Source organism: Simochromis diagramma, unplaced genomic scaffold, assembly GCF_900408965.1.
Source record: "Simochromis diagramma unplaced genomic scaffold, fSimDia1.1 OVJJ01000079.1, whole genome shotgun sequence".
In the NCBI taxonomy this organism is placed as follows: domain Eukaryota; kingdom Metazoa; phylum Chordata; class Actinopteri; order Cichliformes; family Cichlidae; genus Simochromis; species Simochromis diagramma.
Genome location: NW_024387075.1, coordinates 2,380,887 through 2,518,282, shown reverse-complemented (window position 1 = coordinate 2,518,282; position 137,396 = coordinate 2,380,887). Strand labels below are relative to the sequence as shown.

At 39.8% G+C, this 137,396-nt stretch overlaps 5 protein-coding genes across 6 annotated transcripts; 3 read left to right on the top strand and 2 right to left on the bottom strand.

The window, feature by feature from the left end:
* Positions 1–21,862: 21,862 nt before the first annotated feature.
* kcnq1.1 (potassium voltage-gated channel, KQT-like subfamily, member 1.1) lies at positions 21,863–73,212 on the top strand. Its single transcript, XM_040045558.1, has 17 exons — positions 21,863–22,484; positions 33,076–33,166; positions 44,409–44,535; positions 45,125–45,203; positions 45,667–45,763; positions 50,987–51,127; positions 55,936–56,046; positions 56,506–56,601; positions 56,792–56,908; positions 58,015–58,153; positions 60,644–60,700; positions 62,954–63,083; positions 67,238–67,313; positions 69,206–69,300; positions 69,499–69,545; positions 69,658–69,719; positions 70,525–73,212. The coding sequence occupies exons 1-17, from the start codon at positions 22,123–22,125 to the stop codon at positions 70,765–70,767; spliced, it is 2,070 nt and encodes a 689-aa protein (XP_039901492.1). The 5' UTR covers positions 21,863–22,122; the 3' UTR covers positions 70,768–73,212.
* A 1,129-nt stretch (positions 73,213–74,341) lies between these two features.
* On the bottom strand, positions 74,342–75,855 carry cdkn1ca (cyclin-dependent kinase inhibitor 1Ca). The gene is made up of 2 exons (XM_040045597.1): positions 75,226–75,855; positions 74,342–75,132 (listed from the first exon to the last, which is right to left on the bottom strand). Exons 1-2 carry the CDS (start codon positions 75,602–75,604, stop codon positions 75,032–75,034), a joined length of 480 nt encoding a protein of 159 aa, XP_039901531.1. The 5' UTR covers positions 75,605–75,855; the 3' UTR covers positions 74,342–75,031.
* Positions 75,856–78,750: 2,895 nt separating this feature from the next.
* trpm5 (transient receptor potential cation channel, subfamily M, member 5) lies at positions 78,751–97,774 on the top strand. Its single transcript, XM_040045429.1, has 26 exons — positions 78,751–78,872; positions 80,562–80,629; positions 82,225–82,381; positions 82,482–82,662; positions 83,005–83,171; positions 83,302–83,479; positions 84,334–84,398; positions 84,831–85,016; positions 85,344–85,443; positions 85,667–85,785; positions 87,281–87,628; positions 88,429–88,572; positions 90,294–90,417; positions 90,635–90,780; positions 91,428–91,540; positions 91,645–91,749; positions 92,483–92,741; positions 94,187–94,305; positions 94,469–94,601; positions 94,709–94,883; positions 95,065–95,233; positions 95,385–95,563; positions 95,777–95,909; positions 96,048–96,120; positions 96,252–96,342; positions 96,451–97,774. The coding sequence occupies exons 1-26, from the start codon at positions 78,846–78,848 to the stop codon at positions 96,594–96,596; spliced, it is 3,705 nt and encodes a 1,234-aa protein (XP_039901363.1). The 5' UTR covers positions 78,751–78,845; the 3' UTR covers positions 96,597–97,774.
* traf6 (TNF receptor-associated factor 6) lies at positions 96,688–104,048 on the bottom strand. Of its 2 annotated transcripts, none has more exons than XM_040045432.1 (8): positions 103,953–104,048; positions 102,404–102,739; positions 102,001–102,151; positions 101,037–101,195; positions 100,856–100,927; positions 100,450–100,527; positions 98,858–99,190; positions 96,688–98,733 (listed from the first exon to the last, which is right to left on the bottom strand). In XM_040045432.1, exons 2-8 carry the CDS (start codon positions 102,718–102,720, stop codon positions 98,128–98,130), a joined length of 1,716 nt encoding a protein of 571 aa, XP_039901366.1. In that variant the 5' UTR covers positions 102,721–102,739; positions 103,953–104,048; the 3' UTR covers positions 96,688–98,127. The 2 variants fall into 2 exon arrangements, with proteins under 2 accessions (XP_039901366.1, XP_039901365.1); XM_040045431.1 differs by having other exon boundaries at positions 103,848–103,980.
* A 39-nt stretch (positions 104,049–104,087) lies between these two features.
* On the top strand, positions 104,088–131,211 carry ttc17 (tetratricopeptide repeat domain 17). The gene is made up of 25 exons (XM_040045430.1): positions 104,088–104,304; positions 104,855–104,944; positions 105,095–105,264; positions 105,384–105,495; positions 116,390–116,521; positions 116,919–117,028; positions 117,124–117,271; positions 117,687–117,826; positions 118,120–118,280; positions 120,680–120,792; positions 121,712–121,864; positions 122,224–122,339; positions 122,505–122,661; positions 122,856–122,927; positions 123,221–123,445; positions 124,834–125,050; positions 126,979–127,107; positions 127,456–127,751; positions 127,864–128,017; positions 128,120–128,240; positions 128,440–128,599; positions 129,003–129,086; positions 129,568–129,687; positions 129,802–129,945; positions 130,062–131,211. Exons 1-25 carry the CDS (start codon positions 104,134–104,136, stop codon positions 130,191–130,193), a joined length of 3,627 nt encoding a protein of 1,208 aa, XP_039901364.1. The 5' UTR covers positions 104,088–104,133; the 3' UTR covers positions 130,194–131,211.
* The last annotated feature ends 6,185 nt before the right edge of the window (positions 131,212–137,396 follow it).

Sequence of the window (137,396 nt, the reverse complement as noted above, 5' to 3'; positions counted from 1 at the left end):
ATACTTCATACCGTGTACATTATAACATACCATAATAGACCCATTTCTGTAATATACTCACATATCTATATTATTGCTAATATATATTGTAATATATCTATATCACTAAAGCACTTCTGGATGGATGCAAACTGCATTTCGTTGCCCTGTACCTGTGCATGTGCAATGACAATAAAGTTGAATTCTATTCTAATTCTACTTGTGGAGACTGAGGCAAGTCCTGAGGAATCAGCTAAATGGGAAGAACAAGATCTGGACAATCAACACCTACGCCCTACTAGTCGTCAGATACCCTGCTGGTCAAGAAAGGAGATAGAAATCAAGACAAAGGTTTTACACCAAGCCCAGCACCCTGGGACTATATGCTAAGCGGGAGGAAGGAGGCCAAGAAGTAGTGGGTGTCAGAACCATTATCCAGGACGAAACAACAAAGATCCATGAGTTAATCAGGAAGATGGCCCCAACAGATCATGTGCTTAATGAATACCTCAGAAACCAGAGAAAAAAGAAGAGCAACAATAGAAACAAACATGGACGGACAGACCCCTGTATGGTGAGAACCACTGGAAGATCCACAGAGGCTGAGGTCTGCAGACAAGACCCCGTGTATAGGCTGTGCAAAGAAGCTCTGACACAAAATGGGATACACCCCCTGGGGTTGTTGAGAATGACCAAGCTAAAATTCTGTTGGACCTCCAGAGCCAGACAGACAAACTGGCGGTGGCCAACCAACCACACATAGTTGTGGAGAACAAGCACAGGCAGTGTGTAGTGATAAATGTAGTTATACTAAGTGAAAGGAACATCAAGAACATGGGAAGCTCGAGAAATACCAAGGGCTAAGAGAGAAGCTAGAGTAGATGTGGAAGATCAAGGCACACCATTAGTGGGTTAAATAATATATTGATGAAATCTTGGAGTGTTCCACACAAAAGAGGAAATAATGTGTTTACACCCCCAAAGTACTTGCAATTAATCAATAGAACATGCTGCACTGACAATGGGAAACTTAATGCACCCATTTGCATTTTGTTTAGCGGTTGTTTAAATGTAGTTTGATTACTCTATTTTGATTAATTGCCAATCAGCTCTTTTGTTTCCAGGAAATATCTTAGACACATAAAAAAGACATCAAAAATTCATGCTATACACTTAAATAAATGATTGCCAGACACTGAAGTCAGACATTAACCCCAACCCCTTCCTACCTGCCCTCAAGTCAGCTAAAAAAGTACTTATAATAATTAATTTTCCTTAACATGACATGATATAAAATACCTAATTCCAAATAAAGTGCCCATGTCACAATTATTTAATTCCAGATTTAAAGGAAACAACCACTGCAGTCTGCAATAAATTCTCTTAATGGTACCATCTGTGAAGCCTTCAGTTTGAATCAGTCTTACTAATTAATAACTTTCTCTTTCCAAATATTATGGACATGGTGTGCTTACAAACTCTGTATAATCCATCTAAACACCACAATTTTGAATATTGATTACAGTGATTAAAAGCCCAAGTAAAAATTCTTCGAAATGTTATTCAACATTTACAAACTTCACTAAGTTTTTTCTAAAATCTCTGCATAGCCATAGCTCAGCATTCGTTCAGTCAGCCAACTCAGTTTGCTTTGAGAAAGAAAAAAAAAGTGGAGACAATATTTGGCATCTAGCCTGACGTTTCTACCTACTCAGCACAGTGCCGTGATAATAGACAACTCATGGCCAACTATTACTGGGAAGGCACAATCTCATGAAGTTGGATGAATAAATCTTGGGCCTGAAATTCAAATTCACCTGATATGTAGCAGCAGAGAAAAGAAGAATAGATAATTATTCACTTAAGCATATAAAAATCTCAACAATTAGAGGCCTAGAAGAGATACCACTTCACATGACAGGTTATAGAGCATTGATAAGCAGTAGATGACCATCAGCACATGGATTTAAGCGTCAGGTTGACAAAGACTGTAGCTGAGCGAAGCAGCAACTCAAGAAGAGGGGCTCAGCGGTGCAGATGCAATTATGATATGAAGATTGGTAAAGGAAGCTGTCACAGAAACACATTCCTTTGAGCTGACACATTTTTCCACTGTAGCTGAATCTCGAAAATGTCCTCTGGGCTCTGTGCAGGACACGGTCGTGTTCATAAGATTCTGGCCAGTCTGAAATATAATTTTAACTCTTAAAATTTCTCAGCAACAATGGTCATCTTAAGGCACATTGTATAGTAAGGTAAAGACCCTAGAACATTATAAAGATACACAGAAAACCAATGATCCAAAAATGGCCAATCACTTTTAGGCAGAAAAAAATAAAGAGATCTCAATAATGAATCATTTTGTTTCATGTATTCTACATTGGAAACTTTTAGCTTTGTTAGAATCTGGAAGGAAGTCTGCTCATAGCAGACCTCGTTGTTTGTATCTATTTTTCTTGGTTTAAGAAAATGAATAATAGAAGGAGTTCAACTTCACAAAGTTGATCAAAACTATAAATGTCTTCTAACATGCACACATCTGGGTTTTCCATTTAAGTGGAAGTATGCACAAAGTAATCAAATCCTCAGAGGCCTGTTTAGGAACAGAGCTATAGGGGTCTAACACGATAGTTTCAACATGAAGGGATGCATCGTGTGACAAAAATACCTATTGTGAAAAGGACTCTTGTTTTATAACTTCAAAGTTCAATTAATTCCATAATTACTAATACTATAGCAAGTGCTAAGCAGATGTCTCTTCAAAGTTTTGTTTGTTTGTTTATTTATTTCTCTCTGCAGCCGACATCACCCCCTTTATTCTGCCTTGCTCTGTTTCCCCTGCTCTCGGCCCTTTTCTCTCCTTCCTCCCTGGATTTTCTTCCTCTTTCTATCTCAATCATTCAACCATCCATGGATGGAAATGAACAGGGCCAGTGAAGTGCTAACATGTGCTAACATGCGGCCCACTATTTTTCTGAAACATCATATGATATAGAGTACATGTGATTAAACTAAATCAAATAAGGAACCAAGTAATATTTCTGCATGATTAAAAATAATTTACTTCAGATGCAAAGAAGAGTCTTTTAGGATTCTCACACTACCTCCACATCTCCAGTAAATGCTGTTCAATTACATAATAATGTTAATGTTTTCAAGAGAAGCTGAACTTTATTTTACTTCGAGGACAATTAAGACACCTTTAGCACAACCAGACTTAAGGAAGATGGCCTTCATTGTTGAGGTGAAGGGAAAAGAAAAGTAAATTATTGCATGCCACTATTGCATGCCATTGTACATGCAAGGAGAACAAAAGATGGGAAATATGTGATGCATCAAGTATCCACAGCAGCTAGGGCCTATAGCAGCATAAGCGGAGTGACCTTAGTTACCCTTGTTACGCTTTACTGTTCTTTAGTTATGCTGCTTGATCAAAAAGAAAGGTTTTAAGCCCCTCTTAAAAGTCTTGAGACACACGGTGTGTCTCAAGCCCATGCTCGGAGCTGGTTTCACAGGCGAAGAGGCCGACAGCTGAAGGCTCTGCCTCCCATTGTACTTTAAGAATTTTAGGAACCACAGGTCAGCCTGCATTCTGAGAGCATTGGGATAGTATAGTATGGAGTGTGATCATTCAGGCTTTTGTGTCTGAGCAAAAGAATCCCAAATGTTGTTCTTGTTTTTACAGGGAGCCACGGAGAAGAAAATATGGAAGAAATAAATCTGATGCTGCTCTTTTGTAGTTTTCTAAAAAGGACCTAGACCATTGGCAAGTCTAGTTTTTGAACAAAAAAGTTGCTGATAATACAAATATTCCTCAAACCACAGCAAACAAACATCGAAAGCTTCAAAACATGCATATCAAAACTTATTCTTAAAAAATTTAGGACTGCACATAGATAACAGGCACAAAGACTGTTATTAGCAGTCTACACTGTCAGTCGTGAGACAGCAACAATGCATAAAATTGCTTCAAGACATTTCTGAAAACCAAAAACCAAATAACAAAACGAGTGAGCACACAGACACACTAACTACTCATAATATACAGTAAAACGACAGCTGCCTGTGGTGTAACTCAAAGCTCATTCCAGTGAGCTGCAAAGGAAAGTCTCTGGGAAAAGCAAGCATCCTTCAAAACAATCAGTGTCAATTAAAAAAAAAAAAATGTTGGCCGACTGGCTGCCTTTAAACAAGCTGACAACAGCCTGGAACAAAGCCTAGAACAGAGGTGTGATAAATACACATCACCTGGATACGATACATTTCTTGTCACACATTTTGGAAAAGAAATGACTGTCCCACTCCTTCTTATAGTAAATGTTTTATATATAATACTCATGAGACATATGTCTCATGCTATGATGTAATGATAAAAGAGACCCCTTTTCCATTTTCTAATTGCAAAATAGTATTTTTGTGATTAAAATGTATTTCTTTTAAGTATCTTAGATGAGAAAAAATAAGACTTTCAGAAGTAAATCAGAGTATGGGACCTGTAAGTCTTATGAGTCTCACATGTCCCATAACCCTCACTCTATAAATAGAATTTAACTGAATAAATCATAAATATACTCTCCTGATAATATAAATCAAAAGTAAGTAATGATTCAGCTCTATTGTTCATAATGTATGATAGTCATACTGACAAAATACTTCTGTGTCAGTGGAATTTCCTAATAGCTTCTAAGAAACAGCCAACCGACAAAGTAATGTGAACACATTTTTTAAAGAGCAGGGACGTGACTTTAATGACAAAAGACATAAGCTAACCACTCTGGTGATTACATCACTTTTTGTTGCGATACATTTGATTATTTACTGTGCTAACTCAAGGACAAAAGGAGTACACATTAAAGAAAAACGACTTCACATCAATCCCACATGAAGTTTGTTTCATCGAGTCATTTTGTCACAGAGATGACGTAACCAATGCCTTTACCCACGCAATGTGAAGCACAAATCTTAATTTTCATTGAATGACCTTTTCAACTATGAAGCAAGCCATTTCCAAAAAGGAGCAGTGAATAGTTTCTTAAACAGGCTGTGACAGCTGACAAAAGAACACGACTGCATTTAATCCTCGCAAAATCCTGCATAGTGGGTGATGTAAATGTTAACTCGTGACCCCTAATTATGTTGACATAATGGCATATTTTTAAGGGCACTGCGAGTCTGAGGAAAAATGAGAACATCATATGTAGTCAGCAGTGTGGAATTTTTAATACAAATTCATCAGTGAGGATTTGAGGCCATGTAAAAAGCAGCTATTCATGTATAACTTGTAGGTGCTTTATGCCATCCATTAGAGGCAAACTGTATAAGATGATTGTTTGTAGACCACACTTGACAAATGGTGGCTTGTTTCAGACAGCTGGAAATAAAATGTGGACATAAAATGTAAATGAATGTAAAAAAAAAAAAGTTACAAAATTAATTTAAAAATGTGTAATTATACATTTATACATCTTCTCAGGCCAGTGTTTAAAAATGGCATAATAGCGTGTAGGACCACATTTCAAAAACAAAAACTTGAAGTAGTCATTTTCTGTAAGCCTTTATCAGTCTCTTACGTCGCTGTGGATGTATTTTTGCCCACTCAGCTTTAGAACATTTCATCAATTCAGTGATGTTTGCAAGCATTACATTTTGCAAAGTTTTCCTACAGTTATGCATTTCAGTAAAGCAGATATCTAGATTTTGGCCTGCACATTGCATCACCTTTATTTTTTTCTTTTTCAGTCATTTTGTTGTAGATTTGTTGCTGTGCTTGTCCTGTTGCATGATTCGGTTTCAGGAAAGTTTTAACTGTGGCCAACATGGTCTATCTGCAAGGTGTCTGTAAAAAAAAAAGCCCAAATCATCACTCCACCACCGCCATGCTTGACAGTAGGTATAAGGCGTTTGTATCAAATGTGGAGCAGTGCATTATGGTCAAAAATCTCAACTTTTGTCTCATCTCTTCAAAGGGCATTGTTCAGAAGTCAACTTTGTAAACCTAAGCTGTACTGCCACGTTCTTTTTAGAGACAAGAGATGTTCACCTGGCAGACTTCTGAACAAGTCATACTTGTTTCATGTTTTTTTAATTTATTCTCTAATTATAATGACATAAACATGGAGCATACTAAATGAGGCCTATAAGGTCTGAGATATAGCATAGTCTGGTGTAGGGATGGATTTTCTGGGACATCACTTTTACTCACACTTGCTGAATATAACGCCATAGAATTTCCTCTTAATTCTATGGAAGCAGCAGGGGTACACTTAGTTTTTCACAGGAATGCAAAGAGTCCTGTGAAAAACTTTCTTCTACACATGACTGTGTCTTATTACTAAAAAATATGGTTAATGGACCTAAAAACGGACCTTTTCTGGCTGTTGGTAGTATTTTCTGATTTATGGAGGGGTGACAAAATAGTGCTGTGACTCCAACATGTCAACAAAAGAAACAAAACAACAGAAAAACCCCAGCATTCACATTTCTTGTCTTGGGTGTGAGTCAGACTATTGTATATTAGACAAATAATACCTCCTTATCTACACATATTCAAACATTTCTGGGGATTTGTAATCCAAAGAAATACGTTGTTAACATAAATAATCAACTTGGGAAATTTCACAGTAATATGAGTTGTTAGAACAATGACCTTATTCTTGTGTGTGCTCTCTACGTGAGAGCACACATTCCTAAATTGTGTATAGAAATTATTAATTCAAAAGCCAAAATTATCAGCCCATGCGCACACATGATTTTTTTTGTTCCAACCAGTCAGCTTGGGCTCCTCAGTGATTTGAAATCACTAAAGTTCATGTGATGTGCTGCATTTGGAAATAATTGCTTGTAGTTAGGTTGTTTTTTGTTGTTGTTGTTGACTGTTTTGAGGATGTTCAGTTATTTTTGCTGACTCCTATGCAACATCTGTAATTCTCAGATAAAAGCTGACTCTAAGCCTCACTGGAACCTTCTCAGCCATCTTGCTTTGCTTATCCCCACATGCCATTCGCTTGGTTACAATAAGGAAGCGATACACAAACCTTCTCTTAAAATATAAATTTGGAGCTCTAACTTTCCAACATCCATTAAAACCAAAGCAAATGCCTCAGCAACATTCCATCCCTTCTCCATGGCTGCGTTTTATCTAATTGGATCACGTCATCAAACATTTTTAGAATTCTCTTGGGGAATTAGTGCCTAGGCCTTTCAAGTTATACTGATTTATTTTTTAGTTGGTTGGTTACATTTATTGCCAGCATCGAAAACAAATACTGAATTGTATAAGCACTGAACAGTTAGATTCCCAGGGGCTTGAGAATATTCAAAACGGTTTCAGCAGTACCTCGTATTAACAGAGATTTCGTCAAGGTTTGGCCTGTGATCCACTTATAGACTTGATCCAATTAGTTTAACAGTTTGGAATAAAAGGATCTCAGTGAAAACACAGTGAGTCACAGTCACTTCAGTCACTCCCTTGTTCTGTTCCTGCAGTTCCTCCCTGTAGCTATCTCACACAAACAATTGCTGCTCCTGCCTTCCCCTTGTCTTCTCGCTTTAAAAAATTCTCGGTTCACTTTTTTTGTTCTATTTTACACAATTCACTATGCATCATTCTCCCATTTCTCTGTTGTCATCCTGTTCTTCCTCTCTCCGGCTCTCACTTTCCATTCTTCCTTTGCTCGTCTTCCGTCCCAGACAGGACAGTGCTGTATGATGTCAGGGTAGGAGTGGAGTACTTCTGCTCCATAGCACAAGACAAGACCAAAACCCACACAATGCACATTTCAGAGTGCTGAGCATGTTGACTAGGCTAGCACTGGGCTGAGGCCCAGAGTCTTACAAATTGATCTGCCAAGCAGTTGAGGCATTGTTTCCCTCGTTTCAGTCTTCCAAACAGCACAGTGAAATGAAATCTCTATCAGACTGAGAACGGACACAATGCATGTAAACAGTTAGAAAAGAAACATCTCAAATGTTATGGCATAACTTGCACACCTTGCATCTAGAGAATATTGATTTGAAATCCTTGTTTACATCAGTCATCTGGAAATAAAAAGTCAGTGTCAAATAAATAGAGATGCGGTACGTCGTTGCCAGGAAGTGACACAAGAGTGCAAGCAAAATCATGTTATTGAAATGCCAGTCACAACTGCTGCACAGGCAATAACGTCTTCAGAATCAACCTCATCACTGGATTGCACCTCAAAAAACCCAGCAGACCAATGCTCCATTAGAGAGAAGGCAGTTTGTTGCGTGTTTGGGTCAGCCTCGAACAACAACTTTTAGTCTTAGCTGGTTTAAGTTCTGCTCATCTGACCACACAGAGACACCGACCTCAGGTCACATAAAACAGGAGGACATTTTCCAATCCTCTGATGTTTCAGTTAATTAACTCAGGACAGAAACCTGTTAACCACAGTCTCCACATAAAAGGTAGCCATAGCAACCAGTTTAAAGCCCTAACTTCGGGATTCTTTCATCACCTTTTTTGGTTTTTCAGAACCAGATCTAAAATATCAAAATATTTAAAGACACAGTAAGTAAATACTGACTACATTTTCGGCTTATCTACTTCTTTCTATTACAGCCCAATGCACAACATATACTCAATGAAACTGCTTTGATTTGCATGTACGTGGGACTTGAAATGCATTTTGTTAACACTGGATATGACATTCAAGCCGGTAATCAGAGTCTAACAAGCTGAAAATGCTTGTAACTCTATTAGATCATCTAAAAATGCCCAAGTGAACCACTGCAAACATTCTATTATTTGTGCACAGATTCACAGACAGGCAATTCTCCTGTTCCAAGCCAGAATCATGCTGGAGACCTGGTGGAAATTAGATTTGTTGTGTCTTTTAAAGACAGAGTATAAAGGTTTTATGTCGTTTTGATTGGATTATTCTTGACTGCTCTGAATGCTTTAGAGTAATATAAGACTTATAACATTACTGTTAATAACTGCTTGTTAGGCTTAGATTTCATTTTAATATTTGACTGATTACTTTCAGTGACTGAACCAATGTGGCTCCCATGTCTTTCATACAGCACTTTATTTTTTTGTGCTCTTTTGAACATGATCATGTGCATCGTCCAACCATAATCTGTAACTGGCAATACAGTTAGGTCCAAAGGCTTTTTTGACATTTCTCCTCTCTGTACATAATTATGCCAAATCAAATAATCAGGATGATTGAAGTGCAGCCTTTCAGCTTTGATTCAAGGCATTTAACACAAATGTTGCATTAACTGTTTTTGAATTACAGCCATTTTTATACAAAGTCCTCCTTTTTCAGAGGCTCAAAAGTAACTGGACAAAGGTTTACTGTTTACTGATGTGGCTGTACATCTTTTTCTTTTTCTCTTGGAAATCACTAAATTCTACGTTTCTTCCTTTGAGATGCTCTTCAAGGCTTTTACTGCGGCTTCTTTGTGGATCTCGCTGCTTTTTTGCCTTGAGTAACTGAAAAGCATGATTGACATCAGGTGACTGACTTGGCCATTGAAGAGTATTGCATTTCTGTCTTGCAAAACTCCTGGGTTGTTTTTGCAGTATGCATTGGACCAATATCCATTTGCACTGTAAAGCACCATCCAATCAATTGTGCAGCATCTGGCTGAATCTGAGCAGAGAGTATAGCCCTGTACCCTCCAGAATTCATCTTTCTACATCTATAAGCAGTACCATCATCAATAAATACAAGTGACCTGGTTTCATTGGCTGTCACTGCCTGCACCATGTTGAGAAATAATGAGAGATGTTTCAGATAATAAGCTGTTTCTTTCTGACTTCATACTTTTTGCTTCTTTTTTAGATGTCTTCTGATTATCTAATCTGACCGTATTGTTCTTCAGTCTCAGCGTTTTGCACCTGTGCATTTACAGTTATTTTTTGAGTGTAGAATCTAAACTATTAATGCAATAATTTTTAGTAAAATACCTTGAATTAAATATCTTCTGCAGTCACATGACTGCTTTATTAAAGATCCACCCTGGTGGTGTACAGAGGCAAAACACAAAACAAAGTGTCATTGTCCAAACCCTTGTAGACCTAATGTAAAGCATCAGAATAGTGCTGATCGGATAATTATGCAGTGTAATTATTGTACAAATGTTTAAATTCATGTCTTAATGAATACATTAGATAAATTACATTTAAACAAAGGCAGGGGCTAGATTGTAGACGGACAGCTTGATAGTCAGACAGACCTGATCTACAAAAACATGACATGAACAAGTAACACTCATTCCTGAGATCAGTTGTTATATTATTGGGCACACATTGTTTAAATAATATTTGCTCCCATACATTTCTTCATCTCCTGACTTTTTTTCCCCCTCTTTTATAGAACATTTTTGGAAAATGTCATATTGCATAATACTGAATTTCAGAACACAATGGCCAAGCTAAAAATAGGCGGGGAGACAATAACAGTATTCTCCAGTGCTGCTCTATGCAAAGATCACTACTGCAGGGTGGCAATTTTACAATAAATCAATCACGATAGTGGACAATTGTTAAAGCTTTGCATCCAGTTGGCTTTATCTGAACCAAAAATCTCCAATACTCCCCAACACTGATTACATAGTGATTTTGCACACATTTGTGCTCATTGTCACAGAGTATAAATGTTTGTTTGAGAAACATTTAGAAAAACAAACTTGAAATCTTCATGTGATCGTATTTATTAGCTAATTGTGGCCAATTTATCTGTGGTGGTTATTTATCTTTACAAATCCCATGAAATGAGAAAAAACAAGAACTGTGGAAGTAAGTCTGGAAGTAAGTTCAGAAGTTTCCAACTTCTTGAAGTCTGTCTCAGGCCCTTTTGTTTCAACTGTAACTAAGCATCTATAGTTGTATATTTTTTAAAGCCCAGATCATTTCCTGCTGTGCACTGCAGTTCTGTTCAAATATTAGTCACACCAAAGTAAATAATGCATATAATATGGTGCATTTTCAGCCATGGATTACAAAAGTGCTTGGTCTATTTACAGCAGCAGGCTGTACTGACTAAGTGAAAATAAATTTCAAGGAGACTGCTTATGACGTGTGTTGACACTAAGGAAAATACATTGTGGAATATATCTGGTTTTGTCCTTTAATCTGACCAAAATTATCCCTGCATGTGTGTTGTATATACTGTTAACATGTCAATGTTTAATCATTTTCCAGCAGTTGAAGCCATTTCTGATGCTCTAACTACACACAGTCATACACAAGATCAAATCATTTTCTTTCAATATGTCACTACAGCTGCCGTCTATCTTGAAAGCATCTTAAATGGAAGTTGCTTTTGCTACCTCTCTGTAGGCGACACAGCACATGTGTCATGGAGAGCACCAGCACCCGGAGGACACAACAGGAGCAATTACACTTAACTCTTGGCATTTGAGTGACAAGGAAACTGATTCAGAAATAACTCGTAGCGCAGAGTGCTGTGAAGTACAAATATCTTTGCTTAAAGGCAGTTTTAAGGTAGCTGAGCCAAAACAACAAGCATGTTGAGTTACTATTTTACACAGAAACTCTTCTTGTTAAAGAATTTCAGTGGGCCTCAATACAACAGTCTGCTTTCTAAGACCACACAGCATGCTAACTGGATAAGATCAGACAGTTCTGCTTTAATATTGTACCAAATTTTCATTGCATGCTCTGCTGATGAGACCGTATTGTAAACAATGGATTTGAAAAATGGATTATATATAATCTCGCTCTCACCCCTGCTGCAGAGGCTGGTATGCGCATGTTCCTCAAGCTCTGGTTCTTTACCAGAGGCCTGGGAGTTTGAGTGTTCTGTACAGTATCTTAGCTGAAGCCACTCTTCAGGTTTCTGGATTTCACCTGCTAATACTCCTATTACCACTGGGATCACTTTGGACTTTACCTTCTACATGTGCTCCAGTTGTTCCTTCAGCCCCTGTTATTTCTCTTTTTTCTTGTGCTCCTTCTTCCACATCTATCAAAACTGTGTCAGTGGTCATCTTCTCCTTGCCAACCAGCGCTATGTCTGGTTGGATCAGCTACTTGTCTATCTAGAACTTGAAGTCCCACAGGATCTTATTGCTGTTGTTCTCAACCACCTTTGGTCTCGTCTCCCATTGGGACTTGGGGACTTCTGGTCCATATGCAGCACAGATATTTCTGTACATTACCCCTACAACTATGTTGTGTGTCTCAGTGTATGCAGTCCCTGCTTGCATTTTACATCCTGCTACTATGTGCTGGATAATCTCCAGGGAACCTCTGCACAGTCTGAAACTTGGGTCCTGTCAGCTGTGGTGATCTGGTACTTAGGGGCTGTTCTTGTGCTGCCCCAGAGTCTCTGTGCTGTCCTTTAAGCTTGCCTTTTCTAGCCACTGATAGGATTTCTTGATATTAGCTACTTCCTCTATCTGTTGATGGGGCCCCATGTAAGGGTTGGTTGTCCATGATTAGTCTCTCATCTTCCTGTTCAAAATCACCATCTGTCTTCAGCTGCCTGAGGCATTTTTGAGGCAGCTTATCCCAGGAGGATATATTTTTATCATAATGTATTTACAGAAGCTCATTACAGAAGCTAATTTTCATTCCCTCTCTTTCTGCTGATCATAGAACCTCAGGGTGTTGCACTCTGGGTGAAGGTCTCTGTACACCATGAGGAGTTTTTGTGTCATAACATCAGTGGCATCTATCTCCTCCTGCGGCCAGCTTCTTATTCCAGCTGGGTATCTGGTGACGGCTAGGGCATACGTATTGATACCTTGGATCTTCCTACTGTTCAGCCAGCTTCTCAGCACCTGCTTTAATTTCTGGGGGTATTTGACTGTGGCAGACCTTCACAAATTTTTGTGTTCCTGTTGATTTGCAGGATACCCAGGCAGTACTAGTTGTTCCTTATATCTGCCATTCTGCCTTCTGGTAGCACCACCCATTCATTCCGGACCACTTTACAATCGTTCAGCTACACTTATCCAGTTGAAATGACATCCCAATTTTCTGATCCTGGTGAGGTGGAGCTGTGAGTCAATGTTTTGCTCAATCCAGAAATACAGGTTGATGGCATCCATGTACCAGAGGTGGCTGATGGTCACTCCTGTATCGGTATCGTTATCCACTATTAGTGTTGGACTGGCTTAGAAGGGTTGTTTATTTGTGTTTAAGGGTTATTTGTGCTACCATGGATCATGGAGCGCTGTCAGCTTCTTCACCCAGTAATAATGGATTATTTCTGCCATATGTTCTTTCAGTATTGCTTAGTTTCAGTTCTTGGTGTGTCTGTCCTTTTGCTGTGCATCCCTTGTAGCTGAGAGTATACGCTGGATGGATTTGAAAGTACCGGGACATTTATCCTCTTGGCCTCTGCTTCTCTTGTACATCTAGTCTAGTGACCAGACGTATGAGTCTTTGTTTGGCAGTTTCTAAAGCCTCAGTAGTAGACATCTGAGTGTATTTGTTTTTCATCCAGGATCTCTATCTCTCATGCTACTCTTCTGCATCTCACTTAACTGACTAACGTCCTTCCGGGTTTTACTGATTTTGGCTTCAGGCCTTCTTCTTCACAGGGGGCTTCCTCTGCCGGAATCCTTAATCTTATACTCAAGGGCTTCTGGGATTACTGTTAGAGTGGTATTTATGAGCTCACTGGTTTCAGTGATACTGGTATTGGGGATTGTGCATCGCTTCTGAAGGGACTGTCAGTGAGTGCAGAGTCCTGCACTTGTTTGGGTGGCTACCTTGAGTCTAACCACAATCTGCATTTGTCATTGCAGGTAGTTGGGCATTGTGTAGTTCAGTTCCACTGCGCTCTTCTTCCAGGGTTGGCTCATTATTTCAGAACTTCTCGCTGTTGTTGCCACTGTACTGTATCACAGTTTTATCTTGACATTACTGCACTGAGCTATCCGATGTCGAACAAAATTAGAAGCAGCTCCCTTCTCTGGTGGCAGCACACAGAAACAAATACAGTAAAAACTTTAAATTATGAATAATAATAAAAAAAACTCTAAAAATACCAAAGTATACAAATATACAAAGTTTGCTTTGTACTATTGCAGTCAGTACTTGAAGGTAAAGACTTGTTAACATACTGGACAGGCAACAATCACAATCAACACGCAAAATTATAATTTCCTTGTCTTTTGAAAGTTTTTAAAACATGTTTAATATCATAATTATGTGAACTGGTACTCTAAGCACTACAGTATTTACACAAAAGTCAACGTACATACACGCAGACATGCTAGTATACATAATTTGGCCTGAAGTCACAATAAGCCATTGTGTTTCCACAACACAGTTACACATTTTTTGTTTGTCCCAGCTGTTCTGGTGTCAGTTTTATTCCCTGCTTCCCTTTGTGTGTGTATGTCTCTTTTTCAGATGCTGACATTTCCCACCTGTCCACCAGCCACCCCCATTGTGTTTTCTCTTGTGCCTGACTTCCCGCACAGCTGGTACCCCTCTCCTCTGCTGTGTCTCAATCACTTATTATATGCTAATCCTAAATGTGTTTAGATTAGGTAGTGGTTAGCATGGGATAAAATGGTGGAAAAACAGAAGGATGTTAAGCTCTCTGCCAAAGAGTAACGAGTGTGTATTTGTGACCATGTTGCGTTTAGTAGTACAATTGAGAAATGGAGTAAGAGTTCTTATCTTTTTTTTTTTTTATTGCATAAAAATCTGTCATTTGTTTATATTCCTGAATTTGATTTTTTATTCAGAGGAGGCTCAGGTGTATGGTGTTTCATAAATAAAAGCGAGCAACAGAGCAAGGCTACAATATCAAAGTGCTCAAAACAATAATCATCAAAGGAATCTTGACTCATGATAGTAAAAATCAGTGTTGCATATACTGAATACCACAGCATCGCTCAGCATTGTTGCAATACAGAAGCATCCGCTCATGGTCACATTTTTTGCCCTTTTCCAAATGAATGCTTCCTTGAAGAAAATATAACATGACATTGACTTACATTTACTCCAATAGCCACCACAGTGACTGCATTCAAAGCCAGCAGAGAACCTGAGTTACAATAGGTTAAAACATTTGCAGGAAATATGTGATAGCATCATCAAGAAGAATGTTTCATGTTTACATAGTGGGTGATTGTTCAGTTATGGCAAAATGCAAATATCCAATATTTGTTTTCACTCTTTCATTTACTGTTAGAAGATAATGTTTGGTGGGTAATGTAGCCGGTCTGCCATTAAGTTGTAATGTTATCAAGCTGCTCGAAGTAGTTAATGTTTTGTTTGTTTTTTTTAAACAATTTAGGCTGTCAGTTTAATAGAATCGTTCATATGAATTTTCTTGTAACAACCTCTTGCATCAGAGTCATATACAGCAAATATGTTGCTACTTTCTGGTTTCCTGTACCTCTGTCCAGAAGGTGATATTTTAGGTAATGCTTGCACGCGTATCTGTCATTCTGGGGGGTCATGTTAACAATCCATAATCTGGGTTACGTCCGCCACGGTCTTCAAGGTGACCTTAACATGATTACTTGGTTGACAAGTAACAAAAAAACTTTTAAACTATGATTCTTACAATTATAAATATTACCAATATATAGAAATTCCCTTCTAAAAATTTGAAATAGCATGTCACATTTGATCTTTGACCTCTCCTTCAAGGTCATTAGGTTGATATGAAGGTCAAAGTGATTATAGTGCAATATAGAACTATTTCAATCTATGTTTCTATTGACATTTATGTTTGTAATGACAACATTTAGGGCATCTAGGGAATGTTATATGGGGATTCTAAGGTTCACGTTACTTTGGACCCCTGACCTCTTCAAAGTCAAATAACCTTTCATTGAGTCATTTCATTTGCATCCAATGTTTCACATCTGCCTTTCTTTCAAGTTAACCTCAAAATGCATTCTATCTTCAAAGAAAGTATTCCCAAGAGAAATTCAACGAGCTGCTAAGTTTATTCTAAATATACTGTAGTGTTGTTTAATGAGCTCAAATTGTTCATGTTCAGGTACTTATAGTAAATACTTATTATTCATAAACTTCCTGTCATGCTACTGGATTTTTACTGTAAACTATTTAAAGTATGTACAAAAAAAACAAAGAAAATAATACTATTAAAAGTGAATATTGGTGGAAGAGTGAGCTGCCTTGGCAGAGGTTTGCACTCTCAAAGTGGTTCTTGTTTGGTATGAAATAAGGAGGGACAAGCCTCATCTGGACATAAAACTGCCTGCCAGTCAACTGTCCAATTTTGTCTGAGCCTCTGAAAATGGGGTATTAAGTATTGAATTTCTGTAATTCCTAATCACCTTATGCAATGCTCTTGCCAAAACCCTTAAATAAAGCTAAAATTCTGCACTTCAGTCACATGTTGAGTGTTTTCTTTAATAACCACTGTGGTGGTGTACAGAGGCAAAATCACTAAAAATGTGTAAATATTCAGAAACTTATGGACGAGACTGTAGCTACTTACCATCAAGCTAGCTATGAAGATGATAAAGCCACCTCATACAAGTATTCAAATGCCTCCCTGGGCAATGGCAAATGGCACAGAATGGCACAACACCAACGTTTGCTATCAACATTTTGGTAAAGGTGTTTACAGTACATCCTTTTACTGTCACATTTGCAATACTGTATTGCATTCTATCTGTAAAAGCTGCATTTCTCTATGTTGTTATGAGTGGATGGGGTTGAAAATAGGATCCAAAATAAAGAACAGCAGGCAGACAGCCAGAATGAATAAACAAAAGTAAACTTTAATAAAAACTTACTTGGGAAGTTATAAAAGGAGATGGCAGGAAAAACAACTATAACTTAAATGTAACTCGAGAATTCAGGTAATAACAGACCAAAAGAAAGAAAGAAGTAGTAATCTGATGAACAAAGAGCATAAGTCCGAAAGGTTAACCAAACACTCCAGCAGAGAGTAAAGAGACTATGAGACGCAATAGCACGTCGAGATGAGCTGACAAATGAAAAAGGATAAAGTTTAGAGTATATACACAGATAAAAAGGTTAACGACGGATAAAAAGGTTAACCACAGATAAAAAGGTTAACGACAGAACAAAATTTGAGCAAAAAGAAGCAAAAATAATAAACCAAAGTAAAACAAAGAAAAACTCACACACAGAAAAACAGGGTTTTCTGTTTTGAATTTATAGGTGCCAACATCCCCTGAATTGGATAAGTGGTTAAGAAAATGAATGGATGGATGTATTTCAAAATTCTTGGACATGGTAATAAATCTACAATGAATGAAAACTGAATAATTTATAATAAACTACATGTCTAAATTATCTCGGATAAAGATCATTTACACCCATGTTGAAAGTAATCTGTACTGAGATGTTTTGTAGGCTGCACAGCAGAATTTTGTTCACTTCCTGGTATGCACACAGATTTATGACAGAGACATGGGGAACATGGGGAGATACAGTATCTCCAGAGCTGGGATGCAGTTCATCACGTCGCAGAGAGCCTAGAGAGCCTGATAATGGGGAGATGTATGGGTCTGTATATGTGGGAAGTTTTGTGTCTGTGTGTAAGAATGAGAGAAGATGAGGCAGAACTAAAACGTCGCACATGGTGTTCTGATGAACTGTGGGAATAACAATGGAAGAATTATATTTGTGACCGTGATGCCGTGTCTGGCTCTGCTCACAGTTAAGTCTGATTAACCCCTGTTACTTTCTTTTCTCTCTCTTTCTTTGTCTTTTTTTGATCTTGAGATCGAAGCGCAGACCCTTCATAATCTGCGGGTCCTCTGCAATCTTAAATAATAACAGCCCTCTGAAACGATGGCAGATCGGTTACAATCAGTTTGTCACTTTTATTGTTAAAGATTGAACATCAAATTTAGACCATTCTTGCAGAAAGTTGGCTTCTTAAATGGAGCTGTTTTTACTTTTGTTGTTGTTGCTTGGTATGGTACTTCACTAAATGTAGAATGTCTGCAACTAAGAAAATTATAACATTGATTTGTTTTTTCTTTTCTCTTTTTTTTTTGCCAGGCTGCCTCTTTGGCCACTTGGACACCTCAGTGCTCTTTGGCATTGGTCCTGCTTTGCCTGTGTCACAGCAATAGTGAGATTAAACCTATCCAAACAGTGACTAAACACAAAACTAAACTAGGAACAACAAACGCAAACAGTGCGAGGAAAAAACAACAGAAAAGATCACAGCCATGCAAATTACCCCGCAGTCGCTCCATCTGCCTTCATATGTGTGCTTAAATCAAGTATTTTAAACATGAGTTCTAATTATACAGCAAACACCGGAATAATGTTCATAGATGCACTCGAGGAAGAGCAATGTAGCTTCTCTTGTTATAATTTTACCGCATGTGACGACAGTAACAAAAGCTAATCAGGTAATGTTTCGAGTCATTCCCGTACCCTTTAGTGCTTTGACTGTTTGATCTTGTCACCCCATTGTTGTTTGCCAGAGTCCTTGATCTCATCATTATTAGTGCCTGCATGCAAATCACACGCAACCCACTTCCTCTTGTGTGGTGGAGGCGGCAGTCTGTACAAATGTGATAACTTCCGGTTGGTGGGTCTTACATACATAATACTTTAATATTTTTTATGTGTTCCAGTGCTGTTCCCTCACTGGCGTATGCACACTGAGAGGGATACACCAACTTTTGTTCTTCAATTGCAGGCAAAAGCGACAAGCATTTCTCAGGCTGCATTCAGGAGAGCCTTTGGAAGGGGACAGCCTTGTCATATCTGGTAAAGAAACACAGACTTCAAAGGATGCAGCCCTGAATGGGGCCACAGACAGCATGTGTACGAGAGCATCAGTGCACAGTGACGCACGCGGTGTAGACATTATTAATTGGGTTACATCATAAAACGTACAACACGAACACGTCTTCACGCATTATATGTTGTGGCTTCATTACTAAGGTCTTTACATGAATGGGCTTTGTCACTGATCATTTGTTTATAAAGCCATCGAGGGATGGAGCCCATTTTCTTTATGTGTTTATATTACTCATAAATATGGAGGACAATAAAGTCTGAGATCCCATGACTAATTTCAACTGACTGGGCTGAACGCTTGGACAGACTGTTAGGAAAGACTATCTGTGGAGTACCCTGCGGAGACATTTCAACCTTATGTAACTGCTTCTAAGTTCAACATATTTATGACCAGGAAGATGAGTCTACTGGAAACTGTTTGTATTCCACTGGTAATCTTTTTAAATGTTCTCTCTGTTCTCGCTCCCCCCCCACACACACACACTTTTTTGTGTGTGTGTATTTGTGATCATTAGTTGGTTACAGTGCAATATTATTTCTTGTCTTCTCACTGCAAACTAAATTACGAGTTGCTGTTTTCTCAGCTGGGTGCCTGGGACAACAACAAAAAAAGAATCCCCTTTTCTAATCTGGATATGCCTGAGTGAATAACAATAGCTTACTGACTGCCCTCTGGTGTCAACTTCAGTAGGAGGGTGTCTTTTCTTTGAGGGGATTCAGTCTTCCAAATTGGTTGTTGAACATGAGTAACAATAACCAAAATTTTAATATTATTTGCTCACAAGAGTACAAAAAAGAAATAAAAATTAAAAGAAATTATGCAACATGACTGCATTAGGTGATGTGGAGTTGGAGTGTCCTCTGTTGATCATGTTGAATTCAGGTTGTTATTTACATTCAAAAATGCAAGTAGATGTTATATTTTTTTAATGCAGCAAAATCTTTTTCTTTTTTTTTTGCTTAAAAAATGACTTTGCTGATTAATTGATAATCCAGATCTCATTACTTTTGCAATGACTAAGCATCTCTAAGTGTTGCCATTTTTGCTTTTAAATAGAAATTCAATATTTTATTTCCTCCGCACAATAAAATGCACATTGGAATGATGACATTTAGAATAATTGCCCTTTTTTATTATGAACAAAATCTCAAATGTAGCAGTGGCATCTAACAGCAAGACCCAGTTAGAATTGTTTTAATATCTACCTGTCAACAGATCCTGTCATCACGTGGATGCCACTGGACTCCTATTAAAATCTACAGTGGGGGACTTGTTTCTTCCTCCTTGCACTTTCTTAGTCAAGGTCACAGCTAAAAATCAATGAGTAACAGGCTAACTTTGTCAAACTAAGCTCCATGTATAAGAGTTTTCAGTTAGCCTAACACCAGTGTTATTTTAGCTCATGTAAAGCAAGTAACATCCACATGTTCATAGAAATTTTAAGCTGCAGTAGATCGTAATATTCCAATTTAAGAAGGTGATAATAGTAATACGGTCTCTCTTGTCAGTTGTTAAAAGCTATTTCATATTTTGTGCACTCTGGTTTGAGTGGATGAAAGAAAGAGATAAGAAGAGGATATCAAAAGGTGAAAAACCTAATAAAAACACACACTGGTGCACACAGTGCAGCGATGTTTAGTAGTTTCAATGGTGGTGTGGGGAACAGGTGTGCAGAGGAGAGCTCTGTATAGCTCCCAAACACCAATGACTTTCACACAATGACTGCTAACGTTAAACTTCAAACTGGCAGTTTAATGATGGAAAATGACTGAGGCTGAATGCCTCTTCAAACAATGGAAGGAAATTCTACGCACTTCTTAACACATTAATTCAGCCAATCAAGTGGTTTCTTTGCAGAAAAGGGGTTGGAGACACGTTTCGCACACACTGCTCATTACACATTTGTTCCAGTAGGCGTCTGTGTGTATGTGTAATAAAACAGGTTACTGAGGTCACATCCTAACCTGCCAATATAGCAGTCGCATCATATACTGACAATATGAGATGATTAGCACTGAATGAGACCTCTGGCCTTTGTATGATACTGAATGCTCACCCGCTGTCGATAGAGACATTTAGGGAGTCTGCAAAAAAGAAGAAGCCATCACATACCCATCCATCTATTCTGCGGCTTATCCAATTCAAGGTCGTTGGGCGGCTGGAAGCTATCCCAGGCAAAAAACAAGGTACACCCTGGACAGGTCACAGAGCTAACTCAGAGAGACAGACAACCATTTGCATTCACACTAACACCTATGGCCAGTTTAGAGTTTAAGATCACCAACCTAACCCCACTCAGTGCATGTCTTTGGACTATGGAAAGAAGGCAGAGAGAACCCACGTAAATATGGCGGAGAACATGCGAACTCCGGCCAGATGGTGGATTCAAACCCAGAAACTTCTCGCTGTGAGGCAACAGTGCTAACCTGCCCTAGCTTCCTACCCTCAACCCCAACTGGTCACAAATCACTGCCCCTCCCCTCCCCTGGTTCTGCTGGAAGTTCTCTTATGTCAAAAGGGAATTTTTCCTTCCAGTGTCACCAAGTGCATGCTCACAGATGATTCTATGATTGCTGGGGTTTTCTTAGTATTATTGTAGGGTATTTACCTTACAATATAAAGTGCCTTGAAGCGACTGTTGAATTGAACGAAATATAAACAACAACTTTAGTTGCTGTCTAATAATTTAATATCGATATGAAAAGACCTTTGAATGAAACGGGTTCCTTTTAATTTATATCGTGTGGTCACCCTTTTGTTCACACATTTGTTCAGTCTCTGCTACTTAAAGTGATTTATTATGCAGAAGTGAAACTCCATTAACATGTAAACTTAAGGTGCGAGGTGTCCTGACGTGCTTTGTTAAGAAGTTCTGGCCCAGCTGGACACGCGCGCATAAATGAACAGTGGCAGTTTCATTAACGTCGTTATAAAGCCAACTCTACTTTTAATAGAAATGCGTGTCACTGTTTTGCAGAGATGGTTTAATCCAAAGCTCGTCGCGCGACTGTGATGGAGTTCGCCAGGTTCAGATTGTTTTAAGCAGTTCTGCATTACAGTAAATAGTCTGAACAGCTGGCGGCTCGCAGCGCACCGCCTGGCGACAGCTCTCCAAGCTGATAAGTGCCCTGAAAGTAGCAAGGGAGGGGGGGGGGGGTTCCATTGAAGGCTGGGACTCGCCATATCCTCGACAACCCGGAGAGCTGTAAAGTTAAATTAAGGAAACCCCGCTGGTGATCTGGAGCATTAATAACTTAGTTTATGTTACAGTTTTATGTGCCTTGGTGCGATCGGGCGCGCAACAGAAGGTGAGCTCACATGGGCGAACATTTGTCCGTTTGAGTCAGTGACCGAAAAAAATCACTGTGAAAAAAAAGTTAAGCCGGCGACAGAAGACTAACGGGAGGCTATAATGTCTAATTCTTCCGACCCTCGTCAGGAGAACACACGGAGGGGCTCTGGTTTGGCACGTGGAAAAAGACCACCGGATCTGGAGCTGTCAGAAATTACTTTTAGTGAGCCCGAAACAGGGACACCTGTGGGCAACAACACGTTTTGTGAAAGGGACAAAATGCCAGAGGACGGGTGTACCCCCAACGATATACCTCCCGTTCACCTCCACCCTTATTTTTCTCATCCCCGGATGTCTGTGCGGATGTCGGTGTACAGCACCGGGGTTCGTCCAGTCCTCACCCGAACCTACATCCAAGGGCGCGTGTATAATTTTCTGGAAAGGCCGTCTGGCTGGAAATGCTTCGTGTATCACTTCACAGTGTGAGTGTTTTTATTTTCCTAATCACCCAGATCCACTGGGTATTCAAGGGCATTATTGCAACTCTAAGATCCTAATTAAACAGGGAGTTAATTGCTCATGTAGAGCCTTGGAAGTCCTCACTACAAAGAACTGTTAATCCTATGAATTTTATAAAGATGCTACACAGATATCGCAGCACAACCGGAGGTCCCTTTAGGAACATTATATGGATATTTTAGTCTTACCATGGCAGATTAAAAAAAAAAATAGCATGTAATTCATCACAGACAAGAGAGTCTTGGACAAAACAAGCCTTCACAGGAGGAGTATAGGAATATTATACAGATCTTTCATTTGGGAGACTATTTTCCTCAGCACCAGTGGGCATTTAATTTTGCAGAACAGTTTGTGTGCAGCAAAGAGGTGTTTTGTATTCAGCAAGCCTCTGACAAGAGAACTTTAAAAACCAATTCAGCCCAGCAGGAAATGTTTCAGTGTTTTCCCTTCCTGACAGCATGATCGGTATGAAGGACTACCTTTTATAAAAACACAAAAGTGGGGTTTATCAAGTGTGGCTCAGGTTATATGGGATAAAGTACCACTGTCATGAAAATTAGAAAACTGATACTTTGTCTTTCTTGGCAAATGAAATGTTGTTACTGAGGATAAATACTGTACACCACTGATATCATGCTATCTTTGTGTTTCTTTCTTTATTTTTCTAAGTGTAACCCATGTCCAGTAAACTCACAGTCTGATATATCCAAGATGGAGAGTTCAGGCCCAGGTTTAGGAATGTGGGATATGATCTCCGAGCACAACCCCACCGTGTGCTGTCTGTCCCCACTTGCTGGCACTGATAGCAGGCAGCTAAACTTGGCAGCATGTGTGCTTTAGAGGAGGTAGTGGCCCTGTCTGGCAGTGCCACCCGGTGACCCTGTGGTGTCGGAGGTGATGCAGGGGAACTCGGCCTGTCAGAGCGGCTTAGTCTCAGTGGCTCAAAGGGAGCAAAGGCAAACACAGTGCAACTCAAACATGTTAAAACATTACTGAGAATGAGTTGACACTGTAAAGTTAGTACTGTACAATTACAGGAAAATCTTGCAATGGTGTCTCAAGAAGGCAAAATCACAGGGGTTTGATGAGATTAGGTTACATGTGCAGGTGATCATTTTGGAAAACTGGGTTACGAGGTTTCCTCTCTCCTGACATTTTTTTTCAAATTGAGAAATTCTTATTTGTTGGGTTTTTTTGTTGTTGTTGTCTGGGTTTTCTTTTTGCATGTAAAAGAAAAGATGTAAAAGTAAATGCAGGGCATCATAATACTCTGGGGATCACTGCGAGAGTCACACTGTACTTTGTATTCTGAAATTTGTACTAAATATAGTGATGTGCAAGCAGAATAAGCACTTTCACCTTTCTAACTGTGTCCCTGTTAGCAGTGTACATGGTCAAAGGTAAACAAAGAAGAAACTGCCACGATTGGGAGATGGAGGGAGTCTTTTTTTCAGGACATAAAGGCAATTCGATGGCACCCTTTAATGGCAAAAATATTCTCAGTGCCGCACATACAGATTCAGCTTTTTGAAAAATGGAGTACATTTGAAGATATTCAAAACGATTAGATTAGATTAGATCATTAGGTTTAATTTGGTGGCGTATTGTTGTGCATTTAAGACAGAGCTTTATTGCTACTATGAGAGCAGCAGGTGCTTGCTGTAAGTATAGTGTGTAACCATGCAGCAGGTTTTTAGTGTCAGCTTAGTACCTTGTTTTGCAAATGTTTGAGTGGGAGAAAGGCAGTTAGGAACAAGTACCGCCTTATCACTGACCCAGAACTCAAACACCAGAGTGACCCAAAGCCTTATCAGAAGCGCGTGTGTGTGTGCGCGTGTGCGCAGGTGAATGCATATGTAAGTCAGTTTAGTGATATAGCATGCTTTAAGGGTCTGAGGAATGTTTCATTATGTTTAAAAAGAAAGGGCCCATGCATTTCCTTTGAAATGATCATAAAATATAGCTATTGGAAAGAAAGCCTCGCTCCACATATTGCTTTTCTTGTAGCACCACGTTTAAAACGAGTCTTGAGTGCCACAGTAAACTCAGCATTGTGTTATGAAGCCATTCCACATGCTGGTGATGGATCAATCAACTGGGAAATGAAGAGAAAAATCAAATGAAAAGTGTTTGTTTTTTCAGACTAACTATCAGAGGATGTTCAGTCAAAGACAACTTTAATAAGAAGATTTAATAAGAAGAGACATCAAGTTATTCTTTTCAATTAAGCAACTTTTTTTCCCTCCATTTTAGATGGAGCTAAGATCTAAGTTACCCAGTGAAGCACATACACAAGACTACCCATCATCTAGGAGCTGGTATCTCTGAACTATTAACCCTAACCCGATATCGGCCAAAGTTTTGGCTGAGTTTTCTTTATAGTTTTTCTTTTTCTTTTGATTGATTTATCTCTGTTTTATTGCGGGGGGTTTCATGGTACGTGACAGCTGAATGAAAGAGCTAGTTATATGGTCAGCAGCATTGCTACTCTTATCCTTTCCCCCACTTTGTCTCTACACTTGCTGCACAACAGACTGCAAGTGAATCTGTCCATCAATAATAGATAGGAGCAAAGCTTTGAGCTTTTGTTTAGAGTTCAGTGGTGCCTATGTAGCTTAGCCGATGTATTATTTTGTCCGTTGCTACACCAAGCCCACGGGTGCCAGACAGCAACACAGAGCCTGTATTATCTATAGGCCTGGAGGTCAAGGAAGTGAAATATGATGGTGCAGTTATAGTGGAGAGGGACTGACAAGTTAGATAGTCTCCGATGAATATAAAGTAAAGCAGAAGTGTATGCTCAGCATACCGAGTGTGTATGTTTACAGGGATTTCAAACGCTCTGAAATAATTTAAGCGGCGCTTCACTGACAAATTACAACCATTAGCATAACAGAGTGTATGGTTTGGAAAGTTTGATGTTCAGCTGTGTTTCTTTTGATCTTCTCTTTAACTGCCTCTGTCACATATTAGCATAAAGTTTGACAAATTACACTATGTTCTTACAGGTGAACATTTTGACCTTTTTTGTGTAATGTGGCTCGCTCTTCCTCGATGTATTTACTTCCATTTTTACAGGCAGCAGTCTGAAGATGTCATTTTGAAGAGTCAGCTTACTGTGCTGCATTATCTACTTGTTCGGTCCTTTCAGACAAGACAAGCTGCTTTAGCTGTGTTATGCACCAGCCCTGAGCAGGTTTCTCCTCAGTCTTTTATCTGTGTTGATGTGTGGCGTGCACATTCATGCCTGTGTGTGCGTGTGTGTCTGTGTCTGTGTTTAAGCTAAACACAGACACACACAGAGGGGGTTATTTCGATTCCTGGCCAGTCTTCAATGAACTGAAGCTGTAGCGTGTGGCGATAACACTGACTGGAAACTGTAACTCTCCATATGTAAAGTTTCCATACAGGAGTGTCTGTGAAGGTTCTCAGTCATCCAGGTCATCGTAGTCAAAGGAGCTTGCAAAGAAAAGCGTCTGGACTTCTTTAAGTTACTTGAAGACGTTTCACCTCTCATCCGAGAAGCTTCTTCAGTTCTAAGGTCAAATGGTGGAGAGTCCCAGATATAAACCTAGTGGGAGTATCTCCCCACAGAGGGACAAAAGGACCCCCTGATGATCCTCTAATCGCCTGAGCCAAGGTGTGAAACTGGGTGTGGGTCCCAATCAGCCAGAGTTTCGGGTGAGTTCATTGTGAAACCTGGCCCCACCTTGTGCGAATTCCTGAGATCAGATGGCCCAGGATGTGAGTGGGCATTAAGGCGTCTGGGAAGGGATCTCAAAACTGGATTATAGATGGCAGAGAGTTGGTGTCGTAAACCCCCGCCTCTGTTCAAAGATGGTCGCTCACAGTGGACATAGATGGCTTCTTTCACTCCTCTTTCAAACCATCTGTCCTCTCTGTCCAAAATGTGAACATTGGCATCCTCAAAAGAGTGTCCTTTATCCTTAAGATGCAGATGGACTGCTGAGTCTTGTCCTGTGGAGGTGGCTCTTCTGTGTTGTGCCATGCGCTTGTGAAGTGGCTGTTTGGTCTCTCTAATGTAGAGGTCTGGGCATTCCTCGCTGCACTGTACAGCATACACCACATTGTTAAGTCTGTGTTTTGGCGTTTTGTCTTTCGGGTGAACCAGTTTTTGTCTGAGCGTGTTGCTGGGTCTGAAATGCACCGGGATGTCATGCTTGGAGAAAACTCTCCTGAGTTTTTCTGATACACCAGCTACATAGGGGATGACAATGTTGTTGCGTCTGTCCTTCTTATCCTCCCTCGCTGGTGTCTGGTCTTCTTTTCTGTGCCTCTTTGGTGACTTTAAGAACGCCCATTTAGGATAGCTGCACGTTTTGAGTGCTTCCTTTACATGTGTGTGTTCCTTCTTTTTTCCTTCAGGCTTAGAGGGAACATGTTCTGCCCGGTGGTGTAGGGTCCTAATTACTCCAAGTTTGTGTTCCAGAGGGTGATGGGAGTCAAAGAGGAGGTACTGGTCCTTGTGTGTGGGCTTCAGGTAAACTTCGATGTTGAGGTTGCCATTCTCTTCAATGTGCACAGCGCAGTCCAGGAAAGGCAAACAGTTGTCCTTTGTGTCTTCCCTGGTGAACTTGATTTTTTTATCCACAGCGTTAATGTGCGCAAATGAAGAATTCCACTTCTGTGGTCTTGATTTTGACCCAGGTGTCGTTCCACATATCTGTACCAGTGGGCTGGGTACTCTTCCTTTGAAAGAGCCAAGAGCCTTCCTTTCCACTTCCTCCATGTAAAGGTTGGGCTACAATAGGTGACACGGGGGAGCCCATGGCACAGCCATGTTTTTGTCTGTAAAAGCCTTCGTGTATTTGAAATATGTAGTGGTGAGGCAAGAAGGGTCTAACAGTGTGCAAATCTGATCGGGTGTGAAGTTGGTCCTGTCCTCCAAGGAGCTGTCTCTTGTAGTCGTTTTTCTGACAGTCTCCACGGCCTCCGTGGTGGGTATGCAAGTGAAGGGAGAGAGACTACATCAAAGGACACCATGGTTTCATCTGGATCCAGGGTAAGTTCTGGACTGCTTGTCGGTGAAGTCGGTGGAGTTCTTGATGTGGTGTGGGGTGTTCCCCACGAGAGGAGCAAGGATGGTAGCAAGGTGTTTAGCAATGTTATAAGTGGCTGAGTTTATGCTACTGACTATGGGTCTGAGTGGGACAGCTTCCTTGTGGATTTTAGGAAGTCCGTAGATGCAGGGTATGGCATCCCCTGGGTAAAGGCGGTGATGTAAGGCGGTCAATGATTTTGTCCTTTTCAAAGTCTTGAAGGCAAGCTATAACTTTTTTTGTAGCTGCTTGGGGGTCTCGCTTTAAGGCTTCGTAGGTATTGTTGTCACTGAGGAGAGTAGTGATCTTTGTATGGTAATCTGTAGTGTTTAGGACCACGGTGCATCTTCCCTTATCAGCTGGTAAAACAGTGATGTTGTGGTCTTTGCTCAGGGAAGCGACGGCCTTCTTTTCCTGTATTGTGAGGTTGGATGGAGGGACTTTGGCACTGGAGAGCGTGGCTGAGACTTTCATCCTGATTTGCTCTGCTTCTGTCTGTGATAATTTATTAATCCGTATGGCAGATTCTGTGGCTGTGATGAGGTCCACTATGGGCAACTGTTGTGGAGAAATGGCAAAATTGAGTCCTTTGGCTAATACTCGGGGGCGACCGTGGCTCAGGGGGTTGGAAATCGCATCTGTAACCGGAAGGTCGCCGGTTCGATCCCTGGGCTCTCTGTCCTGGTCGTTGTGTCCTTGGGCAAGACACTTTACCCTACTTGCCTACTGGTGTTGGCCAGAGGGGCCGATGGCGCGATATGGCAGCCTCGCTTCTGTCAGTCTACCCCAGGGCAGCTGTGGCTACAACTGTAGCTTGCCTCCACCAGTGTATGAATGTGAGAGTGAATGAATAGTGGTATTGTAAAGCGCTTTGGGTGCCTTGAAAAGCGCTATATAAATCCAATCCATTATCATTATTATTATTATTATTACTCTCTTTTCAGGTTCAGTGAGAATCCTGTCTGAAAAGTTCTTAACCCATTTCTCCTGACTGACTTCAGGTGTGTTTTCTTCTCTGGGTTGTGTAGGTTCAGGATGAGGAGTGTGTGTTTTTGGAAGCAAGGTGTGAAAGTTCCTGCGTTGTCTTTCTTTTCCTTTAGAGTGTTGGGCCCGCTGAGCCTTGTCCACAAATTTGTAAACCTCTTCTAAGATTGGAGAGGGTAGAAGGATTTCCAGTTCCTGCAGGGTCTGGCTGATCTTGATCTGGAGGGCATCTATGGTGAAATGGACCTGTCTTATCCTTTCACTTAAAAGGTGATTTTGTGCTCTCTGTAGAATCAAGTCTGCTCTGTATCCCCTGACAGTGGATCCAAGGTGCAGGCTTTTAGGAACAACTCTGCTTTGTCTACATCTTAGGTTGAAACGGAGATGGTTCCTATAATCCGCTAGTTTCCTTGATTCCCTTTCATACTCCCGCACCAGTTGAAGGGTGTTCCTCCCAAAATGTACGGCAATATGTCTGTGAAGGTTCTCAGTCATCCAGGTCATCGTAGTCAAAGGAGCTTGCAAAGAAAAGCGTCTGGACTTCTTTAAGTTACTTGAAGACGTTTCACCTCTCATCCGAGAAGCTTCTTCAGTTCTAAGGTCAAATGGTGGCCCACTCACATCCTGGGCCATCTGATCTCAGGAATTCGCATAAGGTGGGGCCAGGTTTCACAATGAACTCACCCGAAACTCTGGCTGATTGGGACCCACACCCAGTTTCACACCTTGGCTCAGGCGATTAGAGGATCATCAGGGGGTCCTTTTGTCCCTCTGTGGGGAGATACTCCCACTAGGTTTATATCTGGGACTCTCCACCATTTGACCTTAGAACTGAAGAAGCTTCTCGGATGAGAGGTGAAACGTCTTCAAGTAACTTAAAGAAGTCCAGACGCTTTTCTTTGCAAGCTCCTTTGACTCCATACAGGAGTGTTTTCACGTTGGAACAAGACAATGAATATTTAGGGCTGTGGTGGCTTTGGAGGTGATGGGGTGAGTTCATGTAGCTTCAGGTTTCACTCGCCACTAAAGCTGCAGTGTCCCTGATATGAGTCTGGATTGTACTTAGTGCCAATTTTGGCACCTAAAGTAGATTAGACTAATAAAATTGGGGTTTTTTTTCTTTTCCTTTTCTTTCTTTTTTTGTTGGTAGTTTTATTTTACATTTTTCAGTCATCTAAGCATTTTACAGCTCCAGCTGTCACCATATTTGTGTACAGTTAAATTAGTTACAGCTGTCATTCTTATATAGCCGGGAGTATAGAAACAACTGAGGTGTTGTTTTTCTCACACATACGTACACACACATTCACAGTGTCTATGTGTGCACTGCAGTGATACAACAGATGGACTCTCTGCAGTAAATGTAGTTAGCATTGTAATTTCCAAACTCTACAGCATTATAGCTGCTAAAGGTTCTCTCTGCCGAAGAGCAGCAACTCATTTAGAAGAAGACTCACTTATTCACAGATGTTGTCACCCAGGTCAGCGTTGGTAACATTATACAGTGATATTTCCTTAGTAAACAAGAGAAATTTCAGTGGGGTCCTGCAATTAATCCTGGAACTTGGAGCTACGTGAAGGTTAATCAGCTGAAAGTAACGTCATCCAAATAACCTGATAATGTTATCTCTCTAAATGTCACAGGACTAGCTGCATGTTTGCAGGTTGTCTCGGTTTTGGTTTAATTTGTAGATTAGGTAGCTCATATGTCACTTTCATCCAAGTGGTAACTTCAAACAGCATTACTCTTAGGCCTCCTCCGAAAGAAAGAAACACTTGCTACATTTGCAGTTTGCCTTAAATAAATAATTTAATTAAACTTTTTCTTTTTATCTTTGACAGATTTTTATTTTACCTGTTTAGTTATATAAAAAGTACATTTTTTAAGTGATTATTCATGTTGTTTTCCGTGTGAAAAACAGGTAATTATTCACTATAATTCTGTTGCTTTTTGGTTAAGTAACATACACATATCCACTTGTAAATCTGCTTTTCCCAAAAGAAACAAAAATCACACATAATCTAGTGTTCTTTAACATGTGTACAATGTAGATATGTGCAAAGCTTTTTTGTTGTATTGGGGTTTTTTGATCAGTGAGCCACTTAACACTGACCTATGATTCATTCAGGTATAACCTAACTCACTGGATCAAGCAGTTTTGAGTTTACACACACGTTAGCAGAAAGCCCATTTTAAAATGTATCTTTAGGCACTCTCGTACTTGCAGCCTGTCACAAAAGCACATATAATTCTTTCCTTGAATCTAAAATAAATAAATGAATAAAATGCCAAGAACAGCAGGCATAAAATAGCATTTTTGTACCAACAGGGTGATTCCCAAAGAGCTATTGGCCAAAATCTTGGCACATCTCAGCATTGTGTACAGAGTGTCCTTCAAAAAATCAAAGGAAACTGGACAAGTGGAGGACAAAAGAAGAGGCAGCCCTCAAAGAAACCATCTGCAACAGATGAACATTATAAGAAAGTCGTGTACTTGGAAAAATTGAGGAAAAAAAATCTAGCAATGACCTGACACAGGACCTGAGAGATGTATCTGGCCCTTCATTTGATCCAGCTACTGTTCACTGAAGCCTCATCAGAAATAGTCTCATTGGAAAAGCAGCTGTCAAGAAGCTATTCTTAAAGAAAGAAAACAGGGAGAAAAGGCTGAGGTACACGAAAACTGGACTGAAAATCAGTGGCAATAGGGCTTAAGGAGGGATGAACACTATCAGTCATGGATAGGCTTCCTCAGAGCCCAGAGCTAAACAATACTTGAAGCAGTGTTGGGTTGTCTTGAGAGAGAATGGAACAAAAGGCACCCAACGTCCAAAGAATAGCTTTGAATGTCCTTCAAGAAGCCTGGAGAGGTATTCCTGAACACTAAGAAATTGCAAGAAAACTTGCTTGAGAGAGTTCAGGCTGTGTTTAAGATTAAAGGTAATCATAACTCTATTGACTTCCAGGCTTGTTAGAATTGTACAAACTCTGTTTTTCCCATGTATGTTTGCAGAGACACAGCAATACATTTGTGTCTGAGTTAGTCGTCAAAGTTTTCTTCTGTCTGACGGCAGGCAAAAACACTGACATTGAAACAAGAATCCATTCAGAAGTTTTGCCCTTTATCAGCAACATTCCATTCCCAAGGTAACGGAAATGAAAAGCCAATCATTTTAACCTTGGCCCTCCTGGCAACTTTTCGGCGAAGTATCGCATGACAGTTCTGTTAAGCTGCCAAAGTGCGAGTACACTGCTCGGTAACACGGCCGTGGCATCACTGGTGACATCATAATGAAGTGAAAGAGTACAGTAAAATACTATCTTAAATGTGGTGTCATATGGGATCAGAGATATGACTAGAAACTGTGTTTAACTCTGGTTCTCAGCAATGCACCCTGTGATTTAAAAGTAGATCATATGTGATGAGCAGCTGTTGAATTATTGGCTAAAGAATTGCAATGCTTAACACTAGCATTACTTGAGCTCTGTAAGCTGAGGTTACTGCAGTACTACAATGATAAAAATTTAAAACACGAACGTCTGTCTTGTTGGACTGAAGCACATGTGAGAAGGTTATGGGTTTGAAAATGGTTTATCACTTATATTACAGTTAGTCCTGCTTTTCCACCTTCCTTTAATGTCGTCAAATTAAACAAAACCTTTCCCTTTGACTTTTATGAACAGCAGAGGGAAAAAATCAATAAAATTGATGTTATGTTACAAGGTACTGTGTAGACTTTTTAAATAAAGTCTGCTCTTTTCTTTCAAATAACAAAAACATTGTTAGAATTTAATCTCAAGGTCACATGGGTAGTAGGTTTTTGGTGCAGTGTCACAGCAGTTTAAAGCTTTATATCAACAATATATATTACTCAAGTAGTATGAGGAGTTTCAGACATCTCATTGTTTCTGCATTTGAAATGCTTGTGACCTTGAGAGGGATAAGGAGAATGTTAAAGAGCAATTTCATGTTTGTTGATACTGCTTGTGGGTTGTGTGCAAACCAGTGTTCTTATTATTTGACAAGTTTATCATGTGCTTTGCATTCATATGGTTGAGTTCAAAAGGTTCCTACTATTTCCTCCAGAGGGCTGTCCTTGAATGTTTTCTCAGATTCAATCAAATACTTTTCATGGTAAAAATACAACATAATGCCATGCTGCCTGGAACCTTCTTTTTTTGTAAGGTTGTTCAGAAGCTTAAACCCAAAGCAGACACCAAAGCTGACTGAATTTTTGCAGCTTAAATCAAAGTGTGAACTGCTGACATAAATATGAGGTGAGGTATTGAAAAATGGAGTGAGGATTTTGCAGTTACATGTCTTGACTGACAATTTATGCAAACTTTTGACTTAGGGAAAATAAAACTGATTGATAGTGAATATCCATTTGGCTAGTAGTATGCAATTGGATGTTATAAAAAATTATGGTGCTATGTATGAACTGTATTGTAAAACTTCATAAAACCTTTTAATCAAGATTAATGTATGTTCTCTTTCATTCTCTGCAGATTTCTGATAGTTTTGGCCTGTTTGATCCTCAGTGTTCTCTCTACCATTCAGCAGTACCAGGCCCTGGCACATACAACACTCTTCTGGGTGGTGAGTGTTCAATTTTAAAATTAAGAAAAGGAACAACTGAGATTTTCTTAAAGAACATTGGTTTGTGCCTGGTTTGTTGTTATTTGGGTTTTTTCTTGTGTATAGAGCTTTACATAGCGTATCTCCTATCTCCAAGCAATAGTCAAGACATCCGATTCTTGTATCTCAGATATTATTTTTTTGGTCATAGCTCACAGCTTATGCCCATAGGCAAGGATAGGAATGTTACCAAGTAGATGAGTTAAAGTATCTCTGTGTAGACTGTGTAGACATTAACATCTTTAAATATACCTTGTCATTATATAAAATTTTAGTGATACTGACAAGAAATTTTCATAATTACGTGACATTTTTTTATATTGTGTCTGTTTATGTAAAAGCAAAAAAGGTCCTTTAGTAGCCATTGTGATTATGACAATAGAGACAGACTGAGTCAGATACTGTATTCTGCAGGTGATTAGTTGTTTGCTGTTCTTTTCCCTTTTATCAGTTAATGTTTATTTCATCTAACCATGGCCATTCCATGACCTTAGCTTAGAGTGAGGCCTATAAATAATGCAGCATTCTCATGCTGTAATCTCCTCTGAAGTGCTGAAGGCTCAGTTACCACCTTTTAATACATAATCAAACCAACCAGGACACAGTGACAGAAGATACCACGGGGGAAGAAAGAATTAATACTATGGATTCCAAAAAAAGATCTGTTTGCACATAATCATAAAGAAGATGTTTGCTAGATGCTCAGTGACCCAGCGAGTACTAGAGGGATTACTCTCTCTAGAGGTACCAAAGTATATGACATAAAAACAATCTGATTTTGTTCTTGATGGTCTGCTGTAAGCTTCAAGTAGGTATACAAGGAATAAAAAAGGAGTCACTGTGGAACAGGAGGTCCTGCTACCGTACCTCATGTTGTGCTATAATAACCACACACATCCACAGGTACAGTCACGGCCACAATTCACATTTCATTTGACAACAGAAATGAGTCATGGGGATCATAAGCAGGGGGCTACGAAACAGGTTTGCAATTATTTTCTGAATATATTGTTTGCTGTATTGAATTCACTGACAGTTTCCAAGGTCCTCATGTCAAATCTGTTGTGCCGTATGACCAGACAAACTACCAAATACAAGTCACAACAACACTTTCAAGCAATTACTGACAGTATCGGGATCTTCATGCTTGATGGTTGCAGTGATCCACGAAAGGTAGCAATGTGCGAGTACAAGATAAGGAAAAGAAGACAGTTCTAAAAAAATGTATGGATATTTTTTTTAAGGTTGTAGACTTACTTGTTAGGCTGTAAAGATATGCAGGGTGCGTTTGCCAAGAAATGCTGAATCTAAACTGGTTTTGTGTATTTTTAATTATCCTGATCAGCAGTCTGTGACCCACTTGTTTCTGAAAGAAGTGTGACCGAGGTTTAAAAGAATCCAAATCAAAAGCAAGATTCACCTCTTTTTCTCACAGCCTGTCCTCCCTTTTGACTTCTATCATCTGCTCGGCACCTTTGTTTTGTCTCTTTGTGTTGGCCTACGTGACACAAACAAGCCCAATTGGGATACAGAAGGCTTCTGTTCTTTGCTAAACAGCTATCTTTAAATCAGTTTTTAAAAATGATGATGGTGCAATTAACAGTGACCGAGTTACGATGTATATTTTGATTTTGCCTGTGCGATGTGATACGTGGATAAAGCACTGTCTAAATGTCAGTGTCATGGTTCAGCTGGTCGCTGATCAGCTGTTTCGCTCTCTCTCTCTAGTTCTCTCTCTCTCTCTCTCGCCAGGGCGGAACTCATTATGGGTTCACGCCCTTGGCCTCCGGCGGAGGTATGGCAAGTGGAATGGGAAAATGGGACAGGAATTATGAAGACGAGGGTGAGCAACCCATGCAAATACAGGGAGTGCAGAATTATTAGGCAAATGAGTATTTTGTCCACATCATCCTCTTCATGCATGTTGTCCTACTTCAAGCTGTATAGGCTCGAAAGCCTACTACCAATTAAGCATATTAGGTGATGTGCATCTCTGTAATGACAAGGGGTGTGGTCTAATGACATCAACACCCTATATCAGGTGTGCATAATTATTAGGCAACATCCTTTCCTTTGGCAAAATGGGTCAAAAGAAGGACTTGACAGGCTCAGAAAAGTCAAAAATAGTGAGATATCTTGCAGAGGGATGCAGCAGTCTCAAAATTGCAAAGCTTCTGAAGCGTGATCATTGAACAATCAAGTGTTTCATTCAAAATAGTCAACAGGGTCGCAAGAAGCGTGTGGAAAAACCAAGGTGCAAAATAACTGCCCATGAACTGAGAAAAGTCAAGCGTGCAGCTGCCAAGATGCCACTTGCCACCAGTTTGGCCATATTTCAGAGCTGCAACATCACTGGAGTGCCCAAAAGCACAAGGTGTGCAATACTCAGAGACATGGCCAAGGTAAGAAAGGCTGAAAGACGACCACCACTGAACAAGACACACAAGCTGAAACGTCAAGACTGGGCCAAGAAATATCTCAAGACTGGTTTTTCTAAGGTTTTATGGACTGATGAAATGAGAGTGAGTCTTGATGGGCCAGATGGATGGGCCCGTGGCTGGATTGGTAAAGGGCAGAGAGCTCCAGTTCGACTCAGACGCCAGCAAGGTGGAGGTGGAGTACTGGTTTGGGCTGGTATCATCAAAGATGAGCTTGTGGGGCCTTTTCGGGTTGAGGATGGAGTCAAGCTCAACTCCCAGTCCTACTGCCAGTTTCTGGAAGACACCTTCTTCAAGCAGTGGTACAGGAAGAAGTCTGCATCCTTCAAGAAAAACATGATTTTCATGCAGGACAATGCTCCATCACACGCGTCCAAGTACTCCACAGCGTGGCTGGCAAGAAAGGGTATAAAAGAAGAAAAACTAATGACATGGCCACCTTGTTCACCTGATCTGAACCCCATTGAGAACCTGTGGTCCATCATCAAATGTGAGATTTACAAGGAGGGAAAACAGTACACCTCTCTGAACAGTGTCTGGGAGGCTGTGGTTGCTGCTGCACGCAATGTTGATGGTGAACCGATCAAAACACTGACAGAATCCATGGATGGCAGGCTTTTGAGTGTCCTTGCAAAGAAAGGTGGCTATATTGGTCGCTGATTTGTTTTTGTTTTGTTTTTGAATGTCAGAAATGTATATTTGTGAATGTGGAGATGTTATATTGGTTTCACTGGTAAAAATAAATAATTGAAATGGGTATATATTTGTTTTTTGTTAAGTTGCCTAATAATTATGCACAGTAATAGTCACCTGCACACACAGATATCCCCCTTAAATAGCTAAAACTAAAAACAAACTAAAAACTACTTCCAAAAACATTCAGCTTTGATATTAATGAGTTTTTTGGGTTCATTGAGAACATGTTTGTTGTTCAATAATACAATTATTCCTCAAAAATACAACTTGCCTAATAATTCTGCACTCCCTGTAGGACGCTCCAGATTAACGCCGGAAGAGCGACAACGGCGTTGGAGAGCTGGTGAATGCTTCTACTGCGGCCGTAAGGGCCATATGGCCGTTTACTGTCCTGACCAGCCAAAAGACCGCGCCCGCCAGTAGAGGGGAGAGTACGGGTGGGCGAGGTTTCCTGTTCACAATCTCCTCCTCGCTTGATGCTTGCGGCTAAACTAACGGTTCGTTCTGTTTCTCACCCACTCCACGCACTAATTAATTCAGGTGCAGAGCAGAATTTCATTGATGAGCCCCTCGCTCAAGAATTAAAACTAAACACTAAACCACTGCCACACTCACTCCAAGTTACCGCCCTCAGTGGGCAGCATCTCCCGGATATCACCCACATTACTGAGCCAATATCATTAACCCTCTCTGGTAATCATTCTGAGATGTTGCAGTTATTTGTGTTTAAGGCTAGTCACCACTAGTCTTAGGGTTCTCCTGGTTACGTCAACACAACCCAGTCCTGGATTGGAGGAAGTAAAGCATTCTAGGGTGGGGAGAGGAATGTCATATGTCTTGTCTAAAAGTCGCAACTCCATCCGCAAACCCTCAGAGTAACCCCCCACCATTAGAGTCACCCGATCTCTCGTCTGTGCCCTCAGTCTATCACGATCTTAAGCAGGTTTTTTGTAAAGATAGAGCACGTTCTCTTTCCCCTCACTGGCCGTACGACTGCGGAATTGATCTTCTCCCAGGCACCCCATTTCCTACCAGCCGATTATACAGTCTTTCACAGCCTGTACGGGACAGCATGGAAAAGTACATTAACGAGTCACTCGCCGCAGGTCTGATTCGCCCGTCATCATCCCCTGTTGCGGCGGGGTTCTTTTTTGTTGGTAAGAAGGACAAGAGCTTACAGCCGTGCATAGATTATCGAGGCCTCAACAATATCACCACCAAAAACAAATACCAACTACCACTAATGATATCACCCTATGAACTGCTCCAAGGGGTCACAGTTTTTACAAAGCTGGATCTGCGTAATGCGTATCTGGTTAGGATACGAGAGGGGGATGAATGGAAGATGGCTTTTAACACACACTTAGGCCATTTTGAGTACCTCGTTATGCCGTTTGGTCTAACCAATGCCCCAGCTGTGTTCCAGGCCTTTGTCAACGACGTGCTCCGAGACGTCCTTAACCACTTTGTGTTCATCTAACTTGACGACATTCTCATCTTTTCATGCTCCGTCTCTGAACATGAACGTCCGGCTGGTTTTGCAACGTCTTCTCGAGAACTGTCTCTTCATGAAAGGTGAGAAGTGTGAATTTCATGTGACCACTGTTTCATTCCTGGGCTACATCATTGAACAGGGTAATCTCAGGCCCGACCCAGCTAAGGTCCAAGCTGTCAATAATTGGCCCGTCCCGACAAACCGCAAGCAACTCCAAAGTTTCCTGGGTTTTGCTCATTTCTACAGACGATTCATCCGTGACTACAGTAAGCTTGCTCTCCCACTAGCTCGTCTCACATCTCCCAAGGTTCCCTTCTGCTGGGAGGAGTCAGCACAAAGGGATTTCAGCCTCCTGAAGCCTCGTTTCTCCTCCACACCCATCCTGGTTCAACCTGACCTCGGCCTGCAGTTTGTCGTGGAGGTGGATGCCTCGGATCAGGGGTGGGGGCCATTCTATCCCAGCAACAGAAGGGTAAGCTCCATCCCTGTGCCTTCTACTCTCGCCGTCTCTCATCTGCTGAACAAAATTATGACGTTGGGGACAGGGAACTGTTAGCCATTAAGCTCGCTCTAGAGGAATGGCGTCCCTGGCTGGAGGGCACTGCCCAGCCGTTTGTAGTTTGGACAGACCATAAAAATTTGGAATATATCCGTTCAGCGAAGCGGCTTAATGCCCACCAGGCTAGGTGGGCCCTGTTTTTCACAAGATTTCAGTTTACTATAACCTACAGGCCAGGTTCCCGCAACACCAAACCCGACGCTCTCTCTCGTCAATTCACTACCTCTGAGGAGACTGCTCGAGACTCTCCCATCATTCCCTCCTCGTGTGTCATTGGGGCCCTGACGTAGGAGGTTGAACCAGCCATTAGGGGGGCCCAACGAACAGAACCAGACCCAGGAACTGGTCCTCCTGGACTACTCTTTGTGCCCTTCAAGAAGCCTGGAGAGGTGTTAATCAGCCATCCTCTGGTCTCCTTCAGCCCCTGCCTACGCCAAGCCGCCCCTGGTCCCACATCGCTGTCAATTTCGTCACGGGCTTGCCACCTTCGTCAGGTAACTCTGTCATTCTATCATTGATCGTTTTTCTAAAGCAGCTCACTTTGTTGCCCTTCCCAAGCTTCCCACGGCCCTGGAAACTGCCCAGCTCCTGATGAACCACGTCTTCCGTCTCCATGGAATTCCGGTGGATATAGTCTCGGACAGGGGTCCGCAATTCATGTCTCGTGTGTGGAAGGAGTTCTGTTCCTCCCTGGGAGCTCAGGTCAGTCTTTCCTCTGGCTTTCACCCGCAGACTAAGGGTCAAACAGAGCGAGCCAATCAGGAGCTTGAGGCGGCCCTCCGATGCGTGGCCTCCACCCATCAGACCACCTGGAGCAAGCAGCTCCCTTGGATTGAGTACGCCCACAATAGCCTCACCTCCTCGGCCACCAGAGTGTCCCCTTTTGAGGCGTCTCTGGGTTTCCACCACCTCTGTTTGCCGCTGTAGAGGGTGAGCATTTTGTACCTTCTGTCCAGCAGCACATCCAGAGGTGTCGGCGCGCTTGGAGGACCACACGGGCTGCCCTTCTCCGCACGGCTGAGCAGAACAAGTGCCTGGCGGACCGCCATGGGACCCCGGCACCAGTTTATGCACCCAGACAAAAGGTTTGGCTGTCGACCAGATTCATTCCGCTTAGAGCTGAGTCTAAGAAACTGTCTCCTATCTTTATTGGTCCCTTTGTGATTGACTCTCTGGTGAACCCGGTGTCGGTCCATCTTAAGCTGCCCGGAACATGCGGATCCACAATGTTTTTCACGTCTCTCAAGTGAAGCCCTGTCTTTCCAGCCCCCTGTGCCCTCCTTCCAGGCCCGCCCGGGTCATCGATGGCCATCTGGCCTTCACCATCTCGCGCATCATAGATGTCAAGCGCAGGGGGCATGGTTTGCAGTACCTTGTGGATTGGGAGGGCTACGGAATGGAGGCCCTTCTGGACAGGAACATGGTGCGGGCGTTCCATGACGCTCATCCTGAGAAGCCTGGGGGTCGCGGGGAGGCTCCCGTTGGGGGGGGGGGGGGGGTACTGTCACGGCCTAGAGGTTCAGCTGGTCGCTGATTCTCTCCCCCCCAGGGCGGAACTCGTTATGGGTTCATGCCCTCAGAGGAGGAAACACCTGTGCCTCATCAGTGTGGATGGCATTTAAGCCAGGAAGCAACGGCTGTTCTTCGCTGGATCGTTGTGAGAATCGCGTCAGTGAAAGTCAAGCGTCTAGCAAGTGTTTTTCCATGTAGTTGTGTGTTTGGGATCTAACGAGCATTTCTTTGTGTGCAGACCCTCTGGACTGTTTTCCCTGGTGTTCCCTGAGTGACGAGTGTCCGAGTGGATTCATGTTTGGAGAGAGACAAGAGTATTCACCTGGATTTCCCCCGGAGCCCTGCCCCTCTCACCTTTTGTAGATAGCACTGCCTCACACCTTTTGTATATACACTCATTGGACATTGCTCATTAATAAATTCTCTTGTGTGCATCAATCCCTGGAGTCCAGTGCGTGAGTCCACCTTGTACACCGTGACAGTCAGAGTAAACAGATGTTTCATTTTGACCATTTTTTTGTTTTGAAACCCCAAATGTCAGTGTGTGCTGTTTAAAAAAAAAAAAAAAATCTATTTCATTTATTGATGGCCCTGACCGCTGCATTACAAAAAAAACAACAACAAAAAACATTTTAGGGACAGTTTTGCTCATACTATATAAGTGACTTTTCGACAAACAATTTCAGTGTGTCCCGCTGGCCTAAGAGGGCAAAAGCGCCTCCTCTAAAATCAATAGTAAATGAGATAAACTTAACCCCGAGACACCAGCAGCTGAGCACAGAGGAGCTGTCTGGGTGATGAGTGAGTCACTCAAGCTTGGATAAAAGAAAACCTAAAGAAAGGATAAAAAGGATTTTGAGGAGGACTGGAGCGTGCCACATGTGACAAGTTCACCTTGGCCTGAGGATAATGGGATAAAATAGTCATGGTGGGTCATGAGCCGGCACATCTCAAATCCTACAGGTTTATTTTCTGCTTCATATACAGGGCTGCTGTGCGTTCTTCTGTTTAAAAGTCAGACTTGTAATTTAAAAAAGAAACCAAAAAAGTCTGAAAGTCTTTTATTAATAAATACTATGGTATCATCAAATATACATGCATTTTATTGCAACCTGTTTTTCTGCCTTAGGTTCACCCTCTGGAGATATTTAATCTTCTTATTCTTCTCTTCTACACAGATAATGAATAATTAATATTTGCTGCTAAAATCTCAAACATTCATCTCTTCCATCCTGCATCCCTGAGGGACTGTTTTGTACTTTGTGCTTTCTAGTTTAGAGATTTGCTCTGACCCTGCTACTCTTTCATTCTTTCCTCCCCCACCACTGAAGCCTCTCCTTTGTCTTGTTTCTTTCTTCCTGTATGCTCAAGGTTAACAGAAACCTCTCTGTTCTTTAGTTGGAGATGGAGCTTTGGCTGGCACTGTGTAGTAGTGTTTTTGGCCAGATGCTTGGCGGTTTGCCCAAAGGATTCACATTCTCAAAAGAATTTGTTTATTTCTTTTTGGATCCAGAGCACCGTGACCTATTTAAAGTATAGCTGCATTGTTTTTGAGTGTGTTAAAGTGCAAAGGAATTCAGGCAATCTAAGCTGGCTGACCTGGAATTTCACTAATGGAGACCAGTAACTCATCCTTCAGTGTAGATTACTATTAAATAGATTATTTTTTTTTTTTGTGGGGGGGGGGGGGTGGACACCAAAGGGTGGGATATAGTGAGAGTCTAACATAAGGGAACGATGCAGGAATGAGAATCAGTGATTTGTCTCGGTCAAAAGAAATCTTGCATTGAGGACTTCAGGGAAGGACCCTCAGCGTGGAGACAATGATTTCAGGAGGTGTTTTCGATTTGTTGTCACCCCCCCTTGTGGTTCTCATAATAAGAGAAAAAGGATGGAAGAAGCAGAGTTGGGTGGGTTTGTAGGGGTGAGGGATTTGAGAGGAGTGAGATCTAGCGTAGCAGCGGGGTTAGGCACGAGAAGCTGGATGAGAATGAGGATTGATCTTTGCCACCTTTTTTTCGCTTGTTCACCCCCCCCCCATTTCCCCATTTTCACTTCTGTAAATAACTTCCTTGTCAAAATGTGCTGCATTGTTTTCTTCTAAATAAAAAACAGACAGCTGTGTTTAGGTTCGATTTCTGACCAAAGGACGCATCCTTAAGGTCTTGTAAACAAAAAACGATAAATTCCTAATCTTAACTAATAATTGTTTGCAAAATCATTTTTCTCTCTAAATTCCAAAAACCACATCGTCTTAGCTCACGTCTTATCTTCTCTGTGACTGATGGCATGTTGTCACCTGTCAGTGAAATAGAGTAAAACCACTGTCAGCATTCTGTGCATCTATCAGCTGTCTATAACACTGTCGTCATGTGCAGACACAAGACACATAAACACTAAAAAAAATTGCTCTACAGTACCCGAGGTAAAGAAAACTTTTAACTCAAGCTCCACGATTTACACCAGAGCTTTTGATGTAGAAATCCTTGCTGCAAAATTAAATACTTTAACATTTTACATATTAGCTTCCAGGAACACACTTTAGCATATTAATAATCCAATTTTCATTTTACAAGGTTTACATTTTTAGCTCAAATAATGAAAACAGCTCCAAAAGCTCTGAGATTTCGCCCTTAAAACACAATTTGCACATCCAAAAAAAAAAGAAAAGGAAAAAAAACCTAAGGTTAGTGATTTACTGTCAGACAGCTGCTATCCTGAGACGTGGAGTTTATTGTTGCCCCATCAGTGCCGTCCACATAGTCCGAGAACCGCTGGGTTACACAAGCAATGTAGCTTTTAATGATAAGCATATCTTAAATATGTTGATAGGCTGCTTTTAGGCTTTGCTAGCTTTAGACCAGATTAGTTTCTACAATAGATGGTAAAAAGTTACCATTGTTATATGCCCCACTGCTTTTTGCGCCACCATTTTGAAGCCTTTAAGTTTGCAACTTCCGTTTTAGCATCTTGATTTTTTTAAACTGGGTGGAACCACATTTGACAAGGAAATGTGGCTAAGAGTAGCACTGGCTGCTAATTTGGTTAGGAAGGTGCATTGACAGGCTAATACTCAAAGATCTTAAAGAAATTTGGACTTACCTATCACATAAAGGTACTAGGACACTAAACAAGCATAACTTTAAGCCATAATACGTTTTAAATGGGTTATTAAACTATAACTGCTTTGCTATTATCACAAAGAGGGAACTTAGCTTAAGAGAACGCAATAGTAAACATTTTTCTGACACAATGTGACAAGAGGCGCAGGTCTGACTGTGGGATAGGACTTCTAACTGACAATTCCTTAGCCAGTGAGCCAGTGTCATACTATAGCTAATCACCATTTTAAAACATAGTATGACTGAGAGTTACAAAACAGACTGAACCTGTTATTCTGTAACACCCATAATCACTGACTGAGAACATCAGCTCAACAGGAAAGTGTATACAGTAGTGCGGTCAGAAAGCTGTTTTCAGTTAGTGTTCAGATACAGTATGACTTTAAGGCATTTTCACATTGGCTATTTTTCTGGCTCTGAAACTGTGTCAATGCTTGGATTTAATTATTTGGGGCAAGCTGCAAATTATATTCACGAAACTTTCACATTGGCTAATTAGTCAGTATAACCTAAGAAACTGTCACTGGGCTACCAGCTGCTATGAGTTTTCTCTCCTCTACACTGTCATTGTAGACAACTAAGCTAGGCTAACAAGCTGCTGGCTGTAGCTTCACTGTACAGAAAAATGAGTGGAACTTCAGATAAAATCAAGTATCTTTTCTAGAATGTTTAAGTTTTTGTTCTATTAAAAGAAAAATATAAAAATGGATAGTTTGCCTTCCTCTTTAAAACCACCTTAATCCTTGGGTAACATTTGCGTGTGAGCAGCTAATGTAGCTTCAAGCTGCCACAATCAGCAGTAATAGGTGGGCTACAGAGGTCTTATAACCTACTTTTTTTCTCACTGTACACCTCCAGATTTTCATCAAATCCCAGCTGATGCTGACTCAAGTACTCAAGTCACTCTGAAATATATCAGATCTTATACGACTCTCTCCGGAGATAGAAAGACTTTATGTAACATTGCTCACATATATATTCTTCAAGATTTAATAACTTGGATGCGTAAAATAATCAAAATCCAGTTTCAAAATCAACTAAATAGAGATAAAGATTATTGAACCACCTGTCAGAAAGCACACGTACCTTGTTTTATCAGGTACATTAAATTATTTTAACAGCTGACTCAAATCAATGGTGTGATACAAATAGGAAGTAGCAAATGGAGTATGCACAGAATGAAAATGAATATTTGACAAATTGGAAGTGTTATCAGGTTTATCTTGGTAATTAATAATATTTTATCCATATTATTTGTAACACAAACATTGTTTTAGTCAAAGCAGCTGTTCAGCCGTTTTTGGACCGAACATCCTGCAGCAGCATCTGATGTTTGTTTGTTTTTTTCTGCCTCCCTCCCTCTCCCTCATTTGTCTGACAGGAGATTGTCCTTGTGGTGTTCTTCGGTGTGGAATATTTTGTCCGCCTTTGGTCAGCAGGCTGCCGCAGTAAATATGTTGGCATCTGGGGCCGACTACGCTTTGCCAGGAAGCCAATATCTGTTATAGGTAGCAACACAACCCCCGTGCACACACACACACACACACACACACACACACACACACACACACACACACACACACACACACACACACACACACACATATCTTTACACATGCATGCTGACAGACGTATCACTCCCCACCCACGCACAAAATTTAAACAATATCTGTAATATACCCTGAGCTTTATCCCAAAATGAGATATTTAAGACAAATTCAGCATGAAATTAAAACTGTCACTGCAATATTTCTTCCACCTTCAGCTTGTTATTCTTAAATTTGATGCCTCCAGGTGTTTTTTTTTTTTAATATGTTGCAATGAAAATTAGTATTAATAATGTGTGTAACCCTTCTAAGCTAAATTGATTAATAGAATCATTCTGAAATGAAAACTGATGATAATTTCCTAAAATAACACTTTCTGTACTTTCTTCTTTGACCCCCACCGTCCCACCCCACCCCCATATGGAGAACAACACTTCTTAATTTCTTGTTGTATTAACATCATAATCATGAGTGTAAAATTATTCATATTATATACGTTATTGGTTATGGCATATGTAGGCTTAAGACCCCTCATTCTCTATTAATGCAGATCTGATTGTAGTTGTTGCTTCGATAATTGTGCTGTCAGTGGGCTCCAAAGGCCAGGTCTTTGCAACCTCTGCTGTAAGGTAAGAGACTGTGTCTAGTATGTACAAGCAGAAACTTTGTGGCCATAAGTATGAAGATGCTTTCTGTACCTCTGGCCTCGATAACATAACTATGTGCCCCTGCACAAAGCCAGATCCATAATGAATGATTTCATCAGTTTGGGGTGAAAGTTTGTAGCCATGACTGTAAGAACGTACTACACCTCTGGGATTAATCGCTGAACTGCAAGCCAGGCCTATTGCTCACTGCTCTGCAAGGGAGAAAATTATACGAGTTTGCTCTAACATTTGTAAACGTCGAAAGTCTTTACATAGGAATGGAGGCCATTTATGATATATGTGATAAAGATGCACACATGCTTTAGGTATTCAAATATTTCTAGCCTTATTGTGTGTACATGAATATTAGCATTCAATTGCTGTGCAGAATAATATCTGCATATAAACACTTTCTCTTTTCCTTTTCCTTTTTTTAATTGACCAGAGGGATTCGCTTTCTGCAAATCCTGCGTATGCTCCACGTTGACCGACAGGGAGGAACGTGGCGTCTCCTGGGCTCAGTTGTCTTCATCCATCGGCAGGTACACAATCACTCCTTTAAAGGCTTCAAATTAGATTTTACATCCAGAACTATTACCACCACCAGAGCTTCGGAGCATTATTAGTTATCTGCCAGCTTTCTGTCAGGGGATTATGCCAAGGATAGTCTGTCCTCTTCATGTTTTATTTTTCCTTTCTATGCGGTATAAAGAGAAGGTCCTCACATGGGAATACCTCATACAGTTAAACGAGTATTCAGCCGAGAACCACAACAAAAGCGCCACTGCGTAATAGCTTGGGTTTTTGGGATATAGGCTCATCTGCTGGAGAGGGCCATGTCTTTCTCTAGGGTATCATTCAGCTGAGACACAGAGGTGGACATGATTAGCCCCAGTGGTCACAGTAGTTGTCCTTAATGTCAGTATAAAAAGAGAGAGTGATGAGCAGGGGATCAAGGATGTTACTCATCCAGTACCACCTACCATGCTTTCTTGTATTGGCCGTGGCTGATTTTGCTTGCAGCTGAAGCTGGTTATCATCAGCCACTGACCTCTGCTATGAATGTCAGCACAGGGACATATTTGGGCATTTTCAAATCTGATTTCTGACTGGCTGTAGAAAGCACTTTAGCTTGAAGGTAAAAAAAAAAAAATGGTGAAGTTTGGAATGTACTTGTTATTGAAGGAGAGTGCAGTATCTATCACAGCTGATATGCCTAGGGGATGAGTTCTTGTTAATCTGCTAAGTTCTGTTTCCTTAGAAACCTCCTTTGTGTTGCATGCTGTGCTCCTAATTAACCGATTGTTTTAAAAGGTCATATTCACCTTCTCATGGTTAGCTCAGCTAAATTACTATTGAATAAAAACAAATATACACACAAATATACAATCTGCAGTGAAAACTTCAACCCAAGAGTGTTGTGCTGCATCTGACTAATTTTGAGGAAGTAACATTTCTTACAAAGCAAGAAAAGGTTGACAGAGATAATGAACATAGTTTATGCAGTCCATCTACAGTTACTTAGGGGGACTGAGACAATGGGATAGTTTGTTTGTTTGTTTTCAAATGTATGCAATCAAGATGTTATTGTTTTTGGTTTATTTCAAGGGTTTAACAAAAGTGTTGCATTAACCTTCTAGCAATTAAAGTCAAGTATACAGAATTATATATATTTCTAAACAGTTCCTAACAGACAAGCAGTTTCATGGTCAAGTCAGGATATTTTCCTGATTATGCTATGGCAAATTATGCAGATGAAAGATCTGGACTTGATTTCAAGTGATGAAATCAGCTGTCCACTGGAACATTCAGAGATCCTATTTTTTTTTTTTTTTGGAGGTCTTTGCTATTTTATTTTTTAATAAACAACCTATATGAACACAAATAAACCAAAATAAACAAATAATCAAAAATAAACAAACGGGTGTACCATCTAGTATATTATATTATATATATATATATATATATATATATATATATATATATACATATATATATAACCACACACACACATACATACACATACCTACATACATATGTATTTGCCTATACACATACATACTGACATATACATATATACACATAACAGTTCAAAAATATGGCATACATAATTACAGAGATTCAAACAAAATCGGGTCTCCTTGACAAAATGTAATGTTTCCATTTATCCCAAATATCACTAAATATGTCATATTGGAGTCTATTAATGAAGGTAATTCTTTCCATTTTAAACATCCCATAAACAATCTCATACCAGTCATTTAGTGATGGAATTTTCACACTAAGCCATTTCTTGGTAATAGTCTTACGGGCAGCCAGACTCAGAATACCATACAACAGCTTGGACATTTTATCTACATTCACTGAGTATAAATATCCAAACAAAAGTTCATCCCAATTAAAAGGAAGTTGCATACTAAAAATAATCTGTAACTCAGAATGAATCGATACCCAAAAAGTGTTGATCAATGGGCAAGACCAAAACAAGTGGAAGTGTTTTATTTCTTGGGCCCCACAGTTTCTCCAGCAGCTAGAGTGATTAGAATAATGTTTACTTTGTGCAGGAGTAATAAAAAAGGAACATTCAGAGATCCAAGGATCCAAAGTGGTGCATTCTTTAAAAGAATGAATGCATCGGCCAGCTCAGCAATAACAAAGTGCCAGGACGACAACGGAAGACGACTAAAGTAGACGATCACAGAATTCTTTCCACCTTCACAACATCTGGCCAAAATGCTTTCATGACTGCACATTTTTATATCAAAAGTTTCTAACAAAGTGCAAACCACTGGTTGCAATCCAAAAAAGGAAAGTCAGATTAGACTTTGTCATAAAACATCTAAAGGAAATTGACAAGATCTGGGGAAAAATAAATCCTTGGACAGATGAAACTAAGATTAACTGGTATCAGAATGATGGCAAGAGAAACAAATTGAGAAATAAGTGAACAGCTCAGAAGCTTATTACAAATCTGAAAGATATCACATCATCTGTCAAACATGGGTGAAGGTAATATTGCACAGGCATGTGTGGCTGTCAGTGGAACCAAGTCACTAGTGTTTATCAATGATGTGACTGGTGAAAGAAGCGCTTGCAAATGTTCTCTACTCAGCTAAATCCTGCAAATTGATTGTATGGCACGTGAGACTACAAATAGACAACAACCCAAAGAAAGCTGCAAAACTTTCTCAAGACAAAGAAATTCAACTGACAGGTCAGTCACCTGATCTCGACCGAACACAGCATGCTTTTCACTTACTGAAGGCAAAACTGAAAGCAGAGAGATCCACAAACAAATAGGAACTGAAGACTGCTGCAGTAAAGGCCCGACAGGGCATCTCAAGGGAGGAAACAGCATTTAGTGATGTTCATGGGTTTTAGACTTCAAGCCGTCATTCAAAGGATTTTCATCCGTGTACTGAAAACAATCACGAGATTTAAAATTACCCATGTTCATTTGACCAATTAGTTTTGAGCCCTGAAAATAGAAAACTGTGTATAAAAATGACAGTAATTTCTAAACAGTTAATGCAAATGTTTTGTTATGCCCCTTGAACTAAAGCTGAAAGACTGCACTTGAATCCCATCTTGATTGTTTGATTTAAAGTCCAGTGTGATGGTGTTCAGAGGGAAAACTACAAAAAATTGTGTCACTGTGGACCTAACTATAAATCGTGCCTTTCTTTGTCTTTCTTAATCCTTTTAATCATCTTGTAACTCCCCCACCCCCCAAATTTGCATAGAATACACCTATAGCACGCAAAACCATGTGGGACTTATTTCAGGTTTTCTCAATTTTCCAAACCCTGCTAGCTGAGAGTGACAAGCCTTCACTGATGTAGACCATTTAAGGGTTTCACTGCCCAATTCCACTCACACACTGGCTGGGCTGTTCCTAAATAGACTCTGAAAGGAGAGGATGAGTGTGAGACTGACTCTAGGAGAGGCCTGGCTAAATTCAGTCCTGATTGCAGGCATCAGAAGTCATCATGTGTAACATAGAGGGAGCTGTTCCATGAGAACCACACTCATCACATCCATGCTTTATTTTTGTTTCACCTCGCACTGCAGCCACTGTGGGTATAGTTCTCATGTCTTCTGCTAAGGCTCTACACAACTCCAACAGCCGTAAGGGAAATACATTGTGTACTCTCACAACAGCCAGTGCAGTAGGGGTCAAGTTGCCATCAACCAGCTGGTCTCTGGTGTATTGTATATAATATATGTTCCTTTGTGAGTTTCTTGGTGTTATACAGAGCAGGAATATTTTGCTCCGCTAGACTCTCGCATAAACGCATGAAAGTGCAGCCCCCTCTGTGTTAACAGCTGGAGTTTTTAAAGTCAATGGAGTTTCATTCACTCCAATCAGTATCCAATCCTTGTGTTATAACGGCATTTACATACACACACAGTGGCATTCTAGTGCCTGTGGCTCTAAACACAATTTGCACAGTTGCTCCTGGCTGATACTGGCAGATGGGAGGCACACATCTCGTGAATGTGTTTGCCAGGTCACAGCGACAGCAACACATCTACTAAACCTCAGGTAGCAGCTCAAGGAAAATGTACCTGAATGCGTTAAAAGCTGTTATTTCCAAGAATCAAGTTGCTAGCAGTACGGATGACTTGAAGGTGTTATAGAGGCTCTGTCAGGTGTTTACTAGCAAAGGTCTGATGCCCAGAAACATTCCCAAAAACAATGTGTAATGAAATGAGGAAATGCAGGTGCAAATGTGGACTACTGGGAGATCGTAAGCACCGTTTGTTTAGAGCAATGTAAGGCTAGGATGCTTACATCTGCTGCTGCTTCTCTGTGTCGCAATCTCAGAGTGACAGTTTTGGGCCGAGACACGAATAAAATTTTCACTTATCAGGAAGCGCTCTGGCACTTTGAGTAGTTAAACCCAGTTTAAAATCACATAGTAGGTGAGTGCACTTAGAGAGCTTTTTCACAAAGCAGTAGTCTAATTACACTCAGACAGGATGAGAGCCCCAAACCCAAGTAGACCTCCTGAGCAAATTGTAGACAGCTGCTTATTGAATCTGCAACACGATGCTTTATATATATGATAAATACACTGGAAGACATCAGACGTCTGGGTTTCAAAGTAATTTATGATGATTTACCGCACATCTGAATTCAATCAACACCCCTGCGGTGATTCCTGATTATTACTGAATTTACTTTCAGTTTAAACTCATTAGCACTTATGGCCCCTTTAAAACTCAAGACATTTTAGTGTTTGCTCAGGCCAAGAATACCATGAGCATTTTAATGGCTTTTCACTTGATCAAAAAAAAACCCCACTTATTCTGAATAGAGTCGCACAGTTTTGGTTGAGATAGAGCGTCATAATCAAATTTCAGATGGCAGTTTTCAAATAAGATCCCATCCAATTGATGTTCGATTGAAAGAACTGGTGCCGAAAATTAGCGGCAAAATGACAGGTTGCATGATTAAGAACAGCTTTGCATTCACTTTTGGTTATTGAATGACACAAGCCCGCACAGGCAGCAAAATGCTCCAATGGAAAAATTTAATCATCATATTTACCCAGCACTCTTACATGAATATTCACATCCATATGTCATGTTATTAGCAAACACAGCCACATCCAGCTACAGGCAGCTGACTGGTAAGCTAACTGATGCATTTTGCCAGAAAGTATACATAAATTCACACCTCATATTACTTAATATTTTCTCTAACATGGTCACATGTTCGAGTTTGAAATATGTAATGTCTTTGTGCATGTGTATTTCAGGAGCTGATCACAACCTTATACATTGGCTTTTTGAGCCTGATCTTCTCGTCGTACTTTGTCTACCTGGCAGAGAAAGATGCTGTTGACAGCAGTGGCACCACTGGTTTTGGGAACTATGCTGATGCCCTGTGGTGGGGAGTGGTAAGCATTTGTATTACTTATAGTGTATGGCCATAAATCATTGTACACACATTTTTGGGACTCCTGGGACAAAAAGGGAAATGATAATGTCAATCGAAAAAATTAACTGTGAAAGCATGTATATGGAGAGAGAGAGAGACTGGCGAGCAGTCATGTTGAAACAGGAAGGGGCCATCCCGTTCCCACAAATTTGTTAAGAGTTGGAGCTAAGGGGCTGAGCCCAACTCTTAAAAAACAAAACCTACTTGAGCCAAGCGCACAGACTCATCACTCCAGAGAACACATCTGCACTGCTCTAGGTTCCAGTGGTGGTGTGCTTTACATCGCTGCATCCGACACTTAGAAGCTAAGGCTCAGACTAAGGCATGGATGCAGCTGCTCAGCCATGGAAACCCATTCCATGAAGCTCCCTCTACGCTCCGTTCTTGAGCTAATCTGAAGTCCACGTGAAGTTTAGAAGGTCTGTAGTAACTGCCTGCAGAAAGTTGGTGACCTCTATGCACTATGCGCGTTCACTGACCTCGCTCTGTGATTTTACGTGGCCTACCACTTTGTGGCTCAGTTGCTGTTGTTGTTGACTGTGGTAGCAAGGAATTTTCATGACTATGACTATCACAGTACCATCCTGAAAATCACTGAGCTCCTGAGTGCGACCCACTCGCTCACAAATGTTTGTAAAAGAAGTCTGTATGTCTTGCTGCTTGATTTTATACACCTGTGGCCGTGCAAGTGATTGGAACACCTGGATTCAATAATTTAGATGGGTGAGTGAATACTTTTGGCAATATAGTGTATGACACACAAAAAAAGGAAAATTATAATAGTCTCTTTGTTGAGTCTTGGGATTTGGCAAGCAGTTATGATGGTTGAAGAAAGTCTCCAGAAAATGAAAGTAAGTTATTGAAATGTTCTCTAAAATGACAGAAACATGAGCAGAGTTTGCCTGGGGCTCTGAGGAAAATTCTGCTAAGGGGGCCTTCCTAATTTACCCATAAGCCATGCACGCTGTGTGAGATTGCCACACAGTCCCACCTGTCAGCACAGTGCAAACAATTTGCTCAATCTGTTCATCTACAATTGAGTATACTTATACAGAAAAGTATGAGATAAACAAACACGATTTTTTTCACACAGTATATTCTTTACAATCTCAAGATGACACATGAGAATGAAATGCTGCATGAATGACTTTTTGTTTTGTTGTTTTTGTTATCATTTCATATGCACAGCTAAGGAGCATTTATATTCTAATACTGAATCAATTGTAATTGTCAGTCACTGGCTTTGCAAAGAGTTTCCTTTTTTACATGATCACTGTCGAGTTCAGGGTGCTTTTGTGGAGTGCAATCATACTCCTACATTGTATTTTCTGGACTGGCCCTTGCAGAGGCTGCTGCTGTAAAGCATATGTTTCATTTCACGAATGTGCATACGAAGCCATATGGTCACATATGAACACATGTGAAGTGTGAATTGCAGGTTCTAAGCCTTGTTGCTTGTTTGTGTTTATTAGCATATATAATTTCACTCTCACTTTAGTCAGCCACAAAGACAAAGAACCCAGCCATGGAAATGGTTAACAAGCAACACACAGACATACCAAGAGATGCTCTGTCCAGCTATGTTAGTAAGACAGACAGGCTAGAGGGATTCGCACTACAAGCAAGCACATCAACTTAATGTTAAGGTTATTTGCTGACATTTTTCTTTCTTTCTTTCGTTTTGGAGAAAAACTGGAGAAGCTATGTTATGGAAAATTTCAAGTGCTCTTGGGGGCCCTCTGCTGTCCATGGAGCCCTAAGCAAACACTCAGTGTGCTTCTGACCTGATTCAAGCCAGCTCTGTGTGTGTGCGTGCGTGTGTGTGTGTGTGTGTGTGTGTTTATTTTTTTTTTGGGGGGGGGGACCTACCAGTATCACCCGTGAATAAGTATCTTTTCATGAATGCTGATCTGTGTTATGAGTTATCCCAGTTTTAATCATGTTTGGGATTGTGGTATGAAACATAACCAGAGTGTTCACATCCCTATATGATTCTAACATTATCTCTATGAGTTCTATACTGAGAAACTATAACAGAAGTCATTAATATGAGAACGTCACTGCTTTGCTTTATAATTCACTTTGCCCCATTATATGCCGTACAGTTCAATATTCAACCCTATGTCAAATTTAGTGATGCAGTTTAGCTGTTTTACAACTGAATAGGATTAAGGACATAAAGTATTCCTTATAATGTAATATATATTATATATAATGTCATAATATTTCCCAAATACAAGAAGATCTGCCAAAGACTTAGACACTCATAAAACTGTGAATTAGCTAAAATACAGCAGCACTTTAGAACATTTGTTCGACTCCACAATGTCACTGAAAGATACATAAAAGGCCTGCTGTAGGACATATCTGGGCACGTAGTATTATCTGTCCGGATTATGATTTTTCCCAATGAGGATGAAATTGTAATGTTTGCATAGAACGTAAAGAACGTGTTTACTCATGTCTGATACACAAAGCCGTGTGAGCAAATAATCTGCACGGTTGCAAAAGCAGCAGCCGGCAGGTTATATCAGCAAGAGTCAGGCCCCAGTAGAGTGCCCTTCCACAATCTGTCTAGCTGGTGTTGAGAGCACAGTGACCAGTATTTGTTCAAAGTAAGGTGTGCTTTGGATGTTTAAAATTAATTACAAAATATTTTGTCCTTACCTTAGGTGTCCTGGTGTCCTGGGCAACTGCCCAGCGCCCTTTAACTAGAACAGAAACCCGTGTAAAATGTTAGTGAAATTATCCTTAGAAATAACTGTCAAAGTGAAATGATCCGAAACGATTCAATTATGATTGTCTTCTGAATTCTGAGATTTGACATTTCTATCCCGGCACAAATAAGATTTTGCAGAAAACCATGACTTGTTGTAAGCTGCTTTTTACCAAGTGAAAGGTCAAATATAGACTGTTTTATCTGTACTACTGATGTTACAGTAGGAGTTGTGTGAAGCCCCTTGGGCAAATCCAGTGGGCTGCTAATACAAACAGCAAAACAAATAGTGCAGAAAACACGGGATGAAAATTTATTTTCAGACAATAAGTCACCACCCACTCGGCCTCATGGAAACTTCAGGGACTCTGATATTAAAAAATGCACGCACACACACATTCTCACACATACACAGCAAAGTCAATAACTTGTCTCAGTATGAAATGAAAGTTGTTGTTGTACACATTAGATCCCATGATTTTTTTTTTTTTTTAAATCTGATTTGGGTCTGCTGTCACACACGCTGAGAGTCAGTTTGGGGTATTTCAGCACATGAAGATGTTATTAAGAGTCCAAGAGGTGAAAAGATCAGAGTTGTAGTTGGAGGATTGGGAAATCAAGGGTCTAATGCACTAAAGACTCAAAGCAGAGAAAGTATTTGGTCAAGTAAAGTCAATAGATAATTGTGGGTTCAGCTGTAGATGTGATGATACAGTTTTTAAACTGTTTGCTAGCAGTACTTTCACTGTTTTTTTGCAACCACACTAGCAAAATGTCTGTACTCTAAAACGACTACTACTGTTTTTGGATCAAGTCAGTGTTGGATACTTTAGAAAGTTAATGATTTTCTGTACAAATCTAATAACCCCTGTCAGTACCAAGTGCAGTTCATTAGCCCAAACTATCAAGTTAATGCTAATGCTAATGCTAAAGTAAGCTCTGAGCACGTGCATGGAAATAGATGTGCAATGAGTAACTCGGTCGATTAGAAAGATTAGAATTTATTAGATTAGATTAGAAAGTGTTGCCCTGGTGCCTGTGTGCCTGAGATATCCACTCTAATTGGTAGTGTTTAGAGTGTTTATAGCAGTTTGTAGCCTAAGCTTTTTAGGGTTACTTTACACATTGTCCTTTAAAACTGTAGCAGTGTTAAATATTAGCACTCCAGCCTTGATAACACTATGTATATATGTGATAGAAAATAAGGAAAAGCATAATAGGTCCCCTTTAATGATAGGGTAGTGGTTACAATTAGGGATGCAGTGATAATAATAAGTCTCCAGGAAGTGCATACAAGTTATAATACTATCCACTGAAATGACTGGAATATGAGCATTGCAGTTTCACAAGAGACATCTGGAGCTCAGCTGTGTTTCCAAAAAATGTATTATTAGCAGCCTAGTTACTGAAGAGCGAGGAAAAGACGGTATCAAATTGGTATTTGAGTCAGCAGATACTCAAGAGTGTGGTATCAGCAACTGCTCTAGCCTATCTGCAGGGACCACGGATGTACTGACTTTGATGATCCCCAGATTTTTCAACCAGTGATGATGATATGTAGTAATGGCGGCCATGTCTCAGGGGACCAGTGGTGTCCTTAAGCAAAATATATGAACCCCAAAATCCAGCTGTGTGTCCAATATAAATACAGAACATAGCACAAAGCAGTTTGTGATACAAACAAACAAAAACAAGCAAACAACCTTTATTTGTCACATACACAATTAAACAGAGTACAACATGTAGTGAAATTCTTGTGTCTGAGCTGCAGACAGGCTGCAGACATAGCTGCGTCATTCCAGGGCTTGGTTTTTAGCATGGGGGGTCTAGCCAAGACCCTTACTGGATACCGGGTGGGAATCGAACTTGTGACTCCCGCTCCGAAGGTGTGTAGTTCCCATTTAACTTTTCATCTAGTGCCTCAGGTAATTATTTAAGCTGTCCTATACTTTGGTTTATTAAAAACACGTACCCTAGCTGTATATTTTGATGAACGCTAATTATAAAATGCTACTGTCGTCATTGTCTTGTCTGTGTTTTTTTTCCTTTAGGTCACAGTGACAACTATTGGCTATGGAGACAAAGTGCCACAAACCTGGATTGGAAAGACTATTGCTTCCTGTTTCTCAGTCTTTGCCATTTCATTCTTTGCCCTGCCTGCAGTAAGTGCAGTGAGAAATTTCCATCTAACCATATCGTTGAGTTGTGCCGTGAGGATTACAGAACAGCAGTGACTTTGCTGAGAAACATAGTAAGTCAGTGAACCCAGTAAAACTGGGTGAAAAATTGGAATAGACAAGTATAGTTTTCCTCATCACTTTTTATATTACCCTTGGTTCAATATTCATAATAAGGTTTATGAAATGTCTCAAATACTTAGAGCCCCAATTATTTACGTTTAGTTCAAGAAATAAAAACGCTTAATCTCCCCATTTAAATCTGCTAATTCCGTGTTTATGAAGGTTAATGGGAAAAAATAATTATTCTCAACCGAATAGAATCATGAAGTATCTCTCTTTGGTTCTTCCTTCTTTCTCTATCTTTCGGATCGTGCAGCTGCCTGAAAGTGTGTGGTTAAAACTGAATAATGAGAAAAAACTCTGCTATGCTGTTCTTCACAGGGAATCTTGGGCTCAGGCTTCGCCCTGAAGGTGCAGCAGAAGCAAAGACAAAAACACTTCAACCGACAGATCCCTGCAGCTGCCTGTCTCATTCAGGTATTTGACCAAGAAAATACTCCCAACAGTAGCTCAGTACAGCCGGGGGATTATGCTGTCTCAGAGCTACAGTCTTATTATGGAGACCATCCTTTCATGTAACCTTTTCTTTCTTTTCTTATATGGCAGACATGTTGGCATGAAATTTGTCCTGTCCAACCAACATATTGCTATTTTTATGCCCCTCCAGACATCGTGGAGATGTTTTGCGGTGGAGAACTTTGATTCTGCCACATTCAAGATGTTTTTGAGAAAAAGATCAAACATCCCTGCCTCTTCTCTATCCACCCCCAAGCCCAAGAAATCGGTTAGTAATCATTTTATAGATTTCTCTGTAACTGCTTCATACACCCGGTTTCCCGTTTATTAGACACAGGCAAAGTGCAACTAATGTAGTCTGAAGCAACACCCCTGCAATACTGTAAATCCTAAATTCACAAAGGTTTTCATGAAGGTTTATGTAGGCTGTTTTTGTTTTTCAGTTATTATGTGCTCACTGTGAAGGCTGTAGTCTGCTGTGCTGCATTGTGTTGCTTTATACTGCAACTTGTTTCTGATGTTTAGACTGCACTCAATGATGCAAATCTGATATCTGATATTGATGCAAAAATACTGGAAACACCATAGTTCTTATGAGAGAGGTCAGTCTTTTCCGACTAGTAATGGCTAACAAATAATAGTAATAATAGAAAAAAATAATAGAAACAAATAAACAGAATTATTGTAAATAATTTCATAAATTAATGTCAGATTGGGTTTCAACCCCCTCACTCACTCTCTACTATCAGACAGGCTTAATCAACTAGTTAGATTTAAGAAAATCATCCATTACTGTAGTATAACAGAATCACAAGACTGGATATCAGATTTTAAAAAGATACACATAAAAACAAACAAGAAACGCCTGACAAGGGGAAAAAAGTAAGCAAGTAAGACAGCCAGAGGCAATTTAATAATGATATTGATTATTCAGCATCTTTGCAACCAACCATACATCTACTAATGCATCTGTTTTTAAATGTTGCTTATGTGCAGTCAGTAACAGTGTTTATTTTGGCCCTCTTTTTAGACTCTGATCCTCCTACTGTATTTCCATGTAATTATCATCAACAGAAATGATAAATTATTTAAATGCTTGACAGCTCCACACTTTTTAAAACAGAGAGTGGCGGTAGAGAAAGGTAGGCAGATTATGAAGATCATTACATCACGTAATTTGGCGACTGATATGCCTTTATGTTTACGAAGGTTTATTGGCTGCTAAATCTAATTCCGTTTGACAGTTGAGACTTTGGCTGCAAAATCAAAATGTAACTCCAAATGTTTTTCCCACATGGTGAACACGGTTACCCTTTTGTGTCACTCAAGTTGCAGCCAAACACTTCATTGAGCTGTTTGCATTTTCTCGAACAGGTGAAGTTGAGGAAGAAGTTGAAGAGCAGTGACAAGGATAATGGTCCAACTTCCCCCACAGTTCCGAGCATCACCTTCGACTCTGTGTTTGACAGCGGAAGGGAGATGAGTTCAGATGTTTACAGCACTGTTGGCACAGGTACTAAAACCTATTGAAAGAGTGAAGAACAGTTTCTAGAAGAAAACAGACTGATGTTTGTTGCAAGTGTGTAGATATATGGAGTGGTGCCTGTTCTTTCCTTCAAATCAGAATCAATACTCACAGCATCACTTAATGAGTAAAGATTTCATTAGCGCTGCTCAGGTGTCAAACCAAAAATTCTTTCATGATACAAAAAAAAGAGAATGTTGAATTTAAACTGCAGATATAAGGCTGTCCACAGCAGGGGAAGAGGACAAAGTCCAAACATTAAAAATAGATGAGCGCATTGCAGGAATATAACGTGAGGTTGCATTGATGAGTATGAACTGCAAGGGTCCTCTGCTGAACTTGTAAAAATCTGCACAACACACAGTGCTGCTGATTCAATGATGAAGAACTAGGAGTCAAATAAAGAAGGTATTCAAATCAATACTGCATCCTGTCAGTGTCACTTAAGGTTATGTTGTGTACTCCAACTACTTTGATGAGTTCACTTTAAATACTTCAAATCAAACCTTTTCTGATAGCTCAGGAGTAGTGCCACCAGCAGGTCAAAGTTTTCCCTTTTCCTTTTCACTGACACTGAATGACTTTTTTACATTATTTTACTTTAATGTATAAATGATAGAAATGTTCCTGAAAACAGCCTGAATCACGAGCTAGACAATACAATGAAACACTGTCCTTGCATTAGTATTTAAGAGCCATTTGAAACTACTCAACACATCTAACATTAGTCAAATTGAACTAAATGTATTGTGGAGCATGTGGAGCATGTGGAGCATGCGCACTGCATAGCATTGCACAGACACAATTTAATATGCAATTAGATTGTGGCCAACTTTAGCAGTCAGCAGTCACCTTAAACCCTTTAATGTTAACGCTCCCATTCTTGTGGTCAGTGTAGTCACAGATTTTCTCATTCAAGGGACTATGTGGCATTTTAAAACCTACATACAAACAAATCAAAATGTGAGTTACTTTTCCAAAATATCATATGCCCCACTTTCTAACTTCCTGGTTTACAACATCCTGTCATGGAGAGTGGGGGCTGCAGCCTTTTGGGGCTGAGAATATTTGAGCTGTTCTCATCAAAAAACAAGCTGAGGAACTTTTGCTGAAGTAACATATACTGACTAATTCAATATCATCCTTGAAAATGCCTCTTTCATTTTTTTCCCTGTCAGTTCATTTTCCATGTTCATTCATTTCTCTCAGAGTGTATTCCCTAATGTTGTTCTGCTCACCGAGTAGCCTATTTTATACCTTTTCAAAAGATCATCATTATTACTCCTCTCACTGCTGTATGAAGGACATTAATGGATAGCCTGATCTAGTAGACTGACCAACCAAGACACAGGAGAGGACCATCTGTTTACTTTTTCAAGGAGATAAATATGGATAGTTTTAGCACATCCATAATATATAAACATCTAATTGGATGCTACTCTTTTCAGGCCCTCATTATATAACCTCTTTCTTTAACACAATCTGGTAATGTGAAAAGCTGCTTACATGGGTGACTGCAGCACCACCAACACAACAGTGCCAATGGTTTTGCTTTGCACTCACTTCTCAGTACAAGGGCAGAATTTAATTTGCACAATTGTACGGTTCTATGCATGTCTGTGCACTTCACGATCTCTGATGCTACAGGTCTACTGCACATCTTACATTTACAGCATGATGCTTTTAACACGTCCATTTTTTACTAAGTTGCTACATTGCCATCTGTTGTATGCTTGGGGTGAGGGGATGCAGGCACTGATGCTGGCTCAAGTGCTCAGCTCCTTAGAGTTGTCAGCTTACACTAAAAGCGTATCCTGTCTTCTGCATTGAACAATTTCATCCCTGCGTTAACCTTGTTGGTTATCTCTGCTGTGTGGGCATTTATTCCTCATAATTCTGTTCATTGGGTATGTGGTTACATAAAATAGATACAAGTCATTATAATTTTGATTGCAAGAGTGGAAAAACTGAAGGAAAGTAATTTTCCATCAGTGTTTTTCAGTTCATAATAAACGTAACTATCAGGTGTATTGCAGATGTGGTATTTCTTTTTACATTTTAAGTCTTTCTGCCCCTTTTTAATTCTCATTGTGCTTCTTCCATTCAACTTAACTGCCTACTTCCTTGCTTGTGTCTTTTTTCTCTTTGTGTTTTGTCCGTATGCCTGATTTAGCAGGACTCTACACTCTGGGAGGATGTGGTGAGCTGCATGTTAGTGTCCACATCCTGGTCACGTCCTCTGCGCACTCGCTATCCTCTCCTAATGCTTATTTTTAACAGCCCATCAAGTCACTTTTTGTCATTGTCAAGTTTTATAACAGCATGCTTTCTTAGTCAGGCACCCATGAGGTAATGAAATGTTGTGTTGTTTTCTTAATGACTAATGACTATGAAAAAGGATTCCAAGTGCCACATTCATTTTTCAGGATAATTAAAGTTAATAATTTATGCTTGTGTTTTCCATCATGTATTCTTCAGATCGCCAGCAGTCCTGGACATCTTTGTCCTCTCTTCAGTTCAGCTCACCACCTCCAGGTAACTTCAGAGCTTAATGATGTTTTTATGTTACTTTGTTTGCCTTGAATATACAGTCTGGCGTTCATATAAAAGGTGCACATGGCCAAAGAGATGGCACTCATGAGGTTGTGGATTATTGTTTTGAAGCCTTGAGTTTAGTATTCTGACCTTTGCCATCTTTACTGCTGCTTGCTTGTTAGATTGGATGTTAATTATGACCACCAAAAAAAAAAGGTTGTGCACAAAATGGACACCTGAGAAAATACACAGCCTACAGAACAGTCGATTCATGGCACCTTCCTGTCTCTCAAAGTGTCCAGGCCCCTAATAATGCTAATAATGCTAATGCCTTAACAATTTAAACCCCTCTACAAATGTCATAAGAAGGAAAATTAGCTAGTGAGGTTTTGTGGTCTTACAACTGCTAACCACGTGATGTTAAGTGGTCCACCATTTTTGATGTGTGACTATGTATAATCAATTCAGTAAGACCTCAGTCACGATGCCCTAGAGACGGTGCACAATAATCTGGCAAGGGAAAAATATGTATTACCAAATAGATCTTGGAGGTTCCTAGCTGTTGCTAGGTCGCAAAGAAGGTGCCTGTATGTGATTGCTTTGGTCCCTAACTCCAGTTGCCCACAGTTCGTAGGAAACATGGCAAGTTGTCTGAGACTGCAAACATTTGCCAACTACTCTTCAAATGGGGATGAAACTATAAAAGTGTGACACAAGTGAGGCACAACTCTTACTTTGAATGGAAATGCTCTCAATTTCCAGTTTGTGTCGAGTTTGTGTTGCACTTTTATAAGTTTTCTTATAAAAGCAAAGGTTTATAGAAAAAATTAGTATCTTTGATGTAAAAGCTGCAGCAATCTTCAACCACACCAAGGAGGTTTTTGGTGCAGCACCTTCTTTATGACCAACTTCACCCAGTGGCATGAAAGCAGCTTCCAGGAACCACTCATCAACTGGATTACACATTTTTCCCTTGTGGTTCCCTTATGATGGAGGAGGCCAACGGTGTGCATATGATGTCATTTGAGAATCCTCTGTAGAGATTGAAGCCTTTTCCCAGAAGAAAAAAATGCATATTTCTGTTGTAAAGTTAGAAATTTGAACATGGATGTCTATAAAGAATTACTTACTTTTGAAATCGACTTCAAGTGGTCATTCCAGGAACTGCAGATTTTTTGGCACTGGTGTGCTGGCTTCATTTTTCAGTTTTAGTTGCAACAAGTTTTGGTTTCATCATGTGTGATGTTACATACAGTTTGAAGTGTTGTTGCCAAGAGGACTAAAGGTCTGATGTGTTTAGATGATATGCAAAGTAATGTTTGGCATTTCATCTAAAAAGCTGCCCAGCGGGGAGTTAAAACATTTTCCTGCATTCTGTTATTGAGAAATATCAGTGTGCTGGTCAGGGCAAGTCTTGTCACCAGATGACAACACCACTTAAGATCATTTGATTTACAGTGCATTTCAAGCAGTGCCATTTAACACCTTTTTTTTATTTTTTTTTATTTCACACATCAAAATCATGAACCTGTTGTGTCACACGTCTCTTACTGGTGCAGTTTCAAAACACTCCAGCGGCAGATTTGGATAATTGAGGGGTTACATTTTGTCTTTCTTTTTTTTTTTTTTATTAAATTTTACAATTTTAAAAGACACAAAAAAGTCTGTTTATCCAAGTTTATGTGGCAAAGAACAGAAAGTGCCACCCTGCTGGCATGTTGCATTTGAGAACATCTACATAAAAAAAAACAACAAAAAAAACATCTGTGTCTATCCAAACGGAGTTGTTTCCTCTCTTCCCTGTTTTTGCAAGATGACTGTAGCTGTAAATTCAGATCTCTTTTCCCATCTAAATACAGCACTTTTATAATCCTAAACAGAGCTCTGGAGAGTCAAGATCCCAGGTCACATGAGGCCTAATTTTCCCACAGTTCACAAGCCCTCACTAAATCACTAGCGATTCTGAAAGCTACCATAGGAATGTCTTTTTTCCCCACTTTCCACTGTCTTCAGATAATGTTACTTTTAATGCATCATATGGGCATATTTTTGTTGTTGGTTATATCAGCATACACAACATTAGTGCATTAAGAGAAATTAGAATACATTTAAATGTGTAAGTAAGTGTAAATTGCAAAACCTGTTTGAACAGGATGTACACAGCGAAACTTTATCTGCAGTGTCACTACAGACACATATTAATAGCTAAAGTCTAATGAGTGTGTTTCTGGGTGTCTGTGGGTGAACGTGCAGTGAAAAGAAGCCCTGGCCTTTTAGAAGTCCACTCGCCCAGCGCGCTCCAGAGGAACTGCAGCTTTGCAGACGACATGGAGCTGGAGCCAGAGAGAGAGAATGAACTGGCCCCAGCCTCCTCAGTGTCACAGTGAGTTTACCACCATAGGATTCTGTGTTTATGTGTACGTTCGTTTTAATGACCATGACAGGGAAGGTTTTTATGCATTTTGTTTTAGGGTTGTTGTTTTTTTCCCGCTATTTGTAATTAACCTTTGAAATATGCCAAACCCCAGAGGGCTCGTGTCTCTACTGTGTAATGAGTGTGTATCAGGAAAAAAAAAATCACTTGCATTTGCCGAGGCACTTGCACAGCTAGAGACTGAGAGTGATATGAGGAAATGAGTGTTAAGTAACTGCAGTGCAATGTGAGTGCACAGTAAGTGAAACAAATGGAGCGACAGTTTTGACCCGTGGGACTTCTTTCTAAACGGAGGAGTAATGATGCAGAGTGGGAAATGCATGCAGCAGCGTTGTTGGCAAAGATCACTCTGTGCTCTGCTGACTTCAAAATACGTAACCAGCTGTTCTCATAGAGCAGCGCCACATCAAATCCCATGCTGCATTGTGCCATTATAAGATACTACTCTTTGTGTTATCCATGACTAGACAACACCAAAAATATGAGAGAAAAAAAAACCTTGAAGAATGTGTTTCTCTTCACCAGGTTTGTCTTTGATTACACGCTTTGTTACATATTTAACACCAATTTGTCAGTTTTATTTTATTTATAAGACCGGAGAATAGCTCAGTTTAGTCATTGGTACAAATCGTGGTGTATAGATTCTCGCTATGGAATACTTCCCAGGAGTCATATTTCTGCAGCTGCCAGTTCTGACTTTGCAGTGCACTATGTTTTGGCAAATTGATAATAATCGAGGTACTGAGACTTTCAACAAAACTGCCAAACATTTGTCCCAAACAAATGAAAATTACACACCCAGTTACCCAGAAGACAGAGCTTTTAAAGTCATAATAAAAGAAAAAAAGTGTGTGAGGCAAAAATGTACAGCTTCATAGACACTTTTTTGAAAATCTTTTTCACATTGCATTTTTGTTTATACCAATCACATGAAGCATTTGGAACAGGGGCGATTCTAGGATCAGAGCTTTGGGGGTGCTGAGCACCCAGAGAGCTGCCCAGCCAGGCAAGATAAACTTTACTCGTCACGATGAGACTTCTTCCCTGTCTCTGTCAGTCCCTGCATCCTTAAATGTCTCCAGTTGTCCTGAGTTCTCTCTGACTGTCTCCTTGGTGCATTTAACCCCTGTTCCTCCCTGTCCTCGTCCTCTGTTGTCTTTGTTTCCGTTATCAGTCATCATAATTTTACCATTTCTGTGCAAGTCTGCAAATTTCTTTATTAAATCATAAGATTCTTAAATTCATCAAGTCTCTCTGTGCCTGGGTCCTCGTCACAAAACATGACATCACTGTTTTGTACATTTTAACACAATTGAATCCCCACATTTGTAAAAGAAAAGAAAAACCACTTTTTTAAAGTCTGTAACAAAACCATCAAATCAGATAAAGGTTATTTAAATGCTGCAAATAAAAAATGGATTGGAATAAAAAAAAAAACAACGTTTTAATATCAGTCATTTTCGACATTTCAGCATAAAAATGTCGACAGTACAAAAAGCGGAGTTCATGTGCCTTTAGACCTTTCAAAAAAGCCACAAAAAGCACTCGAGGAATGTTCAACAACCATTATTTGCTTGGGTTTCATATTTTTTAAAGCACAAATTTCTATGATGAAGACAGACTCTGTGGGCTACATTATTGATCACTACTACTAATAAATATAAGGCAGGGGTTTGAAGTTACACAAAGTGTAGATTTCAGCTGTTTTTGGAAGTCTTCTCTCTGAGTTCATTACATACCTCGCAGAAGCAGACAGCAGCAGAATGAGTTTTTCCAAAGTTAAAGAATTGCATGTATTATTGCATGTAACCCACCTGTATTTACTTATATGTTATATTATCAATTATTCTCAATGTAGAGACACGGTCAGTCAGAATCCATGTCACCTTAAAAAATTTTATGGATGTTTGCCCCTATTTGAAAAGTCTCCTCATAACTCACTCATAGTGATAACAAAAGCATTGGTACAATACTGATCGTAAGAGTAACTTTTTGAACTGTCAAAGCATGACAGCTAATAATAATGAATTATTCATATCAACACTTTACCGAGTTCTTTTGATTCCTCAGAGGCATCCGATGGAAGACAAAACACTGCTCAGTAGACCATTCTAACAGAATATATGGCACTAATAGTAATCAAAATGCCTTTACTGCATTAAATAGCACATTTAGGTGCTATTTAAATAGCACTATATATATTAAATAGCACAATCAAGTATCCCCTAACGGCTCCAAAGACATCCTTCTAATCTTGCTAAGGCTTTAATCCGTGGGATTTCATTCCACTTATCAAATTTAGGGTTGCAGGTGGGATTGGAGCCTATCCCAGCTATCATAGGGCAAAAGGCAGAGTACACTCTGGACAGGTCACCAGTCCATCTACAGGGCTGCCGCAGAGAGAGACAGACAATCATTCATTCTCACAATCATGGCTAATAGGGAATTTAGAAATTCCAATTAACCTAAACCACACGTCTTTGAGAGATGTGATGTACTCAGAAAGAACCTACACATGCATGAGGAGAACATGCAAACGCCACACAGAAACGCTCCAGTCAGCTGGTGGATTTGAATTCTGATGTTGACTTAAAAAACTGCCCAACATGTTGCCTAGTGACTCCAGTGGAGTAAAGATCAAAACTTTTGCATCTGCAACACACATATATATGCAGACTAAATGATTGATGTACTCAGACCATGATAATGATCAACATTAATAAAGTTCACTGATGGCTGTTACTACAAAAAAATGAGAGTGAAAAATATGCTTACTCACTTCCTTCAAGTCCTGTAGAATCTCACTTCTCAACACATCAGGTACTTATTTTGAAGCACTGAATATCTAATGTCACCAGGACATTAAAAACTGCATATATAAAATCACCCATTAAATCTGATAAAAGAAATGAAAAAAATGTTTGCTGACTTTGGATTTAAAAAACAGGATTTAAAAAATCTTTTTCCTTTGGGTGCTTTAAGGGTCATGTTTGTCTCAATACCACTAATGTAGCTGACTATTCGTTAAGATCTCTGTTGAACATAAAATGATCATAGTGACTTTGGTTTCTACTGAGGAAGCCTAGAATACGTAGTCCAGCACATAATCCCCTTTAAATCTGTACAGAGTTAATTACTAAGCTTGCTAATAGGTAGACTTGGATGCTTTAGATAGAGCAAGGCTAAGCTCCTCTTTTTATTCTTTGTGCTACGTAAAACAAACTGTCTCTTAATTCCAGTCTTAGATCTCCTCTTTTTAAGTTTAATAAGCTCCATTTCCAAAATATTTAACAATTTCTTTAAGGATTATAACCTTACAGATCCCTAGGATGTTCACATCACAGTGTTCATTAATGGTAGATGAAAATATTAAAGAAACATCTTTGATATTCAAATGCTTCCTTTTTTCTGAAGAAGTCACAATTTGCCATTAGAGCTAAAAGAAATTTGTCTCACTGCCTGGCTTCTGCTTATATCACTACCACATAATCCTTTTATGATGTAAAATGGATTCTATAATAGTTCAGGAACACATTATTGACGTTTCATAGTGCTAATTTGACAAAATGTTATGAAAGCTGTATGTGAAAATCAGCCCATTGCATTGCCTCTGAAAAGTCCATTATGAGACTCTCACCTACCTTGTTATACACCGGACTTGACAAAGAACTCGCTGCGCTCCCACCTCACATACTCGCTCACTGCTTTTCCAGGGTAATGAGCCTGTTAAGTAATACCTATTTAATAATTCCCACAACATAATAATGGAGGCTAAATGCCCGACAATCACTCTAAGCTTTGTGCTAATGATTTTTCGAGAAATGTGCAGACCTTGAAAATTACCCGCCTTTGTTCTTTCTGTAACTCACCTTCATCACATTCAAAGGAAGACAAGTAATAGAGGAGAGGCTTTTGATGTCGATGGAGCAGTAATAATGAAACTTAATATTTTTGCCTATACTGATAAGAGTTCAGGTATGAAGGTTAATGTCTGCCAGTTTTTTCATAGTTTCACACGTTCATTCAATTCAGTGAAAGAAGGGGTGTAAACAAGTGTAACAGGTTGAAGTCGACCAACCTTGATGCAAATGTGTTTTTCACAGACTCACAGAGTCTCACCGAAAAGCCATCCGGGTGATCCAGAGAATGCGTTATTTTGTGGCCAAGAGAAATTTCCAGGTAATTATTACAATTTTTTTTAATAGCAAAAGAGAATAATATTCACACACTGGGAAATAATTGATGTTTATGTGCTCTACTTAAAATTGCGTAACCTATCTGCATACTCTGAACACCTGCTAACAGCTTGGTTTCACTAAGCAGTATTTATTCATTTCTAACATTTCAGTAGTTATTAACTAAGTACTGTACTGTTATTTACTGTCACACTGTCACTGTGCAAACATCAAACACAACAGAGATTGGGGAGCAACAATAATACACTTTGCTCCAGGGTCACAGCAAGCAGTGGTTCAGCTGAGTTTGCAAATGAGCAGTTCAGATCAGCAGCATCATTATAGTAATAGGTTTTTGAATTGGATGTGGAAAAAAGATGAGTACATCTGGATATGAGTCCTATACTGTATGTTTTTTTTTCTTTTAGATGATGTTAGTAACGCTTTTATGACTTCTCTCATTCTAATCAAAAGCTCAAGCCATGAAACGCTAGCTGTGCCACAAGCAAAAGCTTGTATTGGATTGTTTCTAATGAACAAAAACTGAAGAGACAATCTCAGGATTTTTTTTTTTATTCTGTTTCAGTTGTAAGTTAATGTGGCAGCTATGGCATTTTTGCTTTGCTTTCAAGTATAAAAAAAATTAATTCCACTTCACTTTATGTCCAGCTAACCTCTGTTCAGTGGGTTTTTGTTTGTTTTGTTTTGTTTTTGTACAGGCTTTATTCTTTATCAGTCAGTCACAATAACATTTCCATGATATTAAATTAATAAAAATTACTGTGTATACAGGATTTACTTTATATCTGGTTTCTAAACCTCACCAAACATCTGTGGAAGAGAAGGAGCACTCTCTTTCTGTTCTAAACTTTTACATTTTGGGGCATAATTTAAAAAAAAAATCGTCTGGGCCTTACCAGATCTTTAAATGATTCAAATATAACTTCAGGGGGAAAAAGTGTGACATACCAAACTTTATGATTATTTATTTAACAGAGAACCAAGCCAAAGAAGAAGCCGTGGATGAGAAACTAAGTATACCTCATGATTCAGTACGCTGTAGAACCACCTTCAGCAGCAATAACTTGAAGTAATTGTTTTCTACATGACTTATCAGTCTCTCATGTCATTGTGGGGGAACTTTACAGCATTTTTTTACGTCTTTACAACATTTGCAGGCATTCATTCATGCACAGCTCTCTTAAGGCCCCCTTTTTTTCTCTGCAATTTCTCTGAGCATTGCACAGCCTGACCTCGGAGTGAATTTGCTGACATGTCCATTCATAGTAACTCTAGAAATTATTTTGTATGTTGTCCATGTGTGAATAATCTTTCTCCCTGTGGAACGATGGACTTAAAATATTTTAAAGTGGCCTTGTAACACTTTCCAGATTAATAAGCAGCAACAATTACTTATCTAAGATAAGATTGTTGCTATGGTCTTTCCTCGCTGGCTTTGTATTAACACACTGCTGAATGCTCCAGGGCAGTAAACTGCCAAAACCTCTGCTCTTACAGAAGTCATCAAACTTGCTGATGAGCAATAAGACTAGTGCACTAATGTTACCCTTTTAGTTTCTATGAAAGCAGTAAGTGTGTACTTAGATTTTCACACACTGTCTCCTGAATTTTGGCTTAGTTTTTGTTAAAGAAATAATAACAAACATGTCATGTCATGTGTTGTTGTTCACCTGAGACTTGACTTAACTAATTTATTATTTTTATGCCATGAGTAAAACCTTTCTTTTTTTACATAAGTTTCTTTGACAGAATAATTTTCTAAAGAATATCCAGTTTCTGGCATGTAAAGACATTCGTACGGGTTTGATCCTGACAAGACATTTGTAATAAAAGAGATGACGTTTTGATTAAATGATCTGAAACTCTCTGTTGTAGCAAGCTCGTAAACCGTATGATGTGCGAGATGTGATTGAACAGTACTCCCAGGGTCACCTCAATCTCATGGTGCGCATCAAGGAGCTTCAGAGACGGTAAATGGTTTAAATAAGATGAGCTTCATGTGAATTATATCCCCTGAGTACAGCATGGATATATGTGTACAATACTGTCAAAGGCAAGAGATAAATTAAAAAAAAAAAAAGAATGGAGGAGATCTAGGAAGATGAAAGGGGAAGTAGAGAGAGTGTGTAAATATTCCTCTAACTTAAGGCTCCCATTGTTTCCCCCAGACTGGACCAGTCTTTGGGGAAGATAACTTTGTTCCAGACAGGTTCAGGTAATGAATCACTCCACTGACTTCTCTAAAATACATTACAGCAGCTATGGTACAAAACACAGACCTAACCCTTCTGTCTTGTTATTTACTTGACTGTTGTCTGCCTCTGAAGACCGAGCCAAAGACAATGGCAACAACTCTATCGGATCCAGACTCAACAGGATGGAGGACAAGGTGGGATTCGTGCAACCTCAGTGGAAAAATACAGTAACACTCACCAGCCTTGTAGAGTTTGAGATTCTTTCTTTTCTTTGTACAAGAGAAAAGTCAAATATTTAATTCCGTCTCCATTTATCTTGCACTATAATTTGAGCTTTTATAGCCGTTCACAAGGGTTATCCCAAGAGGATGTTTACAATGACAATTTACAATTCAGTGAACCCTTGAAAATAAACTGCATTTGGGAATTTTCTGGGTAATGCAACAAGAGCTGCCTTTGTTTACTGTAATGTAACATGAGCCACTATGTATGTGTGCACATGTGGCCTCGTTTTTGTTGATTCAAATATAAAACTTTAAGAGCCTGTTCCAGTTCTGTGGCATAAAAAGAGGAACTGTTTGCTTTCATGTATTTCAAAGATGCATCAAAAAAAAGAAAAGAAAAAGGAACACAATGTGCAATTCCCTCCCTGAGTTTTTATATACATCTGTGATTTTTTTCTCTTTGTTATTTGTGATTGGATGAAAAAAAGATCAAACTGCGTCTAAAGCTTTTAAAGAATTTTCATCTCATAATCCTGTAATAAACATCACTTTAGTTTGTGTTTCATAACTGACCATGAAAACTACAATCATTAAAATAATTGGCCCAAACTAAAGATGCTGTTTGTGCCACATGGGTTAATTAAAACTTTATGAACAACGTAACTGTAGCTCCTTCGTTTAACAAGTAAACAAACCTAATTTAATTTTAATTACTAAGAGGCACTGTTGGTGTCATAGCTGTCACTTAAATGAATATTTGATTGAACTCTTACAGATAACACACATGGACCAGACTTTGAATCGCATTGTGGAGTCCCTCGCATATCTGCTGGAACAGAAGGATGCTGGTGGCGACGGTGGGGGCGGGTCAAGGCTCGGACCGACCTGTAACGTCCTCCGCAGCCAGGACAGCCTGCCAAGCTATGACCAGCTATCTTCACCCTCTTTGTATGCCTCCTCCAACACCGCCAGCCCCAACCCGCCCCCGAGCACCACTGGCAGTCAGGATGAGAGCTGATGAAACCAATAAGCAAACACCAAGTTTTTCTTCTTTTAGTATAATATAAGATATTTATGATGAATGTCCCAGCAGACCATGGGGAATATGGACATCTGTGAGAGAAAAACAATAATTCAACACTGCAATATCTCTTAACGGTTACATTGCTATTAGATCTTTGTAATTGCCAGGTTTGAGTATTGTACTTAACATTTATTCAGGTTAATGCCAAAAACCCTGCAACTTCAACCTCCATTCTTCCTGTTTAGCATATGCATATGTAGAAATTATAATAATTTGTAGTAACTTTATTACTCTTAGGGGCCTTACATTTCTATATATCACTTGAAAATCCCAAATGAAAGGCTGTTTTCACTGTTTTCCACTTTTTCACTTTTTTGTTAATGTGAAGATTTCCTTTCTCTTTTGACAATAAAATAATGCAGTAATCATAATCATGCCTGTGTGATGTGAAGCAAAAAACTTTCAATGGTTCATGTTTTTATGAGCCAATCCTGTTACAGTCTGAGTTACTTTTTTTCTCAAGCGTTATCCTGCAATAGCATGTGATTTATTTCAGTAAATCGTTTGATTAGGTAGAGGATCAACAGGGGGTTCTCGCCCCCTTGGGGGACACCCCCCTAGGACTTAAATATGGGGCTCTCCACCCTTTTTGACCTTATAACTGAAGAAGCTTCTCGAATGAGAGGTCAAACATCTTCAAGCAACTTGAAAAAGTCCAGACACTTTTCTTTCCAAGCTCTTTAGACTATGTCAGTAGTCTCTCTTCCCCCCAGTGGATGGTAATGGTACTTCAGGTGGGCTGTTGTTGAAAGTGAATTTGTATGCTGTGATATGATATGATTACTTTTCTGGCTAATTTCTGATCCTGAATTTGCCTTATATATCCATAATAATGGGGGGAAAGTATGTAGAAAGAAAGGGGCTATGACGTGTCATAAGCAATGAGTTAAATTGCAACTAAGGAAAAACATGACCTTTGGCTTATATTATGACCAAAGCTCTAATGAGAGGTTTGGGTGAGCCACAGAAAACATCCAGGTTTCTGAACTGATCATGGGAGTCTTAAATTTAGGAAGTGCTGATTTACATTGTAGCTGACCTTTTTACAGACTTTTTAATCTGCATTTGTTTTTTAATCAGTAAAAGCTTAAGGTGCATATATTGCTTTAGAATCAATTATTATATTATTTTAATTACTATATTGATTACTGAAATTTCAAAGTAAGGTCGAATTATTGAGAAAGAAAAATGCAAATAAACTTCCCATATCTGGAATAAATAAAATATCTTAAAGTCATCACTACCAAGCCTTCTTTGAAATAACACATTAAACTGCATTCATCTTTGAGATTGTTCTTATACATTAATAGGTTTTACTTGAATAAATGCCATTATTTACTATACAGTTTCAGTTACTATTTGTTGTTTAGCACAATGTTTCCGTAGCAATAAAAGATTGAACTAATTATTACTGAGTGTCTTATGTATTGAGTCTGCTGGCCTCGAGGAATCTCTCACTAAAACCAGTGAGATAAATATTTGAGTTACAGAAAGACATTTTTCTTTTGTAATAGGTATTTTGAAGGAAAAGCAAACAAAAAAAGTCAGTATTTCACACTAAAAATGAAAGCAAATAATCCAACTAAGAGTCCTTGTCTTGAATGTCTGGAGCACCGTTCAAGTCACTGCTTCCACAAGTATTTTGCATCACTCATGTTTTAACACAATGAGGTGGAGCTGTGTGTCGTGTCCTCGCCAGCTTATTGAAACAGTCAAAAGCATGGCTAATACCATGCTTTTTAGACAGCTGACCTTTGAGCGGCAGATGGTGACCTTTTCCCTGCTGACCATCCGTGGGGTGTCCAGGCATTCCTTCATACAAGTACCCATGTGGAGAAAGGGCCCAAATGACCATCTGCCTCTGGTGTGGACAACAATGGGCTGCACCCTCCTAAAGTGTGCTGAGGGTGCTTGGCCTTTGTGGCGATCAGGAAGAGGGTGAGGGGAGAGTTTCATTACAGGGAGGGCGTGGATTGTTTGGGATATTGGAGTAATCTGCGTTATAAACAATCAAACAATACAGAAAGTCATTATGTCCTAAAGCTACAATGAACTGATTTTCTTTTTATGTTTCTTTAGCATCTGCTTAGGTGAGGCAATTTGTAAGGCACATTTCATACAGAAAGAAAAAAGAAATAAAACACTAACATGCTAATTTAGCCAGCAGTTTGCTTCGCATCAAAGGGTACAGTTTCCTCAGATTGTATTTGTTGAGTGATCAAACACAAGTGGAAGTGCTAATGCGTGTCTTTCCTGCAATTTCTTCTACTTTGGACAATTTAATGAAATCCCAATCAGAAGAAGCCAAAAACAAAGCAGTACTCTTTGCAGGATGCTTTTTGTTTTTTGTTTGTTTGTTTTTTAATCAACCTATGGGTCATTATGAAGGAACATTTCTTATTCTCTCAGTAAAATCACTCTAGAATTGCATGAAACAATCATTGCAGGCTTGTTAGTGACAGTTAAATTCACAGATAATGTACTGATGCTTGTAATGCTTCTCTTTCAGGAATGTAATTACTGCTGGAGTTGGAAACCTGGGAATCCTCTATCCTATGGGAACCTATGGACCAATGGGACAGTTTGATATTTATTTTTGACACGTTTATTTGAAAAATAAATCCACTGGAACAAAGTGAATGATCATTTGTCTCCCATTCAGAAATAACACAGTTAGCAACGTCACCGAGCCTTTTAAAAGTGTTATTGTCTTTCTTTTTTCTTGCTTGTGTAGCAAGTATGAACAGGTGGCCTTTGGGAAAGTGACATTTGAGCAATAGTAAGGCAAAGTAAGAATAAGCATAAGTGGTATTGCTTCAGGCACTTGTCAAGGATGATAGCAACTTTGACTATGAACAGGGACTAAGTGAAAATAGAAAAGCTGAGGGAAGACCTGGGGGTGGGGGGGTCGAGGAGTGCCAAAGGCTGATTTGCAGGTGAAATAGATGGCACGCTCTGCTTTGTTGCTATTATCCTGCTCTCAGGCCAGATGGCCTCTTGAAGTTCTTTAGAGCTGAAACCCCAACACTGCAGGAGTGCACATACTTATGCGGGATTTGGCTTTTCTAATGGGCTAATTTGGCAATTACAGTTTATATTAATGGATATAATTTAAAGCCTGACGGCACATTTCTTACAATTGTGATTATGAAATATCTCATAATAGAACCCAGAAAATGCAATTACTCTGAAACAATTTTCTTCTTTGAATTGCTAAACTTACAACCCGAATAGTTTTTTTCTTCTTCTATGACTTCAGAGAGAGAGAGAAAGAGAGAGACTTATTAACCTACTCATCTGTGTCTGCTGCAAAGACAGCAAAAAAACACTAAAGATGTACACTCTCATAAGACTGCAGTCATATTGAAAAACCAATAATTTAGAAATCTGTTCACCAAAGGGCACGGCTATAAATAGATGAACATTTTAGTGTAAGAAAAAGCAGTCTCGGTGTCTTGCATATAAAGACAAGACTGACAACACGTTTGACAGCCGGAGGATAAAAAGATTAAGCTCTATTCAGCGTCAGCAAACTGTCACAGTGCAAAATGTGGTGCACATTGTTTTGGATATTACCAATCTGTAGTTTTAACATTGTGTATTATTGATGTGCTGCAGTTCTCAATGTATGTCTTAGACAAGTATAGATCTGTAAAGTATTGACAATCATGCATGAGCTTCTGAATGGCTATGTCTGATTTTATCAGAGTTTTTAGAGATAAAATTCACATTAAAAAGGTTTGATATAGGAGATGAAAATGAAACTATCACAAATTTGCTACTTTACACGAAAAGTTTCCTGGTGTTAAAAAAAAGTCAACAGGCATAAAATGTAATGATCAATAATCACAGTTTATTAAAACTGTAATATGCACAGAAATGTGCTACATATTCATTTTTTGTAACAATAATGACCTAACAAAATAGTGCTTTTTTTTGAACAAGTTACATTAGCAGCACGAGTGTATAACAGATTTTTTTAAATGCCAGTGAAGAACATTCATAACATCCATAAATAGAATAAATATTCTAATAAGAGATGTAATCTCAAAAAAAAACACCAAAAAAACTGCTAAAGAAAAAAAAAAGAATAAATAAAATCCACCAAAATACAATAAAATAAAATAAAATAAAATAAAATAATTTGTTGTGGGGATCAAGTCCATAAAAACATAAATAGTCATTTTCAGCTGCATGTTCATCTTAAAGTCTTGCGCAGAGCTGCTTCATTAGAACCGACGTGAAAATGATTCGGGATGCTCTTGGTTGTTGTTGTCCTCCTTCTCTTTGCGAAATAATCTGAAAATCGGAGAGAGAGATTGGTCAATATTTTGGCATTACATTCGTCGATAAGCCAACAAACAAAAGCTAACGGGACTCATTTTCCTGTACCTGTGATCCGTGCATTGTCTTTGAGACTGGCTGCCGGTTTGGAGAGCGCCCACTTCCTCCTGTGGAGCGTCTCTTCAGTGGGACTCTTGCGCTTGTTGGTGATGTTGGAGCAGTTCTCCTGGTCGGTCCCTGCGCCGTCTTCGCCGTCGCTCGGCCTGTCCCCACCTGAACCGTGGGCAGCGTCCTTCGGCCGTGCGGCTTCCTCCCACTGAAACCGGCCGGGCAGCGGGGTTTCACACTCGAAGTTAAAATTCCAGCGCCGGCTGTCCTGCTCAATGATCTCCTTAAGCTTCAGCTTCAAGTCCCGGAGCAGCTGGCTGTGGTCCACCGGGCCAAACAAGCTCCTGCAAACAGACTCCCTGCGCCTGGTGGGCTCCATCCTTCAAATGGTTAAGTTTTTGGTGGAGATGGTGGTGGTGCACTCTGCTCTGCTCGATACTTGACTGCAGGTTGATTTAAAGGCTGCAGGGTGCAAAACTTTTTTGTTTGTACACAATGACAAGACTTCTGATTGGCTGCAAGTGTTGGAGAGGGACAGCTGTGGTGTGGGGGTTGCTGGTGGTGATCCAATCATTGTGTGACAAACTCAGCTGAAACACTGGATAAAAGCTCCTGATTGTTTGTTAGTCTGTCCTGTCTAGTGGTCACAGAAGAATTTCTTCTTACTCAGCATAATCCAGTTCAGTTATATTTTATTTATTTTGAATCACAACAAAAGTTACCTCAACGCACTTTAAATTTTAAGGTAAAGACCTCACAATAAAACAGAGAAAAGCCTAACCATCAGATGACCCCCTATGAAAAAGCACTTGGTGACAGGAAAAACTCCCTTTTAACAGCAAGAAACCTGCAGCAGATCCAGGCTCAGGAAACCGATCATACTGTGGAAGAGAACAACAATAAATTTATTAAAATATGAGACCTCTTGCCTCAGTGAGATTTACCTACCTTTATACATGTGAAATAACATTTTTTAAAATTAATAATAACTAGTGATTAAATGCAAACTGGTGTATAAAAAACTGGTGTGTAAAAAAAAAAATACACATGACATATAATGTAATTGCAGGGAAGTATTTCTGTAGTCTACTGATTACTAGATAGTGGAAAAGGGGTGGGATAAGCTTATGCTTCTTCCTGCTCCTTTTTGAACATGAAAGTTATTTGGAGTTGTGGTTGCTCGTTTTCCTTTTGTTTTGCTTTGTTCATTTGTCTCTTTTAATTCTATTTTGTTGTACTTTTTCAACATGTTCAAAATAAAGATTCAATCAATCAATCAATCAATCAATCAATCAATCAATCAATCAATATAAACACATAGAGACTGAAGAAAAACACTCAGTGAATCACAGGAAGTCTCCAGCAGCCTACACCTATTTTAGTGTAACTAAGAGATTGAGGATCACATTAGCCAGTCTGATCTATAAGCTTTATAAATAAAAATATTAAAAATTAAAAGAAGAAAAGCTTAGAGCTTAATCTTAAAAGTAGAGAGGGTATCTGTCTCCCAAATCCAAACTGGGAGCTGGCTCCAATGAGGGAGGGCAAGCTGAAGTCTCTGCCTCAAGTTCTACTTTTAAATACCCTAGGATGCCCCAGCATGAATGCACACAAGCACATTTATAACCCATGCATGGCTGCAAACTGTCAAGAAGTACAAACCAACACTAAATTGTTTGCAATTATTTCTGTTTATAAAATGTTTTTGTTTGTCACACCAGATGGCAAAATGCAGTTCAGTCCCCACGAGCTGTGATTAAGTGGTCTGTGAAGCTAAGTTGGGAGACTAGCTTGAAGGAGATTTTAAATTTAAATCAGGTACGGTTTTGCTTTTTTGCAGGCCTATTCTAAGACTGAATGTAAAAAGATGGCGGTAGCCACATGTTTGGTGACAAGGAGCACACAATAAAACAATAAAACGCTCAGCCTCAAGCTGAGTGTTTTATTGTCGGTATCTTGATGTCTTGAAAGCAGAACTGATGAGTTGGGGGTTGATCTGACAGTGAAACCTCATGTTAGTAACAAGCTTGGCCTACCGTGAATTACACCCTGCCATCCTTCGTCAAAAAAGAGAACATTATCGTGTTATTTCTTTAGCTGACATTGGAAAAACAGGAACTTTTCTCTCATGTAATTGTTTATCTAATAGTTAATTACTTTAGTGTAGTATGAATGGCTGTGTGGGGGAGGTAGTGAGGGGCAGTCTTTATCAATTGGAAACGTTGGAAAACTTATACAAATACAGTTACATTTCTGAAAAGTATGCACTCCTTCACATTTTCTGAAGCTGTCCAGGGGACTGGATTAGAGTCTTTGCTAAACTGGGGGCAGCATTCTGGCTCCCAGGCCTTGTATTTGACCCCCCTGCCTGGGGCTCTGCTTTTCTCGTGCACATTATCTATTCTGCTTTCCTGGGTGTTCAAGCTAGTCTGTTCTTTACGTCACTTTCACTTTCCCAGTACTGACATCACTGCCTGCCTTCTTTTGGCCAATTAGCATCCACTCTGTGTGCTTTAAATCTCAGTACTCTTCTGCCATTCTCCCTATCAGACGTGCAACCACCCTCCTCCCCGTCTCCGCCTCATCCGAGTTGGTCAGATCTACATCAATCTTCAGCTTCCATCTTCATCTTCATCACCACCAGTGTCTAGACTCGGAAGAGTCCTGTCCTAAATCCTATCACCACTGGGATTCTGTTCTTCCATGATGGATCATCAGAGTCTGATCGCTAAATGTGTTAATTTATTTCTTTTTCTCAATAAATCATGTCCAGTTCTTCCGAATGATCTCTCCTCATTGAACCTCTTTCAGAAGCCTGAGGAGGCACTTCTGTTTTGGCTTTACTTTTCAGACATGGAGCCCATGCTCATTGTTAATATACAACCTATACTTGAGTTAGTTGTATTGTATTAGTTGTATTTTGGTGAGAAATCTTCACAAATACACTTCAAGTGGACCAGTAAGAGAGGACCACACATGTAATTTCCTGTTCACTCAGGAACTCTGCTAGAGAAACTGTGGGTAATGGACCTTGCACTGCAAGATCAGAATAGTAGTGATAAAGAAGGAACGATTCGCACTCCTCATATGACTTTTCCCGATCAGTCTGGTGACCTTTGAGCCCCTCTTCTCTAAACTTGAGTCTGCCACTGACCGGTAGGCATTTTGAGTTACACCTCTGATAAACTGAAGCAAGTGAGCACAATACAGAGCACCAAAATGAAGGAAATACACTGAACCTTCATGTCCATTCATTTTATATACAACACACACCATTCACTGACCATGTCAAACATGTGGAAAGTTTCCATATGGAAATGTTAAGCCTATAATTCTTAAGCTGTCCAAGAACATTGCCCTGCAGTGTAGAGAAACTAGACACAAGGCTGTTCCATTTTGCAAGTAAAGGTGTGGTCCAGATGAGGGTGATGTGCAACGGCTGACCAACATGCAAAGTGATGGTGCACGCCAGTGTCTGGGATTGGCTGGAGGGAGGGCCCCACCTTTGCGCTACTTCCTAATAGCCCAGGAGGTTCACCTGAGGCTTGTGGAAGGACACCCGCTGAGCTCTCACAGGTGTGGTTCTGCAGGGGAACAAGAGGGGAACATCTATTTCAGCCATGCAGGAGGGACAAGACACACCTCTGGTGAGTATCTAAACTACAGCTCATTTCTTTTCTCTTCTTCTTCCTTTTGTTGTCTTTTTTTGTCTGAAAAGCATCATCTCACACACATGTTAAGACATGTAATCATGACCACTGGATCACCATTGTGTGTCTTTGTGTGTGTCTCAAGCTACATTAAGATACACTACTTAATAATAAAGTAGATAATTAAGGTTTTAAAGTCAAACAACCGATCAGAGAACAAAAAGTTAAAATAGCTCAAATTTGAATCTTCAGATTTTACATTTTAGGTTTTTTTTAAAAACAGAATATATTTATTAGCCATTCACCAAATCACTAAACTTGGTGAAATGGCAAAGTGTGAGGAAAAAAGGTGCTCAAAATATTGCTTATGGAACATTATTGTTAGTTTAAATGACAACAAATGCATAAGCATTTAAAAGAGGCCCCACATATGAGCCCTAACAAAGTTCATTTAAATACTAGACTTCAAGCTAGAAGTGTGTGTGTGTGTGTGTGTGTGTGTGTGCATGGAAGAGTGTGTGTGTCCTTGAGATACCCACTCCAGCACACATACACACAGCTGCTTGTCCTTTCCTCTACCTTTGCATGTAAATCGTCCTGTTTGCATGCCCAGTAGTCTTCTCCCTCCCAGACCCAGACCTGTAGTCAAATAAAAGCCTCCACAACAAGCTGCTCTCTCCCATTAAAACAGATGGCTGAACACAAATTGACTCTCCGCCTGTATATTAACCATTGCACCACAGTTGCTTTAAAACGCGTGTTCTTTACTCAAAGTAAATGGGGAGGCTACTGCTGTCGGTCACAGGAATTTGCACTACTATTATTTTTTTGTTTGTTTTAATCGTCTTTCACAAAGCTGCTCAAGCGCCCATGCAAATAAGGCTGGCTGATAAAAGTGTCTGTTTACTGAGGCAAATGGGTAATCTTATCAATATTAAATGAGGCTTCTTTCTGAGCTCAGTGTATTTTGGTTCCTATGAAAAGACTCATCCCGAGATAAACTGAACTGTAAAACAATAGCTCCGTATAAAGAAGGTCACGATGTCAAAAGCAGATCCCCTCCCCATTTTTCTCAAGGTTCTTTCCAGGTTAGGTTGTTCCAGGTGCCTTAGAGAATTTGCCACATTTTTTTCTGCTGATTTATGCTGTCTTAGTTGCATATTCCTCTTCATATAATCCCAGAATGACTCCATGATGCTAAGATCAGGGCTCTGTGTCTACCATGCCATCTGTCGCAAGACTCCTTGTTCTTCTAGCTCAAAACAGTCTGTTATGAGGCTTTAAGTATGTTTGGTGCTGTTGTAATGCTGCACAATAAATGCTGGTCTGATCTGATGCATTGACTGATGTACACAGTCCTAAATATCTAAAGCGCCTAAAATTTTGCACAGGGCTAGCAAATGTCCTCATTTCACAACTTATAAGGGGGGCTTACATTTAGAGGTTCAGATGCATGCCTGTTTCCCTGCTTCGTGCATACCAGCAAAAAAGAGGGTTTTGTGCATTTGTAGTTCAAACATGGGGCACGAAGCACTTTGCATATGAAGCGAGAATGAAAATTCTGCCAGCTTTGCATTGACCACATGTACTTCTAAGAAGCTTTCCGTCTGTCGAGCCAGCGGTGAGTGAGTCATAATGGATTTATCGTTAAAGCGACCTAATATCTGGGTATTCATTTGTTTACAGGGTACGCTGCAACCACAGACGCGATGCCTGCAATGTGGGGACACGCTGGAGTGGTCAGAGGAACATGGGTGTGTGTGTTTGTGTTTGCAGCACTCTGAAACAAGAGAAACTTTTTTTTTCTTCTACAGTAGAATTATCGGCTCTGACAGAAGCTTTTATCTCAAACGAGTGTTCAGAAGCATTCGTGATGAGGACGTCATCATCAGAGCAGCTGAAAAGGCCAACGCTTAGGAGGCCTCACGGGCAAGAGTGCCACAGAATGAAACCATTTGCACTGGACTAACAAACATTAACTAAATCCAAGTACAGTTTTCTATTTAAATTATTCATGAGAGCCGGTCCATTCCTGGCTGTGGAGAAATGAATGCTTTCTCCGATATTAAATAAGAAGAAAAGCACAGAGCTACATTTTTCATTTAGCTAATACTGGACGAAGCAGATAAACCATAAAGCATTTAAATCATCTAAATGAGTTCATTTAATGAAATAACCTCCCTCTTTTTTATTCCATCTATGCATCTTGATCAAATTAAAAAAAAAAATGGTACTGCAGGAAGCTTCAACCCTGTCTGGAAATATTAGGCTTTTACTCAAGTGAAAATTAAAGTGAGAGTTAATGGAATAGCATTAATTACTGATTTCAGTCCACTTATGTTTAAAAAAAAAAAGGAAAAATGCTACGGGGTGGCTGTAGCTCAGGTGGTAGAGCAGGTCACCTCGGAAGGTTGGTGGTTCGATTCCTGGCTTCCCCTAGTCTGCATGCCAAATATCCTTGGGCAAGATACTAACCCCAAATTGCTCTCCGATGCATCCATCGGAGTATGAATGTGTGTGAATGTTAGCTAAAGAAAAAAAGAAAAAAAAAAAAGCACTTAGACAAATGTGCTTGTGTAAATGGGTGAATGCATAAGTTGTATAAAGCGCTTTGAGTGCTCAGAAGAGTAGAAAAGCACTATATAAGAACCAGTCCATTTACCATATGGGAAAGAAAACAAAAAGAGTGTATGTTAGGGATATTTAAAATATCGTTAATAATCAATTCAATGTACAAAAAAATAGAAATGAGTGTGGTACATACGGAGAATTTCCATAATATAATATTATGTCTGATCAGAATCAGAATCATCGTTATTTGGCAAAGTTTGTGCATACAAACATGGAATGCATACAAAAAGAAAGAAAGAAATAGGCAATATATATAAATATGCAAATATACACAAGAAAAACACAAGTTGCAGAAAGTCTTTAGAAACTATACAAAATGCAGCAAACTACAAATGGGCAGCAATGATAAATATAAATAGGCTGAACACAGTGCAACCTGGATGAATCTTAGATATGAATTTTAATAGTGCTTTAATGTCAACGTTAAGGTGTTTTTGTTGAACTTTGACAAGCTTTTTTTTATATTAAAAAAATACATAAACACACACGGTAATAAGAAGCAAACCAAATCAGCAAAGAGAACAGTGTAACAGCCTTGGCGGGTGAAATTAACTGTCCTTTTGTAATTGCAACAGCACAGAAAAGTGTTGCTGCATGTTTATGAGGAGCTTTGTGGGCAGGATAGTCTAGATAAAAATTGAATCTGATTCTTTTTCATACCTTTTCTGTGCTGCAGAAGACTGATGCATATAACAATTTCACACTTTTTTGCTGTCAGTGTCCTGCTGGGCTGTTCCTGCTGCTCTACAGTAGATGAGACTCTAGAGAATGTAGCCAGAGGACTCGGCAGCAGAATGAAGAAAGAGAAGAGCCACTGGGCAGCTGGCAGAGTTGGTGACATTGACTTTCTCGGTCCGACTAAAACGAGAGGAAAGGTGAGACTGGATGTCATAACGAGTAAGGAAAGTAACATAACAAGAGTGTGCAGTTCAACCGGTATACTGACGCATCACTTTCCCCCTTGCCTTCAATCAGTTTGTGAGGGTGCGCAGCAACACAGACCCAGTGCTGATCTACCAGATGCTGACAGAGGAGTGGGGTCTTGCTCCTCCACACCTGGTGGTTGCAGTAGTGGGAGGAGATGAGGTGGCTCAGATGAGGCCCTGGCTTAGGGACACACTGAGAAAGGGACTTGTGAAGGCTGCACAAAGCACAGGTTATAATCAAGGGTACAAACTGGCCCTGGCTTTTGAAATCAAAGAAATGGAATCTTTTTAGGCTGCTATACTGGCAAGAGAGTGCCTTTTATTTGATATATAAAGTGTTGTTTTTTTCTGTGATATTATGTGGTTTTCATTAATAAATGATATGATTAATTTCAGAATAACTAGCTTTATGATTATATTGGCAGCTACAATAGTTTAATATGCAATCTTGGATCCAACTTTCCAGTTTGATACTCATCAGAATTACAACTTTGCAGAGAGATCATGTAAAATTAGACATCAAACGTTCAAAACCTCTTATGTACATATACAACTGCATTGCTGTTCTCTAGGGGCATGGATTTTGACTAATGGCCTTCGCTTTGGCATCACCAAGCACTTAGGCCAGGCGGTACGAGATCACTCCTTGGCCAGCACCTCTTCTAAAGTTCGTGTTGTGGCCATTGGCATTGCTCCCTGGAACATGATCCACAACCGAGAGGCACTACTCACAGCCAAGGTTCCTGTTCACACAAAAGGCAGCACAAGGCCAATATTAGTATCCTCCGTGAACTAATATTTACATCTCTCGTGTTAATGTGTTGTCGCTGTCCTCTTTCCTGCTGAGTATCCCTTCATATTTTCTTAAGGTTGATGAACCCGCAGTATACAAGCCTCAAGACCTGCCCCATGGATCAGTGTATTCCCTGGACAGTCACCACTCTCACTTTGTTCTGGTTGAGGAAGATCCCAACAGACCTGGAGCCACCAGTGAAATGAGGGTGAAGCTGCTCAAGCATATCTCTCTTCAGCGCACAGGTTACGGAGGTAAAAATCTTTTAGGTCATTGCTGGGAACCAATCTTTGACTTAAGCAGTATGCCGTATGTTAACGTTGCTTCATTAAAAGTTTATATCATTCCTTTACATGTACCTATGTAAAACTGAGTAAAAATGACACTGGAATGTACTTACGAGAATTCATTGTGACAAATGGTAGCTTTTATGGATTTTAATTATGGATGCATTTTGGCATTGTTTCATTGTGGTGTTGCACATGGTACATGTGGCTGCTTCATATATAAATAGCTTCTTTTTTTTAAAAAAAAAAAAAAGGAAAAAAAAAAGCATATTCATATTTTATGATGTTTATGAATTCTTGAATTACTTCACAAGCACAATAGTAGTGAATCTAATGGAGTCTATTTTTACCATTTTAATTGTAAATTTAAATTTTCATTGTAATTGTAAATTGTAAAGCATTTTGTGACTTTTGTTCTTGAAAAGAACTATATAAATAAGCCTTACTTAATTGCTTACTTACTACTTTTACTGCATATTCAAAAGTAGCCTGTTTCCATAAATAGTGTTTCAGTCATTTTCAGGTCATTTTCCTTTTCGAGTTTCCAAAGCTGTTCACATTTAATATCAGAGCAAAAATAAAAACAACATTTGGTTCAACTCTCCACAACTTAGAGACAAAGGGAACACATCACAGAGATATTTTTACACATAGAGCATGCACAACCAATGTAGGTAACACTTCCTGTTAGTGAACCTCTTATATTTAACTTGCTTTAGCCTGCCCAGAGCTACTAATGCTACCCCTGTAAGCTTCTTTGCAACCCACCATCACCCCAGCTTCTCCTTTTTCTGCTTTTCATTCTGTGAATATTCTTCTAGGTGCAGGAAGTTTTGAGATCCCTGTTCTGTGTCTCTTGGTCCACGGAGAACCCAGGATCCTAAAAGTAAGCTTTTTTTTTTTCATTGTGCTACATTAGCTTCTCAAGAACTTTAAAGGTGAAACCACGAAGAGACCCTCTGAAAGGCAGATTTGTTTTGTCATTCAAATGTGCACATTCTCAGTTTGAACGCTGGCTAAGGCTTGAAAATTAGGCTCTGAGTCAAATTTTGGTGGTGCCATCTCCTGAGGCAGCAGGCCAAAGCCAGACTGAGAAACAAATTCTTTCTGTTTTCACAAAACTAATCTCTTCAACCAAAAAGCCCATCAAAGTCACCAATGCATTTGCATAAATAGAGCCATTACTGAGGAGATTATAGACTACAGCTTACACTGAGAAATATAATTCTTGTTGATGTTTAGTTGGGAAGTTATCATCTTTAAAAAAAAAAATCATATCAACTGAAAATTCATCAGAACACTGTGTCCCTTCTTGCAGAGAATGTATAAAGGCATTGGCAATTCGACACCATGGCTGATCCTGGCAGGCTCTGGAGGTGTGGCTGACATCCTTGTCACACTGATGAATAGGGGCTGCTGGGATACGGACAGTGTTCATGAGCTGCTGCTGGACACCTTTCCAAATGCCCACCACAGCACAGACATCAGTAACTGGGTCAAGCTGGTAAGAGCGGTGTGCACAGCGTGGAGCAGGCACATATACAGATATGCACATCACAAGACTTGAACATTGGCAGAAAAATAGGGCACACTGGGGAAGATTGTGAAGGAAGCTAATGTAGGATTTTCATCATTATCGTCAACATTTGTATGTGATGACCTAATTAAGAACACAAGGAGGGAAGGCAAGACAACAATTTCGTAACATATTTTTTTCCGAGCTGATACACATAGTAAAGGTACTTTGTATACAACACATTAAATTCTCTTTAATAAATTGCGTCACTCAAATGATATTTCCATAATTACTGACTGTCGCCCTGACAATCAGATTCAGAAGATACTTGATCACGAGCATCTCCTCACTGTCCATGACCCGGAACAAGAGAGCTCTGAGCTGGATACAGTCATTCTCAAAGCTCTAGTCAAAGGTAAAATATTTTTCTTGTGAGAGATATGTTTAAGAAACTTGCAATTTCCTAAGGCTGCACAATTACAGGTTTCCTGACATGACAGTTGCAATAAGAAAGAGCTTTGACATTTTGAGCGCTTGATAGATTGTAAATCTGTTGACATTGTGTGTGTGTGTGTGTGTGTGTGTGTGTGTGTGTGTGTGTGTGTGTGTGTGTGTGTGTGTGTGTGTGTGTTTATCAGCTTGCAAGAGCCAAAGTCAAGAAGCCCAAGACTTTCTGGATGAGCTGAAGCTGGCAGTGGCCTGGAACAGAGTGGACATTGCAAAGAGTGACATTTTTAATGGAGATGTGGAGTGGAAGGTGAGACAAAAGGATCTGATCAAGGTTTGACAAATTTTGGTAATTAACCTCCTAGGACCGGCCGTCCACATATGTGGACATCACATTTTGGGTTATTTAGACCAAAATACTCAATTTTGCTCTACATGGGCCTGATATCCACTTATGAGGACATTATACTGCTACTGTTCTATCAAAATTTTAAACGAATATCCTCATTTGTGGCTCTCACTTTTCTTAAAAACAAAAATAAGGTAAAAAAAAAAATCTGGTAATTCTTTGTTTTTACATTCATCGGGCCCCAATATGCCCAAATATCAAAGAGAAATTAAAAATGCATGTCGTTCGAGGCTTTAAGAGTTCGAGTCTTAGGAGGTTAAACCTGGCGTGCCTGCTAAAGCAACATTAAAAGGGAGTGGGAATTTTTCGAGTACAATCAGTGAGAGTCTGGGCTATTTAAGGTAATTAAAACAAAAGCTAGCCCAGTCATGAATATGCTAGTATTCTAATATGCTCACAATGATATCAATAATATATTTCATCAGATATAATATTTTTAGTTATCACTATTATAGCCAAATGTGCTGGTTTCATAGTCTGTATATAAAAGATGGATGCAGCTAGCGTGACATTTCCCACTGATTTGTGGACTTCTATTTTGAAGGCTGAAGCCTGACATTTTAGCAGTTGCCATGTTTTGCTGACATGAGATGTCATGACTGAAAAGTGGAGACTGAGTGAGAAACCCATGATAACTGCACATAGACAGGCAGCAACAGTCCGAATTATACCCTGCTTTGTCATCTATTTTTGTCTAAATAAAAGCAAAATGTACAAACTGAGCACCATTCTCTGCTAGATATGATTTAAAAGTAGTGAATGACACCATGAAATCATCATTATAGTGTTCACTGAGATCATAAATAAAGTGGAAAGTAGGGTTGTTTTTTTTATACATTTTTATACAATCTGACCTCTTTTTGCAACCAGCCCACGCCCTCTACTGGCCGTTAGGAAGAAGGCAGGATTTGGAAGAATTTAAGAACCAAAGAAAAAGGTTTTGACACACTTCTATGCTGGAATTCAAACCTAGAGGCTATGTCCACCTTTTTTGTAGAGGCTGTTATCATTTTGATATATTAGCCTGCTAACATTGCCTAATTAATAGATGTTAGCAATTAACACCAACCTCAAAGCACCAGCTGTGCCAGTAGGATTCACCTTCAGAGGATCATGGATGTGTGTGCAAAATTACACAGCAGACCACCTAATAGCTACCCTCTTAGACCTCTACAGAGCATGTTTTTAAAGCTGTTTAGCATGTGCAATTTGCAATATTCACATTTGCATTAAATCTGCAAGAAAGGGATTTATTGAATAGTATTATAGTAATAACAATAAGAGTACCAATCAAGACTGGTAAGGCTCTTCATAATAACAGAAAAGAATATTTTTACAGCTGTGAAGAAGAGAGGTCATGAGTGAGTCACTGTAATAAGTCTACTGATCTTTGCAGGCTTGCGATCTTGAAGAGGTGATGATGGATGCACTGATCAATGACAAACCAGACTTTGTGCGCCTTTTCGTGGACAATGGCGTGAACCTGGGAGAGTTCCTTACCTATGGCCGTCTTCAGGAGCTTTACTGGTCTGTCTCAGAGAAAAGCCTCCTTCACAACCTGCTCCTCAAAAAGTACGAGGAGAAGCAGCTTCTGCTCGGAGCTGCCAGGACACATGGTCCACCCGGGCACCATCCTTCCGAGCAAGGAGACCGAAAACCCCGCTTCACCCTCTATGAGGTCGCCAAAGTGCTGAAAGACTTTCTCCACGACTCTTGTAAAGGCTTTTACCAGAAGACTCCCACGGTAGGTGATGTACTCTTCTTTGAAAGTTCCAAACAAACAATATGTTGTCTGTGTTAGGTTTCTCATCCCTTTTGGTCTGCCAACTTAAAATGAAGCAGTGTCTCTGTGAAACCACATAAAGGTTTGCATTCATCTATGAGATGTGAGCAGCGAGTGAGAGAGTTTACCTCTAACCTTCTCAGACAGCTATATTCGCAACATTTAAGCGCCTGAAAGATGCAATGAACCAGAAAATATATAGACTTTGTGGTAAACTGACTTCCCGGAAGACAGTGAATCTTTAATGGCGACTTTAATAGCAACTCATCCTACCTACACTAATAGCAGAAAAAAACATCAAATCTACCCAATAAAGCCAAAGTGCTCTTTTCAGGGCAGCCAGCCCTTTTGTTACTCCTATCACATCATCATTTTTTTCTCTCTAACTGCAGCAAAAAAGAGATGGATCATCGTGGAAAATCACACCTGCTGTTGCACTCTAAAAATCCCTATATTTTCTCTAATTATGCTGTCAGGTTTTGTGCTACTCACTGTTGTAAGGCTGGTGGTCTCAAAGAAAAACACAGCCACAGTCAAATGTTTTCTTGGCTGAAGGTCTGCTTGGCTAAATTCATTACATATTCCAGTTGACAACCAAGCAGCTATGACTTCTTTACAGCGGAGCGAGGGAAATTGGTTTTGCGGTAAAAGGACTCTCGTAGATTGACTTATGTAAGCACTGCCTGTTCTGTAAACTGTGTGCGGCTGCCTCATCTACTATACATATTAAATACATTAAGCGTTCTCTCTGTGTGCTCCAGGAGAAGCCAGCAAAGGGTCGACTGTTCCACACCCAGAAGAATCTGGCTGAGTTAGAGGAGCGCTGCGAGCATCCTTGGCGAGATCTCTTCCTCTGGGCGGCCCTTCAGAACCGGCAGCAGATGGCTAACTACTTTTGGGCCATGGTCAGTCTTGTCAGCTTCTTTAGTCGGTTGAGCTACAGCTCGTACTATCTCAGCACTGTGCGGCTCGATAAATAACTAAATGTGCCTGGCTTTGGAAAATTCTACTCAAAGCACAGTGAAGTGAGCAGAATTATGCTGTGATAGTTTGCCTTCTGCTTTGGGTGTGATGAGCGATGCGGGCCAGCCCAGTGCAGGTGTAGGTCAGTCCTGCCATATGAAAATGTCACTCGAGATAAAAAATTAAAAAAAAGAGCCCGGCAAACGGCGTATTTATCAAGAACTGAGGTGAACTAAAAAGCTATCTTATCTCCAAGAACATTATTCAAATGAAGGTCAGGCTGCTTGCTGAGGCAGCCAACCAGCGGTGAGCCAGCGCATGCGTGTCTAACATCCTGATGAAGGTAATGAGACATATAGGCCGACAAGGGATTGATCTCCCACGAATAGTTTAAATGACACTCATCAATGATAATTGCTCTTTGTTTTCAACGTCTTTTCAAAGCATCTTTCATTTCTTTATTGCCATTCCCTGAACTGAGGCAACCAATTGTTGTAATCTCACACGCGGTCATCATTATGTGCTCTTTTCCAACGTCTTATATTTCAAACATTATCTGAAATTATGGTAATTGCGTTCAGTGTGTGCCCATCCCCCACCTCTAGCGCCTCAGCACTCAGGCTCTGGCCTGGACTCTGGCATTCGTAATTTGATTGTTTGAAGTATTTCCCACATTGAAGGCGACAATTATTCTTGCAGGCTAGCAAAATCTCACATATTTATTATGTGCATATACAGTATGTCGACCCAGGAGCGCGAAAAAAACGCAGCATAATCAACACAAATCATTGATCCTTTAAACAAAAATGAGAAGAGCCCTCTGCTGCAATATGCTGCTCTTCCTCACAGTCCAGTGCATGAGTATTAGCATTACTGGTGACTTTAAACTGACCATAGATCTGCTTGTAAGCATGAATATCTCTTGAACATCTCATAAATACGTCTTTTCGTTAACCCTGGACTGATGTTCCATCCAGCATCTATCCAGCCTTCCACCCATTGTCAGCCTATTATACTCCAAGCTATCAGAGCCCTAGTTGGATAAGTGGTTAAGAAAAGAGTGAATCTGGCTGTTATCTATATGTAATACTTGCTTTCCTTGTCTTCCCAAGACCTGTAAGAAGTTAGAAAATGTCCATTTTTATATGTACAACAGACAGGTTTATAATGTCAGCTATATATATATGTTGTAAAGAATCTTTCAGTTCATGAAACATTCAGGGGAACTATCTAGCCACACTGTGAAAACAGTCATTCTTTATTTATACTTTACACAATCCATGCAGTTCATATACAACCTAAAGCAAGCAGCTTCCTTCTGGGTTATTCAATAGATCAAACTACAGAGACTGAAAATAAAACAACCATTCAAATATGCCTTACATTCAAGGTCAGATGGTTAAAGCCCTTCAAGAGCCTGCTATCATACCCAAACTGGCTGACTAGTTATTTTGGCCAATAACAACGGTGTCGCACGACATGTAAGGAAGTGCCTTTGAATGCAGGCTTTAGAAATCACAGGGGGGGAAAAACCTACAAGTTGTATCTGTAGTAGCCCCATGCACACAATAGAAGCATTTAGATGCAAAAGATGCAGCTCTCAAAAATTCAAATCCCCCTTTCAGACCCATTTCTTGGATACAGCTCTCTTGTAATCTTTCAGGGCCCCGAGGCGGTTGCGGCAGCCCTGGCGGGTTGTAAGATTCTGAAAGAGATGGCACGACTGGAATCTGAGGCTGAGTCCGCACGTAGCATGAAGGAGGCCAAGTATGAGCAGTTTGCCCTTGGTGAGTATGTAAACTGTTTAATGACAGGAGCTGATAATGCAATGGTCAAACATAGCAAGAGGTAAAACCTCTAACTTCAAGCCAGCAGTGTTTTGCTTTGCTTTTTTTTTGTTATCCACAAGCACAAACAGATTCCACTTGAGGGACTAAAATATAAATCTGGATGTAATCTAACTGAGCGGTTGACACTGTGTAACTACTGTTCTTATTGTGGCAGATGTCTTTGGAGAGTGTTACTCCAACAGTGAAGACAGGGCTTATGCTTTGTTAGTGAGGAGAACACACTGCTGGAGCAAATCTACAGTCCTTAACTTGGCAACTGAGGCAGATGCCAAATCCTTCTTTGCCCACGACGGAGTTCAGGTGACAAGAAGACACATGCAGTGCTCCGTTTTAAAATTTATACGTTTCATCCTACAGATTAAGTATTGGGAAGCCGACAGATAAGTCTGGTTCTTTGCCGCCATCTCTGCTGATATACTGGGTTTCCATGGCAGTTATTAAACATTTCCCTCTGCACTGTATGCCATTAGATACTTAGAAGCCACTCTATGCACAGTTTTGTCTAAATATGTCTCCAACAGACGCCCTTGCTATTAGAAAGTCATCAGTGAGAGTTAATTGGTATTCAGTGTCAGTAGGGAAGGTTAGCACATGGGAATGATATATTTTATTCATAGCACACAGTCGGAATTACCTTTTTAATGGGATGCCGTTAATTACGATCCAGTACATGTGTAATGTTTCAAGAGAAAGTGGGTTTCCCTGGTCTCAGGCAAAGTAGCTGCTGGTTAATGAAATGGTTTGACTGGGGGAGAAGCATTTTGATTTTGATTTTTTTTTCTGTCTGTCTATCTGAGATAACTCCACATATGTTTCTTCTGTGAATATGGGCTCCAAGCTGCAAAGTAGAAATTTTGTAAGGCCTCTGGTGCCCCCTTGTGGTAACCTGAATTTACACACTCTGCTAGTTTGCCAATGTTGTATGAGAAACTGATTCTGTTCTGCAGGCTCTGCTCACAAAGATTTGGTGGGGGTCTATGAAAACAGACACAGCCATCTCCAAACTCGTGGCGTCTTTCTTCTGTGCACCGCTCATATGGACCAACCTCATAAAGTTCAGGTGATCAGTCTGTTGATGAACTCCACCTTTTGTCTTTGCCATGCTGATGAGCTCTGTGTCACTCGGTTGTGTGCATTATCTGGGTTTTGGGGTTTTCTTTTCAGTGATGAAGAACTTGACAATCGTAATGCTGGCAAGCAGTTTGTGGAGCTGGACAGTCTGGACACAGAAAAGGCTTTACTTCTAAGCGATGATGATGATGACCCTCTGTGAGTTTGCTCTCTTGTTTAATTTAGAGTTCATAGACTTCAGCGTGAGTGCACACTGATCTGCTTTTTGCCAAAATGATTAAGCTAAAAATGTAATTTCATTTGTTGTTTATATTTTCTATTCAGCAAGACTGTTTTTTGTGACAACAAATTAGCTACTTAATGTTTTCTTTCCATTTTTGATTATTTGCTTTTAATTCGATTTACTTTGAGTTTGTTTCCAGAGTGGATTTTCTTGTTTCAATTGGTTTTTACTGTTTTAAAAATCTTTATTACTTCAAGCGTTAGGTCTACACTTTTTAATTTTTACTATATGAAGGGTAATTTGTCAGAGGCAAAATTTAAGGAAAGTCAGTACAGGTATTGCATTAAAAGCACTTAACTATTTGAATGCTGTTGACTTACAGACTTGTAGACATCCAGAGTGTCGATACACAGATCCATCAATGCTTCACAATGTTTGTTTTTTCACATCTAATTGTGGTTTCGTTTTTAGTTTAGTTTTAGTTATCTATAAAAACCTTGGTGCTAAAACCCTATAAACACAAATGAGCTGCAGTGTGAATAATAATGTGAATAAAACATGATGCCCGTCATACCATCTCAGACTTATAACATCAGTAAACATGTTTGAATTTTAGAATCCTGGCTGTTAATCTCCATTTACATGATTATATCTATAGTTAGATATAGATTTGTCTTTACATATTAATGTGGTGTCTTTTTTTTCCAGGGACTCTTCACCTGGAGGTCAAGCAGATCAGAGCTGCGCCTCTGTTTGGTGGCGTTTCTTACTGCGTCGCTGGCGTCGCTTTTGGAGCGCTCCTGTAACGGTGTTCCTCGGCAATGTCATCATGTATTTTGCTTTCCTCTGCCTCTTCACTTACGTGCTGCTGCTAGACTTCCGCCCGCCGCCGCCTCTTGGCCCTGGAGCGCCAGAGATAATGCTCTACTTCTGGGTCTTCACAATGGTGCTGGAGGAACTTCGACAGGTGATCATCTAATCATGCTGGCACCTATATAATGCCAAGAATCAGCATCTTTCTCTCTAGGCAGCGTGACACCTTTTTCGAAGCAGTGGCATTTCTATTAGACATGTTAGGCTCTGACACATCTGAGTAGGAGGTGATGTGAATCGCTACAGTGAGCTCATTGTCTCAGGGGTTTTAAGCCTTTCGCCTCTTTAGTGAGCCAGGTCAGACAAGCATGATCCCTTATTGCACCGATCCCACTGAGCTCTCTTCCCTTGGGCACAAAAATGCCCAGATGACAAAGTCCTTCACCACTCTATTTTTCAATGTGTAATTCAGACAGAATTATGGTAGAGATTTCCAAAATAAGAACCACACTGCTGCAGGCAACTCTGGCATGCTACCATGCCCAGCAGGGCCCCTGTGCATTCAAAAGGATGGCTCTAAGGTGCATGCCTTTTCCTAAATGAAGATAATGCCACAGGGGCCTTGTTATCATACTTTTTTACGAAAAAAAAAACCTTCAACAGCCTAGTTCTACCAGCTTTTTAATAAACGAGTAGTCCCAGTCTGCTCCCTCTCATAGAGTTATGCCAGTAGTGCATTTTGCTCATTTTACCATCTTTTACTGCAGATTTATTAAAATAATTAATTGCTGAGTGTAAGCTAGGTTTACCTTAAGTGTTTAAATCTACAGCTTGTACCTGGGGACAGTTGAAAGTATTTGGATGTCATGTAGACATCTGTCGAATGGCACTCAAAGCTTTCGCACAGCAGACTGTGACTTTGTGAAAGCACACATGCTGCCCTCAGCTTATTGACAAACCAACTGCGCCATCAAGGGACCAAGCAGTGGTTCTTAAGGCACGTTCAGGTAACCTGTTCAAGTCACAGGAGAAAAGTCAACCTCACACTCTAAGTATAAAAGACATTTGACAGGACTCACCATTTGGTTGCACTGAAGGTCCCCTCTAAAGCAGCAGGGCTGTGGGGACTGCTGTGCAATACCACACATTTAGGCATCAAGCTGATGCCAGGTAAAAGACCACTATTAATGATACAAATACCAATGCTTTTAAACTACAAAGGCAGCCTGTGTAGGGGACAGCAGTCTATCATGATTTATGACATGAATCATCATCAATTTGAAAATTCTGAACACATTTTAATGAGCACTAAATCACTGTGATTAGTATTTTCCACAATAATTAGCTAACACAACAAAACACACCTTTCAGCTTTTCAGAGTGAAGTATCGATCTGATACCAATACCAGCGTTGGTATCAGTGCTATTGATTTCGGGATCGACCTCTAGCTGTGGGCCCTGGAGGTGTGTTTGAATGTCGTTCTAGTATTTGATCTGAAAGAAGTCAAGACAGGCTCAGATTTTCTGATGAACAGTTTTACAAAAATATTCACATGTAAAAAAAAAGATATATCTCTTTATTAATCTTTATGACAACAGAGCTTCTTCACTGATGAAGAGATGAGCATCTTAAAGAAGTTTAAACTCTACGTGGAGGACAACTGGAACAAGTGTGACATGGTTGCCATCTCACTCTTTGTTGTTGGGGTCTCCTGCAGGTAAATCTAAATCTAATGTGAGCACTTAGGCTTTAGTATGTGTCGTGGTGATGATTGTGGCTAAAGCATCAAAATAAGTAAGCAAGTGGTTAAATGAATGAATGGCTGAATGCAAAAAAAGAAAAGTGTTGCTACAGGGTGTGATTTATTTTTTTTCTCTCAGGATGGTGAATGACACCTACGAGGCGGGAAGGACAGTTCTGGCCATTGATTTCATGGTGTTTACTCTGCGTCTCATCCATATCTTTGCCATTCATAAGCAGCTGGGACCCAAGATCATCATTGTGGAAAGAATGGTGACCAAAACAAAATCATGACTTTAAGTTGTGCTCTTGCTAATAGAAGAAGACGCCTAAAAAGAAGATTAAGACGGAGATCTTTTGCTCTCTCTCTTTTTAAACAGATGAAGGATGTCTTCTTCTTCCTGTTTTTCTTGTGTGTCTGGCTCATTGCATACGGAGTTGCCACCCAGGCTCTCCTCCACCCCAACGACCAAAGGATTGACTGGGTGTTTCGCAGAGCGCTGTACCGTCCCTACCTGCACATTTTTGGCCAGATCCCTTTGGAGGAGATAGACAGTACGATACATCCTTTAACTGTTTATCTGTTTGTGAAAAAATGCAAAATACTTTGCCAAGACGTGTAATTAATGTTTTGCTTATGCTTGCCATTGGGGTTGTAATCTGTTTGCCCTAGATTTTTTTGTTCCCCCCCCTTCTAATCTTATCGTATCTTGTTCTTACATTTAATGGAGCGCAGCTGCTCGCATGCCTGAAATGAACTGCACCGATGACTCAGACGAGATTATCGAGGGCCTGCGGCCACCATGTCCCAACATCTATGCCAACTGGCTGGTCATCCTGCTGCTGGTTATCTACCTCCTCGTCACCAATGTCCTGCTGATGAACCTCCTCATTGCCATGTTCAGGTCAGGGGATGAGAATCCAGGAAAACGTGCATACATTTGCCCGTCTGATCACATGAGATGAGCCAGTGGCTTATTGAAATTATAAAATTAAAAAGAAAAACACACATACACACACACAAACTGGTTTACTTGCTTCTTCCCCCGTTTGCAGCTACACATTCCAGGTAGTGCAAGGCAACACAGACATCTTCTGGAAGTTCCAAAGATATAACCTGATCGTGGAATACCACAGCCGTCCAGCACTGGCCCCACCCTTCATCATCATCAGCCACCTCTCTCAGCTCTTCCTCAGCCTAATTAAGCAGCCTGAGTCCAAGCAGGAACGTCTTGGTATGAAGGCTCTATATACACTTTTCCATTAGGGGCTATTAAGCCGTTATTTGAAACAGACATTGAAAGAGTCCTCTGCGGCTTAGGTGGCTAAACAAAAACCAAATCAAACACAGGCAAACACATGGCGGGCTTATCTTTGTCTCTCACCCACCACGTGGAACTTTTTTAGGTTAATTGGTTACTCACTTCCTTGCTTTTGTGTGTTGCCAGAGAGGGAGTTGCCGGCGGGGCTTGACCAGAGGCTGATAACATGGGAGACGGTGCAGAAAGAGAATTACCTGGCCAAAGTAGAGCGTCAGCACTGGGAAAGCAGCGAGGAGAGACTCAAGAGCACCTCCTCAAAGTAACTTTATAATTCTTTTGCAAAAGTTTGCATGCTATTCTCAAAGCAATTAAGTTAGAAACTCTTGTAGTACCTGCACAGCACCAACCTGTGTCTCTTAAGGTTAAAATGTTCTAAATGACTTTGTTTGGGATCAAGGGTTCAAAGCTTGCTGAAGACTGTCGGTGGATTTAAGGACCAAGAGAGACGACTGGCATCCATGGAAAGTCAGGTAAACGGTATACTGAGCTCAATAGCACCATCCAGGGATGCATTTTCCCAAATCTATTTCAAGTTTAAAGTCTAGTGCAGAAGTAGTTTATAAGTTAAAAACAGTGACCTCTGACTTTTTTTTCCCTCCAGGTCAGATATTGCGGAGAGGTGCTGTCCTGGATGGCTGAGTGCTTTGCTCAGAGCACACTCAAATGTGGGAAGGACGCGCCGAGAGTTCCGAGTGAGTCAAAAATCAGCGAGAAGAATGACAGTAATTATGCAAAAAGATTCAAACACAGTGCTTTGTGCCTTTTCGATGTAGTCCAAGCAATAATATGTCATTCTCTAGCGTCTCTTGCAGGCGACAAGACAGATGGCGCCGCTGCAGATGCATCTCAAAGTCAAACAGCGAATGAAGCGAAGCAAGAAGAAAAAACAAAACCAGGACATCCAGGATATGGGGCCAACAAAAAATTTCCTTACATTGATGAATAAAAGTGATAATGGCTGCATACAGACAGCTGAAGAATATTGAGAGAGATGAAAAATATTTTTTTAATCCAATAAGGGGAAAATGGACCTTAAATGAGTGAAATGGTGTTTTATTTATAAAAATATTGGGTCCTTTAGAGGAAAACATTAAATGTTCCACTGTGGTAACTGTGTTTAGGAGGACAGCTTTCATTAGCTAAAACATTAATCCAATCAATTATTAGCATTTCATGGAGCGTGACAAAGTTGCATTCACATTTACACTTCAATTATTTAAGGTTACATTAGTTAGGAGCTTGAGTAAAAGGCACTTTGAGTAATCCGTCCATCATTTTTGCTGTTTGTGCCACAGTGATGCCTCAAAAATCAGGATGGGCAGAAGCAGTGACGCTTGAAATGCGGCATTTGGAATGGACAATAAGTTTTTGCTGATTCTGTTCCACACAATGACCTTTCTCACAAGATACCCCCGTGGAGCTTTTGTGTTACTGCTGTGTTTCTCATCAAAATTCTCTGTGTGAGATCCTGGCGTGCCACAAATGTGGCAAATGCATCACTTTCTTCGTAAAACATCTGAAAGGGAATTTTGAACGTTACCACCCCCAAATGCCCTTTGTCCTACAGTGGAACAGAGAGATTGTTCCTGCTTAAAAGGAAAAATGGCCAGGGTTAGTTCACTGCTTGGAATTCAGTTTCACCTTTTCAGGTTCATTTGCATCTATTCTAAGATAAATAGCACCTCCAGTGTTTCCAATATATGCTGTTTACCCAGAATATACAAGGGGGGGGGGGGTTCTAGGCTTCCATTGCTTTGGCTTGCCAAGGTGAGTCAGTAGACTAAGCACACATAAGGGGTAAGATTGTGTCTATGCTAATAATTATAAGCGTTTAACTTTCCATTGTTACCTAGTGACCCTTTTTTTTGTTCATGATTCAATATTAGATAACATATGATCAACTATGGTTACAACAAATTCCCACAACTGATTCTAGGGATTTAAGCCTGTTCACTTAGGTTTTTATAAAATGCTCAATTGTCATTTTCATCCTCTGCTGTTAAGAATATGCAATACATTATCCACATATCCTGTACACACTTGCAGATGACAAGGGAAAAAACCCCCAAAAAAGTCATCTGCTCTTTAAACAATGATTGAAAAATGACACTAGAGGTAAAAAATTAAAAAAAAAAAAAAACCCAAAACCAAAAAGTCCTCATGCTATGTTCTACAACAATAGCAAGAGAGCCTGTGGTGCTGAGCTGATTAGATACAGTTCACATGGTCTTAACAGCGTAGATTTAAAGTACATATCTCTCATAATGATCTAAATGAATTCTGCTGTACATCTATTACAACAAACATTGAGATCTTGAAAAAAAATAAATACTAGCTATTTTAAAAGGTTGTTAATGTCAATTTTTCTTCCACTTGATCTCCATCAATTAAAAATGAACTTTACTGAATTACTAAAACACTGGTAGAGGTACCATAAATGTCAGCTTGTGGAAGATCCCACACAAAGGAGTGCGACTTTAGTCTCTTGAAGCAAATGCCTCAGGTCCTCTTGGCTGTACAGCTGGTCCCTCACGGTGAAGGATATTGTCAAAACGCGGCGTCACCTCGCAGCGGATGAGCAGAGTGTCGTCTTTAACATAAGCTCTCTGACTCAGCTGAGACAGGTGCATGAAGGTGACATAGCCAAATCCTTTGGGATTGCGCTGAATTGTCGGCTTCTGGAAGGCCTGTAGATCTGGTTTAGTCTCCATTGCCTCCATGTGATGCTGACCCTCAGGGCCCTGGTCTAGGATGGCGAGCCGGATGGTTCCTTGAAATGGCCAGGTAAGCTGCCCATCAAAAGCTCCTTGCATGGTGTGCACAAATAGGGAGATGTAGTTGGAGCAGCGAGGGGCATTGGGGGTCTGCAGGTGTAAGCGCAGGCACAGCTTGTAGCCTGGGCGGCCTGTGTAAAAGCCGGGGCTGTGCTCAACCACTGGCTGGCTCGCTTCTTGGTTCCGCAGGTGGACTGAAAAACCTTTGAGGCGCCAGATGAAGATACCATTGCAATGTTGGGCCTCCAGCTCTTTTACTGTATCCTCCAGCATGGACACTCTACGCCTGAGCTCTGCTAGCTGGCCTGCCTGTGAAAATGAAATGGGAAAATATTTGAGAGAAAATGAAAGAATAGAGGCTTTGAGACTAATCTAAAAGAACAAAAACAAACCAAAACCCCAAAAGGTCAAAATACACTTGGATATCACTTACTTGGGTGTCTTTTAAGATGATGAGTTCACGGAGCTGGTGATCCTGCTTCACCAATCGTCCATCCATCTCACGGAGCCTCTGCTGCATCTCTTCACTAGACGGACCTGGAGCACAACTGCTACTGCAGCTCAGAGCTGCAGCCCCTCTGGGCCCACTACTGGCCGGTACTGATGGTGCAGCTCCTTGATCCTCAGAGGAAAGTGAAGGTCCTAAAGTCCTCAGGGGTTTGGGTGTAGTACCATTGAGGCTAAGGCCACGCAGAAATTCAGCCATGTAGCGCATATGCATCTGTGTGAACTCCTGCATGTGCTGAGCCAGGTTGTGGCGCTGCATCTGCAGAGTCAAACCAGCTTTAAAACTTGTGTCGCAAACTACAAAACCTATTAACCCAGACCTTCCCAAAGTGTGGGGCCCACCCCCTAGGGGGGGCGCAGAGCCATTGCAGGGGGGGCACGGTATGAAAAGGGGGAAAAAAACAAAACGCTTGTACACTGCTAGCACAGGGCACCCACACAAACGCAAAGCAGGAGATGAAGCATCGCTGAATATGTTTCCAAACCAACTTCATTCTAAGCCAAAGACTAGAAAATATGGTGAAGCATATCTTCCCTTTGGCTTCACCAGCACAAGTGCCAAGGTAGGTCTCCCCTGCAGAATTGGTTTTCCCTGTGTCGGGAGCAGCTCTGGGCTGTTTAAATCACAGACAAACAGTATCCCACATTCTTGATTTTTAGTTCACAAACACTTCTTGTAATGACTAAGTACTCCTGACATTTTGGAGATGTTAGCTCTTTATACAGTAAAGTTACAGCGGGATACAAATAATATCAGGCTGATCCTGCCATAATTTGTTCCCCCGGTTCAAATCACGGACAAACAGGATCCCACAGCTGTTTATGTTTTTCAACCCATTTTGCACAGAGAGGCATTTTTTGAAAAATGTATTGATATCAATGTTGAATATTCTTACACAGAAAAAAAACAACAACTACATGTAATAATTACACTGTGACGGCTCTGCCTTTCTAAATAGAGGGACAGTAACTGCGTGTTTATATGTAAGCGTGTAAAACCTGAAGATAGAGACAAAATACTGTTTATCTGCCATTCTGCAATTCATCACATGCAAACAATAACGTGGCGCACAGCTGACGTGAAAAAAGGCACATACCTTTGACGTGATGAACTCTGTATTCCTCGTCCACACGTAAACGCAAAAAAGGAGTTTTAAAAATCTGTTTTCGGTGATTCGAAACGCCGTTTACGTGTGGACGAAACAGCTGCGTTTTTTAAAAAATACCGGTGTAGGTGCGGCATAGCGTAAAAGAGTTAGTAGTTTATTTCCTTACTACCTGTAATTTATTGCAGATTACTTGTATTTGCTTAATTGTTTACTAAATGTTTGAGGTGTGAAATAAACCGCAATGGAGCAAAATATGGGGGGGTGTGGTTGGAGGATGTGTTTATGCCTCCCCGTGCGCGCGGGGGGGGGCATTTTTCTTGTAAAACAAAGGGGGAACCACTGTATTAAACTATTAAGAATATGCTGTATGAGAGCTGAAAGAATGGAAATCTAGAAATTGATCACCTACCCTTTCTTTACATCCAAAGATGCTAAAGTTACAGGCAATAGGTGCTTTTGGGCAATCTGTGTCACAGTGAGACTCCATCTGGGGGAAAAAGAAAAAAAAAGTCATTAGTAAATTAGCTTCAGTCATATTCAGATTGGGTTTTTTTAAGCATTTCAAAGAGATTGCTTATTGCTGAAAATGACAGACAAAGGGAACAGGAATAACAGACAACAATTAAAACAGAAGTGGTTCCACTTTCTACTGCTGAAATGGTGACTGCCCTTCTGCACTGTAACATGTGATGTGACTGAGTTTGGAATGGTTCCCCATTGCTTAAACAAGAGAGTAGTTCCTGTTTTGATCACCACTTCCTAACCCTTCATTCACCTGAGGCCTCTTCTTCATGGCAGACTCTTAAGAGACTCACCTGGTCTCTGACGAGCTCCAGCTCACAGTACTGACACTTCACACTGGCAAAGGGACACTGTTGCTGATGAAGCTGAAGGAGCAAATGAAAGGAGACTATTAGGAAAATTTCCTCACAGACACACAAAACATCACTGTAACTCTGCCATGAGATCTGTTCTTGAAAAGTGATTCAATGGTACCTCTCTCTCCTCATAAAGAAAGCATGCCACACAGTCTGGACATGACATGGGTCTTTTTTGGCACTGAACAGTTATGTGCTCTTCTAGGTGGCTCTTTTTCACAGACTGCTGGCACTGTGGACAAGGCACAGTGGCAAACTCACAATGCACCAAATGATCCTGGAAGTTAAAACAATAAAATGAAAAAAATAAATACAAAACATTTCATTTGCTTCTGTAGCAGGAAAGTCTTCATCTTTAATCATATAGCACATTTAAAAGACATCAAGTGTCGGCCAAAGTGCTGAACAAAGGGATAATATAATCAAATAAAAAGAATTAAAATAGATAAGATGAAAACAGAAAACATTGTGAGACATCCATATATGTTTGTAAAGATATGTGTACATGCAAATATGCACATACATATACAAAAATGTACATTCAGCACACATACATGAACATAAAATACATGTATACGTATACACATGCAAACATCATCCAATGAGATAAAAGACCAGAATAGCTAAAACAGAATAAAAGTGGTGTCAGGAAAGCTGTAACAATTCCTCTGTCCACACCAGAGAAAGACACAAACTGGGGGATGAACTGTTATTTATGTGCCAAGAAAAAAAAAAAAAAAAAAGTGTAGTTGTGGTGGTGTTCTCTGAAGTCATTTTATTGTGTTGACAAACTTGTTCTACAGCAATCTCAAACATGTCTACAAGTCGCTGACACCTGTCCATTTTATGAAGTTGGCAGTCAGCAGTAGTGAGAGGTTTATAATCACACTGACAAACAGTTTTTAAAAGCAAAAAGCTTTTAAAAAAAACCCAAAACAAAGTGATCACAATCATAAATATGTCTTTGAAATGTTCACGTGCAAACCAACTGCATCTTCAAACACCAGCCTGTTAACATCCCTGACTTCGTGTTCTGTGTTGAGCTGTGTTTGGATCAAACATGTCTGTCACAGTTTTTTTACCTCCAAATGCCGGAGCTCCATCTTGTCGGCACAGCCCAAGTTTGGACAGCGAACAGTTAGCGACAGAATTTCCCTTTTGGCAAAGTTATCAGGGAACAGTTGGTCTTCTGACAACATTTCGTTGTCCACTGGGCACCTCTGTCCCGTATCACTGATTTGCAAGAAAAAGAACAGAAATCGTTGGTCCTTTTTTGTCTACTTCACTATTAAAACAAGTACCAGTGAATTTTTGGATCATTCGGAAGCCTTTCATTTCTAAATCATTACTCCGTAATTTGCCAGATTACTGTGATGCTAATAAAGAACTAACAAGGATTCAAAACTGGCCTGTGAAACTTGTGATGATAAATGAAATAGAAACCTAAGTGTTCATTGCTGATTAAAAAGATGCACAATAGCATACCGGATGGATTTCTCAATGCAGCTCTTGCAGAAGCGGTGACCACAGCGTGTTTGAATGGCGTTCCTCAAAGCCATGAGACAAATGGGGCACTCGTATTTACTCTCCAGCGGTGGATCAAACTCCACATCGTAGCCCTGCAGGGGGGCAGCCTGAAAGCTGCTGCTGCTCATGAAGGCACTAGGGTTTTCTGAAGGGCTAAGAATGGACTCCTGTTCTTTTTCCAGCATTGCCAGAGCACAGCCAGACAGCACTCCACCAACAGCTCCATCATAGCTGTCCTCCTCTAAACTCCCCTTATTGCTTTCACAGCAGGCCATTTGTAGCAGGTGGCAAAGTCTGAAAGAGGTAAGGAAGTGTGAAATAAATCCTAACTGTATTAACTTTAAAATAGACATATGCTTTTAAAATGGGGATATTTTTACTTCAGCCACACAAAAGAGATTTTCTTTTTGTATGAAGCTGCTAAAGAGGTTTTGTAAAGTTACACAATGATATGATGTTCAAGAAATATCCTCCTACAACCATCTTTATAATTTCCTCCAATCAACTTCCTCACTTCTTTTAGAAAAAACCTAAAGCAAATCAGCTCATTTATCATGAAAACAGGATCCCTATGGGAAGGTTTTAGGGTTATTTCTAATGATCTTTTTCCTTAATGAGCAATCAGACAATTTATTTTTCACATAACCACATTACCAATTCATTATTTGGCCTTCCCTTACTCTTCCACACCTAATCTATGGGTTTGTAAGCAAATCCTATACCAGAAGAGTTAACACTCCGCTCCAAAGACACACACACACACACACACACACACACGTGGGAATTCACTTCAGAGAAGATTCTTGGATTCTTGCAACAAACCAAAATAAATAGAGAAATCTTCACAAACCCGAGTATGAACTAATGAAATATGCAGTGTAGTCTTTGGTTGGTTATTAAACTATAATACTGAACAACACATTTTGTAACAACTGGAATTAATCTTAAAGACTCAGTCTTGAACTTAGATTGTAAGATTAGTACCATTTATCGTTACTCCTTATATCCTACCTAGCTTAAAAAACCAAATAAGCTAATCATCCTTGACTATATGCAGCTTTGTACATAAAAACATGCCAACCAGACTGTCAACCTGTACAGTGAGTCATGTACAAGCTATGGGCGTCGTAAACCTCCTCCTTGAATCTACTATTCCTCTACATGGGGCGTAACTTTTACTTTTCATTAGTCAGCATCAGTCAGTCGATATGGTTCTGCTTAAACTCCAACATTCGGTATCAAATCTTTTTTTTTATATAAAACACGTTACAGCTACCTAACAGTCTGCATACAACGACTGGAAGTGTTGGCACTTGACGAACCAGCCATGCCCCTGGATACGGAACTACAAATGCGAATCTGGTTGCAGTCAAAAGTAAAGTATTAAAAGAAAACCACTGACCAAAACAGCAGGCAGCGAAATCACGTCCCCCACATCGGCGACAAAAACGTTATAAGCTCCGAATGTGTCCGTGAACGCAGGTTTTTATTCTCGTAGCACACCCACCTTTGCCTTGAAAACGTCTCGAACTTTTGGTATCTACAGAATTTCCTGTTTTTTTTCTTTTTCCAAACGTCATCAACGATTACATTTTTTTTCGCGCTTTGCAGACGCGAGCGCCATCCCCTGGTGGGAGTCTATTGTTGCCGCAGGAAAAAAATAGAAAAAGAAAAAGGGAGACAGAAAAATGGCGGACCTCAGGAAAATCTGCCCGGAGTCTTTGCCCTGCCGTGTCAACTATTCGCGGAAAACGTCGCTACATGGAAAGCTTTTCATCCTCCTGTGTATACTTGCAGTGGACTCCGGAGGGGCTACGACCCACTGGGTTGTCACAGAGGACGGAAAAATTCAGCAGCAAGTATGACAGCTCATTGACCTGCTAACGCTTACGTTTGGCGGCTAGCTTATGAAGCTAACTATTTTTCATAGCACCGACTGTAACGTAACTGTAGTACTTATAATAATTTAACTCGGTGCGACTCATTTGTCATCTTGAGCAACTGTGGATTTAGAGAGAAAGTTCCGTGGATATTAAAATCCCGCTTGTTTGACCAAGTGGTTTAGCTTTATCAGACTAGTTCCTTTATCTTTTGGTTAACCGGGTCAAGATAAACACTTATATTTTTATGACAGTGTGTATGCCTCCATTGGAAGGCGCTTGCAGATATGCCAGAACGTCAGTGGTGTTTGGTGCCGACTATAGACATATTTATGTTTATGTGTATTAGGAGCGTCTGACAAGACGAGTGTGCGTGTGTGAAATTAACAATCGGGCGCACTAGTTAAATCAATGACTCCACACTATCTGAATGTTGTCATATCAGAGATTAATCGACTGCCCAAGTCTTTTTCGGCCTAAGTAAGCGAAGCTAAGCACGTCGGTCACGATCGCGCTGTTTGCTTTTCAGGTGGACTCCCCTTTAAATCTGAAACACCCGCACGATGTTGTAATCTTCATGAGGCAAGAAACCCGCGTTAACTACCTCAAGAAGCTGGAGGTGGGTTTACCCATTTATTCTTTCATTCATGCTGGTCATTCGCTGTAGTTTGTGTCACTACATTATTAAATTAAATTCAGTCGTTTAATTTAAGATCCAATTCCAGTTTGTCATGCCTCACTGCTGCCTTCTTTTCTGATTGTTGAGCAGAAGCAGCTAGTGGCACAGAAGATTCATATTGAGGAGAATGAGGACCGAGATACGGGTTTGGAGCAGAGGCATTACAAGGAGGATGCAGACTGTGTAATGGCTAAGGTACCCCTGGGAGACCTGGATCTGTATGATGGCACTTATGTCTCATTGGAAAGCAAAGACATCAGGTCTGTGCCATTATTTTGCTTTTAAATATGCATTTATGGTTTCTGCTCCTAAATAACTTCACGGCCTCTGTGTGATTATGATGAAATTGTCATCTTTTCTTCTCCTCTTTTCTTTCTAGACCTGAAGACTACATTGATTCCAGGTCTGCTCTACCCCCAGATCTAGAGAAGCCAGACTGTGGAAAAGTGTTTGAACTACCTTATAGTATCCATGCTTTCCAGCACCTCAGGGTGAGTAGACGCCAGGCTCATCATCTGTTGTGAGGATATAGGGCCGCTTGATGACAAGTATTATCTGCATGGCTTTTTTATTTCCCAACAAATATTTTGAAATGTTATCCTGAACCTAACCTCTGGAACTGAATTGCAGAGTTGCATGGAATTACATGGCAGTTCTTGTTTAATTAGGCTTTAAGCCAATTTTACACTTAATTACTAGAAATGGACCAACTGACCAGCCAGGGACTGGAATCTGCTGTTTTCCGACATGCTCATCCCAGATCAGCCAGTCTGTCTCATGTGGGTCTGATTATGAGCCGGTCTGTTACACAGATGGGTAACGTGAGCAAGTAGTCATGCCCACACTTGGAGCCTTGTGCTAACATGTCTTTAACTAGAATTTATTTACTGTGAGTGAAGACGCAGAGTTTGCTAAAATAAACAACAGACCTTATTAGACACTTAAAACACCCTCGCCCAGGTGTACTTAAACATTTTAAAGAAGCTAACAAAGGCAAAGAGGCTAAAGTTAAAGCCATCGAGAGCTCAGAGCCAGCCAGCCACAAGGCAGCAGCCTCAGTATGAGCAAAAGATCATAGGAGCCATGAGGGAAACTATGCTGATGAGTAAAAAGGTTCAAGGTCCTGGTGATTTTCTAAGCACAGTAGAAAACAATGTAACTAAATGGCATTAGATTTGTTATATATTTATTGCAGCTGCTTTTGTTTGGGTAGGTCAAGCTTGCCAGGTATAAGTGGATGTATAGCAGCTCATTTAAGTTAATCATTTATGCCTCTTTACAATAACTGAGCAACTTTCATTCGTGTCATTGAGAGAAGATCCTGTAACTTGGTCTGGGGGAAATTGTAAAGTTTAATCATGTCTTTTATGATAATAACATTTTTCTGAAGAATAATTGATTTTTGCTCGTATATGCTGCCACTTTTAGTTCTTAGAAAGAAAATCTAAATCAGCAACAATCGTTTTTGGCGGGCCACGCTTAGAATAAAATTGGTATTGGCCAAGAAAATTGCATCAAGTGCATTTCTGTTAATTACCACTGTGCCATCTAATACAGTTCAATATAACATAACATACCTACAGTTTTGGATTTTGTTAATATGAAAACGGTGATTATTTATTTTTATGTTATAGGAGGTGCTGATGCCACTGTTGTTTGTTTGTTTTAAACCAACCCTTTGTTGCAGTTTATCTACAAACTTACTTGTATGATGTTTGAATTTAAATTTCTCCTTGAATCCAATGTCAAGACGTTTATCATTAATTAGGTACACACCGATCCAGGTTTTTCTAGTTCCAATACTATTCCCATACATTGGAAAAGAGGATTTGTACTGATACCAGTGTTAAATTAATAAGCTGTATTCCACACTGCAAAGAGTAGACTAGGAGTCCTTTTTTATGCGTAAGGAGACGGTAGTAAATGAACAAGAAACAACAGGACCAATTTAAATGACATGGAAAACATGTATTTATATTCCATCTGTCTATTTTCTTAACTACTTTTTCAATTCATTGTCGTGGAGTGGATGTAGGTTGTCCCATTTGTGAGAGAGCAAAAGACAGGGTACAGCTTGGCCAGTCTGTTACAGGGAGACTGATAATCATTCACATCACGTTAATCACCACTGTCCCTGTCCTGTACCCGAATATGAAAACTTCACAAAGAAAGGCCTCATCCGGCTGGCGGATTCGGGCCCTCTTGCTGTAATGTGAAGGTCATAACCACTGCACTGTGTCAAGCTTGTATTTATGTTATTCACTTTATTTGTTTTTACAAGTCTCATTTTAGGTAATTGTGAGAGTCTTTACTGCAGACTGCTGTCAAATGGGGTCACAATAGTAGGGCTGGGCGATATGGCCTAAAATCCATATCACGGTATAATTTGAAGCATGTGCAGTAACGATATATATCGCGATATATTATTTTCTTCTGTATCATGTATTTTACACACTATAAGGCACACATAAAATCCTTTAATTTTCTCAAAAATCGACAGTGTGCCTTATGTATGAATTCTGGTTGTGCTTACTCACCTCGAATCAATTTTATGTGGTACACGGCGCGCAGAAATCTGTTCAAAAATGTTTTAGTACGACTTTGGTAGACTATGAAGGCGCACTGCTTGATGGATTGCCGGAGCATTACGGCTGCCGTAGTCAGGAGCCCTGCGGAGTAATCTGGGTCCAAAACTCCCTCTGCTTCAGGTCCCAAAGTCAAACAAACACTGCAGCATCACTGAGAGTTAAAAACTGTCTAAATTATTTTATCTTTAATAAAATGATCAGTGTTGATATAGCATGTTCTGACTGAGAGACTTCTCAAAAAATTAAAACGTACAGCTCTGCTATCACTTCCAACATAAATGAAGACAGAAAACTAAACAGCAGTGACGTTTTGTAGGGTTACTGAAGTCGGACTAGCTGGTATATAATGATGTGCTATGTGATTGCTAGCAAAAGTTAGCATAACATTAGCACAGTGAAGCTAAAGGACGAACGCTAACCTTTTTCCACTCGATAAAAGTTAACGTGAGGGTTTCTGGTGGTTAGAGACAAATGCAATTGCATGGCAGGATGCTGTAAACGGACCAAACTTCACTCAGGAGAACAACTGAGATAATCCATCCATAATATGAGGTTAGTCATTAATATACTGCAACAACGTGGGAAGAGCAGCTGCGAGAGAATTCAGCATTAATGAATCAATGGTACGGAAGTGGAGGAAACCCGATCGGTACCACGCATATGCGAAAGGTGTCTACTTCCGGCCGTTACGGATCAGAGTATCTGTTAAGATGTTAACAATAACAATTATCTCTTAAAATGGTTGCAATAATGAAACATTTCAATATAATGTAGACAAAAATGAAAAATAAAAAGATGGTTACGGATCAGTACTCCCCGATCCTTACTGCACATGTGCAAAGTCTACCCGGTCTGTACTGCGCATGTGCAGATTTTTATTTTTCTTCTTCTGTTTCATTTAATGGCAGTTTACTCCCCAGTGTACGAGGATACTGCCACCTGCTGACCAAGCGAATGAACTGTATTGTAAACTGAAGTACCGCCATTACAAATGCATGTTTAATTTGATTTAGTGATAGTCAAGTGTGTTTATGCTTCTCTTTGTAGAGAGGATTGTTGGAATAGTCATGATGATGTCAATTGTCAGTAAACACTTAATCTGGCTGATGAATCTTCACGTGACACATTCTACGCCATTCTTCTTATTTTACGGCACTGTTGTTCAAACGGGGGACGCTCTCTGTTGAGGAGAAAAGCATGAATTTGTTTGTAAACGGATTATCCATTGTTTAAATGTCTCGGGCAGTTGAAAAGGAGGCAGAGCTGTTGAGAAATGCTAGGAGCTAACTGGGCGCTAACCGTGTCACTCAAATACATTAACTGGGGGGCCGAGCAAGATGGCGGCGTGAAGAGGAGTATTTTTTTCGAGCTCTCAGCACTAGAATGTTATAAAGCAGTTTTATAGCACCTATTTGACGTCTTTCTAGCTTCCAAGACTTTTTTTGAAGATCAGCGCAATAAAACCTGTTAAATCTGAATCCAAATTTAATAACAACAACATGTCGAAATCTGTTCAGAAAAGGCTGAGTAACTCGGGCAAACCACATGCAACTAGCATGCTAGCTAGCGACCATAGCTACATGAAAGAAATGGATTGTCAGCAGATGGTTGAAGAAGAATTTCCACCACTACCAGTTACGCCTTCCAAGCCTCCAGTGGCTAAAAAAACCAACATTGTCTACCAGTCACTCTGATGGCGACTCCCTGAAAGCTGATGCAGTCAACACTTTGATCAATCTGATCAACACCAGAAGTGACGCCATTGAAGAAATGGTAGGGACAGTTCGTACGGAATGAAAGGACACAAGTGATAAGATTATGGTCATTGAGAAAAACGAGTGGCTTACACAGAAATGTGACGAATGCATCTCTGAAGTTGAACGCTACAACCGCCGTTGGAACCTGAGACTGTATTGGGTACCGGAGTTGGAGAAAGAAGATGTGTGCGCAAAAGTGATTGAGATATGCCAAACGGTTCTGCCAGCAGAAAAGGAAAAGCTTCCAGAGGTCTTAGACATCGCTCATCGAGTGGGGAAACCAAAACAAAATGACCCAAGACCCAGAGGGATCATCATCCAGTTCATCTCAAGGAGAATTCGTGATGCTGTGTGGAAAGCTGCCAAGAACAATACTTTCCTTCAATATAATCATCTGCGGTTCACTGAAGACCTGACGAGAGAGGACAAAGAAAACAGACTGAAGCTGTGGCCCATTATAAAGAAAGCATGTGAAGAAGGGAAATCTGCTTACTTTGTTGGAGGTCGAGGCTTCATAAATGGTGCTGAAATTCACACATAAACTCTTCAATATTCCCTGACCCTCAGTTCTTCTGCAGGTCATTACATATGTCAAGTCATAAAATATAATGATTTAGTTTTAATTGTAACTAACATATATGGGTTTAACACGAAGCTAGAAAATGATCATTTATTTTTGACGATTGGGGGGAAAAAAAAAAAAATCTAGCTGGTTAAATAAATTTCCAAATGCAAAATTATTACTAGGTGGAGACTTTAACTGTATTATGGATGCTGAATTAGATAAATTTCTTCCAGGACATTCGAACAGAATTAATACTACATTGAAAGCTGTTATGGTACGCCTAAAACACACAGACATTTGGAGATTCAAATAGCCTCAGTCCAAAATGTTTACTTGGTGCAACAATTCTAACTCGAGACATTCAAGGATAGACTGTTGGTTAGTTTCAGAGAATTTTGACATCAATAGCATAGATGTAGGTGCATGGCCTTCTCCAGAAACAGATCGTAAAGCCATATATATTAAAATAAATTTAACTTCCCTAATGCCCTTCCCTCTGTTTAACTTCCCTTCTAATTCTTCTGTTATTAAATTTACATATTTGAAACTCAACAGCTCATTATTACAGAAAGACGATGTGAAAAAGGATCTTAAAGATCTGATCTCAAACTTTTGGTCTATAGCTCAAGAAAATTTAGGGAATTATTAAAATTTGTAATTGGCAAATATTTAAGGAAGGTTGGCAGCCTTAATGTGAAATCCAAAAGGTTAGAGGAAGAAAATATAATCTCTCAAATTACAGTTATCTAATAAACAAATTGACACTTTAACTGAAGAGGATAAACTGAACCTTGCTAAATTACAAGATAAATTAGATTGTTTATACTCAGCCAAAGCAAAAGGAGCCTTTATCAGATCAAGATCTAAATGGCTTGAAGAAGGTGAGCGTAATTTCCATTATTTCTTCAGTTTAGAAAAGAAACACTCAAGCATAAATAATATTAGCAAATTAATGATAAATGGGATTATAACAGAGGATTACAGATTAATCTCTAAACATTGTAGTCATTTCTATAATGAACTTTATAGCTCTACATTTTCTCAGGAAGCTGTAGATCACCTCTTAGAATCGCTGAATGTTAAATCTATCAGCCAAGAAGATTCTATATTATGTGATCAACCCATTTCATTAGAAGAAGTCAAAAATGCAATTGGGCTATTTAAAAAATAATAAATCTCCAGGTACGGATGGTCTTACTGCAGAATTATATAAAACTTTTTCTGAAGAGTTGTCTCCCTTTCTTCTTGAGGTATTTGCAGAAAGCATAGGAAACCAACAACTTCCCACTATGATGAATCAAGGTTTGACCACGTTGATTCCGAAGCCTAATAAGGACCTATTAATGATTGATAATTGGAGACCAATTAGCTTACTAAATAATGATTATAAAGTATTTGCTCTAATTGTAGTTAACAGACTTAAGATGGTTCTTGACTCTGTTATTGATGAAACACAATCTGGCTTTATGCCCAAAAGACGTATAACTAACAATATTAGATTGGTTTCAGATATTCTTGATTATTCTGACCTCATAAATTGCAATGGTTTCATATTATTTTTAGACTTCCACAAGGCCTTCGATACGGTGGCGCATGAATTTTTATTTCAAGCTCTAGATAAGTATGGTTTTGGTACTTACTTCTCTACAGCGATTAAAACATTATACCATAACAGTAACAGCAGTATTAAATTAACAAACAGCACTTCACCCAGATTTAACATACAAAGAGGGATAAGACAAGGCTGTCCCATTTCTCCATACCTGTTTTTGTTAATTGCCCAACTATTGTCTAACCATATAAAATCAAGCAATGTAAAAGGTATATTGCTAATTGGCAAAGATTTACTCATAACACAGTTAGCGGATGACACTACATTATTCCTAAAAGATGAATATCAAATCTCTCTTGCTATTGAAACAATCTCCATATTTTCCAAAGCTTCTGGATTGTACTTGAATATTCCTAAATGTGAACTTATGGCGATAAAAGAATGTTCGAAAACAGCTTTATGTAACATTCCAATAAAACAATAAGTTCGTTATTTAGGTATCATAATAACCAAAAACCAGGAAAATAGAATCACTCTAAATTTCTATCCTATTCTAGAGAAACTCAAACACAGATTTAATCAGTGGCTCTTAAGAGATTTGTCGTTAAAAGGCAGAGTATTAATAACTAAAGCAGAAGGTATCTCTCGTCTTACATACGCTGCATTGGCATTGCACCTTGATAATAAACTCATAAAAGAGGTTGATACGTTACTTTTCAACTTTATCTGGAAAAATAGGACACACTACATTAAAAAAAACAGTTCTTATGAACTCATATGTCAATGGAGGACTTAATGTGTTAGATTTTAACACTTTAAATAACACATTCAAAATAAATTGGTTAAAGAATCTAATTACTAATCCTACTTCCATTTGGAATACTATACCTGTGTTCATGTTTTCTAAGTTAGGTGGCACTGAATTTTTCCTTAGCTGTAATTTTGATATTGATAAAATACCTATAAAAATCTCTGCTTTTCATTGTCAAGCTTTTTAGCATGGACTCTTATTTACTAGCATAACTTTAGTCCACACAGTTATTATCTGGAATAACAAGGATGTTTTATTTAAAAGAAAATCTCTCTTCTTAGATAGTTGGTTTAGGAATAACATTGTTTTAGTCAACCAATTATTTGATTCAAATGGTATGCTTTTCTCCTGTGAAGAATTTTGTTTACATTTCAATTTAGCTATAAATCGTCATGATTATACAAAAGTATTTGGCTCAATACCATCAGGGGTTTGTATGCTGTTTAAGAATCAACCTAATATCACTTCATTCCACAGGCTGTTGGCACGTCCTATACAAACTTTTGTTGGCAAGATTTGCTTTTCTAAGCAATCTAAAAACAACAATAAATCTATCAGATCTTTATTTCACAGTAGCATAACCACGGTACCATATGTAATTTTTTTTCTGGAACCGGTTGTCAGATGGTATTATGTGGAACGAAGTTTGGAGACTCCCTAATCAGTTTTTAATTACCAACAAAATTAAAGATATTTCTTATAAATTAATACACAGAATTTATCCTTCTAAAGATTATCTTCAAAGAAAATTCAATTTAGACATTGATACAAGCTGTAGCTTTTGTAAAACTTCCAAGGAATCTACTATACATCTCTTTTGGTTTTGTAACCTTGTGCAAGATTTCTGGCAGAGTTTATGTGTTTTTATCTCAGAAAATGTATTTAAAGGATTTGTACTGTTTTGGAAATGTGTTTTATTTGGTCTACACAAAAAACAAAGACAATTCAACTTTGATAACAGATATATGATTAACTTGTTAATTTTAATGGCTAAATTTCATATTCACAAGTCCAAATGTTTAGGAAGACATCCCTCTTTTTATGTATTCTCCTTTGAACTTATACAGTATCTTAATTCAATTAAGAACTCCACTAACCCAAAAGCTATAAAAACTATTGGTGTTTGTGAAAAAATCAAGATCTTTCAATCACTTTATTCTTTGGCTTGATCAGTTACTTTCCCCCTAGCATATTTATATTGTAGGTTCTGAAATTGTTCTTTTGTTTGTCTATGGTATGCAATTTTTTGTAAGTACAACACCATTAATATGGTACTGTTTAATTCTATTTTGTATTGCACTGAGGTTTAAATAAAGGTTTGAATGAAAAAAAAAATACATTAACTATCGCAATGTTGGCAAATAGGGTAAGTGACGTAAGATTTGCGCATGCGTGGTACGGATCGGGTTTCCGGTACGGATCGGGTAGTGACACCCCATATTCCAAAAGTGCTTCGTCTCTTTGCTATTACTGTCGCCCGGCATCATTTGCAGATGATATTGTTTGCAGCAGCTGCAATGCTTTCGACCAAAACCGGCGCCGCTTGATGACACCATCAACATGCGCTATCGCCGTAGAGCGGTATAGTCAAAATCTCTACTGTTGGCCAAATTTATATAGTTTGTACCGTATACCATTTATACCGCCCACCCCTACGCAATATTTTCTACTTCATCTGCTCTGATGATTGGTGTACGTAGGACTGGGCGATATGACCCAAAATTCATATCTCGATATTCTTTAGCTGGATGGCGATATACGATATATATCTCGATATATATTTTTTTAAAGCCATAAAGTAAGAACAAAAAGAGAGTTCTTAGTCAAAGCTGTGTCCCAAATCTCACATGGGCACTTTTATTAACATACCGTGTAGAAAAAATTGCTGGACATTATGGGCAATGCTGGGCATCCTCTGCACATGGCCATAAACAACCAGAGGAGTCTGTTCAGTGACAGGTTGCTTCTCCCAAAGACAACAACGAACAGACTTAAAAACTCCCATCAAACTGTTTAACTCCTCTCTGGAGGGGAAACAGGAGGACATTTATCCCTTTCGTATATTTTATTTATATATGTCTCTGTATGTGTGTGTGTGTGTGTGTGTGTGTGTATATATATATATATTAGGGGTGCAACGATATTCGTATCGATATTGAACCGTTCGATACAGTGCTTTCGGTTCGGTACGCATATGTATCGAACAATACAACATTTGTAATTTATTTTATCAATTTTCCTTCTGACGATGCTGTCTGTGTTGAGCGCTCAGTGAATCTGTGTTCGACTACTCCGCCTAGGCTGCACTGTCGAGCGCAGATCCACTGAGCGCTCAACACAGACAGCATAGTCAGAAGGAAGAGCGCAGGGCAAGCTAGCGAGACAGAAGTTACTTGCAACATTCAGATCTGGCGTTTGGAATTATTTTGGTTTTCATGTGACGTATGACCCTGAAGGTAAGCGAGTCATGGACTAAAGTAAAACAGTATGTTGGATGTGCCATGCAATGCTCAATTACATTGGTGTGAACTAGTGTGTTAGCGCAGTTAGCTCGTTAACGTGTTTGCCGTCTAGCCCCATGCACGGAGCGATCGGCGGTAGCTCGTTAACGGAGATTTGCCGTGTTGTGGCGTTAAGGTCATTTCAACGAGATTAACCTGAAAGCACTAGTGGGAACACAACGAATATGACTGCACATTTACGCCGACATCATCCTAGTGCAAAGACAAGTGGAAGCAGACAAAAAAAAAAGCAAGCATGCTACTAACTTTAGCCGAGTCATTTAGACAGCTGTTAGCACATGATTCTCCTTATGCTGCTGAGAATATAGCCCAGAAGAAGCGGATAGTATAGCTTTTATTTTGGAAAGAGCCATTTCTCTGTAATAAACTCTCTTTTCCAAAGATGAGTGATTCCTCAATCAGATACAGGGCTTGCAATATCGCTAGCCCGACGTCCCGGAGCTAGCGATTTTTTCAGTCGGGCTACCAAAATCTATCTCTTCCCTGCCCGTCGGGCTATTGTTCAGTGAAGGAGAGAGGCGAGGCCGAGTAACGTTGCGTAGACAGAAGTGGACGAAAGAGAGGCAAACTTGCGGCTCCGCAAGTAAAATTATAGCGTAACATAGACTATATCGATATAAACGATATTGTCACATCTAGGGCTGCACGATTAATCGTTAGAAAATCGCGATCTCAATTCATACTTATGTGCGATCTCATTTCCAAATGACAACGATTTTAAAAAAAAAGAGAGAGAGAGAAAAGACAACGACGATTGTACCGCATTTTGATCCGGGACGTAATCTGCATGAAAACAAGCGCTCACTCTTCCTGCTCAACAAATGACGAGGGCGGAGCCTTATACCACGTGATACAGAAGCTGGCTGCTAAAATTGGCAGGGAAAAAACAACGGAGAGCACGTCAGGGATGACGAGAAAGTGACAGGAGAAAATCCGTCCCGGTCAACCACCCAAACATCAATAACGGGAACCTTATACAGCGCTTCCCTATACCCGTCAAACTCCCGCAGGCACAAAGAAATTACGGAGGCTATCACTTATCACCTGACCAAAGATATGGCTCCCGTCAACACTGTGCAAAACGAGGGATTTAGGAAAATGATCAACACCCTAGACAAACGCGACACAGTGCCGTCCTGCAACTATTTTTCTATTGTTGCACTAACTGCTCTATACACGCAGTGTCGAGCAATGGTGGAGACGGAATTTCAAGCAGTACATTTTGCGGCAACGACAAAATGTAAGACATTTGTTGTTTTTATGTTTATTTATGGTTTTTATGTTCAGTCTCAACTGTTACGAAGTGGATGTGCAGTTAATAAGCGCAATAAATATTTATACTGGAAAAGAAAATCGTGAGAGAATCGTGATCTCAATTCTAAGCAAAAAAATCGTGATTCTCATTTTATGCAAAATCGTGCAGCCCTAGTCACATCTCATATCTCGTATAAAAATATATCGATATTTTAAAAAAAAATCGATATATCGCCCAGTCCTAGGTGTACACCACCAAGGAGACTTCAGCCTTTTTGCTTGTTTGATCACCTGCTAAAATATGATCTAATTGTCTTCCCCTTCTCTCTCCTCTAGGGTGTACAGGAGAGGGCAAACCTGACCTCCCCGCTTCTTTCTAAGGAGGATCCTATTTTTAGTTCATTGTCTCCTAAGCTGGGTCGGAGTGCTGATGAGGTGGGTCATCGCATCCATGAAGGCTTACTGAGGGTAAGGGTCTCTGTGAAACATTTACTCAGTATACTTAAAAACAAAAAAAGTGACTGTTTTTGTTTTTTCCTTTGGAGTTGGTGTAGGAGTATGATATAAGTACTGGCAAATGGTCCAAATATCATTTTTGCATGTCTGCTTATCTAAATTTGTTCTGTTCAGATGATTGGTTTATGACACCCAAATATTGAAGCAATAGTCATTCTGAGTGCAAGGCCAGACACGTTCTGAAGCACAGATTATCAGTGAGTCTTATTAAGGTTACTGAGCTCTGCTGTCCAACGCAACAATATGAAGGAGGAGGAAAAGCTAAAATACTGTAGAACCTTAAAAGTTGGCAGTTTGTGTATTTCATAAGGCATAAAAAGACACATAACTTTAGGATTGTGTGTTTCAGAATTCGTCGTCCTGGGTGCTGTACAACATGGCGTCATTTTATTGGCGTATGAAGAATGAGCCTCAGAAGGCCGTGGACTGTGTTGTGCGCGCTCTGCATTTCTCCCCAAGGTACTGTGAGGCTCGTCAGACGAGTTTTGCGGTAATATTTAGTTTATTGCGTGCGAGTGGTCACAGGTGTATCTGTGTGTTTGTTGTTCCTGTAGGCAGCACAAGGATATAGCCCTGGTTAACATGGCCAACATCCTACATCGTGCCCATTTTTCAGCAGATGCTGCTATCCTCGCCCACGCTGCCCTCGACCTTACCTCAGACCTCTTCACCAGTCACTACACTTTAGGCAACATTTATGCTGTAAGTTAAAGGGAAACCTTCAAGCCACAGTGAATGCTCGAGTCTTTAAATCTTGTTTTATCACAGCATTTCCTGAATTTCACTGTAGTTAGGTTTCAGAGAGAATCAAAATCCAGCTATCAAAATCCTGTTTTCTTACGGACTAGTATTTTAGAAAATTTCTGACTATCAGTGGATTTACAAGCAAGGCCTGTAAAACAGTTTTCATATGTACCAGTATTTTACAAAACGTATTTTTATATAACACTTCTCTTTATGTCCACCAGGCTTTCTATCAGTGTACTAGTCTGTACATATTTTTAGTCTGTTTATCGTTCTGTTGTGCTCGCAAAGCGTCGCTACATGAAACAGGTAAGTCTGACCTCTGCTGTATCTGTCGTGCTTTATGTGTCCTCTTCTGTTGCTGTCTGACTAGATGCTTGGGGAATACAACCACTCGGTGCTGTGTTACGAGCAGGCACTGCAGGCCCAGCCAGGCTATGAACAGGCCCTAAGGAGGAAGCATGCTGTGTTGTGTCAGCAAAAACTGGAGCAACGCCTGGAAGCCCAGCACAGGTACACAAGCATTTTAACACACTCTCTAAGTGATTTTGGTTGTGTTTTTGTTTTTACTGTACATTTCTGTTACTGATAATGGCAAAGAAAAGCCTTGCAATGAAAATATATTGTCATTTGCTGTATGTCGAGGTTGTTCAGTGATTACAAGAAATACGCATAGACCTACCTGTAGGGAAGTCAAAATATGTGATTAAAATAAGTGCAGAGCTGGCAGCCAATGGACTATTTTTACACTTATCCATGTCTACCAACTGTCCTGTTTTTCCCCTCTTTGTTTTCCATATTTGTAGGTCCCTACAGCGGACACTGAATGAGCTGAAGGAGTACCAAAAGCAGCATGATCACTACCTTCGCCAGCAGGAGGCGCTGGACAAACACAAGCTGCTGCAGGAAGAACAAATCCTGCGCAACATTATCCATGAAACCCAGATGGCCAAAGAAGCCCAACTTGGTGAGATGCCACATGCAGGAATTAAACGAGAACAGAACAGGAAAGAGAACGTTTAGAATAGTCATGAGATTATTGCAAAGTATTGTAATCACACAGTTCAGTTAATGAGTTTTGCAGCAAATTACGTTCTACTTTGGAGAAAGCTAATTGCTTTACCAGGTCAAAAGATAATATGAGGAGCCTGTGCTGGCTGTGGTTTAGCTTGTTACATACTAAATTAATGTGCATTTTTATAATTGTGAAAAAGAAGCGACTTGTTCAGCCAGTTGTTTTACTGCAAACTGATGTGTATCAGTTCTGAGGAGGGCAAAGTTTATTACTTGGTTTCACATAGCAGAAGTGGTAAAGCTGTCAAGGTGCAGTAGAGATGATTGTAAAGTTGTGAAACTCATAAATGAACTCAAGCATGAATAAGCAAATTCACAATATGAGCAACTCCGCAAGATGTCAAGTCACATTAATCTAGGTTTACACATGGTCCCTTTAAAAAAAAAAACAAAAGTAGGGTTTAGTTGGGGTTAGGTGCAAAAACAGGTTTGGCTGTAACGTAGACTATGAGAAAACAAATTAAACAAAACTTTATCTCGATCACAATTTTGGCTCCACACAATCATTTGAATGCGATCGAACGATATTAAAAGTGTGTTCTCTGTCAGTACAACACCAAGAAAAAGTAAATTAAGCACTTGCTAAATTGTCTTGATGCATTCTCCATCATCCAGGTAAGTAAATCTCCAAAGGTTGATTCTGTTCATCTGGACGTAGCGTTTTCAGTGGGAGAAACGTTTCGTTACTCATCCAAGTGGCTACTTCAGGAGGCCATTTACGTGAAAAGGGAAAGACCATCTCTGAATCGAGGAGGGGGCCTAAGGGTACATCTTTCACCATCCTACAATGCTGTGATTGCAGCCATTCCCCAACTCTCTGTGAAGGGTACTCATGGCCATTGATCAGTGGTCTTTGATAAATGGTCATGAGAATTTGCATAATCATGATGAAGGAACTGACCTCCCAGCCCATTGTTCCTTCAGTGGGCTGGTTTCAGCTATTATTCAAAGGTACTGTTTATAAGATTGGGAAAACCTGCAGTCAGCTGAGACTGAAGAAGTCACTTGGATGAGTGACAAAATGTTTCTCCCACTGAAAACGCTACGTCCAAATGAACAGAATCAACCTTTGGACACTTGCTAAATCAGTGTCTTACCATTTACCTGCATGTGCCACAGCTGTTTACTGCAGCTGACGGCTTGAAGTTTCCTGGATTATTCAGGAGAAGATTAAACAACATTAAAATATAGATTTAAAGCACCATGAAAATGTCTGACACTGCAGAAGCTGAAGAGCTTGTGCCTTAAAGCTGATCATCATCCCACTGCTCGGAAATACTTTGGAATTGGTGCCAGTCTGAACAAACGATTTGCCAAGAGAGCACTAGAGTTGTCTGTGAACCACAAAGCAACATAGTCATTTGCTGTATGTTGAGTTATCCGGCCACCTGCAGTATAATTAATGCATGTAGACCAAAAAAAATTGTGCAATTGTGAATCTTCCAAAATCAACTCCGATGTCAATAAAAGCGAGCCTTGCAGCGCATCAGCGTATCCAACCAGATCATAAAGACATTTGGTCAAAAAGTATATTTCCAATAAACACGGTGATTAATAAAGGCAGACAGTTGTCTTTCTACAGTGACAAAACCTGTGTTCTATGTAGAATGTCACAGAGGAATCTCACAGCTGTCGAGTATTTTACTCGAGTTTTACTAGAGTTATTTTACGTGTTATTCACACCCACCATGCAGGTACAATGAATGGAGTGAAAGATTTTGCTAGGTTAGGTGTTAGGTCAGGTGAATAAAAGCCAGATATTCTAATTAACAGGAATATAACGCAATGTATAAAGTGAAAGCAGTGCCATGTCTGTTTAATTTTTATGTTTATTTTTCTTCAAAGAGATGCGCTTAATTCTGGCAAATTAGAAAGACCGGTTTTATTTTAGTCTGTACATTAGCAAGAGTGTCACACAATACGAATATGAAAATAGGATTTTGTTTACATGACAGCAAAAAAGATTTGTCGCTAAAATCTATGAATAATCATGACAAATAATTGTGATCTCAATTTTTAACAGCATTTTGGTCATAGTCATCCAGCCCTAAAACAGTCCTTAGGCTCCTCTGAACAGTGACTTTCAAATAAATAGTTTTCTGATAAGTTCATTTTCTAAATTGCTAGTTACGAGTCAGTTATTGACATTGTTGGCTTCAACACACTAAAATGCTTAGCTTTAGGTTCTAAGATGGGACTACGCTAACTCACTTCCCAGTGGCTCAGTCCCTCTTTTATAGTCTCCGAGTGTTTAGAATAGCATCTGAGACTTTTCCATCATGTGTGTTTCAGGGAACCATCAGATGTGTCGGCTGGGTCAGCAGCAGCACAGCCTCTACTGCCCGTTTGACCTGCCTGTGCGCTACCACCGGGGTGATCTGTTTGAACATGTTCAGTATGTCCAAGTGAGTCTTTGGAAAAACTGTTTATAAGAAAATGTAGACATCAAAATGATAAACGCTGACCGCCTTCTTGGCAGATGCGCACACTATTGAAAGTATGTTTAACAAGTTCATCACGAGAGGTTATTCTAGTCTAAAAGCAATGGCATAATCTCTTCTTTTCTGAATGACTTTAGGGATATCACTTTTTTGCTATGAAAAATCAGTTCTAGTGTACAAAAATTGTTCTATTCAGTTGTAGTTGGTGTCCTTGCCAAAGTGACTGTTAGATGTGACAAAGAGAGAAGATGGTCTGTTAATATGTTAAGAACTGGTGGATCAGTCAGTCTGCCTTTTTTTAAAGGTTTTTTTTTTCGCTTTCAAGTTAAGGCACAAAAACCATCAAACAGTAATGAAACTGGCTCTCAGGTTCTCATTTCCCCTGAAAGGAAAGACTAAGAATTACCTCTGCTGTACAGGAGACGTTCTCAGTCACAGAAATTAACGGCACACTGTAATAGCTGCACATGACTACATCCCCCGATGATAAATTTACTTCAGTCACTCCGTAGAGAGCTCTTGCGTACGGGTAGATGTGAACACTCTAACACTGGCAAATGCATGTAAAACTCAAAACATAATTTGCATTTAAAACATTTTTTCACTTACTACATAAAATATGTCACAGTTTGAATGTCATCAGTATTTTTCTACAGTGTAGAGAATATCAAAACCAATGAACAATCCACAAATGAGTATGTGTGTTCAAACAGAAGGACAGTGTTTCTTAGCCCAGGGTTTTTGTTTGTGTTTTTATAGACAAACAATTTAAATGCAACGACACTGCTGTGTTCTTTCTACAAGAATAAAACAAACATTTATTTATTGAGTCATTATTTATGAAGAACCTTGTTTTGCTTTGTGTTTCTGTCTTTGTTCGTAGTTTGGAGAAGAGGTGTCAGTGGCATCCAGTGTGGCACTTGTGTCAGAGCGCAACTCAAACCAGACGGAAGCCAGCCTCCAGCTCCACCCCACTGTGTCTGGGGGCCAGGATCCCGCTACCGCCCTCTGGGGCAGCCATCAGGATTACACAAAGGCAGGCTAAACCAATTACATGTTTTTTGTTTTTGTTTTTTGTTTTCTTTTAATTTTCTTGTTTTTCACAGGTGAAATCTGTGACTATAAGTAAAAACAAAATAAATAAATAAAACTAAATAAAACTCTTGCAGTGCTTAAACAAACTTTAAACAAATTGCTCGAAATGAACTTAAACTCACCATAGTACTTACAGCACTGTGTGGGAACTGGTGGTTTACATTTGGCAGACAAATTTAAATACTGAAGAGAAAATATTAGACTTGTAAAATAGTCACGTATAGCCTGGATAAACTGGATAACTAGAGCATGATCATGTTTTGAATAATTAGAGTTACAGGAAGTGTGTTTGTGCTGTAGGACTTGCAGAGGATGTTGTGGCCTCAGAGGTCTGACTGTGCCCATGAGTATCCAAGTGTCCCCCCAGCTCACCTGCTGCCAACCTACTACCTTTCACCTGAATCACAGGGCATCAGGTCAGTACAGATTCCTGGATGGACACATTTCTAGTGGTAGCAGCATAGATGTATTAGTTTCACATTTCTCAGACGGATCCACAGGAATGCAAAAGAAACACGTGTTCAAAGAGCTTTGCAAAAAAAAGAATAATGAGTGAAATATGTCTGCTTATGTTTATTCAGCCCAGTGGCAACTCTTCTTTATGGGACCAGCAGTCTTTCTGGGACAGTAGGTCTGCCAGACTGTGGTCCTGTCCCCCAACCATACCCAGCCCTTCTGCCTGCCTCACTAGAGTGGCCCCTGGAAGAAAAGGAGCTGCCAGATCCTTTTGCCTCTGAGGTATCTGTCTGTCTATTTGTACACGTGCGGGACATTTGCATATGAAAACAACCACTACAGTCCTCTTGTGTGTGTGTGTGTGTGTGTGTGTGTGTGTGTGTGTGTGTGTGTGTGTGTGTGTGTGTGTGTGTGTATTTTTTTTTTTTTTGTGGCAAAGACTATCCATATACACATATTTCTGTCTGTGTATATAGATACTGCAGTTACGTAGTGGAGGATTGATGCTGGACCAAATTGGCCATAGAATTGCTCAAGCCATGAAACAAGTAAGGGAGCTCCTCACACCCACACAGGTTCTGATCGTTACTATGTATCTTATCATCTGGTGTATAAGCCTAAATCTGTATAGAGTGCTACAGAATATGTTTATTTTTCTTTAAATATAGTTTAGATGAACCCTTTTCTGACTCAGTGTTCCTGCAGTCCAACTTAAGTTGTTGAGTTCACAAGAAGTTTCCATTATATCTGATTATGAATAACTCTAGTCACTCCAAATAGCTCCCAGCTCAAATTGTTTGAAGCCACCTTAAGCTAACCTAAGTTTGTTTTGTATGTATAGGCCACTATACCCCGCTGGCAGGTCCACAATGAGGCAGCTCTATTTTGGCGAGCCAAAGGCAATGGTAGCCGTGCCCTGCAGTGCCTGCGCCAAGCCTTGAGCTCAACTTCGCCTTCCCATCGCCACCTCCCTCTCGCCAATGCTGCAAACCTGCTGCTACACCACGGCCTAAGCACCCACGCACAAACACTGCTGGAGTATGCATTGGCACTTAATGCGTCAGAGGTAAATAACCTGCTGGGTTATGCTATTTCAGTATGCTGTACAAGTAGTTTGTTTAGGTGTGCTTTATATTTTGTTTCGTGTTGGAGAAACGTATTTGCTAACACAAAAGGTATTCATCACATCGCCTTGCGTCAAAGGAAACAAAAACACGCCTGTTATCGTCTTTGCAGCACGCTGCGTTGTACTAGACTGAAAATCCCAAATCAGCAGTAGTGGTTTTGTTTTTTTGTTTTTTATTGACTGTGCTGAATGCGACTTAACCAACAAACTTCTGATGAACTGCATTTTTGATGGCTTCACAGAGCACCACTTTTCAATTACTGGGATCAGTAGTGTCATTGTGCCATGTCTGAGCACTCATCAAGGTGGTTCCAGGAACAAATGTCCCAACCACTGGACAACACATTTCAACATGGCAGAGGAACCTAGGAAAATTTAAAACCTGGGTGTTTGCCTAAAAATGCGCAGCATCTAGATGTTAGACTCATTTTACATTCTGGGCCACATATAGCACGCTTTGATGTTAAGTGGGCCGGACCAGCAAAACTCGCCTTTCTGATAGTCTAAAGAAGTTTAATCACACATTTAATCCTTAAAATATTTTAATATATAAGAAGAAAATGCAGTTTCAAAAATATATCTCGAGTTTTATATATGATAAATAAATGCTGCTTTAAATTTCTTAAATTGCAAGAAATCAGTATGAAAAAACAGAAGAAGCTCAGTTAGGTCATTGCGCAGACTTATTTAATTAAAAACTGAGGTTTTTTGTTAATTGATGGGTTTTATAATAAAGAATACAAAAATCTTGCATTTTTAGCACATGGTGAAAAAACAAATTTTGTGTAATTTAATGGTTTATCTATTAGTTGTTTTAGTGTAGTATGAATGGTTACAGTGGAGGTGTTTATTAGAAGGAAAAGCTGTAAAAATGTGAAAATACAGTTAAGTCAGATATTTTGTGCCCTTATTCATATTTTCCAAAACTGCCATTGGGCCAGAATGGAGTCTTTGTCTTTGGCAGAGCTGATTTTGGCCCTTGGGCGTTATGTTTTGACACACCCAATCAAGAAAATGCCATAGAGAAACCACAGACTAAATTTGATAGGGAAAATTTCCAATATCATTCTAAATCAAGCTTTGCGGGTAAAAGCTGGTTTATGCGTGTAGAGAATTCTCATGTTATAATAATTCAGGAACCACAGGTCAATTGTGTTATATGTAAGCTGGAAACTGCAGAAGTGCTGTTTTACATGCATGATTTAAAAAATAAAAATAAGAAAAGCAGATCCTCCACAGATGACAGGAACAATGTTCATTATCATGCACATCATCCACCATCTAATTTCACCCGTCTTGTCTTGTTTTTGTTTTCTTTCCTCCCTCAGCCTCACACCCTGCTCAGCCTGGTGAGCGTACACTTGGCCCAGGGCAATGTGACAGGTGCCCTGGCCCTGTTCCGCCACATCCTGGTCACGGCCCTTTCCTCCTCTTCCTTCACGTCCTTTTCTGGCTGTGAGCAGTGCCGCAACAGTCTACCTCTGCTGCGTTGTCTTCAGTTCTACCCTTCCCTTTACAATCTATCAAACCGACAGTCCTGCTCAAGTGAGTAACTTGGGGGTGGGGAAAAAATACCTAGTTTTGTTGTTTATTTGTGGGTGGGGTTTTTTTTTTTTTTGTTGGTTTTTTTTTTTTAGTATAATTTTCTGTTTTGCTATTTAGTTACGGAGTGTGTCTAAAATGATGGATTACAGTACAGATTCAGATGATCAGCAGTGACCTAGTTGAAAGTTTTGCATGACAAAATTCAAGTGGGAGTATTTTAAAGAAATCTTTGCATACTAAAAACAAGATAAATATTTATTCGAAACTAATAGTTGCAAAATGATAATGTTCTTAAGTTGCTGAAACCCTGAAATATCTGAAGTTTTGTAAAATGAAGAACTGTTGGGTAATCTCTTTTAAAAGCAGAGCTTTATTGGGCGACCAGAGAAACTCATTCTCTGCCCACTGGCTGTGTTTTTGTTTTGTTTGTTTTTTTTTGTTTTTTTCCTGTGTTGGTTCACAGCACGCTGAAATGCTATAACAGCCACTTGAGCAGAATCTGTCACATCTAATTTAAGGGTTTTAGTTTTATTCGGTTGAATACAGGATTAAACATTCCCAGTAATGTTTAATGCGGGAATGTTTGAATTAATCAGCAAATGTAATAGCATTTATTAAGAGTTGGTGAGTCTAAATGCATTTATTAGAGCTTTACAAATATTTATTTTTCTATCTCTATGAGCTGAAGTGAAATTTAGCCTCGGACTCATCTGCTTTGGGCCTTACACTCACAAACCACCTCGTGTTGCTCTGCCTGAAGCTGCAAGAGTTGCTGTGAAAAACTGCTTGTATGTTGGGTTTCTTTCCTGTATTCATATCAGTGGGAGTGGAGAGAACAGTGCTTTGAAGTGAAGAAATTTTTCCACTCAATAATTTAAGCTGCAGAAAATAGCTGATGCCAAATTTAGAAGGGACTATATTTTGCGCTCTAAAGTTGAAGGTTGCGTCCATAAAGCGCACACCAAATGTCTGAGGTTGCTTGAGCCCTTACAAAGCACATATCTACCATTTAGATTTTTCAATAAAAATCAAATGTACTAAAAAAAATAGACTTATAGTAAAAGTTTGGTGATGACTGCTGTCCTTGTGTTTTAGATCTTGTCAGGGGAAGAACTACAGTGAGCTAGAAAATAGTGGTGCAGAAACAGCTGAGGTCTCAAACTGGTGTCCCTGATAGATAAGATCCATCGGTTCTTCTGGCTCCCTGTTCTGGCTGTTGTCCATGCAAGGCCAGCACAATGTGTACATGTATGCACTTAAGCACCCAATGAAAAAATAACATTTGAATTATGTGAAAGATTTGAGGTAAAAGTCATAGCCAAACATTATATCAGTCAGTTTACAGTAGTTACCGAACGGCTGCCAAAGACCTACTAGTACAAGAAAGAGAACCATATAACGTGGGGGAAAACATGTAGGCTTCTTCAGGGGACAGTGAGACAGTACATGGAGTCGATACGTAGATTTTGAACTGACTGATTTTTTTTTTTTTTTTTTTTTTTTTTTTTTTTTTAAAAACCCAAAAACAAACACAGTAGCTGTGTTTTCACCGTTTGAAGTAAGTACAACAGGAAATTGTTTCCAGTGAGCTGCAGTGTAAAATCTGTAAGGCTGTGAGCTAAGGTTGAACAATTATCACATGATATTCTGGATAAATGTTAAAAGAATAGCAAAAAATAACCAAAATTATTTCATAGTTCTCCACCTAAGTGGGGGAAAATACTTTTTAAAAAGTCGTATTAGCTAAAATTACTAAAGTATAATGTCTAAATTGATAAAAAAAAAGTTGCAAATATGCAAAACCCTTACATAATAATCCATTCATCATTGTTTAATTAGTCTTTTTTTGTTTTTGTGCATTTGTGTCCATTTTTGTCAAACATTTTGTAGTTTCATTTTAATTGCATGCTTTTTGTGGTAATTTATAGTTGATCCGGAGGGCACTGCCTGCATGGCTGAGGAGGACCTCGGCCTGCAACTGGAAGACTGGGAGGGCAGTGAAGAGAAGCAGGACGCACCGGCCATTTCTGCCATGGAAGACACTCTGCTCTTTGAGAGTAAGAATTTGATATGTGGCGTCTTCACTGGCACAATGAAGCAGTCAAGATATTATGTCTGTGGCACTTCAGCAAGGATGTATTTGGTCTAAATAATTCAGAACTTGAGATTCCGTCTTGTGCAGTTTGGCATGTGGCAAAAATGTGTAGTGTAAGTGTCACAGACAAGCGAGATTTAACAGCAGTGGAATACTTTACTACATTTTACTGGCTTTCAGGTTCCCATGGTCTACTTTGGGGTGTCCTATCGTTTTTTCTTGTTTGTTTGTTTTGGGGTTTACGTGCTCTTTCTTTCCTGTTGAGCTAATGTTTCGTAATCCTATTCATTCCTTTCTCCGCACCATGCAGAGGTCATCGTGGACAGTAACGGCTCAGATGAGGCAGCCGGACAGCAGCAGGCTTCTCCTTCTGCATCGACAGCGGCAAAAATGAGCGCTTCTTTTGGAGATGGAGGAGAAAAGGAGGAGGAGGACTGGCAGCTGAAGGAGGATCTGATGGGAGCCTTTGAGGGTGCACTGGATGTTGGTGGGAAGCGAGGTGACCTGCGAGGTATCCGGGTGCTAAAGAACGACCGCGTCATGGGTGCTCGTCCTGGTAGTGGGCCCTGTTTTGGAAACTGTGAGGATGATGAGGGAGCAGAGTGGGTAAGTGTGGAAGTTCACTGGTTTTTAAATGGCAGAACTGAGTTTGAGTAATCCTTGCCAACATCTGTCAGATATTTGTGAGTACCTTAATTGAGTATTACTACTACTTCAGATCACTTTCCAAGTAAAGCGGGTCAGAAAGGCTAAAGTGGATGGGTCAGAAAGTGTTTCCACCTCTGATGACAGCCAGAATGGGGACTCACTCCCTGGGGGTCACTCTGTTTTGGAGATCAGCGGTCCAACTATCCCATCGCCCGGTCCTTCAGGTAACACATAAACCTTTAGTATAACTGACAACATCACGCACAGAGAAAAAGCCTCTCAGAGAGGTGTCACTGTATTTTTCTTTTTCTTTATTCTTTGGACAGGCCGTTGGAGAGACTACACAAGTCTTGGCTGGCCAGGGCCAGAGGAGTGCCAGCGGATACGGAGGGTGGACCTCACCACTGTAGCTAGCACTTGGTTGGCTGTTTCTGCCAAAAACATTGAGTAAGGCTCTCACTGTCCTGAATATGTTTTAATCCTGTATTTATGAAGTTCTAAACAGATTCAAAGAGGATTTGTTTTATTGCCATATCGCTGTGAAAGCAGGTGGCAATTTCATTTTTAACAGAACTTAGAAATGCATTTATGAGAAATAGACAGCTGGATAATTTATTTTTATTTTCTCTCCACTCCCTCCCGTCAGCATCACAGAGCACATAGACTTTGCCACTCCACTCCAGGAGCCAGCTGTTGAACCTTTATGCAACGCCAACCTTGCTGCTAGTATGCACACCCTCGACCACCTGGCAGGGGTAGCCAATCGTGCCGCCATCCATTACACTGGGGAGAGCCAACTGCGTGAGGTATGCTGAGGCAGAAGCCGGAGATAACAAGAGCCAACATATAAAATAAATGCAAACAGCACAAGACTGGAAAAAAGTTCCATGCTAAGGTTTCCTTTACAGAAGGATTTTTCTAAGAGCAAATAAGATGAACTTAATCACATCAAAACTAATGTCACTACATTCTAGTCTTCTCATCCAAATTGTTGACAAGCTTGTATATCACTCTTTTTAAACTTAAAAGTTTCAAATTACCCTTAAGTGGGGGAAAACGCACAACATTTAAAACCAATCTCAGAACCTTCTTAAGAAATAAAAACACAATTTTGTTGTGTTTAACTTGATTGACAGGATTTTTTTTAAACCCATCTTTCTTACAGTAGCTCATAGTGTGATTTATGTCTCTTCTTTTCCAAACCCAAAGGTCCTGCAGAACCTCGGCAAAGATAAGTTTTCCCCACAGTCCTTTGAGCAGGTGGGCACCCGCATCGCTAAAGTCCTGGAGAAGGTAAGGGCTCTCTGATGGTCCAAGGCAATTTAAAAAGAAGTTTTTGCTTTAGAATAATAGATTTTTCCACCTATTATGACTTGAATGTACAGCAAGTCATGTTCATATATCAGGAGAATACTGTTTTACTGTGATTACCATTAGACTAGTATTTTAATAAAGGAAAGATGTCTAAAAATATATTCAGCTGTATAAACATCTGATCACTGGTCGTCTCCTTGGCGCTACAGCATGTTATTCAGAATATCCTTCGCTTTAAGTCAAAACTGAATCTAGCAAATATAAACACCCCACTGTGAAAGTCAGTACTGTGGTTTATTCACTTCTGGTGGTTTGTTTGTCCAGTCAGGCTTTATGATTAAACTCTCCAAAGTTTTTCTCTGAATGTTATTGTACTTCTTTTGATAGCTGTACCATGCAACTCCAGTGCGACTAACACGGTTCATTGAGTTTTTCTCTTCTCTAATCCCTAAAACGGCAGAATCAGACTTCCTGGGTTTTATCCAGCATGGCTGCACTATACTGGAGAGTGAAAGGTCAAGGCAAGAGAGCCATCGACTGTCTACGACAAGCACTCAACTACGCTCCCCATCATATGAAGGCAAGTTAGGCAAAAGTTGTTCCCAACAGTGGTTTTCTTGTGAAAATGAAAAATAAATCTCTTTATATGTTTTTTTTTTTTTTTTTTTTTTTTTCCTCGTGACTTTTAAACCAGGATGTGCCACTTATCAGCCTGGCCAACATCTTCCAGAACGCCCGGCTATGGGAGGATGCGCTTACAGTGGCTCGCATGGCAGTAGAAATTGCTCCGCACTTCGTCGTGAACCACTTTACCCTTGCCAATGTCTATATAGCAATGGTAACAGCCACAGTCACACTTTTTTCTAATAATCCATCAATATTTACTGAGAGCTGCTCACCAGCATCATAGGTGCATCATACCACATCAAGTGTCTTTGTTTTCCTCGTCACCAGGAGGAGTTTGAGAAAGCCATGCGCTGGTACGAGTCTACTTTGAAGCTGCAGCCAGAGTTCGCTCCTGCCAAAGATCGACTGAGAACCATTCAGTGTTACCTGCTCACCAAGAGGGAACGTCGTCAGCCCTAAACCACTCAGCCGGTTTAATCTCAGTAGTACCCACTGGCCATGCACACATCAGATAAACACTCACACACATACATGCAGACAGAATACACATCAGAAGATTGCAACAAACTTGCACAAAGTAAAAGTGTAAGAAAAATGAACTAAGTCAAACATGAGGTGTCGAGCTTTATATTCGGCTGAATCTTGAGTCCTTGTTTGTTTTTGTTTTTTGGGTTTTTTTTGTGGGGGTGGGGATTGTTTTTATTTAATTTTTTTTTTTTTTAAAAAAGGTCTAACCAATACCAAGAATTAAGTTTGAACTGTCATACAGTAAAACTGTAGATAATCTTGGCCCACTACTTGCAGGATTTTTGTTATGTCTCAAAATCAAAAGGCTCAGACTCATTTTTGCAAATCAATTTTTGCGTGATTTGCAATAAAAGTTGGACAAAACTAATGACCACAGAACCCACCTAATTCTCTTACATAATTTTATTTAAATTGAAGAAAAGCTTAAACTGTCTTTCTTGAAGACATTTTACTGCTGTTTAATATGAGGAAGTGGGATCTATAACAAAAACAAAAAAAAGTATATTGCTCTATTACGCTGAAGGATAATGAGATACTACCACCTGAAAATGGTACATTTTAATCTAAAGTAATTGGGGATGATACAGTATTTGCTTTTGCTGACACGGTATGGAATGTGCTTTTCAACTCGAGTTTAAATGAGGTTGACTCGATTAATATATTCCCTCACTATTTCTGCTTCTTAAAATGGATGGGGACATTCAGTTCTTTTGCACTTTTTTTTTCTTATAGCATTCCTATTTATATGGGACCTAAACGATTAGATTTTTGCGCCAAGCTACAAAAGACAGAAAATAAACTATGCTATTACATTTGCTTCTTAACTTATGGAAATCATCTGGCAGAAAAATGATATCTCATTGCCCATCTATAAAAAGAAAAAATAATGATTAAAAAAAACTGGAATCTGTATTAAATGTACAGTATTAAAGGCAGTGTGTGGATTTCACTTTGTTTCTGTGTCATTTCTTTGTTTCACTGGAAAATAAAAGCATAGGGGAGATTTCATGATTGAAAGCTATGATCATAAAGACAAGCTCAGCATTCTTTTTTTTCCACTCATGTAATCTTAAAAAATTGCCAAGTGGTGGCGCTGTTTGAATTTTTTTTTTAACCAACTTTATTTCCCAACATTGTCCTAATGGGATTCGCAAAGAGAGAGACAAAGTTAAAAGTGTATTTTGCAGTCAAAAAGAAGTTGTATTAGCAGTCATTTATTCTATATTGCCAGATCTGCTACTCAAATACCCAAACCTGTTCCTTGGTTATCGTACCAAAACATGAAAATACATGAAAAATGATAAGTTAAAGTTAAATGCCTCTTGTATTCCAAAGGCTGTTATCAGCAGAGACTGACAAAGACTTCCCACCCGCCCTCAGCTTGTTCAGATAATGTGGTTTTTATGCAGCATTCTCCTGTTTTACTACTACTATGAAGAATGAAACTCTTTCAAAGGATGTTGTATTGGCATTGTGTGAGTTGAAGATAATAACAGATTTTCACACGTTAGGACAGCAGAGCTGTACAATGAGTGTGTTATAGCAAAACTAAGATTGCCACAACATCACATCAATATTACCATAAGTTATTTTTTTAAATAATATATCTGTGTTTTAATTATTTTGTGTGTGTATAACAAGTGCAAAAACAAAACGGAGTTTGCTCCCACGGAAAAGCACCAATTGTTTATGTGATGTGATTGTGAATATGGGCTTTAACAGTACTTAAATGACTAAAGCTGCCAGCAGTGATAAGGACGCCAAGCAGGTCAGCAGAGCACAGCTGTCACATTAGAAGCGTGGTTGTATGTACTGTATGCACTGACAGGAAAACCCTGCTTCTGCTTACAGCACCCCTGTGGTCAAGCAACAGATTTTCAGCCTGACCCAGTGGAGTCCATACGCCACATTTGGTGCAAATACAATCAAGGATTGCTGGTGTACGGTGCTTAGCAAATTCATTAGACCACATGTCATGAAAACAGAAATAGTCTGGACAGAAATCTGTCCATAAATAAATTCATCTGGACTTTTCTGAGAAGTCAGTAATGAATCAAGCATAGGATATATAAACTGATTTTTCTGCAGAGCAAATAACTTTTCTGTCACCTTAATCAAAATAAAGTGTTTGAATATTATTTTCTGCTTTTTTGTAAAACAATACATTTGAACATTTATGGCTAACAACAACAATATTATTTTAGCATTAAAAATATAAAGACCTTGCACATACTGACAGATTAACCATTACAGAAACCTAAAAAAAAAAGATAATTCTGGTAATTACCAATACTGTTAATTTAGGTCAGCTGTGGCAGAAACCTTATAATGCTCTAATACATTTGTTAGGCATCGTAGCTATGATCTCACTTCCTGTTTGATGGCTTTGCTCCGATTGGCTAATGATCCATCTGATAACATGAGACTAGGTCTGACAATCATCTGTCCCAATTCTAATTGAGATTGAGAGGGAAAAAGGTGACCTGTGAAAATGCTTAAACTTTTTAGAGCAGCAGCAGACATCACAGTTCACTTTGAATGTGTCTTAATCCAAGAAGCCAAATGTCATGTATGTGGTTCAAAAGTTTTTTGTGCAAAAACGCAGCTCTAGCTTGACCCATGGTGGCGCTAGAACGCTATGGGCACAGACGTGACACTGGATGCAGTTTTCTTCTTCTCCAGTGAAAGAAGAAACAGATGATGCACTGTGAGAAACACTAGAAAATAATTGGATTTCTAAAGCTTTACACGTGTGAAACAATTCATATAGGCCTCATGAATTGAAACCTGGCTGTGTTAAGCATTGTTTACTTGTACACAATGTTGCCAGTGCAGCATGGAGTGCCTTAGAACAAATATGGAACAGTGTGTTCATTCACATAAACAACAGTATCTTTTTCTGCCGCCTTGTTCTTTTTTTTTCCATTTCATTTCCAGGATCTAAAAATGGCACACACACACACACACACACACAATGCAGCCTGCTATTTTTAGAACCCTGGAAAGGAACAAGATGGTTGCAGAGGAGCTGAAGTGTATGCACAGGCTCCTATAAATACAAGCACAACACATGGGAGGGGAAATTTGCAGCTGCACATTTGCTGCCCTTTGGATTCAGCACCACTGAGGACAAATGAGCTGCTGCATTGCTAATGGATGCTGTTTATTGTTAGCCCCCTCACCCACCCCCCAGCCTGTGCAGACGAACTCATTCTCCTCTGTGTTTTGGAATGTTTCTCAATGAATAATTGACTGGAGTGGTATTTTTGACCATCCCTGTCTTGGGTGCTGTATATAAATAGTTCATGTGCAGCAAAGCGTGCGTGTATTTATCAGGGGCGTCAGGCCTGGGAGTAGGAGCCCTGTTATGTAATAGGCATGTGAGTTGGCACACCACAGAGACGCTGCATTGAATGGGTGTGTGTGATGCTCTGTTCCCATTGAGTGTTTTCAGAGTGATAGTATACTCACTGGGAGTCCTTTGTCAAGTTTGCTGCAGCTGAGGCAGCTAATTTTGTTACTGCGATTGGTAAACATGAACTTGCATGCACCTTGGCGTTTAAATAATGCACTTTGTTTGATGCATACGTTTATGCATTATAAATCAGCTGTAGCTCACTTATCCATGTTAGGTATTGATTTGGCCTTTTCACAGTATCGACACTGACCTTGTAAGTGTAATAACATGCAGCTGCTGTTGTTTTTTTAATAGTGGGGATGGAGATATATATTTTGTGCAACACTGTGTTGCATTTCTACTGATGCAAATTTGAAAATTAACATTCAGAATAATTTTTGCAACTCTCTGTTTATATTCTGCCAAACTTGTCTGCTATATAGATGTAAAAAGGCACTTGAGGTTGAGAAACAGTGGAACAAATGGCCAATGTTCTAAGATTCTAATTTGTTCTCATGCAAAACTTTTTGATGCCACGCTGAAATTTGTTATCACAGCTGATGGTATGTAGTTATATTTAGCTCGCTACTGCTGAATATAGTAACAGTGAATGGATGTTGCTGTAAGATATTACATAATAATAGTGAATTTCCTACATGGACATGAAAGGAGATGACTGTTTTAAAGGCACAGTGATAACGAGAGGAAGGAGATTTCAACACGCGAGGAAGAATGCTGTTTTATTTGAACGTCTTCTCTGTAGCTGTTGTCCAGTGTGTGAACTGATTTCCAACAGAGTCTGTAGATACGGTCATTTTTATTTCATATATTCAACATTTAAAATAGTTTTTAAAAAATATAATAGAACCACACAACTGGATTATAAAAATACCAATAAATACGTACATTACATTCACATAAAAGTGAATGGGCAAAGTTTGCTTTGGTACACTAGCACATAGAGTCCACACATCATAGTACACATCATTGACCTTTAATTTCACAAAAAACTCCAAACATCAGTTGTGAGTCTGCTTACATACAGAAGAATGGTTTATTTGAAGAGTTTCAGCCAGGATTTAGAGTGCATCATGACACTTCTTATGGCCTCTTGATGATGGACTCATCTTTGTGCTTCTCCTTCTAGACCTGTGCAGGATTTAATACAGGGAATAGCAGAATTTTTCTCCAGAGACTGCAAAGACTATTAAAATGTATTAAAATGTCCTTCATTGGTTTGAGTTGTATTTATCTTATATATTTCAATTTGTCCCTTGAAAATGAGGAATGTCTCTAACACAATTGGAGATAAAGTATCTGAATTTCAGGAGCGGGACCCCGCCTCTAAACACGTTACTTCCGGTTCTTATCTATATATGTTCCCTCAGTTCTACAAGCTGTTCATTCTCGTTTATGTCCCCCACCCTCCCTCCCCTTTTCAATTCTTTCACTTCTTCACTTCTATTTAGTACATGGGGATCTGCCAGGCCCGGGAGCTGCTTTCAGTCCCCTTCGAGGCCTTCCCCAAACCGCAGCTCAATTCATTTCTAAGCCATTCACCTGTATCTACTAAAACGCTGTCAACTGCTTCCCTCATTCGATATGCATACATTTCCATTATCCCTTTTATTGGAATGGCCATTATTCCAGGGTGTACCATGCCCTTTGCTGAATGATACCTGGTTCAAGCCCTCGCCATGAACCTGATGTGAATAAGTGGTTAATAAAATGCATGGATGGATGCATACATTTCCTTTGCTATGCAGATGATAAACAGCTATATTTATCCATGAACCAGATGACCCTGGACAGGTCGCCAGTCTCTCGCAGGGTTAACACATAGACAGAGACAACCAATCGCACTCACATCCACAGGCAATTTAGTGTTTCCAGTTAACCTATCCCCACTAACTGTACGTCTTTGGACTGTGGGAAGAAGCCAGAGTACCCAGAGAGAATCCACACAAACACGGGGAGAACATGCAAACTCCACGCAGAAAGACCCCGGCCTGTTGCTGTGAGGCAACAGTGCTAACCAGCATGCCACCATGCTGCCCTACTTAAAGGCTAGACTATTGTAATTTGCTATTGTCAGATAATTCCCTGAAAAGCATTCATCTAAAATGCAGCAGCAAGAGTCCTGACAAAGACCAGAAAAAGAGCTCATATTTCCTGTATTAGCTTCTCTTCACGAGCTCCCTGTAAAATCCTAATTGATTGTAAAATCCTTCTTCCCACATACAATTCCTGAAATATCAGGCCACATCATATATAAAAACTTCATAGAATCATATTATCCCAGTAGAGCACTTTATTCTCAGACTGCAAGCTTACTCGAGGTTTTCAGAGTTTTTGAAAGTAGAATAGGGGGACAACCATCCAGCCATCTATCAGGCCCCTCTCTTGTGCAACCAACTCTCAGTTTGGTTTCAAGATGAGAAAACCTCCTCTATTTTTAGATTGAGCTTAAAATTTTCCTTCTTAATAAAGGTTATAATTAGGGCCAGATCAGGTAATCCTGTGTGCACCCTCAATTGATCGCAGCAGATGGCTGCCCCTCCATGAACCTGGTTCTGCTGGAGATTTCTTCTTGTTAAAAGGGAGTTTTTTCCCCATTGTTGCCAGAGCACTTTGGGAAGGGTTGTCATATGATAGTTGGGGCTTTCCTTGCTTTCTTTGTATAGTTGTATGGTCTTTACTTTACAAAATAAAGCACCTTGAGGCAACTGTTCTAGTGCCATACAAATAAATCTGAATTGAATTAAATTGCATCATAGGGCACTTTCCATGATGAATTGAGCAGATCTTCTCCATTTGTTTACATAATATAACCAAAAGTATTTACTCATCTGCCCTCACATGAATATGAACTTCAGTGACATCCCATTCTTAGTCTATAAGGTTTAATATGAGCGGGCAGGCGATGAGGGAAAGTAACAAAAAGTGTCCGGGTCGGAAAAAGGAGACAGGGAAGCAAAAGGGTTAAATTAAGGAGTTTTATTAAAGTTTTTATTAATAACTCAACTAAAAGAGACGGACAAGCTGCTATCACCATTTAAAGAAACAAACAAAAACTCAGGCATCGGTCAGTAAACTGAAAAGTAAGTAAAAAAAAGTTTAGTCACCAATCACTCCTCTCCACAGAGTGGGAGTAAACAATCACCGAACACAGCTCACTAGCTGCACCCACCAACATGGCTTGCTGATGGGAGTCAGCTGTACAAAAGAAAAAGGTGGCACCTAGGGCAGGAGAGATGGTAGGACACGCCCACATAGGCAACTTCAGGAGAAGGCCCTGCAAGGTCCGTAACACCATTACTTCAGAAATGTATTTGTGAAGTCACACACAGATGTTGGATGGAGAAGGCATGGCTCAGAGTCTCTGCTAGTCTCTGATCGGGTTGAAGTCAGGCCAGTGAAGTTCTTCGGCATGAAACTCGCTCATCCATGTCTTTATGGACCTTGTTTTGCGCAGTCTTGTTGGAACTGGAAGGGGCCATCCCAAAATTGTTACCACAAAGTTTGGAGCATAAAATTGACAAAATGTCCTGGCATGTTGAAGCATTACAAATACCAAGACATCCTTCATGGGCGCTGGTTTAGCTCAGTGCGTTGAGTGGGCGACCACATGCCATATACGGCCGAGAGCAGCCCGCCCGGGTTTGAGTTGCACCCGCGGCCCTTTGCCTCATGTTTTCCCTCCCTCTCTCTCCCCACTTTGCTGTCCTCTCTCCACT

Coding starts and splice junctions, on each gene's coding strand:
- kcnq1.1 (XM_040045558.1), top strand. CDS start 22,123: ATGTCTAATTCTTCCGACCCTCGTCAGGAGAACACACGGAGGGGCTCT. Junction 58,154..60,643: donor TTACAGCACTGTTGGCACAG/GTACTAAAACCT, acceptor TGTATTCTTCAG/ATCGCCAGCAGTCCTGGACA. Junction 69,301..69,498: donor ATCAAGGAGCTTCAGAGACG/GTAAATGGTTTA, acceptor TGTTTCCCCCAG/ACTGGACCAGTCTTTGGGGA.
- cdkn1ca (XM_040045597.1), bottom strand. CDS start 75,604: ATGGAGCCCACCAGGCGCAGGGAGTCTGTTTGCAGGAGCTTGTTTGGC. Junction 75,133..75,225: donor AGACAATGCACGGATCACAG/GTACAGGAAAAT, acceptor TCCGATTTTCAG/ATTATTTCGCAAAGAGAAGG.
- trpm5 (XM_040045429.1), top strand. CDS start 78,846: ATGCAGGAGGGACAAGACACACCTCTG. Junction 91,541..91,644: donor ACCAACCTCATAAAGTTCAG/GTGATCAGTCTG, acceptor TTTTCTTTTCAG/TGATGAAGAACTTGACAATC. Junction 96,121..96,251: donor TGGCATCCATGGAAAGTCAG/GTAAACGGTATA, acceptor TTTTCCCTCCAG/GTCAGATATTGCGGAGAGGT.
- traf6 (XM_040045432.1), bottom strand. CDS start 102,720: ATGGCCTGCTGTGAAAGCAATAAGGGGAGTTTAGAGGAGGACAGCTAT. Junction 100,928..101,036: donor TTCTTTATGAGGAGAGAGAG/GTACCATTGAAT, acceptor TTGCTCCTTCAG/CTTCATCAGCAACAGTGTCC. Junction 99,191..100,449: donor TCTTTGGATGTAAAGAAAGG/GTAGGTGATCAA, acceptor TTGACTCTGCAG/ATGCAGCGCCACAACCTGGC.
- ttc17 (XM_040045430.1), top strand. CDS start 104,134: ATGGCGGACCTCAGGAAAATCTGCCCGGAGTCTTTGCCCTGCCGTGTC. Junction 104,945..105,094: donor ACTACCTCAAGAAGCTGGAG/GTGGGTTTACCC, acceptor ATTGTTGAGCAG/AAGCAGCTAGTGGCACAGAA. Junction 129,688..129,801: donor ACGCTCCCCATCATATGAAG/GCAAGTTAGGCA, acceptor CTTTTAAACCAG/GATGTGCCACTTATCAGCCT.